This window comes from Nelumbo nucifera, chromosome 2, assembly GCF_055504915.1.
Source record: "Nelumbo nucifera cultivar China Antique chromosome 2, China Antique-T2T, whole genome shotgun sequence".
Classification (NCBI taxonomy): domain Eukaryota; kingdom Viridiplantae; phylum Streptophyta; class Magnoliopsida; order Proteales; family Nelumbonaceae; genus Nelumbo; species Nelumbo nucifera.
The window spans coordinates 23,271,902-23,416,080 of NC_142650.1; the positions used below are offsets into that span (position 1 = coordinate 23,271,902).

The window sequence follows — 144,179 nt, forward strand, 5'->3', positions numbered from 1 at the left end:
AAAACAAAATTCGTGTTAGCCCGGCACGGCCCACGTTACAGGATTACAACTATATAAAAAAGGAAAAATTCCCGATTAGTACCTTGTACTTTGGCTCGAGTGACAATTTGGTCCTTGAACTTTAAAATGCAATATTCCAATACCCGAACTTTCGAAACGTGATAATCCAATACTTGTCGTTAACTAGCCACTAAATTACATATAAAAAAATAAAAATACCCTTGAAGTATCATCTAATATTCTTTATCAACCATCTACTAAAATCAAAACCATCAAATATTTCATCCATTTTAATTTTTCCCTCTAAAAGATAATCAACCAAACATCAAATCGAACAAGAATAATCTATTGAGAGGGGGGAGAGAGAGTAAAGAGGAGGAGAGAGAAATCATTATAGAGGGGGAGGGGCCGGAGCGTGACTCTCAAATCTATTATATATAAATATTTTTTTATCCATCTCTCTCCTAAATCGCTACCCCTCCCCCCCTCTCTGTGTTAACCACTCTTTGGAATTCTTGATTGCTCTTTGCTACCTTCTTTACTCGGGAAAATGTTTCAGATTTTCAAGAAGGGGCTTTAATTGGATTGAATTTTGACTGAAAATGGATGGGGATGCATTTATAGGCATTGGCAACGATATGCAAGTAGATAACTAGGTGTTGCAAACGTTCCAAAGAGCTTTGTTCAAGTTCAGAACATCCTAGATCATAACAGGTTGCTCATCAACGAGATAAACCAGAACCATGAGTCGAAGGTCCTGGACAAGTGGTTGATCTCCATGTTGATCTTTCGAGCTCCTTTACTAAATCAGTTGAAGTTTCATCTGATGGGGATTCAAATGAGATATTAAAATCGGACGAAAAGCTAGGACACAAAAGAATTATGCCCGGCTAGGAACTAAAGCCTTGGGCACGCCGCCTGCCTACACTTCGCAAACTCTCTGTACTAATTCTTTTACACCTGGGAATGAAGAAATTTTCAATATCAATGCAAGTAGATAGGATTATGTAACTCCTGTATCTATACTGGGGAAATTTTCAATATCCAAAGATCGCATTTGTGGTGTTTATTTGTGACAGAATTTACGCTTTGTTTATAAAAATTCAGGTATTATTATCACATTTTAAAATTCGGATACTAAATTGTCACTAGAGCCAAATTACAGGTACTGATCAGAAATATTCCCTATCAGAAAAAGAACATGAGTGCGTCTAGTGAGGACGAGACTTCGCTTTTCTTTTCCGCAGATCGGTCGATCGTTCTCGCCTTCACTCTTTCGTGGTTAGTTCCCCCCCCCCTCTCTCTCTCTCTTTCTCCATCTCTTATGTGTGTTGTTCTGATTTCTTTTTCTGGAATCACAGTAATATTATTTCGATCAGATAAACCCTAATTGAATCTGAAGTTGCGAGGGCCCAAATTGAGCAGTTCGTCAGCGTCAGTGACAAAAATGGATGCAATGTAGAGAGCTTCATTGGGGAAACTAGAGTTATTGTTTGATCACAAAGCGCAAGCAACTATTCTCTTTTGGTTTTTATTGTTGATTTGAATATACTCTTCTAATATGGAGATTTCATTGCCACTTCTGCTGATGGGTTATCTAGATTTGGGTTCTTTTCTTTTTGGGAAGTTATGCTTATTTGTCCAATTCACTGTTACTGGGGCTTCGGGACATTCATTGATTCAGATATAAGTTTGTGAAGATTGGATCTTGTGAATTTAGAGTATTTGATTGCGAAAAGGTGAAGAGATTAAGAATTGTCTTCTGGAATTGGGAAAATTTATTGGCTTTAGTTTGAGTCAGGAAATTCAAAACTGAGGGTAACAGAAAAGTTCGGATTTGAAGTTAAAGTTTCAAGAATTGGCAAAGTTGTTTGAAATTCCAAAAGTTTCACTTTGAAAAGCATTTCGAATCGTGCAGGGGCATCGGATATTGGATATAACTTGAAGGATTTTCCATGAGCTTTAAGCAATAAAGAAATTGGAATTTTGACATCGGAGAAGTAGATTGAGAGTGCTTGAGAACTCCAAGGAGGTTGAGTTTTGTGAGGGATTGAAGAACTTTGGAATTTAAAAATTGATCCAAAAAAAAAAAACTTTGGAATTTAAAAAGATATAAACGTCATGTTCTATGGGGCGATTGTGTGGGATCCTTTGCTCATTGTCTCACAGATTTTGTGCCTTCAATGTTTATACTATCTTACTCTTGGACTATCCATGTTCATTCTTGTTGGGACCCGTGTATCTCGAATGAGCCTTGTCTATTTCTTCGATTATGCTACTCTGACTGCTTCTACAGTCACTGGCTGGTGTGTCATTACTTCATTTTTACTCAGCGCACTTGCAGGGTAAGGATTTCATTTTTTTGTCCTTTTTAGTTTTCAATTAAATTTTATTTCCTTATTTTAGTGGGCACATGTCTTCTTCATATTATCTTGATGCATTGTCTGTCAGAATATTTGAATAATACCTGCCATTTGATTTTACTGTTCTCTTTTGGCTTGTTTATCATAAGACTTCATATGTTGTAAATTCATGGGGTGTGGGTGGTAGGCTGGGAGAATGTTATATTCAAATATCAACATTTAAGGACATGCATCTGTTCATTTGGATACCAAAAATTTATGCGTTTTTCTTAATGGAAAATGCATGCATGGAATGAATTAGCTAGTTTTTTTTTTTTTGATAAATGGTTTTTGAATTAGCTAGGTTTATTCATTAAGACATTACCTTTATAGATTTGGAGTGCAAGAACTGCAGAACTCATTTATGTCTCATTCTTGTATTGAATTTTTTCTGATTTTGGTATAAAAATGGGAAACTAGATGTTGTTAGAAGAGTTCTTGACTATGACTCTACTTGTGACAATGTGGAGTTGTTTACTGGTGAAGCTTGCATAATAAAATGAAATAATTAATTAATTGTTTAAAACTAAGTTCATTTCTCCTATTGATAATAGTAGAAGTTCAAGACTGCTATCAGTCTTGAACCCTAATAGATTTCAGGTTCGAAAAAGGAGAAAAAAGGTATAGAGGAGAGAGGAGAAAGAGTAGAGAGAGAGCAGTAGAACACAAGAATTGAAAGGAAGGACAGAATCTGAATGTTCTGCCGCCGCCACTTCTATTTAGTATTTATAGGTTATGCTAGTTACATGAAAAGACAAATCTTCCCTTGGTATTTACATAACACATAAAACAATATAAAACTGAAATATAAATAACAACTGGAATAACAGATTGACCATCAGCTAACCCTAGGATGTCTAGGGCACATTCTACCCTATGGACAGAGTGGGACCACAGCTGTGGGGCCCACATCAGTATTCTCTACACTCCCCCTCAAGTTGGGAATAAATGTTTATCATTCCCAACTTGGATAGATCCGCCTCTAGCTTCTTTCTTGATACGGCTTTAGTGAGGATATCTGCTAGTTGCATACTGGATGTGATGTAAGGGAGGCATACTTCTTGAGATGAGACCCTCTCTCGTACAAAATGTCGGTCAACTTCAATGTGTTTGGTTCTGTCATGCTGCACTGGATTATGTACTATATTAATAGCTGCTTGATTATCACAATACAACATCAGAGACTTCTCATACTCAATACCCAACTCCTCAAGTAGAGATCTCAGCCATAGGATTTTAGCCACTCCGTTAGTCATTGACCTGTATTCTGCTTCAGCACTAGATCGGGAGACAACACTTTGTTTCTTACTTCTCCAAGAGACAAGATTACTTCCCACAAGAGCACAATATCCTGAGGTAGACCTTCTGTCATCAACACTCCTAGCCCAATCGGCATCCGTATAGACCTCCACCTTCATGTGGTTATTGTTCTTAAACAGTATACCCCTACCCGGGCATCTCTTCAAGTATGCTAATATCCTTTCTGCCGCAAGAATATGTGTAGTTCTAGGAGAATGCATGTACTGGCTGACAACACTAACAACATAAGTAATATCTGGCCGAGTGAGGCAGAGATATAGGAACTTTCCTACCAATCGCTGGAACATAACCTTGTCTTCAAGAGGCTCCCCACTCTCTGCACTAATCCTGTTGTTCTGTTCAATGGGTGTATCCGTAGGCTTGACACCTAACTTTCCGGTTTCTGCTAGCAGATCTAGGACATATTTCCTCTGAGAGATAAAGATCCCCTGTTTGAATCTAGCAACCTCAATACCCAAAAAATACCGAAGTACACAAAGGTCTTTCACCTCAAATTCTTGATGAAAGAGCTGTTTAAGGGACTCAACCTCATGGCTATCATTCCCTGTCACCACAATATCATCAACATATACTGCAAGTAGTGTCAAGGAGGACTCTACCCTCTTGATGAATAGAGTATGATCTGACTGGGCCTGTACATAACCGAACTTCACAAGGGCTAGTCTGAATCTATCGAACCAAGCCCTAGGTGACTGCTTCAAACCATACAAAGCCTTGTTGAGCCGGCAGACCTTCTTACCTGTTTCTACATCATAGAATCCAGGAGACAAACGCATGTAAACCTCTTCCTGCAGGTCTCCATTCAGAAAAGCATTTTTCACGTCCATTTGGTATAAAGGCCAAGTGTGACTTGTTGCAAGGGATAATAGAACTCGAATGGTGGTCATCTTGGCTACCGGGGCAAAGGTCTCCATGTAATCTATACCATAAGTTTGGGTGAACCCTTTTGCAACTAACCGAGCTTTATACCTCTCAATGGATCCATCTGCATTGTGCTTCACGGTAAATACCCATCTGCAGCCAATTGGTTTCTTTCCTTTGGGCAGATCAACTAGCTCCCAGGTGTTATTTTTCAACAGGGCATCCATTTCAACTTGCATTGCATCTTTCCATTCCGGGACGGATAGGGCTTCTTGCACTGTTCTTGGAATAGGGACATTGGCAACGGAACTAAGGTAGGACCTGTAGGTAGGAGATAGGCGATCATAGGATAAAAACTGGGAAATACAGTGGGCTGTAGATGTGGTACAATGTCGTTTCCCTTTACGGATGGCAATCGGAAGGTCAAGGTCATCTGCAGGAGGTGAAATAGCAACAATAGAGGAAGTCTCTGTAGAGGGAGTCTCTGTGGGCCCTGGGACTGTAATACCTGGACTTGGAGCTGCAGATGAGATTGGAGCTAGCCTGGACTGCTAATGACTGGGATCAACTTGCCTGCATCGCCTGTGATAGACCCTCAACTCTTGATCCCTTTGACCACCCTCACCATTGCAGCTCTCATCGCCCAATGGAATAGGTAAAGGAACTGCCCCACTCTAACTGCTCTCCCCCTGAAGAAAAGGACTCAAACCCCCACTCTCACTGCGCTCCCCCTGAAGAAAAGGACTCAAACCCCCACTCTCACTACTCTCCCCATGAGGAGAAACCCGAGGATAATAGGGTGTCTCCTCAAAGAAAGTGACATCCATGGAGACAAACTTCCTCCCTGAGATAGGATCATAGCAGCAATAACCCTTTTGAGTTTGTGCATAACCAAGGAAAATGCATTTGGAGGCCTTAGGTTCGATCTTGGAGTGATGGGGTCCGAGAAGCTAAACAAAGCAAGTACAACCGAATGTTTTAAGGGGAATAGAAAACAACTCCTCACTTGGGTATAGAAGGGAAAAAGGAGATCTCATATCAAGGACCCGGGAAGGAACCCGATTAATAAGATATACCGCCGTGAGGATAGCATCACCCTAGAAGCGAATAGGGACATTGGAGGTAAACATAAGACTTCTAGCCACCTCCAAGATGTGCCTATTCTTCCTTTCTGCAACTCCATTTTGCTGAGGTGTATGAGGGCAAGAGCTCTGGTGTATAACCCCATGATTAAGAAGGTAAGATGCCAATGGTTTAGCAAAGTATTCCTTTGCGTTATCGGATCTAAGAACTTTGATCTTGGCCTCAAATTGGGTTAGGATCATTTGGTGAAAGTTTTGGGTCAGGGCAGGAACCTCATCTCGTGAACGCATGAGATAAACCCAAGAAAAACGGGTATGGTCATCAACAAATAACAAGAAATATCTGTACCCACCCATGGAAGGGATGTGATAGGGCCCCCAAACATCAATATGCACAATATCAAAAGAATTATTACTCCTTTTATTACTCAATAAATAAGACTTTCTACAATGTTTAGCAAACTCACAACTTTCACACTGCAACTGAGACAACTCAATAGACTTAAATAAAGCAGGAAACAAACTCTTTAAAGACCGAAAGGACAAATGACCCAATCGGTTATGCCAAAGCATAACCGAACTCACACTCTGAGAAACAAAAGACATCTTCTCTACTGACTCTCCCTGACGAGACCTCTCCCCGAGCAGATAGATCCCATTCATCTCACGGCCAGTCCCAATCACCTTCTTCGTCTCCAAGTCCTGAAAAACACATCGGTCAGGGAAGAAGGTTACTGAGCAGTTCATATGCTTGGTAATACTACTGACTGAAAGAAGATTAGTATCAAGCTTAGGAACGTGCAAAACAGATGACAGGGAGATAGTATCTGATAACTTAATGTCAACCTTCCTAGAAATAGGGACCATGGAGCCATCAACAATAGATACTTTATCCCTACCCGAAGACAAATGGTAAGTGGTAAACAGTGAAGGCAAGCTAGTCATGTGGTCGGATGCACCTGAATCTATTACCCAACAAGGTTCAGTAGTACCTGGAGCTGAGGTATGGTAGGCTGAAGATCGAGTACCTGAATGTGCGAAGGCAGATGTGGCAGGAGCTGATGGTGACTGCGGTGGCTGAGCTAAACTTCCAACTTCCTTTTCTAACTGTATTAGGGTAGCCCGAACTGCAGCTAAGGTCTCTAAAGGTGTTCCTCTTGTGCCAGATGAGGATGCTGAATCAGTGTTCACAGCCACATGAGCATTGCCCTTCTTGCTTCTCAACTTTGCCGGAACCAAGTGAGGATGCAGTTTCCAACATGTTTCTTTTGTATGTTTGGGTTTCTTACAATGTTCACATACCACATCCCTTTTGTCTTCCTTCCTCCTGTCCTTCTCTGAATCACCCCCTGATTTGGGTTTGACAGCTACAAAGGTTGGTGTGAGAGGCTGAGGTTGCATCATAACTTTCCTTCTAGTCTCTTCACTATGTACTAAGGAGTATGCCTGAGAGAGAGTCACACTGTCTCTAGTCAAAATCTGTTGCCGCACAATATCATACTTTGAATTTAGGCCCGCTAGAAAGTTTGTCTCGACCTGCTTTCTATATATTTGTGCATCTTTGGGACTCTCCCACTCAAGAGTCTCTAAGTGATCAATCTCACGCCACAGAGACTGCAAGGTAGAGTAGTATACTGAAATAGGTTTCTCTCCTTGTTTAAGGTTTTTCACTTCACATTTCAATTCAGATGCTCTGGCAACATTAAGGGGTTGGGAATAAGTTTCTTTCATAACATCCCATATCTCCTTAGCTGTCTTTGCCCACAAGTAATTTCGGCTAATATGGGGCTGCATAGAATTACACAACCATGTCATAACCAAGTAGTTTTCTTGGATCCACTTGGTATACGTAGGATCTCCCTTGGGGGGTTCTTTCACATCTCCCAAGAGGTACCCTAATTTACCTCTTCCCCCAATAGCCATCACGGCTGATTGGGCCCATTTCAAATAGTCATCAAACTTTACGGTTGTAATCTGACCACCTGTCTCAGAAACACTACCATAACTGTTGTTCCCAAAACTGCCTTCTGCCTGATTTTTAAACTCCATCTCGGTCAAGTTTCAAAAACAACACTTGGACCACCAATCACAATCAAAACAGTGTAGGACCAATCTGTATTCACAGTGTATGTGCACAAAACAGATAGAAATCTGATCTGAAACCAACTAGCAAACACAACAGCAGCAGTCCGTACAGTTCTCACCCCTTAAGAGAGTTCAAAAACCCCAAAAGGATATGAAAAATCAGTTTAGAAGCAGGTCTGATATGCTTGGCAGAATTAGGGTTTTAATCAGTCCTTAAAGAAAACATTTCAGTTGCACATTCCAATTAGTACTGTACAGATAGACTTGCAGTAGGGTTAATATGAAACCCTAAAAGCTGATCAATGCTAACAAAACTTGAGGACAGCTCCAGGTAAATCGCAAGGTTCAGTCTAACATTAGGGCTTGCCGCAAGATCACTTTCAAACCCTAGATTAGGAGAAAAGAACTGTAAGGCAGTTCGGCCCAACAGTAGGGTTTGCTGTAAAACCCTAGAGAATAGAAGGGAGAAAACCCTAGAATGGTTCGGCCGCCCTTTCCAGATAGGTCCAACCTATCCTCTCTGATAGTACTTCTCTTAGAAAATAGATAACTTACAAGGAAAAACTGTTCGCTGCCTTCCAAGGTTACCCGAACCCTAGTCTTGTCTGATTCTTCCTGATCACCAACACTCTGCAACCGTGACACGTCTTCAACAGCTGCTAAACCCTCTGGCGATCTCCAAGAACCAGTCCACGAACTCCACTTTCTCAGCTTCCAGCCCTAGGGAATTCTCATGTGGTCGGCTGGACTAGACTCACATGAGAAACCCTAACCTTGCTCTGATACCAAGTAGAAGTTCAAGACTGCTATCAGTCTTGAACCCTAATAGATTTCAGGTTCGAAAAAGGAGAAAAAAGGTATAGAGGAGAGAGGAGAAAGAGTAGAGAGAGAGCAGTAGAACACAAGAATTGAAAGGAAGGACAGAATCTGAATGTTCTGCCGCCGCCACTTCTATTTAGTATTTATAGGTTATGCTAGTTACATGAAAGGACAAATCTGCCCTTGGTATTTACATAACACATAAAACAATATAAAACTGAAATATAAATAACAACTGGAATAACAGATTGACCATCAGCTAACCCTAGGATGTCTAGGGTACATTCTACCCTACGGACAGAGTGGGGCCACAGCTGTGGGGCCCACATCAGTGTTCTCTACAATAATATTAAGTATAAGTATGAAAAAGAAACAAGTAGAAAGCCCCAGGACTCGGTTAAAACAAAGGACATTGCAGTTACTCATAGTCCATAAAATGGTTAAAAGGGATTTTCTTTTTTATGGAGGTCATATAAAAAGGATTACAAAACTAGAGATCTTTAACTTCACTAGTCATGATTGAAGAGAAGTCCTTCCAGACTGACGTATCATGGAAATCTATGAGCACATTCAGTTTGTGTAGTGCATAGGAGAAAGGTACTACAATTTGTGGGTCTTCTCTCTTTTAGAAGGTACCAATTGGGGGAAATGCCTTGAGAGTAGAACAGAATATTGTGACACTGCTTGTACAGGATTTATAAATTATAACATAATATGCATACACACATGGATATTGTATTCTTAATTCATGCAGATCAGAGAAAAAGTTCAATTTTGGGTTCGTAACATTTTGCGCCAATGGCTTGTTACTGGACTTAAATCAAAATCAAGTCATTTGGTTAGGAACAAATCGTATGCACACACACACACACACTTTGTAGAAAACTTCCGAAAGATCAAATTTATCCCACCATTTTTATCCCAATTTCTCTTTCTATGCAAGGAGGTATCTAAGAGTTATCCAGAGATACTTCCATCTGAGAACCCCTAGGAGCTTATTTAATAAAAAAATTCCATTTGCTAACATATTCAAAATTATAGCTTCCCTTTCTAAATTGCTCATATCGTTCTAACAAATAATTCAGTTAGAAAGAATTGCATGATCTTTAGAAGAACCTAAATTAAGGATGAATATTGAAGAAATTTCAAAAGAAGTTAGCAAAGGGAAGTATGCACTGAAGTTTCTAATTCATTTTGGCATAGCATTAATGATGATCAAGGAGATTTTATTAATAAGGGATGGAAATACAAGACAAGATCCCAACTTTTGCATAGAGAGATAGACAGAAGGGGGGGGGTTGAAATGCTTAATGCTTTGAGTCAACCATGTATCTGGGCCCATATTTATGGGATTTCATTGCTAGATATCCCAGATAAGAAAAAAATGCTTGCCATTGCAGAAAATAAGCTGCTTATCTCTTCTTTGTTGTATCCTTCTTTGTTTTTTTTTTTTTTTTCTTTATAAAATGTTTTCTTTACTATCAATAAGAAAAGAAACTAAGCTATATTTGGTGCGCTTTAATTTTAGGGTTAAATTATAGTACTTCTAATATGCCTCTGTTCAGTTTACAAAAAAAAACCCTCCTCTAAGAAATGAAGAAAAAACTAAGTCTTGGAAATTAAACAGTTGTTATTTTCTTCTTATATTGTATGACCTTTATCAATCAGAGAAATCTGTTACTTTGTTATTGAAGAACTTCATGTCCAGGTTAATTGGTGATAACTATAAAGCAGCTAACCTTGGTCAATGCTTTCTTTTTACAAAGCTCTGTTATGCATTGTTTTCTATGTTTTACTTGCACAACTTGGCACTAAGGTTCACCTAGTTTTTGAACTCAAGTTCAAGTTATCATGCTTTTTAGTAAAAGGTTAATTAAAATCTACTTGTTGCTTGGCATGGTGACACAAAGTCCTGCTCAGATTTGTCACTAAAAATTGAAACATACAATATCTCTTCTTGTGAAGCTAGCTATCTTATTAGAAATAGAAAATTTTTTTCCATGACATTATGTTGTAGGGAACTCTGCCTCTGTCATTTGTTTCTTAGTTGTCATTGTTTGTTAATGTTCTTTTCCTGTATTAAGACTGCCTAATTGCTAAACTTGCATGTTTGGTTGTCTGAGCAGGGCTTGTTATATCCTTTATCTGATTGAGAGAGCTAAAAAGTGCTTAGATTTTTCAGCCACTATCTACATTATACATCTCTTTATGTGCATCGTTTATGGAGGGTGGCCATCCTCAATTACATGGTGGGTTGTTAATGGTACTGGTCTTGCAGTGATGGCTTTGCTTGGTGAGTGGTTGTGCATAAGACGTGAGCTGCGAGAAATCCCTATTACACGATATCGATCAAGTAAGTCATGGATTTTCTTTTCCTTATTGACCATGTACATGCACTGAATGTCTCCGGAAGATCCATACTGCACTTTTCTTATTGTTCAGGAACAGGAATATTTTCATGTATTTAATAACTAAACTAACCACATTTTCTGACTCATCTTAGATAATTTTTTGGTCTTTGAATGTTATCACATTCACATTGCTCAGGTGCTAATTTCTTCTTTGTGCCCCATTAACTGATAACTTTAATACTTGAACTTGTAGCATTTAGAATAGTCACAAACTTCATATGCCTTATGGCATGTTAGAATGAACATTAACTCTCCTTTGCAGTAGGATCACTATTTCTATTTGTATATCATGCATTTAGAAAAGTCACAAACTTCATATGCCTTTGAATGTTATCACATTCACGTTGCTCTGGTGCTAATTTCTTCTTTGTGCCCCATTAACAGATAACTTTGCTCTTTGCTGCTTATACTTGAACTCATAGCATTTAGAATAGTCACAAACCTCATATGCCTTTTGGCATGTTAGAATGAACATTTACTCTCCTTTGTGGTAGGATCACTATTTCTATTTGTGTATCATGCATTTCATTTTTCTTTCATTCCTGGACTTGGATTTCTCCTGAAGGAGTGTGTTGGTTTGAGGATGTTAATGTGTTCCCATAATGCATGAAATCCTGCTTAAGTTATTTATCAAAAAAAAAAAAAAAATCCTGCTTAAGTTCTATGACTATTCTTTTTGTGATATCCACCCATAAGTAAGTCATTTTCAGCACCTCTGTAATGCGATGACAAAAGTTTTTTATCATTTACTAGGTGTTTCAGTTATTAACCCTTGCAGATTCTTCACTCAAGCCACTTGGAACTCTCTTAGTTATAACTCCCCCTCTCACATTTCTTGTCTCTTTCTCAGTCTAGCATGTTAGGATAATTTCATCTGGTTTTTTAATCACCGAGTAACAGGAGCCTCGGTTTTCTGTACTGTTCTTCAAAACTTTTTCATATCATTGGTCTGTAAAAATTTGGTTTTAAATGGAAGTTGTGAAAGATATCAGTCTTTTTAGTGAACCCATGGGTCACTGTTTCTTTAGATGCAGTCGTAGCAGTTCATTTGACTGCTTTTATAGAAACTCTAGTTACATAGAACACTTTTCTGCTAGACCTCTCTGTTTGCTAAAGACAATAGAAAACAATCGTCTATGGTTTACCACCCTCTACTAACTTGCTCACAAAGGGGAAAGTTTCTTTCTTTTTCTTTGAAGATTCTGTATGATGCAGCACTAGTGGGCCTTACCTATTTGGACTTAGGCCCATTCCCACATGGTTTTATTAATGACATTGTGCCCAAGATTATAGTGAATCCTCTTTGTTTACCAGTCCAATAGTTTTGGCCTATGACCCACAGCCTAGTTCATTTTACTCACAGTCCCATTTGGATACCCATTGCATGGCTTGTATCAAGCACATGCCAGTGGGCGAATATTCTAGATGCTTGAATATAAATTGTTTTGGTCCTGTGCAAGACAACTCTAGCCTTCTATAAAAAGCATTGTACTCTAGTTTTTCCTATTTAGTAAATGAATATTTTGAGATTTTAGCTCTAGGACATTGTTATTGGTTGAAAAGTGAACTTTTCTCCCAGTGGCAAGACTTCACCTTCCTCTTCTTTTGTCTAGTGACATTCTAATCAGAGGATTGGAACCCAGAAGTAGAGCTGTCTGTTAGTTATCTCCTTATCCCTTCCCTCTCATTATCTTTCTTGCTTGTTACATTCCTTCCTTTTGTGTAAACCACCATTAAAGCACTATTTAGTTTTTGCAAGTTCTACAACTTGAGCTACAACATTGCATTGGAGTTGCCAAAAAACATTCCATTGAAGTTTGTGCCAGTGTCGTGACCTTGCCTCAGGTTCTGCACTAGCACCACTAGGGTTCTTTTTCAAATGCCCCTAGGGATAGCACAAGGAACCATGGCCCATTTGGTTAGCAACCCTAGCACATGTGGAGATAGAAGGACACAAGGGGATAACCTCACAAACCAAGGGAGGGACACATAAAACCAATCAAGAGCCAAAAAAAACAGACCAATAGGCTGATCTGACAGTGTTGCTTGATTTATCTAGTCAATTTGTTGTATTCCATATGAAACAGAGGTTCATCTAGTATTGGATGTAAAAAGCTTGCTAAAAATGACTAGTAAGAAACTTACTCTTTAGAGTGTTTCTCTTGGTCGTGAAAAAGAAAAGTTGTGCATATTGCACAAGTAACTCAACCAGAAAAATGTTACATGTATACGAGTGTCCATGGCTTGGTAAGTTTTGTTGCTTTGACAATTACTTGACCACTACCTCTGTGGTTGCAATATCTGCATTATTAATTTGAGAACTCTTCCATGCAGATGTTTGACTGACAAGAGAAACTCCACAGGCAAGGGGATATGTAGCAGACTCTGTTGCGGATGAATGATAAAAGCTTCTTCGTTGCTTTGGCGGAGTGTTTGGATAAGGCTCATGAAATGCCAAACTCGTAATGTATCTTAGGGGGCGTTCTTTTTTTGGATTTTGAGAGGGGGGAAAGTTGGTCAATGGCATACCAAGAATCCCATTCTCTTTTTTCAGATTAATGTGGGGACCAGGGAAAGTTTATTTTCCTGGGTATTACTTACCCGGGTAAGTGATACCCATCTCCTAGGTGGGTAAATAACTTTCCCACCTGGGGGGAAAGATTCCAACACTTGAATGGGACAAAAATGTCCCATTTAATAATGAGTTTTTATGGCAGCTAAAATGGTCATTTCCTTTTTTACTTGGGAAATAAAAGAACATGGGTAAATACAGGTAAGTGTTTCCCAAGAAAAACTTACCCAGGTACTGCATTTACCCTGGTAAGTAACTTACCGAAAAGCAAATGGGGCCTTAAAGAAAGAACTTTTTGAAGCCTTTTGGATCAACTGTAGGTTCCACTCCTCTTTGCTGGTAAAGTGGTAATGGTGAGAGGAAACATTAACTGTGCTTGCATTTGAGGAGTTCAAGATTGGAAACTAGACCTGCCTCAAAAGGTTGGTAACTTCTGATTTTTGGGGGAAATCCCTCATGTACAATGGTTACTGTTTTTAATAGGGCATATTGTTTTTTTCCCCTTCATCTTACTGTGTTTCAGATTTATTTTATTTTTCTCAAGGATGGAAGGAGGAAGAGCAGAATTGATGTTAAGAGCATTGGCTCATATTCATTTACATGCAGAATTGGACTTTCGCTCATATTCCTTTGTGAAAATGGGCTTTTTACGATAATGAGTGAACATTTTTTTCTCATGCTCTCTGGATTGATCTGTGAACCCCGAACTTCCACGGGTAAAGGTTTTGGTGTTTCTCCGCATGATGTGGTTTATGTTTATGGACGGCAATGTTGCCAGACTGGACAGAAAACTGGGGTGTTCACTGTATCACGGTTTTTCTTGTTAATCCAAAGTGAGAACAAAATGGAATCCCATTTTCACAAAGAAACTCAGGTCTGTTTAGTTCATGGTCAGAATTGCCTATTCCCCTGCCTGTTTGGTTAAGATAGGGGTTGTAATCGGATTCTATAAGTTGATGTTGGGTAAAGAGGGTTTTTTTTTTGGCCGATTGGAATGAGGTTCTCATTCCCAATGGGAGAGGCGGGAATGAGTTTGGCTTCCGTCAGTGCAACCCCTGTTTGAACAGCCTTACATTGGGAATATCTCTGTACTTGTGTGCTTTATTTCATAGGGAGATATTCTCGATGCAAGGTTGCAAGAGGCTGTTCAAATGGTGTGAGCACAGGCTTCTACTGACCGAAGCTGAACTTGGCTGGAATGGTCATTCTCTCAAATGGGAAGGTTGGAATTGGAATCCTATTCTGTCCAGTCAAATGGCTGGGGCCCTTCCAATTTTGATTCCAGACCCGTATTCCTTTGAACTAAATGAATCCTCAAATAGTTGTAGAATACTAGAATTGGCCCCCAACATATGTCTAAGGTTCTTCTATGCTTGTCCAATGGGTATGGATTGGAGAGTGTTGGATGGCTTTGTAGCTCTCGAACTCTAGCAACTGCAGATCGGGTCAGGATGTTGGAAAAGATTGTGCATCCAATCTGTTTGCTAATTTTCTTAAGATTTAGCTCTAGAAAATAACAATTAAAGATGGAACTCTATTTCCAATCAAAATTTGACGAGTCCATGAAATCAAATCAAATGATCCATGCCAATTAAACAGTGCATGTTTTGAGGGGTATTAAATCTGACTGATCCGCTCCAAAGAAACATGAATCTCAAAACATCAACATGCTTTGATCAGGGAATTAACGTACCAAAGCTAACCTCAAAACCTCTTGTTGAAAGAGATCGCCGTGCATACATACAAGTCATCTTGGTTTATTAACTAAAATACCTCTCTCTCTTCAAAAAAAAAAAAAAACTCTTCTTAGAAGAGCTCTCATTCTCAACCTACACCGGCGAGGAATCAAGTGTTCTCTTAGTACACTGGATTCTTTTATTTTACTCTGTTATAACATGGTGAGATCGTACTGATCAATCTAAAGAAAGAAGCTCATGGCTGAGCCTTAAACAGTGACGAGATGTCGGCAACGGCTTCTCCAACTGATAGGTAGAGCCCGTTCAATTCGAAGGACTGCAATGTTTTTGAGCGGTGCAGCTTTTCCATCACATCTCCAACAGGATTTGCCAATACAAGCTGCAATAGAAATCAAAGAAAAACAATATGTCAGTCAGTAAAACGCCTATCGGAAATTCGCCGGAGATTCAGTCTTTCCAGAGATGGGTAGGGCCCTGCTTACTTGAAGTGATCGTTTCTTCAGTGTCTTTCGAAGTTCATTTATTGCTTCAATGCCGCTGGTGTCTATGGCTGTTACCGCTGAAAAGTGAAAACATTCAAAATGGTTGAGTTTAGCTGGGTTTACCTGTAAGCTCTTACAGTTTTTTCATTTTACTAGATAGAGAATTGAATAAATTGAGGAATGTTAAATAAAGGAGTCTATGCAACTCCTGAACTCTTCGCCCTACAGACAAGGTAGGACAAGAGTTGCATATAGTCAACTAACTAACCGGTCATATCCAAAATTATGCATTTTAGTGTACTCTCTTTGTTTTCTTGTATCCTGTCTTCCTCCTCCCGGACCCATCTTAATATCCTGCAACAACAATGATATCATGAAGATGAAGAAACAAAATGGACCCACCAAGTAATGGATCCGAAAGACACGTGGATGAGAACTGTTCTGATTGAATGATCATCTGATGGACTAACTAAATGTGCCAAACCAAACTATAGGGGAGACGCTGGCAGACCGTTGTTGTGGTCTGTAATGTTGATATACTGAAAGGAGAATACAAGACAGAGAATGAGAGAATGAGACAAACCTTTCTTGGAGGTAGGTGGAATTTGCAAAAAAGATGGGGGACTCAATTCCAAGTATAAGAAACGAGGGAACCCTCAAAGCCTCCCTGTAACAGCGGAGATTTTGGTAAATCTCAGTGCCCGGAATATTCCCTAAAACCACCGTGTTCGGCCTCGTCACGTGTAATAGTATCTTGAATATCGACACTCCGACCTGAAATTCCGGCCAATTAATCAGGAATCCAACCCCGTACTATAACCATCTTATTTCTCTAAGTTATAAACACCAAAATATTCTTTAAAATCACTTTCTAAATTATAAGCTGGATCAATCCGGCATCATGTCCTTAACGGGCCATGGATCAAATATGTCCTTCACCCGGTAACCGATTCCTAACTCTACTTGTTAGGGGTGCTTCAAGCGGAGACCAAATCGATTCACCTTGCAATTTTACACGGGCTGATCTTGGATTTTTGGTCAATATAAGTCTGGCTCAATTTCAATCCAATCAGAATTCCACAACTATACATCTAATCGGATGGGATCATGATCTGATCCATTTGCACCCTTAATCCAGCCTGTCCAACTTGTACCCTACTAGGCTACTATAGTAGTACTTAAGTTCAGTTCATTTGCTGGTATCTCGTGAGGGCAAGTCGGTTAAATGAATAATTGACCATGATTCCTGTGTTCTTATGCCACTATATTGGGTCTCACGATAAGTAGATTTTCTGGAAAGTATTAGTTACCCAAGTAATTAATATCCTCTTGGAGGGTGGATAAATTGTTTATGTACACATCATAACACTAATCCCCTCCCTTCTCTTTCTTTATTTGGGTAAATTGCATAAGAACGTTGACACCGATCTTATTTGGGCAACTTTTGCCAAGGAAACACTTATTCAAGCTTGGGTAAGTGAATATGAACGAGGCCTTTAGTAGGGGTGGATTTGAGCCGAGCCGAGCCGAATAGCTAGCTATTCGAGCTCGGCTTGCCAAGGCAGTACGAGGCTCGAGCTTGAGCTCAGTTCGAGCTAGAACCTTGAGCTTGAGCTCGACTCGAGTCAAAAGCTCGTAAACTCAAACTTGGCTCGACTCAAGCTCAACTTGAGAAAAATGTTTTATAAAAATTAAAAATTATATATAAAAATATTTTTATTTGATATTCAAAAATTAAGAGTTATAATAATTAATTAGTATTATATATAAAAATAAAAATAATAAAAAAAATAAAATTATTATTATATGCATGTAGTTATTTGAACTTGGCTCGATTAATAAATAAGCCTATAAATTGGATTTGAACTTAATTGAAACCGAGCTGAACCGAACTTTTCACGAGCTAAACTCGAATAAGCTCGTAAAGAACTCGGCTCGTGGCCACCCCTAACCTTTAGTAATTAGTACCCTTCCTTTCCCACATATTACAGGTCGGATCATCTAAATAGACCCGACCCAATCTATTGACACCCTATATTGCCTGCTAGTTTCACGGGTGCATATTGAAGATAAGGGTGGCTGAAAGAAGAGAAAGAAGATTACAGCGATGGCAAGGCCTATCTGCACAGAGATGAAGAGAACACCAAAAAAGGCACACATACAAGCGAAGAAGTCGAGCCGATCCACCTTCCACAGCCGGTAGGCCGCCCGGTAGTCGATCAGCCCGATCACGGCCGTTATGATAATCGCCCCCAACACCAGGCTGGGAGTATATGTAAACAGTGGCATGAGAAACAGAAGCGTCACCAGCACAGTTGCCGCCATTATTATGTTCGAAACTGCCGTCTGTGCCCCGGCGTTGTAGTTAACGGCGGATCGAGAAAAGGATCCTAACAACCCGGCAACAAAAACGGGTCGGATCATGTAGATTAGAACTTAGAAATGGGGTCATTTAAGGCTGTGTTTGGTTTGATTTGATAGAAGAAGATAAGAGGGAAACAGAAAGTTGAGATGTGATCTCACCTGAAGTAACAAAGCAGGAAGAGCAAGAACCAACTATGTTCATCAACCCAATTGCCATCATTTCTTTGTTCCCATCAACTTGATAATTTCTTAGTGAAGCAAATGTCCTTCCTACTGCAATTCCCTCCTATAGAATAAGTGAAAGGTAAATGGTTTAGTTCTACTGTGACTTAAAAAATTGAAGGAACAAAGTTGAAATGATGCATTTTCTAATTGATCTAGGCCACCCAATCAGTGGGATTTCATGGAACAGAAAAATCAGGCCCCAAGATTACAATCTCAACATCTGAGAATTTATCAATGCTTGAATCAGTAGATGATGGTAGTATTTTAAGTGCTGGTTTAGAATCACTCACAGTGAGAGACAAAATCCCAGTTATGATGCCTGTTTTGATGGCAAGACCCAAGTAAGGACCCTGCACATATAACATATTTGCAGAAGGTGGGTTTAGACCCTTCTGCAAGTGTCCAATCTGTTTGACAAAAAAGGAGAAAGAATTGAGAGTCTGCCATATAATTTCTCTGCAATAATATGGTACCATAAAGAAAAGGAAAACTGCAAGGAGTATAAATTTTCTTACTGTTGAGATGCCATGAACGTGAGCTTTGAAAGCAAAGACTAGAATGGTTGATAGAATGACAGATGTTAATGGAGCTGCTGCCGAAACCCAGAAAAGCTTTGGTTTTCTTATGCTCTGTAATTAATCCAAAAAGTATAGGAAAAAGAACATCTATGTTAAAAACAGAGGAAAATCAAGCAAGTGAGAATAAATATCCGGAAAAAAATGAAATCCAATAAACTTTCTCAGTTCAGATGTCATATAGTAACCACTTACAATATGCCTTGTTGTTAGTAGAAAGATCAGGAAACTCAGGCCCATTACAATAGTTTGCCAGGACCACTGTACATAAAATTGGTGGATTCATCTCATCAGGAATTCCTGTCTTTTTTTCTGTAAAGTATATATATTATTCACAAATAAAGCTTTTTCTTAGTTCAGTTTCTTGCCTCTTCTCTGTGATAAAAAACAGAGGACATGACAGGAATGATTTGCATCTTGTTGGTGAAGTGCACAATCCCAAACAACCCTTTCAGCTGTTGCAGAGATACAATAACTGCTGCTCCAGCCATGAACCCAAGTAGAGTTGCCTTTGAGAGAAAATCAATTATGAATCCTAACCTGTAAACAATCCATCCAGTCAACTCTTTGGTATTTCATTTATTTTTTCTATATGTTATGTGAAAACAAGATGCAGAATAAATACAAACAGTGGAACTTAAGGTCATTTAATCTCATTCTGTGATCTTAGTATTTCAACAGTTGGAACAGGGTTACTGAACACCCCCCTCCCCCCAAGTTGGCACATTTGTCAATGTCACTATGCCAACAGGTGGGTTCTGTGTGGCTTAGCTACTTAACATGATCCCAACCCAAAACCCACTTAAGACTGATCCAAACCCGATCCAATCAGGTCGGCCCAGGTGGGTTTACCACTGAACCCGGTCCACTGAATACATATAAGCAGGCAAAGTCAACAAGGTTGGAAAGCTATGGAATAACTACTATCAGAAATGGATTTGTCCCTAAGAAAAGTACTGATAAAACAGAAGACACCATAATTGATGGTTAGGTGGTTCATGATTGTTGTGTGAAGGTGAAATTGAAAGGAAGACCAAGCATAGACAGACATTGTGGGCTTCTTGTTCCTAGAAATTTGCAGAGTTCATACCTTAGTAATCCCAGAGACGCCTGAAACAGGCCAGAAAAGAAGGTTGCAGTGAAAGCCAATTTAAGATAGAGAATTGGCTCCTCAGTGTGGGAGACTGACTCTCCTAGCATTGAGCCCATGACCAGGGATGCTATTGAGACTGGGCCAACCGCAAGGTGTCTAGAACTCCCAAGGACTGCATATATTAGTGGTGGCACAAAGCTTGAATCTGAAAAGAAACCAAGTTCAGAAAATTTGAAAATAAAAGTGATTACCCACAATAAAACCAGTTTGACTAAGGGAAAAGTAGAACAGAACTCACAGAGTCCAATTATGGGTGGCAAATTTGCAAGCTTTGCATAACTAATTCCCTGCATTACAAGAAAGAAAACTATATTAGATTAAATCTGTAAGGTTTCAGACAAACTCAATAATTTCATTAAATATTTTATGAGAGAACCCAGTGAGAAAATGATTTAACATTGGCTAGATGTCTACCTGTGGGATTGCCAAACTTGCAATGGTGAGCCCAGAGATAATGTCGGACTTGATAAGTCTGAGACTGTAGTTAGTCCCCCACTGAAATATGGGGAAGAAATACTGAAGACCTAAGACTAGCTTGACAGATGGTGACTGGTTTTTGAATCTGTGAAGTGGGTCGTCTGGGAAGAAAATCTCAGAGAGTCTGTGTTTGAGTGTCTGGAAAGTGGTTTTGTTGGGTGGTAAGCACACTTCATGTATCTCCAGAGGTGGTAAAGATTCTGCTGTGATTTTCACGGTGGTTTCATGGCATGCACCAGCTGGGAAGTCTTCCACTCTGTTGGAGTTTACTCCCATCTCTGCAGCTGCAAATCTACCACCAGAGCGTTGAAGAAACATTACAGCATGGTTCAATATTTATAGAGAAGGGGAGAAAGAGATTTTGAAGATTGGTTTGGCTTCTTATCGTGTAAGGAGAAATTGAGTTTGGGGTTAAGAATGTAGGAATAACAGGGTAGAAGTGTAGAACGACAACACAAAAATTGGGTGGGCCCGGTAAAACACTCTGTGATTCCCTATTACTGGACTATAATAGTATTCACTACCTCCCGTGAATACTTTTAGTCCTTTTGTAAACGACATAGATATACAGGATGGAAGCACGTGCCAGTAGAATGGGTCCTACATTTTGGCAAATCATTCTTTGAATTGAAAGTTCTTTTTGTTTGGAGCTGTCTGGATGGAAGGATAACAACCCTCTGATCATCCTACTTTTTTTTTTAATTCTATTTTATTTTTAAGCAGCTTGTTTCCCAATTCTTTATGGATCGGGTCAAGAGATAAATCCGCACTGACCCAACCCTGCATTTTCACGTTTATATGCTTATTTGAATACAGATTTACTATATGTGGGACGGTATGGAGATCGGGTTCGGTGGGGCCTCTTGGTTCAATTGGCCGGGTTCGGGTTGGTGCGATTCATGTAGGATCCAGTAGGTGTTATTCCGGTCTATATTTAGAACCAGATAGGAGCTGCATGGGTATGGATCCTTTAGATGGGTACCTGGGTAAAGGTTCAAGTTATATATCTCGATATGCCGGAAGGAGTGTGTTTGTTAAACAAAATATAGCATAATACTTTAAATCAAGATTTTTAAAATTGGATTGGATAGGAAATTATTTTGGAGACCGGTTCTTGGGTCAAACAGTCTGACCGTCCAATCCAAACAGATGGTCCATTCTAACAAAAAATAATAATAATAAAAAATAGGAGGATACAAATATGTGTAGAGATTGTATACAGCAATAGTTTATACACTAAATTTATAGTCTGCAAGGAAGTTTCATGCACAAGTTTGAAATGCTCTTTACATTTCATATAAAATAATATGTATCAGATATCAGAAAAGAACTAAAAAGTAAGTCTTTTTAGCCTTTTTAAAAAGAGGATGGAATTTCAGACTCAGAATTGGTGCAAGTGAATGAACCAGTTTGGACCGTCCAAGCAATGCTGGAGATGGTGACATTTGGGTGGGCCAAATGCTCCAAAAATGACACTAGAAGGTTGCCTTACGTTCCTCTGGAAATAATCAGTTGGCTACTTCATTGATGGTTAAATGCAAGTAGATTATTGATCAGAGAGAGGAGATCTCCTGAATTGGATTTAGTTTGGTATATGGGTTATGGTTCAATATATTCAACATGTCATGAGCTGTGGCAGCAATTTTGTGTGGGTTTTGGTTTTGAGAGGTGGGGTGCATCCGGAAAGCTTATAACAATGCTTGGCAAAATTTTTGGAGAGCCAAATTAATAAAAAAATAATTCAGGGAATTCACCTAATAGCTTAACTCTTTTAGGTTAAATGATTCGTTGAGTTGAGATGGTATCAGATCCTATTCAATCAAAGTGGTTCAGTGTTCAATATTTTCCCCATACTTCAAACCTTATAAGCTTTTACGTGAGGGGCATGTTAGAGAATAAAAATCTATTCAGTAACCTTATCTAACAGTTTAATCTTTTAGGTTAAACATGTTAATGGTCTCTAGTAATAGACTAATACTTAATAGAAAAGTAACAGAGATGGAACCCTGCATCTGCACAGTTTCTCACAAATGAATCATCCAATTACGATCAAATCTGAGATTGGATATTACCATTAAGGTTCCATTCACTTTTCGGTAAGTTACTTATCTAGGTAAATGCAATTATTTGGGTAAACTTTTCTTGGGAAACACTTACCTGAAAAAAGCATTTACCCATATTCTTTTATTTCCTGGGTAAATAAGGCAATGATCATTTTAGCCATAGAAATTCATTATTAAAAGGAGTATTTTTGTCCCATTCAAGTGTTGGCAACTTTCCCCCTACATGGGAAAGTTATTTACCCATCTAAGAGCTGGGCATCAATTTCCTGAATAAGTGTACTTGGGAAAATAAACTTTTCCTGGTCCCTATATGAAAATGAAAAAAAAACATGGAATTCTTAGTCAATGGAAACCAAAATCACATTGACCAACTTCACCCCCTGCCCCTCAAAATCCAAAAAAAGAACACCCCCTAAAGCTCTCTAATAAGTAAAGATTATATTTGGAAGAGAACTTGCACTTTATTTTCAAATGATTTGTGCATAAATGGCTGCCTGTAACAAATGGAAAGCTTTAAGTGCTCATTTGGGAGGCTCAAGCGCAGCTTCTAGCTTTCCAGGGCGGGACCCACACAGACAACTTATAAGCTATGTTTGCTGAAAAGTCTGAAAAACTCAGTCATTTAAAGGACTGCTGCTCCGGTCTCTTTGAATAGCTTATCTGCAGCGCTTCAAAGGCTGAATCAGCTTAGCTGCTGAATCATCAGTTCAGCCCTTTGAAACGGGCCCTAAACTAATAGTTGATTTAGAAGGTCCAAATTATTTCCTTAAACCAGAATTTTGAGGGGTTTGGATATTTGGGGAGTTGATTTCTTAAAAAGAATTAAAAAAACAAAAAAAAAAAAACAAAGAGAGAGAAAAGAAGAAAAAATGTTTGGTAGAAATGAGATCCAAAATCAATAATCAGGACTAATCAATTCAATTACTGACTTTTGAGGAACTGGTATTTCCAAATGAGATTTTTCACACGATTTGGGGAATCAGCAGATGACTGATGTGATAAATTTAAAAATCAGAACAAGCAAATAGATACTTCTGAGCTCCCACCAAACATCCCTTTATGTGGTGTTTGATAACATGTTCATCTCATGGATGGACCATTTTGGTTCACATCTCGGGGTGAATTCCCCATTTGGTTGGTTGTGGACGGGACCAAGCTATACTATATGGTGGATTGTCCCTGTCCACATCCTAAAATATCAAACACACATATATCTTGTGGATGTGGCTGGTTGATACAATACATCTCTTCTACATATTTTTTTCTTTTTAATTTTTATATTTTAAAATAATAAATTTTTAATTTTAATTTTTTAAAATTTTATCAATAAAATAACATTTTTAATATTTAAAGTAATTTCTTATTTTGTAATTATTTTACTATCATTTTTAGTAAAATTAATATTTATTGGTTAATATTAATTTATCGATGCCTTTTTCAATATATTTATCATATAAAATGCACAAATTAGACATTTATGATCAACTGTGTACATCATTCATAAAATGTATATGAGATACATTAAATCAAAAAGTGTGGTGTGGATTGATTCAGTCTACATAATTTATCTACAATTCAGAACAATTGTGGATTGTGGTGTAGTGTAGATTGGTCCCTACCATAGGGTGTGGTGTGGACCAGTTCACCGCCAACTACTCTATGAATTCTCATAAAACAACAGTGCTGATTTTCTTTAAGCTTATTTTGAAAGGAGTAGAAATATAGAGTGCAAACCCTTGTATTTTATATTATTTTTATGTATTTGTACTGTATATATTCATATTTGTGCTCTTTTCAAACTAAGCAGGGTTGAGTGGGTAAAGGAGAGATTCTTGTGTTTTGAGTTTGGGGCAAGGTGGGCCAAGTCTTCCCTTGTAATTATATTTCTTCCTTTTGATAATGATTAATAAATTTTCAAAGCGACCACCCCTCCAACTAAAGTAAAGTTTTGAGGCTAAAAGCTTGTCTAATTTTTGTGGTTTGGCTTGTGTTTTGGATTTAGCTCAACTAAACAAACTTATGGTGAAAGTGGAATCAATGTTAGAATACTTACTATCTTTTAGGACTTTTTCTAACACAAGTACATAAAAGCACAAGAGAATCCAGGTTTAAGAGTTGCTCCAATTGATAACAAATGAGAAAAAGTAGACTAAGGGGATGTTTGGTATCACTGCCGTTTCCCAGAAAAAAAAAAAAAAAGTTGCCACATGGGTGCCAACTTAGCATTTTCGGTTAAACGGTCCAATAAATCTTCAATTTGATAAATTGATTATCAAAAAAAACACTAAAAAATGCATCACCTTAGAACTCGAGAAAGTTTGAGTTTTTTGTGAAACATCTTTCATGATATTTCTTGCCATGGCTCACCATTGCTTGCAACACTTGAATTAGTGTCGAATATCGACATGACTCATTTTCTATGAAAATGGTAGTAGAAACATCTTGCCAAACAAAAAATTGTATATAGTGTTGAGGCATTTATTTATTTTTCATTAAAACAATCTGTAATAGATCGAGACCTTCCTGTCCCATTTTTCTCGAAACCGTACTTCTACACTCAATGTCATTTTCTTATATAACTTGGTCCCCCAAAAAGAAAATTCTTGTATCCGCCATCGATCATATGTATATGCCACTAACAAAAATAACAAGGGGAAGATCAAAGAAAACATTGGATGAAGTAAGAAAAATGTGACTCTTGCTAATGCAAATGTATAAGGAGTAGGATCACATTGCTTGTGTTTTGCTCTCCGACGGTCAAATTAGTATTGTGGTACGAGGTCACTGGAGAGCAATGAATCTCAAGTACTAATGAAAGAGCTCAAGTATTCGATCATTTACTTGGAGGGAAATCACCCCATATTTATACTTGAAACGGCATGAAAATAGGTGGGTTCGGACGGTGGGGATTGAGTCCATACGTGGGGTGCATGGCCATCCTAGGCCTCCACGTGACCCCATGCCTTTGGTTCCACGCTTTCCGCCGAACTGGATAATGCATGTTAGCTTATTGGCTGAACCTTGACGGGCGCCACTTGATACGTGTGAGTCCTGCCATTGGCCTGCCATCTGCGCCTACATCAGCTATTAACTTATGATGAAATATCTAGTATATTGAATTCTTGAAGTCATGTTAGCTTAACTTTCATTCTGTTCGATTTGTTTCTTTTTACACTTTAAATTAAAGATCAAACAAATTCTACAATATATAAAAGAAGTGAATATATATATATATATATATATATATATATATATATATATATATATATATATATGCAAAAAATTTGCATATCTTTTATGTGATTTCATTGACAGATTTTTCCCACAAGCCAAACTAAAAACATCAACCTCTTTACTGCAATTATCCAAAGAAATTAAGTTTTCTCATGGGGATAACAATCCAAATAAGACCCATTAAGGTGGTGTTAGATTGGTGGGTTTGAAAAATGGTTGATTGATTTCAGAATCATACCATTTATTCATTTATTTATTTTTGAAAATGACATTGTTCTTTTTCTTTTCTTTTCTTTTCTTTTATTTTCTTTAAACCAGACAATGCAAAAGAGGCTGTTTCTATAAAAAGTTGTGTTATATATATTTTGCTGATTTTGAAATCACACTAGTTTTGGTCGCAGCTTGTTTGTGGACCAAATAAAATTCGAAGTCAATATGAAATGAATTCACCCTGAATGGTGGGTCTTGATCATCTATTTAATTTATTAAATTATGATTTAGTATTTGGGCAAGAAGTTCTTCATTCCAGAACAAGCTTTTTGCAAGATTCCTCATAGTTGTTTATAATGCAGCACATTTTCTTTAGCCAAAGATACCTTTTACTTAAACTGGTTACATAAAATTCTTTTTTCTTTATTTTTTTATGATTAAAATTCAATAGTCCATTTATTACTATAAATACCAAAATACTCAGTTATTGTGAGACAATTTGGTAGATAATCATTTTGATGTGAACCGTAGAAGTAGTAGCTGCCATGTGTAAAAAATATCTATATTTTAGCTAGATGCTTCTAACCACCATAAATATAAATCTTTATATGAGGAGTGCTATCTTTTATTTCCAGCCATTCAAAATCAATCAAATCCTGCTAGTGAATAACTTATGTTATCTCACTATTTTATAATTTAAAATACTTCATGGTATGTCCTAAACACTTTCATCTTAGTGTCCATTTGAGAGGGCTTTCACACTGGCTTTTGGCTTTGGAGAGTACATCTGTTGTGACCATGGCTGCAGCATTTTCTTGCAGTTCCCAATGAATTCACATGTGAGTGTATAAAGTGAAAAACCCCCTATTGAAAAAAAGAAAAGAATGTAAGTAACTTATATACAAAAATTAGCATACAACTTTATGACTTAAAACTCTTGCATTAAAGATGTTGTTCAATTCTTGTGTTTTAAGTCTTACGGGTCAGTGATGGAGAGGTGTGATTCACCTAAAAAGCTTAAAAGAAATGTTAAATATGGAGAATCAAATTTAATTAATGTTTTCAATCTGCCATTGTATAAGATTTTAGGTCCAGTTCAGTCAAGATCCGTTAGACACGGTCAAAACTGTTACTTGGTCAAGAACCATTTGACTTGGTTGGTTCGACCTGGTGATTGGGTCGCAGGTTGCAGACTCAATACATGCAAACTTTTGGAGGTTATAACTTTGCACTCCAATGTTCGATTGGGGTGAATTTTTTTTTTGGAGGGGGAACTTTTCGAGATCTGTGAGTTCCAAGGCACCTATCGCCTTGATATTTTCGTGAAAAAACCCCTTTTGGTCTCAAATTGCAATTCTTAATATTTTTATAAATAAAAAATTAAAAACTAAAATTCAATATAAAATAATACATATAACATATCTAAAATATATTTACACACACACACACACACATATATATATATATATATACACATATACTTAATACATATATGCGCTTACGTAGCACAGTCTGAATCATTCGACCCAGCCGGTCAAACCAATGACCCACAACCCGAAGGCAAAAATGGTTTGGCTCAGTTTTTAAAACATGGTACTGACATTTAACTTGCTCCCAAGGCAAACAATCTTCATTGTGTAAAAAAAAAAAAAAAGGAAGCAATGACCAATCTTCATATGGTTTCCTCATAGCAGCAAGTAATTTCACCTATCCTACCACTTTTGTCATTCATGAGCCTGAAAATGAAAAAAAAAAAACAGAATACATGTTTTGCCGTGTGGATTTTTGGCTAATTAATGTGATTTGTATTCATAGTTTACTAATAAGAGCATACTAAATGGATTATCAACCATTTCATTATGCAAGGTTTCCCATTGCATTTGAGAGCACAAACACCCAGAACTGAAGGACCAGCTATCAAATTAGTTAAATTGAATTACTTATCATTTGTACTTTAGTAGATAAAATAGTCTTATGGTGAAATATTATATTCATGATAAAGTAGTAATTCAGTTCAGCCAATGAGAATGATGCAATGTTTTGAGACTCTACCATGAAGAGTGTAGCCTTTGGCAATTAGCATAGAAGATTCCGACATATAGGATTGTGCAAATGGGGTTATAATCCTTATTATGAAATGCAATTAAGGTTTTAAAAAAAAATTAAAGGCATTTGGGGTTTTGAGAGCCGGGCTAAGACTGGCCTGAGTCATTTTTGAAAAAAAAATCTATAAAAAGTTATAATCAATCAAAACACCCGATGTGTGTATCGATATTTTAAACCATGAATATGATGTATTTTGTGTATCAAATGTATTGATTCTTTAAATTGAGCAACCATCACCAAGTGGTGAAAAATAGATTAAGCTACCTTTCTTTTTTCCTTGCTGAGTGGAACCCATAATATGGGAGTGCTATTTCCTTTCCCACTTCCTCAATGAGAAAGGTGATCTAGAATGTTCTACAACACTTAAAAAATAAAGAAAAGATATATATTCATTACCTAGTCAGCCTTGAAAGCATGGCTTTGGTACCAATATATAGATGCCTCTGCCCCCACCATTCTCTTCAAGTGAGCAATTGATGACTAAATAGCAGCACACTTGTTCACATTCTAATGTCACAGATGAATCAAATATTAATCAACATCTAATCAAGAATAAATGTACCCCTATTTTGAGCCTTATATCGTGCTTTTCTTTCATGAATGTAGTAGGACAACAGCAGGGATTTCTGGCAAAAATGACAGTGATTCTTGTTTGGGACCCACCAAGGTATTACCCTTTAATTTATTCCCCCTTATTGGATATCCATCGCATTTCAAAAATTGGGCATGTATTGGATAGTTCTTGGACTATTGTAGAGTTTTCACATCAAAATAATAATAAACCCAATTGGATGAATTTAACAACCAGATGGAATTTTTTTTTTCTTTTTTTTTTGAATGGTCAGAAAAAGAGACTGTATTCTTTGGTAGACATGCATGCACGATCCCGTTTATTATGGTGAGAGACATCCAATCAAACTGTCTTCTGATATAGCACATCTCTACAATTTGAATTTAAGGAACACTTTTTGGATGTTAACTGTTAAGTAAGAATTTGATTTTCATGAGAAACAATAAAGCTTAAGATGGTATTTTAAGTGATAGTTACTTTAACAAATTGAGGTGAGAAGAAGCAATGTGGCGCTAAGTGCCTGTTTGGTAGGGCTTTCACGCAACAATTTTTAGTGTTATATGAGATGTGAAACTCAAAATGCCATGGGACCATGTTTGGTAAAAAAATTACATGGTTTTCAAAATTGGATCGGATCGGACGGTTGGATCAGAAAAATAAAGAACCAGTCACGGTTCTATTTTGTCTCAGAACTGTCATTTTGGTCAAAAAATGTTGATTTGATCAGCAAACTGCTGACGCAGATGATTGAACTGTTCGAACTGTTTAACTGTTTTTTATTTTTTATCAGAACAGGTTGTCCATTCGATTCGAATAGTTGGGCCATTTGACCTGAGAACCAAACCCCTGAACATTCAGTTTTAAAAATCTTGAAAATCAGAAAGCCAAAAATAAGCTTACATGAGCCGAACAATCATCTTTCTAGTAAAGCAATCTCAATTAGTTTTTTCGGAATGGCTCAAGCAACGTATAAACCCTCCCAAATGAGCCTAATTTTAAGGGTCTACAAGAGCTAAGGCTATGTTAAAAAGTGGCCAGAAGTGGTTGATGATGTGATGAGAAAGTCATGGTTTTCAAAATCAGACCGAACCGGATGATTAGACCGGAAAATTGGGAACCAGTCATTTGACCCATTCTATTTTCCTCCAAACCCGCTTTTTCTCTCAAAACCGTTGATTTTGATCAGCAAACTATTGAACCGGCTGATTAATAGTTTGAACCATTCGAATCATTCGAACGATTTTGACCATTTTTCAAAATTTTTAATTTTTTTTGTCATAACAGACTGACGGTCCGATTACCGGTTCAATTTTAAAAACCATGGAGAGAACTTTGGCTCCTAAACTAGAGACTGGAATGTCCCATGGGTTCACCCACTTAGCCCGTGAATAACAGTGAAAACCATAATCTAAATCGAGTCGAGTCTTAAAACACTGATAAAAGTCACCTCATTCAATATTCAATTTGTTTTCACAAAAATAAAGAAACATGATCTTTATGATCATCATGAAACAGAATTGGTCACATTTGCTTAGGACAAAGCTTAGTGAGAATCTTCAAATCGGGTTAATTGAATATACTTGCACCCCACCAAATAAAGACAGAAAAAACAACAAAAGCCCAATACTAATCTGAAAATGCGGCAAAAATAATCCCCTTCTATCGCATTTTATTTTTTGATAATATTATTATATTTTGAATGAGTGGATGGATTGATCTGATTCTGATAATCTACACCACCGTCGATCGGGAGTAGGTTGCTGGGGAGACACTAGAAGACACAAGTAGGAAGTAGCAGAGGTTGTTCCTCTAATTAAGAATCCTTATAATTAAAAAACAACCCAAACTAATCCATTGATTAAGCGGCTAATCAATCCAAAGGGTCAGCATCTAACAATTTGACAAACCAATTCGCCCAACTAGGGTGGCGTTTTGGTCCTCCTCCTAGTTACAAAAATATAATGACCATTTTGGCTCTTATTGCTTTAAATAATTCCAAAAGCCTGGGTTTAATCCCAGCAAGGTTTAAAAATATGAACAACGATAAGCCTTTACAGCTTAAAAGTAGATCTCTCTCTTTCTCAATTATCAATTAGAGGTGCCTTAAACAATCTGGTGTTTTCAATCTGAACATAAAATTAAAGGCTTTGAAATATTATAAGGGGTACTTGACCAGAAGATGCGTGCACAAATGACTCGAAATTGTCGAATTTCAAGAAGCTTTCAATATTGAGGATAAATACAGTCCGTCCAAGTTTAGGCCTGTATTTGACACCTCATCTGATCAGATTTAAAGAGTCTAGATAAGATAGAGTTCAATTCTCGTGAGAAGTCCAATATGTTGTAACAATAAGATAATGTAGTAAGTCATAGTTATACTCAAACTTGTAATAAATACAATATATATTCAATATACACAATTCATCGAGTGTGGGGTTTTTTGCAAATTTTTATTCCTTTCATGCAACGAAACTTTTTAGTCTTTCTGTGTGATAAATACCCCAAACAGCTTGTTTTTAAAAACAATACCCCAAAAGCTTAATACATTTTTTTAGTCATCTGAGCTACTTGGAAGATCTTTCTAAAAAGACTTACCGAACATATCTAAATTATCAATCAATGATTCTTTTTGAAGAGTTGGGATCTGCTCCAAATAAAAAATAGTTCCAATGCATTTTAACATGATCTATATCTGCACATTTTTGACATGATCTCTCTCTCTCTCTCCAAGGCGATGTAACCAACTAGCTATAGCTTGAGGCAACGTTTTCATCTTGGAATTAGGGAGAGTTGGTGATTCTTACTCAAACTCCCAAGCATAATTGTTTATTTTTATTTATTTTGTTTCAAGTCACAAATCTCATATAGGACTAGGGGTGTCCATGAAAAACTGAACCGAATCGATCGGTATATATATTTTTTTAATATATGTCACATATTTTCTATATATTATATGTAAATATATATTCATTATATATATATAAATATATACATATGTTATATTTATAAATATATTATATATTTTTATAATATTTATAATATATTATATATCATTTATTATTTATACTATAATATTATACATATATTTATGTAATATATATTATAAATATAAAAAACCAAAAAACCGAAGAACCGAACCGGTCAAAACTGAAACCGATAGACCGGTTAACCGGTGGTATCAATTCGGTTTCGGTTTGGAGAAATGGAAAAAACCGGTGGTGCCGGTTTGGTTTACAAAAATTGCCCATGGTTCGGTTAACTGAACCGTGGACACCCCTATATAGGACAAAATATCTTTGGGAACAATAAACATGAAAAAGTTGTTTCAACATAAAGTGAATTTTGCAAAAAATCGAAATGAAATAATTACAACCACTTCATACTTGAATCATTCATTATGTGTATCATTAGGCACCACATCAACATAACAGTGAAAAACGCTGGGGAAGCTTTAAAAAGTAATATCCCCAAATGGTAGGCATGCACATAAATCAAAGTCACCTTTTGCGATTTTCTATGCATATGGAAGAGCATGAGAGGGGAAATGTGGAAGTGGCGCCTATGTGGCAGCGCTTATTGAAAAAACGCCGGCACTTCCAAACACACATTCAATCAAATATGAAACTGTTTAAAACACTTACATGGCACTCACATGGCAGTGTTTCATGAGAAACCACAATCTAGGTGCAGTCCGGATGAACTGGAAATAAAAGCATACACACTAGGCTGAACTATCTATCACGGTTGAACATGTTAATGCTTAATGTGGGCCCCATTTGGGACACAACTGTACTGAACACTGGCTTGTTCAACCATGATAGGTAGTTCAATCGGGTGTGTATGTTTTTGTCTCCAGCTAATCCACACTGACTTGTTCAACTATGATATGTAGTTAAGTCGGGTGTGTATATTTTTGTCTCCAGCTAATTCACTCCCATCTAGGTAATGTTTGGAATCGATGCAATTTCTTGAAGGGTATTTTTTAAGAAAATAGTGTTGTGTATTAACATGTCTTACTGCCACATGTGTTTTTCAATGCTATTTCTAAGAAATGCATCAGTTCCAAACACCAGGCTAAATAATTACTTAAGGACTCCTCTTGAAATAAGTCAATATAAAAAAAAAAAATCATTCTCAATTTCATTTCACAAAGCCCCGTATAGTGCAAGAATCCTGACTAGTTGGTTACATTAACAAAACAACAAGGTTTAGTGTTTTAATTGTGAAATCAAGTAATTTCCGGTTTGATTTTTCATTTCATCTTTTCCCGATACGTCACGGGACATAGATGTTTCGTATTAGAAAATATTTTCCCAAATTCCAATTCCCATTGGCCCATTTTTCCATCTCCCACGTAATTCGATTCCATTTTTTTAGGTTTTCTTTCTTTTTTTTTTTTTTTGTTGAATTCAAGCTCATCTATTTAATCAACAGAAGAGAATCACTGGTAACATCTATACTTTCTACGTGTCAACTGTCAACAGTATAAAATCATTTTCTCGCGATACGATATATAAGGTGGCGACCCGAAACACGAAAGCCCGACATTCGATCGGCAAAAGAATTTCTTTGACTTATGTCTGTTGGACCTAATCTTCTACTGTGAAAGTGTGAATCCTGAGAGAGTGAGGCTGAGGCTGAGCCGTCCCTTTCTCTTTTCTACAAAATCTCTTTTTATATTACGCGGCGAGTGGTAGATGCCCTCCCACCGCCAGCTACTCTATGAACTCCGCAGGCAGAGTCCAACTTATGTATGTCATGTCACTTGGTACGCACAATTGATGGTCAGGATTCAATCAGAACTTCTTCTTTGGGTCCCATTTTCCACCTGCTAGATGCATGCTGAGTTTTGAGTAGCCTGATGGGATTTAACCACTTCCAAGTTAGACAGTCCAAGATTGAGCCGTTGGTACTGATTTGACCCGAACCGGCAACAATGCACCAAATTGACGAATCCGGATATGCTCCTCACAGAGCGCTCCTTAAAACGCCTTCACAGCGTGTTCTGGCCGTATATCGAGAACATCTCCTACACCGTATATTTCCAATATACGGTGTAATGTGACTGTAAATTCGGTGTAATGAGCACTATGTGAGAAGTAGATCTCATCACCTTAGTGACAAGTTGGACCACTCATTCAAAATGACAAAACCAATATCTTTTTATGATTTTGTACAATAAATTGATTAAATGGAACCGAGATTTACAATAAAATTTGAGTGGATCCCATCCCATTCACCAAATATCACTTCCACCTATATGAATCCTCATTCATTTACTGAATGAAGTGACTTAAATTGTGCAATATCTCACTTTAATGGATAGAAGCAGAGGCTGAAGCCTGAAATGGGTCGGTTCAAGATTCTCTCCGTTTTGTATAAAATGCCACAGACCCGACTTTTGATTTGGATTAGACCTTGACTTGCAAATTTAGGTTTTAGATGAATAAATCACCACCATCGATCTATCATCTAAGCTTAAGCTTTTTATCCCAACTATGGGGTTCGCTATATTCATTCTTTCACCGTTATCTTTTATGTGTCGGGCGCCACCTTAAAAGTTCTTGTCCATTTAACATTACATTTGAGTTAAGTTCAAGGAATCGTTTAATATATGCACAAAAAAGATAAATCAAGATCTATAATTATGAGAATTTAGCAAAAATACACAATCCTCTTCCTTCGTTCAGGCTCGGGACTAGTGGTGTAAGACAAATTTATACGATTTGGATTAGACAATGATATGTAAATTCAGGTTTTATGTGAATAAGTTGTCATTATTCATCATCTAAGCCTTATTCCAATTAAGAGTGTCAATGGATCAGTTTTAGATTGGACCTTGTCTAATCCAAAATCAATTTGGATGGATTGGACAGACCAACAAGACATATTGGATTGGATCAATACGGTCCAAAATATTTATTAGATTGAATTGGACCTGATCCATCCGTAATAAAATTATATTGGATTGGATTAAACCAATATCTAGTCCATTAATATAAGATAAGAATATAGGTGTCAATGGACCTAATTTGGATTAAAACCAATCAAAATCAAAACGAATTTGAATAGATTAGACGCTCCAGACATTGAATTAGACCTGATCCATTTATAATGGATTCACATTGGACTGAATCGAATTAAACCAAATCCAATCCAATTAACACCCCTAGTTCCAACTATCAAGAGTTTGCTACATTAATTCTTTCACCGTTACCTTGTGTGTATTGGAGCCACCTTAACAAATTCTTGCCCATTTAACACTATATTTGAGATAAGGCGTAGCGTGTCATTTTCGGGAGATACTCTAATATATGCACAAAAAGACAAATCAGGTCTATAACTATGAGAATTTAACAAGAAATACACAAGCCGCCTCCTTTCCGGCTTGGGACAAGTGGTGTAAGACAAATTTACACCGGCGAAGTTGGCTTTAGATGCGGGTAAATGTTTTGGACAATTGAATCGGGTCAGGGTCTCTCGGATCAATCTAGGAAGCTGGCTGGAACTTGGCCAGCCCAAAGTCTAAAAGACCCACCCAATTAGTCCAAGGAGGTAGGTTAGCCAGTAAGCAACGTGTTGATATTTTTACAGGCTGGCCGGTAAGACAAGGGCCTAACCCTACTGGGAGGCCTTTTGAACGGGTTGATGGTGGTTCTTGAGTGCACCGGTTTATTCCATAGGATATTCTCTCATCCATCATTGTGAAGAACTTGGTGCACTTCAGTAACAAGTAATAACCAATTAGTTTGCAGGGTTGAATCATGCTTAAATTGACCTAGCTTCAGGACCCTAGTCTTCCTATTCAAGTCAACTGGCAGCAGAGAGAGAGAGAGAGAGCTTCAAAGGACATCAGAGCCTTCTTGTATATTGGAAATGCAATCAAGTATTGCTCCACTTAAGCCTAGTGGTGAGAGCACTAAGACTTTCTTTCAAATAGTGAATGCAGGCTCAGATCTTTTCATGAACCCATCTTCTGATCAACACAAGGATCTTCTTATTGTTCCGGTGCAAAAAAAAGCACTAAAACTCTACATAACATTGGCTTAATTGGGCTGATTAATTCTAATTTCATCAAGCTTGATCATACAATCAAATTGACTGGGTTATTCCAAATGGGTGTGCATTCCCATGAACAATCTTTACTGTAGTATCAGTAAGCATCCTTCCATGTGCTGACGCCGGAGCTCCGATAGAAGATCGATTTACGCCGAGGTGGAACCTGAAACATTTGATCAAACCCCATTGAAAATAATAATGTAATTTGCTTAAGATGAGTGCTGAACATGTGAGGTTGATTATATATTCTATTTTCTTTAAGTTCATGAGATCCACTAATGGGATCTTTTATTATGATGACAATTTGATCTTCTTCCTCTACAAGTTTTGAGGGCTTCTGCGGGCTATGCTTTTGTCTCTATGGTTTAAAATGGTGATAGTGTACTTGGTGATTCCTTTGGATATTCTTTCAATATGCTTTGTGCTACTGTCTTTCCTCTCTCTCTCTCTCTAGAACACCCACAAATTTTGACAACAGAGCTGGTTTAGGTAATTATATAAAGCCAGATAAATTACAAAGTCTATAAGAACCACAAATGAGCTTTCTCGTTATGATTACAAATGGCCTTTATTGCTCTTCCTTTTTCTTTCCTCTGAAGCTATGGAGGGCTTTCCTTCCCTCTTTTAGTAAAAAAAGTATGCTTTTGTATGAGATAAGTAATGGTGATTCCTTGGATATTCTTCTCAACTTGGTTACTGAAAGAAAGACAGAGAAATCAAACAGACTGGTTCCATGTTTGAGATGGCATCAAATTCCTGTGTCAGTCGTTCAACACCAGTACGGTTGTACTGGCTAGTGCATAAAGCAACTGTGGTGCAAAAGCAAAGACTGAATTGATGGTAATTGCATGGTAATGTGGCGCAGAATATTCTTTGGTATTAGTAAGCTAGAGGGAGGGCTTCCCTTGAATTAAACAGCCAGAAGCTCTGAGCCTCTAACCAACTCAGCTACTCTAGCTATTCAGACATCCTAATCCAGCCTAGCTACATAATTGGATTCATATCAAACTATGGAATATATGCTGGGCAAGGTTCAAAGTATCGACATGTATCGGCCCGTATTAGCTGATACGTATTATTCCGGGACTCTTCCGATATGTCCTTATAGTGGGTGTGTGGGGGTCTGACCGGTTCAGGGGGTGGAGGAGACCTAAACCAGCCCCTTGAAGCGGTTTTAGAAAAAAAATAAATAAAAACTAAAAAAAACAGTATCGATTCACCCGATACATTCATACCGACATATCGGGCGTATCGATATTTTGAACCTTGATGCTGGGCGGGTTGTATTATCTTTCATATGCTTGCTCACTGTGTCTAAGGAAAAAAATAAATAAAAACTAAAAAAACAGTATCGATTCGCCCGATACACTCATACCGGCATATCGGGCGTATCAATATTTTGAACCTTGATGCTGGGCGGATTGTATTATCTTTCATATGGTTGCTCAATTGCTGTGTCTAAGGAAAAGTTTGACCTAAAAGTTTAAGATGTTAGGTGAGGTTTCTGAATGGGTTTTTATTCTTTTGCGCGTCCCTTCATATGAAAGCTTATCATGCTTGAAATATGAATAAGCGCAGGCCCATTCATATCTTGTGCTAAAATTTAATTAATTATAATAGAGTCACAAAGATTGAACACTTTATCAAACCACTTTATCAAAAAGACTATAATATGTTGTCAAGAAATCATTCAACCTAAAAACTTAGACTGTTGTCAAGTGAATTTCCTATATAGTCTAACCCATTAAGATGCTTATTACACACACAAAAAAAAAAAAGAAGAAGAAGAGCTGCAGAAAGCTCTTTTGATACTTATTACAATACTTGGAACTGGCTCCCATGGCAGACCTATCTCAAATGAATATATTATCCTAGTAAACCATTTCTCATCTAGGTTAAGTTTGCTGCAGAAAGCTGTTCTGGTGTTTGAAAGCCCGGAATAAGTATTGCTTCTTGGTTTTAAAAGCATACACCAAAAACCGGTTTTGGTGTTTGAAAGCGTACTTGGATTCATGCCCAAGGGACTACTTGGAAACATTGGAACCAAAAACACCAGAACGGAACAGCTTTCTGCAGAACAGCTATCTCACTAACCTAGATGAAAATCATTTCTGCAGAAATGATTTATCTTAGTAAACCATATTATCTTAGTAATCATTTCTGCAGAACAGCTATCTCACTAACCCCCTTGGTGTTTGAAAGCCCGGAATATATTATCTTAGTAAACCATTTCTGCAGCTATCTCACTAATTAGAAATCACTTTTGGAAACATTGGAACCATTTCTAATTAGTGATTTTCATGCCCAAGGGACTACTTGGGTTCAATGTCTTTGAACTGCTGTTGACCTGGATGGTCAGACCATTTGGCCTGGAAACCATCAAGTAATTGGTTCCGTTTTATTTTAAACCCGGTCTCTTTTGAAAAACCGTTAAATTGGTACCCGTTGACTTGGATGGTCAAATTATCAACCCGTTCAATAGTTTTGACCTTTTTTGTTTTAACTATTTTTTATTTTTTAACTTTTAGTCAGAACAGGCCATCAGTTTGAACTAGATGGTTGAACTGTCGACTCAGAAACCGGTGGCCAGATCGGTTCCGGTTCTGGGTCAATTTTTAAAACATTACTTGGGTTTCTTCAGAAACACTTATAATCCCTCCCTCTCCACATTAAGTTCTTAGAAATGCTACTGAAAGTAGACATCAAAATATCCAATGTTAAGGTCACTGAATCTGCAGATGCAGATATTCAAATTCTGCTCCTGTTGACATGTCTTCCTAAGATTAAATGGGTTCTTTCATGAGAGAATGATAGTGGGTTGGGTCTTGATATGGACGTCAATCAATTTCAAGTGATCATGGACTATTTCTCAGAATTGACTAAGCCCAGACTCACTGTCTGCCAATTCTCAAGGCATCGTGCCTAAGCTTGCAGCTAAGTAGTTTTGGGTCATCAACAAATCAAGCTCAGAGAATATATTCTGATGCTTTATTTATTTTGTACCATAAATTGGACCCATCTAGAAAGATGACTAGCTGTGCTTGGTGGGAAAACGCAGAAAGCCCACTCTGCTTCTGGTAAAGCTATTAAAGCCAAAATACGTGCTTAAAGGATAAACATCAGAATTGATGCTTTTGCCGAAAACTGGCATAAAAGTTAAGCTAGAGCCACTAGGTTGAACTTCTAAAGCCTACATTTTATGGTCCAAAATGCTTGTAAACCCATTAGCCTACATTTTAATGGTCCAAATGCTTGTAATCCCATTTCATGGATAATCGAAAACTTTATTCCATTTATTTTTCTCTTTCCACCTAGAAGACTTACGACACAGGTGCAACCAAACTGAGCTATTTGTGGGCTAGTGGAGCTCAGCTAGCTAAATACTCAAATTTGACTTGAAGACAAACGAGTTTGGGTTAAGTAGATTAATCAAGTCAAGTTCAAGCTTTGCAATACCCAGTTTAAGTAACTCGTTAGTCTAATCAAATAATGCACAAATATTTGTTCGAGTTGAGCTGAGTTAGAATAGCTCGCAAGTATCGATTAGGGTTGAGTTCAAGTAAAAAACTTGAAATTCGATTGAGCTTGAATCGAATTCCCACTAATTGACTCAATTTGGCTCAATTACACCCCTAAATTACAATGTCATCGGGCTTCTCTAAACTACCAGACCAGCAGATCGCTCTAATACACGAGAGACTTGGTGAAATTTGGCCCACCTTCAAACCCAAGCTCTTGAAAAACCCACGACCCCAAACCCAAACCGGCATGATAAAACAAAGATGGAATCATGGGATATCAAACCTGACCCAACCCATCCTATATGTTTAACCAAAGCCACATGGCCCACATACAAATGTGTCACTGGTACAATATTAATTGGCTGGGTCTGACATGGGTTTACCTCAACCCAAACCCCACTCTAACCCGATAGGATCTGGCAAATGCAAATTTACCACTTAACCCAACCCATAAGATCCTTAACTAATACGAATATTTTAATTGGTCAAGATAGTGGGCTGCCATGAGTTAACTAGGCCCAGTGGAGCCCAAGTTTTAACTAGAATTGCAATTCTCAGCCACGTGAAAGCTCAATGCAAGTCCACCCAAATCATTTTTATAATTGGGCCTGCAATGCCTCCCTACCTATCTTAACATCTTGGAAGGGAATTAATATATTTTATTAAAATATTTACTAACAGGGTAGTCCTCCCCTAATAAAATATATACTATAAATATTATACATATATATAGTATTTATAATATATTTTATAATATGTTTATAGTTGGGACAAGGCTTATAAGTTGAGTTCAGTTGAGTCGTTGAGTCTACAGAAAGTGGTAGAGATGCAAATTGTATGGATTCCAAGTGAATCTTATTCATTGGATTTAAATTGGGTTCAATTGAATTTGGATTGTAGTAAGATTTTGATAGCATTATTAAATTAAGGGAAATTTCTCGATCAGTATCCTGTGCTTTGGCTCGAGTGGCAATTTAGTTCTCAAATTTTAAAATGCAATAATCCAATATTTAAATTTTCGACATGCGACAATCTAGTATCTATCATTAACTAGTCATTAAATAGCATGTGAAAAGACACAAATGCCTTTCAAGTTTTATCTATTTTTTTTATTAATCATCCACTAAAATCAGAATCCACAGTCAAATACAAGTTTTTAAACTTTGATATGGATTTGGATAGAGGAAACACACTGCTCTACAGTACCCAAATGGAAAAGCACCTCTTTCTGGATCACAACTAAAGAACACGCTTCTTCGGTAGGACAAAAATGAGAAAGTAAGACTTTTCTTTTGTTATGGCTTGGATCACAACGATCACAACAGTAACTCTGAAAAAACAGCTTTTTTTGGAGGATAAGACCCTCAAGTGGTCTCTAAACATGAGTGGTGATGAAGTGGCAGAGAAGTGAGTAGAGAAAAGACGTACTATAATTGCTGCAAGACTTATTGCATGAGTGATACAGAACAAGAGATGTAACAGAATCTAACACAAACCACACACCCAAATGGAATCTCTCTTCCTCTCATTTTCTTGTACCTTAAATAAAAAAGGAAAAATGAAGTCCATTATATATTCTAATCTCAACGGGATACTTTAATTGTACTGGATCAAAGTATTGGTATTTGGTATTGTATCGGATAAGTCGGATACGGATATGGATATGGATATGGATACGGATACGCTTTGGAAACGCATGGATAGGAACGAAAGGTATAGAAACACTTGAATACGCCAATAAAATGTATACAAATCACATAAATACATTAATCATACTAAACTAAAAGCTGAATTATCTATGAATAAGATATAAACACATGAAAAATGCATACTTCAATAGGTTATATGAAGAGAAATATTACAATAAACAATACTGGGACTCTAGAACATTCAAACATTGTACAATAATTATCACTCTTTCAATTTTGTAATTATAATTTTCAATTTTTATTAGTTTTTGGGAATATTTATTAATTTAGTATTTTATTTAAATAACAACTATTTTTTAAATAATAAATATGTCTTCATTTTTAACATTTAATGTTTTTATTTTACACATAATTGTAAAATAAAACAAATAAATCATTTAAGGTAGATAAAATAAATTATATTTAATTTTCAGTTTTTATTAAAATTTTTGGGAAAATTAAATATTAAATTATTCGTTTCAGTTTTTATAATTATAATTTTCTGTTATCCATTAATTTTGTTGGGAAAATTTATTTATTTAATATTTTTATATAATAACTCTATTTTTTCAAATAATAACTATGTTCTCATTTTTTAACATATAATTATGTGTAAAATAAAATATATAAATCATCTAAGGTAGATGAAATATATTATTTTTATAATTTTTAGTTTTTATTATTTCTTTTAGAAAAATTAAATCTTAAATTATTTATTTTAGTTTTCATAATACTATTTTTTAACTTGTATTAAAGATGAAAAGCAATCCAAAAGTACTCAATGTACAATTTTGTCAAACTAGGCACGAATACACCTCCATATCGGTGTGTATTGAACCGTATCTACCGATACGATGCGATATGGCCCAATACGGAGGTGTATCGTACCGATATGCATGACTCATAGGATACATATCCAGTCGTAGTGTATCTTGTATCCATGATAATGTATACGAATGTGATACGCCCCGTATCGGGAGTATCGTATCAATACCTTAATCCTTGTGTGTAGTTTGTAGATTTATTCCGTAATGGTATTACCACCCAACCCACGACAAACCAGACGACAAAAGGTATGGAAATGATCAAGTAGATCACGACAAAAAACATCCACCTCAGCTTCGCGTCTTCATGTCCGGTATTGCTCTAGATCATTCTGGACAAGTGGTTTTGATTAGGAATCATACCGGGTGAATTGATCTTACCTAAATCTGGGATCTTAAAAACAAGAATGATCAGGAGCAATTCTAACCATCCAATGAGTGGGTTTGTTAGAAAAGATCATGTTTGTGGTGTTTGTGATAGAGAGCTTGGGCTTTGTTTCATATTCTTGAGGAAGAAGATAACGAACAGTATGTTTTATTTTCAAGGGTAATTTTGACATTTTTAAAGTCTTAAATCGCACATGAGGTCATGTGATATACATAACTAACAGTCCATTAACATCAGGTACTAGATTGTTGCGTTTTGAAAGTTTGAGCACTGGAATGTCGCATTTTAAAGTTTAGGGACCAAATTGTCACTAGAGCCAAAGTACAAAATACTACTGATCAGGAATTGTCCCTTAAATTAAACTAAAAAAGATCAAAATATTATATTGTTAATAAAATAAACTAAAAATGACTTCATGAACAAAAGAATTCAAAATAACTCATATGAAACTTTAACCTATAGCCCTTAAAAAATTCAACATTTATATTGATTTTAATAATATATACAATATAAATTTTAAGTATATACAAAGAGAAAAATCTATTTTACCATAAAAGCATGATACCAAAAGGGCTTTGACCAATCAAACCATGAATTTAATAAATAGCCTCCTGATAGTTACTGCTTTTATGATATCAATTGATTAATTACAAGTTTTTCCGGTGTCATGTCTTTTTGTTATCATAGTAAAATAATATACAAACATGTATATTTAAATTGAATCAAATTGGGTTAGTGTAGATCCATATTCGATTCAATTAAAAAACATATTGAATTCAGATAATTCTTAACTAGATCAAATTTGAAACCAAATTTATACATCCCTAAAATTGGGCTCTATTTTTTGTTTAAAGTTAGGGGTTATTTAAAATGTCCTGTAATTATTTCTATTGTGTAAGCAACTATACTAATTCAACCTAAGGTTTAACCATTATTAATTTTAAAACCCGCTAGTGAACCCATTGACATAAGTTGTGTTTGGTACTATTGATGATTTTACCTTAAACATGGAGTTAAGACAAAATGGTGATAGACTAAAGAGCATTTTTAAGGTATGGCCATATCACATATAGATTCACTTCAGCTAGTATGACAGACTTCATCCCCTTGAAACAAGAAACGCCAATGATAAGTCCCATACATACATTTTTAAGGTATATATTTTTCAACAAAGCAGACTTAAAAAACAATTGCATGCCAATTTGTATTGATGAACCCAAAACATTGTGGGTAAAAACAGCAATGGTGCCAAACACAACCCTAGTCCATAGGAGAGAAATATATATATCTCTACATGCATGTGAGGAGGGTTGGGGGTGCTTTTCACACACAGGCACGGGCACAGGTGTCCATTCGGGTGACTTAGAACACTCAATGAATTTTGTGTCTATGTGTCTCTGCGAACAAGTGCCTTGTTGCATTGTTCTAGAGAGACACTTCTCTCTGAAAGGGTGCACCTGTGCCCATTTGGGTAGAGGTGTAAATCGGGATGGGCCGCTCACGATTCGACACAGCCCAACACGGCACGACAGTCCATGGGCCGTGCCAAGCCCAGCACGATGGTCAGTATTGTGCTGGGCCGAGGATTCGAGGTCCACATGCCAACACGGCATGGCACGATTATTCATGTTGTGTTGCCCATGGGGCTCATAGGCTTTTTGGGGGTATTAGGGGGTATTTATGTATTTTGCTTATGGGGGAGAAAAATGACATACATTCTCAGTTCCTATAAATAGCCCTATCCTTCACCATTCTCATCACACCAATCCAACAATTGTTTCAATCTCTTCTCTCTCTCATGCTCATACATTCCCAGTTCTCTAAAATCTAAGTAATTCTGATTGGTTGATTGTCTGATTCTCCATTCTCCAATTCTCAAGTCTCAACTTTATTGAAGTTTCAACTTTCTACAAGAAGGCTTGCTCAACCAGCTTAAATATCTCAATTTGGGAGGCTTAGACGTTGAAAGGCTTCACTCGTTGAAATCATGTTGGGATTCTGAACTGGCAATCTGGGTAAGTCCAATTAAATTAATTTTTATCTTTTTAGAATTAAAAAAAATGGTCGATTCTTCCGAAACCGATTCCCCAACATGTTCACCATTGATGATATTCAATTGCCTCATGATAGTGTTAGCACATATGCGATTGATATTGATAGAAGTGGAACTTTCACCCCTGATACTGATACTAGGGGAAAAAGGAGGGCCTCTAAGTTGAGTAGCTTGGTTTAGAAAGTTTTCAAAGTAGAGGATATTTAGAGGAAGGGAAAAAGGCAGTTTGCCAGAAATGTAGAAAAGACTTTAGTTATTGTAAGCTTATAGCAAGGGTGTACAGGTCATTTGAGTATACATTTGTTCACACATGAGAAGGAAGAAGATGAAGGGAGAGGAACAACATAAACACAAATTGGGAGGGGGAGTAGTTTTGGTACATTTAAATATTCACAAGAAAAAATGAGACAAGAATTAGCTATGTATATTGTACATGCAGAACAACCATTTATATTAGCTAAAGATCCAAAACTTGAAAAATGGTTGCGTAATTCTATAAACCCACAATATAAAAAAGTTTCTAAGAATACTATTAAATCGAATGCTTTAAACATTTTTTATTCATATAAATAAAATTTAATTTCTTTGTTATCAAATCTTAATTCTAAAGTTGCAATTACTTTTGATGTTCGGACATCTAAATTTAATATAAGTTATATTTGTGTTACTGGCCATTTTATTGATGAAAATTGGCTTTTAAATAAAAGAATTTTAAGTTTTACTAGGCTTGAATGGCCACATACTTGCTCAGCTATTGTTGCAAGTATTTTAAATACTTTGCATGCTTATGGAATAAATAATAAATTATTTTCTATTAGTTTTGATAATTCGAACAATAATGATTCTGCAACAAATATTTTAAAATCTCAATTAAGACCATGTTTAAATGGTAAATTATTTCATATCAGATGTGCATGTCACATCTTAAATTTATGTATTCAAGATTCCTTGAATATTATTTCTACTCATATTTCTAAAATTATATATATATATTAAAAGTTTAGGGCAAGAAAACAAGAATCTAAATATTTATGTCAAATTATAGTTTAAAATATAAACATTTTATATTAGATGTAAAATATAGGTGGAATTCTACCTATGCTATGTTAGAAAGTTGTATTTCTCATAAACAAATTCTTATTGATTTTTGTAATTCAAAAATGCCTAATGATATGATATTTGAGGAAGACTGGGAAATGGCAGTCTGTATAAGAGATTTTTTAAAGCATTTTTATGATGCAATTAACGAATTATCAGGAATTTATTATCCAACTAGTTGTAATTTACCTTCTCAATTAATGGTAATTAGTGATTGTTTTGCAAAATATAGAAATAATCCACAATTTCAATGTATTGTTGAAATAATGAAAAATAAGTTTAAAAAATATTGGGAGAACATTTTTCCCCTTTATTGTTTAGCTACAACATTAGACCTTAGGATTAATAAAGACGATTTAGATATTTTACTTAAATCATATTGTGAAAACATGAATATTGAAATAGGAAATAGAAAAAGAAGAACTTAATAATTTGTTATTTGTAATGTACAGTTTATATGAATCTGAAGTTGTAGAAAATATTCCTACAACTTGTACATCATCTTCTACTTCTGATCTTATGCCCAGTAATAAAAGAGAAAAACTTTTTTATTTAATAAGTAGAAAGCAAAAATATAATACTTCTACAACAAGTTCATTTACTGAACTTAATTTTTATTTACAATCAAAATTTTCTAATTTAGGTGAGGGGACAAATAATTTTGATATTTTAGCCTGATGAAGTGAACATTCAAAAAATTATCTAGTTCTCGCCGCCATGGCACGTGATCTAGTAACCCCTCCAATGTCTACAGTTCCATCGGAGTTTTGTTTTAGTGTAGGTACTAGGGTGCTGGACAACAAGAAAAGTTGTATGAACAATAAAAGCATAGAGATGTGCATCTGTTTCAAGGATTGGTTAGATGCAGAAGATAGATTACAAGACAAAGGAGGGCATGATACTACATCGGATATTTCACCTGAAGCGGATGATGAAAGTCATGATTCATTAAGTTGACTAGTTGTATAGAATTTTTTATTTTTTCAAATTATTGTAATTTTTTTTTAATTTTATTTACTTTATTTGATATTTTTAAAATTTTTAACAATGTAATTTTGTATTTTCAATTTGTAACTATATTGTATTTTTTATATTTTATTAATTTATTCCATTTTCATATTTCATTCATCCAAGTATCCAATGATCCAATCATTGTATTTGTAATTTGTATCATTCAAATTTAAATGAATTAAAATTCTTATTTTTTTCCAATTTGTTATTCCATCATTCTTACTTCAATTTGGTTTTTCATTTATGTGTTAGATAACTTAGATTTCTAATTTCTTAATTTTTCAAATAGTTTCCAAAGTTCAAAGGAAAGTTAAATATTTTAGTTTTACACTTTTACTTAGAAAATAAATCAAAATTTTCAAAAAAAAAGTCAAAAAAATCAATCTAGCCCAGTTTGGCCTAGGCCCAAGGCCCGCCCTGTGGCCCATCTCAGCATGGCCCAAGCCCACAGCACGGCCTGCAGCTTGACCCAGCCCAGGCCCGTAGCACTGCACAGGCCTAGGTCGTGAACCATGCCGGGCCGACCCCCAAAATTTTCACCGGGGAGGGCGGCACAACCCGTGGCAACCCGCACTTTGCGCGGGCCGCCACCCACTTTACACCTCTACATTCGGGTGACTAAGAACACTCTATAAATAGAGTGGTGATCGACCTAGTGTTACAAAACAACAAGTTCATAGTTCTTTGTTTGTTTATTTCCTGAGCATCATCTCTGAGTGGTTTACAGAGGTCCGGTAAGTGAGTGCACATCTACCAGTGGCTTGTAGGATGTTTTATCTTGGTGACCGATTTGCAATCACCCGGTTGCACCGTAGCAAGGTTCAAAGTATCGACACGTATCGGCTAATACATCCCTCCAGGGGTTGTATCAGGTTAGACCATGGTTTAAAGGGTATTTGGGACTTAAACCGACCTCTTTGAACCGGTTTTGAAAAATAAATAAATAAAACTTAAAAAAAACACTAATACATGTTGATACACCCTATCGGCGTATCAGCTTGTGTCGATACTTTGAACCTTGACCTTGGGAAGCAAATGTAGTTTTAAGGAGAGTGACCAAGTGGCATGACTCAGCCCTCCATTCTCTGCAATTCTTTGTTTCATCTTCGTAGTTCTGCAACATTGCCGACATTTGGTTTGGAAAGTGTTTACCGATAAGTTCCATTCTATCTTAGTTACATTATTTTTTCAACAATCTTAAAATCGCATTTATGGAACCTAAAATATTTAAATGTTCTGAAGAGGTACTTCTCTCTGAAAGGACACATTTGTGTCCATTTGGGTGACTAAGAACACTCTATAAATAGAGTGGTGGTCAACCCAGTGTTAAAGCACAATAAGTTCATAGTTCTTTGTTTGTTTCTTTCCTGAGCATCATCTCTGAGTGGTTCAAGAGGTCTGGTAAGTGAATGCACATTTACAAGTGGTCTGTGGGGGGGGTGAATGCGGTTTTAAGGAGAATGACTTAGTGGCACGACTCAACCCTCCCTTCTTTGCAATTCTCTTATTCATTTTCATAGTTTTGCAATATTATTGACATTTGGTTTAGAAAGCGTTTACTGATAAATTCCATTCTACCTTATTTACATTATTTTTCCAACAAAGGTAAGTGTAAGATTGGCCCTTAACACCACCCAACTATTAAAGAGAGGACGGAGGGAGATCTAAGAATGAGAGAAGAGTAATGGTAAATTTTAAATATAGAAAATTAAGAAATATATAAAAGGATTTTTGAGGAGATATATTGTATATCGAGATTTATAAGATTTTTTATATGATGAGAGATTAAAATAGTTAATTTAAAAGTTTTATTATTATTTTGATAAATTCTCTATTTTAATACTTCACATGTATGAATGAAAGAGAGAATGGGAGATTCTATGTGAGATCTATGGTGAGAGACCCTTGGCCTATAATATTTATGTATGGTTCAATATTGGCGACTCTCAATCACACAATGGTACAATGCTGAATGTATCAACCTCTTTAAGTTACAACTATTTGATTTGATTCCCACAGTCGTTTAACGTCACTGGTCTCATGTGTGAACGAATTTCTACTATTTAGTTGGTAGGTGGTACAATCTTTTTATCTCATTAGTATGTATGTATATATATATATCCACGTCTGTGATAAGGAAATGGAGGCCATGTAGATCTCCATTCATACTAAATTAGTATCTTACTCTCTTTTTCTTTATTATATTCAAGTTCTGTTTGAAAAAAGTTTTAGAAGAAAATTAAAAATTAGATATGAAGAGCTCACGATGCAACTGATCAGATGCTATTATAATGTATAAGGTTGGCACGTGTGAAAATACCCGTTTAAGTCTGAGGGCGGCCGTTTTATATGAAAAAAAATGCCAAAGGTTAGGATGATATCCACTCTATTCCTCCCAAGACCCATATACCTGATTCAACTTTGAGTAATGGCCTTTTTTTCGTTATAACATGCAAAGCATGCATTAAAGGAGATGTTCGCCAATGTGTATTGTTTTGTTTTTAAACAGGAACTAAAAGTGTTCAAAAAGGAGAGTCACCAATTTTCTTGCTTGAGAGCTTTATTCTTAGTCCTTGTTGTTCAACCATCAGATAGGTTGCTGAATAAAGGGAAAGGGATCAGAGACAGGTAGGTGGTAGTAGGGATGTCATCAGGTCAGGTTCAATAACAGTACTGCCATTGTTAGCTAAGCTTATTACAATGTCATTATATCGATCAATGGATCCGGTTTGGTGTGGGTCACAATATATTGGGGCATATCGGCCAATGCATATCTTCTCGGTGACTTTCCAATAAGCCCCACAATGAATGTTTTGAGGTCCAATGAAGAAGTATGAACAGGTTCAATGCAGAATTCTGATTTTCACTGTAGAGTTATAAATATTTAAAATATCAAAAATTCTCATTCTATACATTAATACCTGCCCATGAATTAGTATCAATTCCAAACTGACACCCACCCCAACTATACTTTGGGTCTAAAAATGTTAACCCTTGCTGAACCGTCATTTTGATTGATTGGCGAGTACAAATAATTTGGCAAAGAGCAGACCACACGCTGGCTGCATTATGTTTCTCACCATTCTAAATGTTGCGGGGTTGCTATCACCATTCCAAGGAAACTGATTTTTTTTTTTTATTTCAATAGCTGACGTATCCTTGTTTCATTGGCGGGTCACAAGGAAGTCCTGCAACCACAGTGACAGCAAGAAACAGTTTTTGCCGCCAATCGTAATGGTCTCCTAGACTCCTACCAAACTGACGGGTTGGTCAAATTAAAATCTGCTGCTACATATATTGGTGGCATGCAACCTCCAATGAATGGATTCCAGATCTGCTACCCACATCTCTATCCATTGAACATTAGTGGCACATTTGGAACATCTCCCCATGAATAATAAGAGGGATATTTCCAATGTTGCAGCTATAATGTCCTGTGGATAGAAATGAAGGAACAGCTTGTGGGTAGTAGCCTCGAGCCCAAATACACAAGTTTTGAATTAAATTCAAGGTATTAGATCAGATGATTTTTTTTTTTATTTCAAACACTTGAATGTGCTATTTATTGGAGGTCGTATATGATTTATATGAAGTGTATCGGATCAGGCCATGATTCAGAGGATAGCCTTAGAACATGCGACTACAGTCGCAGTAAATTTCTCCTCCCCCTTCCTGTGGCAAAAAGATCACTCTATTAAAAAGAAAGAAAAATAGAAAACTTCACTTACCAAATGCCTGACACTTAAAAAGATTGCGAGGAGTTGTAAATCAAGTAAAATATGGCTTAGTTAGTCTTCTTTCCCTCCTGCTTTACTATATTTCAATTCCTCCACGATTGTTTTCATATTAGCTTGTTTAACCAGGCTTAAATAAAGAAGTTAAACTTTTCTTTGAAAGAGAAAAAGGTCGGAGACTAGGCAATCGAGGTGGGATTGTTACTGCATACATAGAAAATTTTCTTTTTTGGGTATAGTGGAGGAGGTCATATAAAGCTTGAGTAGGATAAATAAAATTCATATTAAAAGAAAGAGGAAAAAAAAGAAGAAAAGACAAGTGATATTTCATCATCTGTAGTTATTTCTTCTGTTAATTTTAGAGTACAAGTTGGCCTTCAAGATCAAGTCATTTCCAATTTTGTTAATAAGAGATTCAGATCATGATAAAGTGAATCTGTTTCAAAATTTTCTTTTAACGCTCATGAGTTTGGACAAATAGGTAGAGTGTAAATACAAATATGTGAAGTATAAATGCATACAAAATATAAGGTTTTACCCTCTATATATTTGTTATTTGTACTCCTTCCAAACTGAGGGAAGACTGAAAATACAATTATAGGTGTCAATTGGATTGGATTTGGTCCAACCCGATCCAGTCCAATGTGAGTCCATTATAAACGGATCAGGTCCAATCTAATCCAATGAATGTTTTGGATCAATTTGGATTGGTCCAATTCAATTTTTGGACTATTTAATCTGTTCAAATTCATTTTGATTTAGATTGATTTCAACCCAAACCTGGTCCATTGATACATATATTCTTACCTTATATCAATGGACCAGATATTGGTTTAATCCAACCCAATCCAATATAAATTTGTTACGGACGGATCAAGTCCAATCCAATCTAATAAATATTTTGGATCGGATTGGTCCAGTCCAATATATCTTATTGATCCGTCCAATCTATCCAAATTGATTTTGGACTAGATGGGATCCAATCCAAAACCGGTCCATTGACACCTTTAAATACAATTAAATATGCATAGTTCTACACGTAGGCTCCACTTGTATTTGCAAGAACACATTTGTTTTAGAACTCTTCCTAAATGGAGACTAAAGCTCTGTTTGCTGGCAGTGTATATCCGAACTAGATACAAATTTTGAATTGAATCTATGGTTTACACTCTTATTCAATGCAAAATTTGACTTGATTGATGGTGTCTGGTGCAAAATTTCCACCACTTTCCTCTTAACCTTTACTCTCTGTCATATAAATGGGGAAATACATCAGTTTTCTTCTTATTTCACTCCTCTCAAATAATGAAATAAACAACCCTTCCTTTTATGTCTTACCTTCATTCTCTTTCATATATAATGGAGACAACATTGTTTTACTTTCCTTTTTATTCCTCAAGCAAAAGTGACCAGTACAAATTTACACTTTGTGCATGCATGCAAGCAAGGTTTTGAAAATTGGACTGGATTGGACAGTCAGACCGGTTGATTTGGGAACCACCCAGGCAATCAGTTCCGTTCCCCGTAAAACCATTCTGGGGCCAAAAGTTGTTGATTTGGTCAATAACCCGACCCAGACAGTCAAATTATTGACTCGAATAATGGTTTTTAGTCGTTTTTTTATTTTAATTATTTTTTATTTTTTAATCAAAATGAGTCATTCATTCAAATCAAATAATCAAACCGGTGGCCAAAGTGGTTCCGGATAGGTTTTTAAAACATTCCATGCACTGCAAATATGAATAAATTAAAATTCCATAGGAAGATGAAATGAAATTATTTTGATTTCACAGCCTTCAAACAGGCTGAAATTAAGCAAAAGATGGATTGCATGCAGCAGGGAAATGCAACCCTACATTGGTATTCATTCATTCCCTACTCCACCCTATAGTCCTACCTCTTTGTTTTCTGTTTCCATCACTAACAATGCTCTAAATTCCTGAAAATTAATGAGTCTACTGAGAAGGCCTCGTGAGGGTAAGAAAGAATTTCATATAAATCGAAGGTATCTAAGCTCTTGGGGTTGTTCCTCAATTTGGACGTAGTTTTCACTACTTTTTTAAACTAAAGAATAGGATAAAAGAAAAAGAAAATTTCAAACTTCATCTAAATACTAGAAGGGTGCATGTTTAACAATATAAGCCATTTATTTATTTAAAATTGGTCCAAATCATAATGATATCTCAACATTTTCCAACTTTCTTTGAATTTAAAACATTGATCTCATTTTTTTACTCTTTCAAAGCTTTCATTAGTCTCTTGCTTTTAGAATTCTCTATTCTTATCTACGTGTGCCGAGTATATATATATATCTGATCATCATCATCTAATCAGACTATCAGTAATCTCATTTCATCTACCTACCACCTTATGTGCGCCACATGCTTATAATCAAAGAATATCACTAGTAATCCTGTACTATTTTACAATTTACTTTAGAATTATTAAGGTTTAAAGTATTGATATATCTAAGGTTCTAAATATCGATATGCCTGATACACTGGTAGGAGTGTATCAGACAGTATGGTACTTTTTTTTTTTTTTTAAATCCGGTTTAGAGGGCTGGTTTAAAGTTTTTCCACCCCTTGAATCGGTCAAAATCTCGTTACATCCTATGTAAAGATGTATTGGCGGGATACTCCTGATATGATATATATCAATCGACACGTGTCAATTTTTTAAAACTTACACCCGGCCGATATGTATAAGCATGCATATCAAGTGTTTCAAATCCATATTACTTTTTTTTTATTTTTTTAATTGTTAGAAATGATTTAAAACCCAAAAGCCCTACATAAGGTGCACCAAAGTATCTAAATTTTTAGCCTTGGAAGTAATAACTTGTGGTTCATGTGTAAAAATCTTCTACATTGTTCAAAATAACACAATGTATAGCACATATCGTTTTTTCTCTTTTTTTTTATCTTTGGGATACACTAAACACAGATTTTGGGACATCTGTCAAGTTTAAAATACAGCATTAAGTGTGCAATAATGGTAGCAACATGGTGGTTGACTGAAACTTAAATCATCAGAGAGTATTGTTGCTTTTATTGGCTCATCTCTTCTAACTTAAATTCAATATTGAGCATATCGATACTTTGAGAGCATGACTCATCCCTTCTGATCACTTAGAGTTGTTTTCATCCTTTCTCTGTTGAGTTGTTTTCATCTTTTCTCTGTTGAGTTGGAAAGCCATGATTAAAGGCATTGAAACAATAAAAAGGTTGTCTTCAACTTCCACCCTCCAGAGGACAATTAATTCTAACAATTGGATTACTTGTCAAACTTGAACTAACCCCACCAACACATTAAACACTACATTTGGAGTGGTCAGCTGAGGAAGGTTTATTTGAAGCTGCAAAAAGAAAGTTAAGGCATGACTTCGATGACCCAAACACAAATATTTGAGCAGGATTCAAGTCTTAATTACCTGAAAGTGGAAACCCATTTAACAGATGCTTTTTCTAACTCTATTTGATATCATCTTTTCTACCTTTTATTCTTTATAAACTATGTCATAAAGTCCTAGCGTTTGGACCCCCATATCTTGAAGAATTGAATTCAGAACCTTCCATCCTGATCTGAGGAAGGTTGAAGCCCAAAAGAGATCATCAATATTCAATAGTTTATATGTCATTCCATGAAAATAATTTGAAATTGAAAGCTAGTGTGAACATGAATAGAAATGCAATACTCGTTTTCTCTTAATTTTATAAAATTCTTGAAGAACTTTTCCTCAACTTTCTGTTTTTTGATAAACTGAATAGAGCCTAAGGCTGAGTTTGGATGGAGTATAAATGCAAATATGTAAAATGCAAAACTTTATATTTTGTATGTATTTACGCTGTACATATTTGCATTTATACTCTTTCCAAACTAAACCTAAATGTTTAATGTTGTGGATAACTATATTTAAATGTAGATGTACTGCAGTAAGGAGCCAAAAAATGGCCAATACTATGGTTTCAAACAAATGCGTTTTAACTTCTAGTTATTGAAGCTTGGTTTGGAAAGAATGCAAATACAATATTTATATATGTAAAATGCAAATATAAGGTTTAGAAATACCATTCATAAGGTTTTGTATTATACTAGTTTGAAAGCATTTGTACACCCCATCATGCTGAAGGGGTGAATTGATACTTTGTACCACACACATCTTCTTTTCTAATTTATTTTTTTTCAAAAATAGGGAAGAGGGGTTGGTCTTAGGCCTGCCTAGACTTGTTCATGGGCCGGGGGTCAGGTTTGGGCCGCACTTTGCCTCTTTATAAACAGAAAACTATTAGGCCCGAGCCCGAGCCCAAGCCCGAGCCCAGCCCTATATAAAGCCCAAAGCCCAGACCCGAGCCCGAAACCTGATTTTGATAGGTATTTTATAACATATTAATTATATATTGTTAATAATATATTATATAATATTTTATACATTTAATATATGTAATATTTTTTTGCTATTAGTTTTATTATTATATAATATATATTATGCATTATTAACATATATATTATATTTCTGTTATATATTTAATATTATCGGGTTGGGCTTATTTGAGAAAGCCTGAGTCTAATTCCAAAAATAATCGGGCCCAATTTTTAGAGTCCTAGCCCGACCCCAATCCACAGGCTTAAAATTTTGTCCAAGCCCGATTTAAGACGAGTCAGGCCGAGTCATCCCACCGGGCTACCCAGCCCTTGAAACAGGTCAAAATCCCAAAAGGTTCATATTTGGCCTATTAATAACCTACTTATAAGACATGTATTAACCAATATGGCCTGATACATGACAAAATTTGAACCTTGATACTCCACATATCTGCATTTGCACTCTTCCCAAACTGAGACTAATAAAAATTTCATATATAATTAGCATATACCTAGGTAGTTTTTTCGTCAAAAAATGTTGTGCCCTTGATTGTCACATACATCGAGTATGGTGCATCCAATAGTAACCAAGTCATATTGTTGGAGATATGACAATCCATATTATTGTATTGAACCCTACAAATTAAGATGAGACTGCATTTTGAACCAGGAAAATTAGGAACTGGTTCAATAGAAACCAGCTGACTTCTGTGATTTTGAGTTAAAACTGTGAAAAAAAATCAGGAATTGATCCTCTCTCCAGTTTGATGTCTGATCTGATTTTCAAAATGTTAGAGTTTAATTAATGGAAGTCACATCTGCCTTTTACAGAATGCGCCCCAAAAGCATCTCACAGCACATTGCAACTGTGTATTAAAAACACCTCCCAAGTACATAAGATATTCTCAATGCATGCTGAGATGTGCATGTGTGGACATTTTTAAGAAGCATTTTGTGAGGCGCAGATGTGATCTTTAATTAATAGGCCTTTTATTTGGAAATAAAGGATGCAAGTAATGTCCATTAACCATGTCACAGAAAGCCTATAGTTCCATAGGTTTGATTCTACACCTCCTATTTTGGGAGGGGTGTCAAATGACCATCTCCTATATTCATTATATTACCATCTTCCATCCTAGAGAGAGTTTTTAAAAAGAGCAGATTTGAAGTATTGCCTGTTAATTATATGCCCACTGGTTCTGATTGTCCAGTTTATAAGTAACGATTCATATTTCTAGTTGCTAGCAACTTCTTTAAACTTTCTGCAGTTCGAAATTAAACACTACTTTTACTAGTTTACGCCATTACTAAAGTGGTAATGTGGGTTCTCTTAATAAAACTTCCCTACACAGAAAAGCCAAAAACATCCCAAACACGCATCCAAAAAGAAAATTACTAACTGAATACGGATCTGCTGACCATAAGATGCTGGCCACAAAATCTTACAGTCATATTTGGGAACATCTCTCATAATAAGTTAGTATGAATTAATATCTGCTGACCACAAGCCACAACAGCCTACAACCACACATTAAGGACATCTCTTAAACGTTTTATACTTTTATTGTCATTAATTCATGGGTATATGATCCGACGTGTGGCTGTGGTGTCTTGTGCACAGGATGTGGTCAGAGTTTTGTGATCAGAAGATCCCAACTCGTCAAAGAGAGGGTGTTCGCCAATATATCTGATTTTGTTTTTCCAAAACAAAAACAATTAATTTCCACTACAATAACTTCATATTGTTTTACAGATGTGAAATGTGATAGTCGCCTTTTCTTTTGATAAGCAAAATCATATGTGTTGTCAAACAAACACTAATTTTATTCAAAGTGGCAGAAACCCTAACAATCAAATCAAAATCCAATCCACCTGATGAAATTATACCCAATATACGTAAATCAAATTCCAATATGGAATAATATTACTGGCCTGTTTTTTATGTCTTTCTATTGCACTGGAGCTAATGAAGTGAACCACCTGAAAATAACCCTAATTGTATTGCAAACTTTTTAGAGCTGTTTTTATACGATAAAATTTATAGCCAAATAAACAAATGTATCAAGCTTGCTCTAGTTTCCTTGTTTTCCACCAAGAAAATCTGATTTTCCACTTTTTTTTCTTCTTTTTTCAAGAACAACTATATCATCTAATTTTTTATTAAGGGGCAGTTTGATAACAACTGAAGTGGGTAACTCAATCGCTTATTTTTTTTAGTGAATAATTACATTTTATTTAAAAGATTGTGAGCTCCTTAATGGCATAAACTAAAGTTGAGTTAATTATTTTACACACGAACATTTTATAATTAATCAGTTTATCCAGTTAAAAACAAAGAAATAAGTGATTCAGTTCAGTCACTTCAATCAAATAAACCATAAGAATAACACAAATTCAGTCATTCAGTCTATTATACCTTTTCGGCATTCTTAGGTGGTGTTTGGCATCGGTGCCATATTTTGAGAAAATGGTGCCAAGAAAAAACAGTGATGGGAACAAAGGATGGTTGTTTGGTTCCATTTTTCCAGAAAATGGGAAAAAAACGATCGTGCCTTGGAAATTGGAAAAGCATGGTCAGAAGCAACGATAAAATTAATGTTTTCCCAGATTACTTATCATTGCTGCCAATAGTGACATGAGGTGGCAGTTGCATGGCATCCAATGTGGCACAACTTTGAACTAATATGGTGCATCGCAATGCACCACAAAATTTGTTTCTCCCCTGTTAAACAAATCCTAACACAGTTTGTTTTTTTCTGGAGGCCGGACGTCTTCTTGTTTTCAGCCACTGGAGACTGGATTTCTTCATTTTCAGCCACCACAGGTCAGGCTGCTGTGTTCAGACCATTTGTCTTCTCTTCGGAACCTCCACAGGTGTGCCTTCAAACTCTTTTTGATTTTGTTTTTTTTTATGTATGAATCATCAGATCTTATCGGATCTGTAATAGTTATTTCTGTTATGGTTATGGTTAGGGATGGCAATGAGCCGAGTTTTCATGAGTTGCTCGAACTCAGCTCGGCTCGGTTCTAACCGAGCTCGAGCCTAATAGAACTCGGATTGTGAGGCTTGCGAGTTAAGTTTGAATATATATATATATAATAAAAATATTATAATTCTTATTTTTAAATATCAAATAAAAAATATTTTTTATTTTTATAAAATATTTTCTCTCAAATTGAGCTCGAGCTCAAACTTATGAATTTTTGACTTGAGCCAAACTCAAATTCAATGTTTTAGCTTGAACCGAGTTCGAGCTAGAACCTTATACAATCTTAGCAAGTCGAGCTCTGTTGAACCATCAAACCATACCATCAATTTATGCACTTTTTTAGTTTAGGCATATTTTTGGAATTTTTTATGAATTATTTGTCATTTTCAATTTTTTTGTCATTGTCGTACTGGTGTAGAAAACGGACATGAAACATTGATATCAAACAGAAGGCGGTGCTGTTTTCTGCTGGGAAAAACGTTCTACCGTTGCCAAACAAAAAAAGCACCGTTTTCTAAGAAAATGATGCTTACAACACCGTTTACCTAGATTTTCCCTAAGTTTTAACATACAGATTTTGATAAAGCCATAAAGCCAGACTAAACGCGTTTACTATTACAAGCAGAGACTCCGCCCATTCAATCCCATCCTTCCACGTCTGAGTCCTCCGCTGTTATCCTCTATATATAGGAATCCTTTACTGGTAAGCTGTAACACCTCTCTCTCTCTCTCCAAACTGCAGAGCCATGAGAAGCCCTGGTGAGGTAGTTCACAAGGTGAACTTCACCACCCCAAGAAACTTCACGACCTCATTCAAATCTGATCTGAAGGAGACTTTCTTCCCAGACGACCCTTTCCGGCAATTCAAGAATGAGCCACCGCTTCGGAAAGCGAAGAAGGCAGCCCAGTACTTCTTTCCGGTCTTCGAATGGCTACCAAAATACAACTTCCGTCTATTTCGATACGACCTGCTCTCTGGAATCACCATTGCTAGCCTCGCAATCCCTCAAGGCATCAGCTACGCTAAGCTTGCAAACATACCATCAATAATCGGCCTCTGTAAGCAGTTTCTTCCATCTCTCTCCATTCATATTTCAATGTAATTTCTCTCCGAATAGCTTGATGATGAATCACTGGCAATTTGTTGCAGATTCAAGCTTTGTACCGCCTCTAGTATACACCATTTTCGGTAGCTCGAAGGATCTCGCCGTCGGGACTGTAGCGGCCGCGTCATTGCTTTTGTCTTCGATTGTAGGAGGGGTAGTATCACCCAAAGACGACCCAACATTGTATCTTCATCTAATATTCACTGCTACCTTCTTCACCGGTGTCTTTCAGGCAGCTCTTGGTCTCTTCAGGTGAGACTCTGATCAGAGAGAGAGAGAGAGAGAGTTCAACTGTTTTTTTCCTTATTCTGTAATCTATATTTGCAGACTCGGGATCTTGGTAGACTTTTTATCACATTCCACAATCACTGGCTTTATGGGAGGAACAGCGACGATAATCTGTCTGCAACAGTTGAAGGGCATGTTTGGTTTGACGCATTTTACGTCTAAAACCGATGTAGTTTCAGTCATGCGTGCAGTCTTCAGCCAAAGACACGAGGTCTGGTGACTCTGGTCCTATCCCCATCCAAAGTTTTAAAAATCGATCTGTAATCGGAATCGTTCTGGCCACTGGTTTTTGGGTCAACGATTTGTCTGTTTGGTTTGAATGGACGGCTCATTCCAAGTTAAAAAATTTAAAATTTAAAAAATAATTAAAATAAAAAACAGCTAAAAATGTTGAACGGGTCAACGGTTTGCCTGCCCAGGTCAGCAGGTCGATCAAATCAACGGCTTTTTGTCAAAGACCAGGCTAAGGGTGAAGCGGAATGGAATGCCTGAATGGTTTCCAGGTCAAATGGTCCAACCATCCGAGTCAATGGCCGTTCGAAAACACTATCCCCATCGACTAAAGCTTGAATTTTTTTTATAATTATTTATTTATTTTTACTTATTTATATTGTTGCAGTGGAGATGGGAAAGTGCAGTTGTAGGTTTATGCTTCCTCGTTTTCCTCCTCTTCACTAGGTTCCTGGTAAGACCACAAAACATTCTTTTTTTCTTTTTTTAATTTTTTATTTTCCTTCCTTTTTTAGTTATAGATATGGAAATTATATTAATTCATAAAAAAATTGCAGAAGAAGAAGAAGGAAAAATTGTTTTGGGTAGCAGCAATAGCTCCAATGGTGACCGTGGTAGTGGGCTGCGTTTTCGCTTATTTGGTTCATGCAGAGAAGCACGGGATCCAGATCGTTAAGTTCTTAATTTTTCCTTTTTTTCCAATTCCTTGTAGTAGAAAAAATGTGGGCCGGAGATTCAACAAACCCAACTATCAAGAGTCTTGGTAGCCAATAGTTGGATTGGCTCTAGTTAGCATTTTACACTGTTTCAGGCTTTGGGCCGGACCCATTCAATTTTGACAAAAGCCCAATCTTAGCCCGCCCAAGTTGCACAGATAGGTCAGTGGGCCTTACGTGCCCACTCCAGGCACCCTCTGTCATGGGCTAATCTTAAAATTGGGCTGGCCCATTTTGATCCAAACCCAGAAGGCTGCAACCCGAACCTCAGGTTTCCATGGTTCAAGAATCAAGGGTACCAATATCTGACCCTGATGAGACTACCAATATTTGTAGTATTAAAATATGGACTACATCTTCCATGGGAGACAGAAGTTCTGTTCCTCTTCTGTCCTTTTGATTGTACTTCACTGTTCTTGAATTTAGCTGACATTACTACGTTATGTGAGACAGGTGGGTGACTTGAGTAAAGGATTGAATCCTCTTTCAATTAAAGCTCTGAACTTTGACTCTAGGTACCTGCCATCAACCATAAAAGCTGGGATCATTACAGGCATCTTGGCTCTGGCTGTAAGACCACTAGCATCAAATCATCTCTTTCTTGAAATAAATCTCCCTCCAGATTGCCTAAGCTTATGATGGTTTTGTTTTTCTTTTGATTCTCTCTACAGGAAGGAATAGCAGTAGGGAGGAGCTTTGCAATAGTGAAAAATGACCAAGTTGATGGGAATAAGGAAATGATAGCTTTTGGAATGATGAACATTGTTGGTTCCTTTACTTCCTGCTACTTGACTACAGGTCTCTTGGACTGAACCAAGTTTTAATTTGTTTTTGATCTACCAATTCAATAAATCAGTCTGTGAATGCTTCTCTTTGACATGTATGGCTGCTCCAAATGCAGGGCCATTTTCGAAATCTGCAGTGAACTACAATGCGGGATGCAAGACGGCAATGTCGAACGTTGTGATGTCTGTGTGCTTGATGTTAACTCTTCTGTTCTTGGCTCCTCTCTTCAAATTCACCCCTCTTGTGGCTCTCTCAGCCATCATCATGTCTGCAATGCTGGGTCTCATCGAGTATGAAAAGGCTTATCACTTCTTCAAGGTTGACAAATTTGATTTCTGCATTTGTATGGCTGCCTTCTTGGGAGTCATTTTTATTAGCATGGACATTGGCCTCCTCTTGTCAGTAAGGATCTCTTTGCTCACATACAGCATCAGATTTTCAGTTCTTTGTTAATAACACTAGTTTTGTTTGATTCCCATTTAATTTGTTTTGTTTGTTTCAGGTGGGAATTTCAGTACTCAGAGCACTTCTATATGTGGCTAGGCCTTCTACATCCAAGCTTGGGAACTTACCTAGCTCAACAATGTATGTTGATGTAGAGCAGTATCCATCTGCAACTGAGATCCAAGGCATTCTAATCCTGCAATTGGGATCCCCAATTTACTTTGCCAATTGTACCTACATTAGAGAAAGGTATGAATCAATAGTGAGAATCACCCATAAAGCACTTATTTTATTTTGCTTTTTCAATTTGGTGGCAGTTATATAGGGTCTTGGGAGGGGTAGACCGGATACAGTCCTAACCTTTGGGCTTTGGCTTTTTGTTTAGAACCAAAGTAACCACTCTCAGACTCGAACCCGCGTTCTCACACTTGCCAGCCTAAGATTTTACCATTACACCAAGTAATCGACCCTAATTTGAACAAAAATATATGTATGGCATTTACTAAAGGGTCTTACTGAAATTTTTTGCACTAACTAGGATTTCGAGGTGGGTTGAAGATGAAAAGGAAACTTTGAACTCCAGCAGCAATGACCTTGACCATCTTATACTTGATTTAGGAGGTAAGCATAAACAAATTCATAAATCTAAAGTATGAATCTCATAAGCATACCCCCCCCCAAAAAAAAAAAAAAATGCACTGGAGTATAAATGGGGAAATACAAATTTGTTTCAGGTTTCACTTTGTTTTGTTTGTTTGGAATAGGTAAAATGACGCAGTTCCTATTTTGTATTGGGGCAAGCTAAGGTGGTGCAAATTTTGCATCTGTTTTTGGGATGCAAAATTTACACAAAATTGAGTGCATATAAAGCTAAAAGTGCAAATTTTGCCCCAGGTGGGGGTGCAAATCTTTGTTATGAACAAATTGCTACAAACCCAAACTAGGTGCAAAATCGCTGCACACAAATGAAGCCTAAGGAAAGGTTTGTGCAATAGATTAAGCTGTAGTAATTATACAATGGAATTTCCTATGGATTATGGAGGGCAATAAATAAAATTGATCACAACCACTTGGCTGCTAACTAGAGAGTTGCTTGGTAAGAACCAGTGCATCCATGGAAAGTTCTAATGCTGCAAAGCTCTCAATGTAACATAAAATTTATACTGCAAACAAACTGATCCTATTGGATTTTTTGGAAATTTTGATATATCTCAAATTTCAGGTTTTGGGTCGGCTCCATCTAAACTTAAAGGCCATTACCCAATGTTAGTCCCACCCCTGGTTGGCCATATAAACTTCAGCCCATTAAAACAAAAAGGATATACATTCATGTTGGGTTTAAAAAAAGATTTTACTCTGAACGTATGTACTCTTCTTGCAAGGAAAAATATTAGGGTCATTTGATTTGCAGTCGGAATTGGAATCAGAATCAGAATGGTTCATTCTTATAATCTATTTGGTTCAAACAGAAATGAGAATGTGAATTAAAATTAACAGGAATTGGGATTTCATTTTCAAGGGAGGGGCAGGGAATAGCCATTCCCTCAAATGGAAGAATTCTATTTCAGCAGGAATGAGAATGAGATTCCGATTTCGTCCAATCAAACAGTTGGCCATTCCTATTCCGATTCCAAACCCCTATTCTCACGAACCAAACGAGGCCTTAAATTGTTTGGTAACTAATATCAATGTAAATGTGGTTTTGTCACAATAGGAGTTACTTCTATTGACATGACTGGCATTGAAATGTTATCTGAAGTCTATAGGAACATGGAAAGAAGGGGAATTAAGGTACAACCACATCTCTTGATTATCTTTTTTTTTTCCTCCGAATAAGATGAACTAAATTATGTGATTGTATCATCTATTCAGATGGCAATAGTAAACCCCAGGAGAGAGGTGCTAGAGAAGCTGACATTATCGAGATTCATAGACTCCATTGGAAAAGATTCAGTCTTCTTATCAATCAAAGAGGCAACTGATGCATGCCATTTCCTTCTTAATGAATCAAAGCAGAAGAATTAGTCCATGGGAACCTCTGATGCCACAGATGGAAAGTCTATGAAGTTGATGATATAATCTTGGAAGTATGAACCAATAGGTAAATGGCTAAGCTGATTATCTCAAGAGATGAATCAAGAAACCTCATTTTTTATGATCAATCTGTAACTATGCTCCAGTCAAGATGATAGTGCCATAGTGGTTCAGCCAGGGTGGTTTTCTGGCTGAGTCCTCATTTCTTGTATCCTTCTTGTATGTTGAAATTAGCTCAAACCCCAATAGATGAAGCAACACACTAATCCAAAGTTTTTCCAGTGCATCAGTTTTAAGCCACTTCATGTACTTCCTAGTTTCATGCCAACCTGAAAACAACGGTTGTATAAATAACCACTTTGTTAGGGGGAGGTTTCAACAAATATGTACAAGTAGAACCAACATGATAATATCAATAATATTTCAACTAATTTGAGGTTTTAACATGATCATTGACATTTATGGTTGAAAGTCAAATTAGACATTTCTAGTAGGAACAATAATTTGTATTGATGAACCCAGAAACATTTTAGGTAGAAAACAACAATAATGGTATCAAACACTAGTTGAAAGAGAGAAGGATATCACTAGTTTCAATGCTCCTTGATGATTCTAGAGATTGGATTGTGCTAAATCTCCCAAGTTACTTGGATCTATCAAATATTCTTTAAATTTGTAATTCTCTTTTAATAAGTGAGTGCTCAACATATTGAAAAAAAATATACAGTTGAGAGAGAGAGAGACAGAGAGGTGAATAAGGATGTAGAAGAGATTGTATATTAGAGAAGGTAACAAGTAACAAAGGGCCAGAAAATAAAATGTTTCAACATACAATTCGAAGTTCATATAGAAATTACTTGGATAATTGATTCAGCATTGGCTGATAGCTTGACCTGTTCACGACCCGAGTTTCAGGCTCAATTCTATGCTGTTTTGGGCTTGGGATTTGACCCAGGCCCATTAGCATTTTGGCAAAAGCCAAGCCCGAGCCTCGCCCATGAGCAGATCTACTGCCAGCTTGACACAATCCTCTTTCATTTGGACAGGATTAGTTGAATACAATAGCTGTTATAAGTAGGCTTTGAACCAATAATAGTACTTCACACCAGTCATAAAGGGGGCGGATTAGCTGGAGACAAAAACATACACACCCGACTGAATTAACTATCATGGTTGGACATGCCAGTGTTCAATACAGCTGGGTCTCAGATGAGGCCCACAGTGAGCACTGTTGTGTTCAACTATAATGAATAATTCAGCCGGGTGTATATGTTTTTGTCTCCAGCTAATCCGGACTGGTCATGAAGTACATTGGCCTATAGCCATTCAACCTCTCTCACTGTGGCTCAAAATAGTTTTGGACGTTAACATTGATTCCACAGCCCGCTTTACAGCCATCGCATTCAGGTAATCCCGAAATAGCTTTGGACTGGTAGTGTAATACAAGATAAAGAAAATGATGAAATTATTATGGTCGTTGGAAATCTAAAGGACATGTTGAGTGTGTTCATATTTCCATTGGAAGATATCATTGGAAAAAAGAAAAACATGAATGTAATAACATTGTCTCACAGTCCACTATTATCTATCAATTTATAACTAGCTTATATTTGAGCTGAACTAGGCAAAACAAGGGCCAACAAGTGATATTATGGTCCTTCAGGTTTGGATTTGGTTCAGTTTGTCTAGCTCAATTAATACTGGACCCCCGTAGACAAAAGCTCTTTGTACTGTAATTTCATTGAGATCTCTATACCCGTTTGGGAGGGCCCAGCTTTAGATGAGCTGTTTATGTGAATTCCAGATAAGCAAATCGAAGTAGCTTCATGGGAGAGTCACTTAACTGGCTTAACGAAAGTGGTTTGTTGGCTTTCCAAATTTTCACCAAACATTACTTTTGGGGGGCATTCGTTTTTTTCAGATTTTGAAAGTGGGATAAGTTGGTCAATGGGATGTGACTAAGAAACCTATGTTAAGTGATACCCATCTGTTAATAACTTTCCCACTTGGGGAAAGTTAACAACACTTGGATGGGACAAAAATGTCCCTTTTAATGATGGATTTTTATGACTAAAATGGTCATTGACTTATTTACCTGAAAAACAAAAGAACATGGGTAAATAACTTATGAAAAGCAAACAAAGCCTTGGGGCTTTTCATGTGGTGCCCCCTTAGAACACCACAAGCCACTGCCCGAAAGCCCTCCCTAACGGGCACCACATATTAAATGGTACAAAAGGACTTAGGGGTGGCTATGGAACACTAAGCGACCATCTCGACTATTAGGTCAGCTATAAACTAAGGTAATGATAAAATCTAGTACAAGTATTTTTATTTTCACTTTGTGATCTTCTTCTAAAGCCTTCTCCCAAATATATGGATTTGGTTACATGAATCATGTTTGGCCATTTCATTGTGTTTAGTGTCACATCCATCATTAAATTATGGGAGTTTAAATCATTTTTTGGTATTTCCACTCAAGTCCTTGGGTATATCCTTGTTCTTTTAGCCATTTAACTTGTAATATATCACTTTTTCTAATAGGTGCCATGGTCTTTATAACACATTTTCATTTATTTTACATAACTAGTAAGTGAGCATGTGCTTTCCACATGGCAATTCTAGATGATGATAATGATATTTATAATATATCCAAAATTTTCTACAAACTTTATGTATTTTTTTATTTTTTATTTTCAATTATTAATTGGATGCAAATTGCCAAATCCAAACTTGATTATATAAACACCTCATTCAAATATGTGATAATCGAATTGAGTTGTTGAAGTTTCAAGTATCATTGACAGGCCTACTTGCTTGATTAAACTCTTCTTTTTGTAATGTTTTATCTTTTTGGTGTATGTATTTTTGTTCATTTAGAAAAAAAAAACATAACAATTAAATAGAGGGAATTGAATGAGGTGAAAAGTAGTAGTTCAATTTACAATTTAAACATCACAATTAAATATTGACTAGATTCAAAAATGAGTATTTTAGTTAAAAGAAAGTTTCACAATTTTATGCATGTTTTTAATAGTAGTGTAAATATAAAATTATAGATGTGTTCAATTTTTTTATATTTTTTTGTATTTATGTGTGTAAAAATAATTTTATATGCTACACTTACTTTTTGTTTAATATGATAAATATACGATATTATACATGTGCCTAAATGTTTTTTTTTTTTGCAAAGTTTATGTTTTTTTTATTTTTGTATTTTATTATTTTTTATTATTTATTTATGATATTAAAGGTTAACACATTTAACCCAAAGGTTGAACTATTGATCTTTGCCAAATAATAAAATAGTTTAATTTTTTGTTAGTTCTAAATTATGTATATCATTTTCATCATCAATAAAACTACCAACCATCTTCTGATTTTGTGCAGTTTTTTGCGTCAAGTATGGTCCCATGTGCTAAATTTGTTCGGTGTGAGCTGGGTTACCCTACAAATCTGGAATCTCTATTGATTCAATGGAGGTTTTTGCCAAGTGGGGTAAGATGCTCTGGAAAGATATTCCTTTGGTGATCTATTGGTGTCTCTGGAAAGAGAGAAACAATATTTTTGAAGACAAAGCCAAGCAGCCAATGAAAGTTTGTGTAGCTGTGGAGAAGACACTAGTAAATTGGAGTGTTATAAACAACAACTTCAGAGATGTCAATTTTAGGATGTTTGTTAATCACTAAAACTCTTTAATTTGGGATGAGGAGTTTGTCTTGTAAGGGGTAGTTCCGGTTTATCTTTATACTCTATGGTTGTTTTGAGGGAACCTCTCCCTTAGCAGCTTTGTATCTTTCTTATCCTTCAATATAATTCACCCTTTCTCAACAAATAATTCTTGTTTATTGCACTTATTTTTTAACTTGATTAATAAAATATCATAAATGTGTCAATTTTTTTATGTTTTTATAATTTACTATATTTATTTTTATTTTAAAAATTTTATTACCTAACTATGACTTCATAGATTCATTGATTTGATTTAGATGGTTGAATTGCTTAGCCACCACTTGGATAAAGAATGGCTTTGTTTTTTGAGTCAATTTTAAAATATAGTCTTATATTATTAAAAATATTGGCATAAATCTAATTAGTATCATTTATTAGTAAAATAATAACTTAAATATAACATTTAATAAGAGAAAATGGGAGTTAATGCCTTAAGTATAAGAGTTAATGAGAGGGGATTAAAAGAGGTGTAAAATAATAATTGAAGTTACATTTTCAAACTTTACAAATAGAGATAAATTAATACACAAATATGGGTATTTTAGTAGCCATTAAAGCTAACATTAAAACTATAATAAAATTACTTTTATATCCTTTCTTAGACAAAGAAATAGAGGGTAATTTTAGTTCAGAAAAACTTTCACTTCACATCCACACTTTAAAATATAGTATAAATATGTAAGGAAAAATCTACAATGTCAAAAAGACATGATACCAAAAAGGCTTTGACCAATCACAACCCTTGAGAGTTTTGATGAAAACCCCCGATTGGTTATTACTTTTATGATGCTAGTTAATTTCACCTATGTTACATAATTCTTTAGTACATATTTTAAGAACATATTAAATTCTAAAATATTCAATTATATGGATACAAGACTTTCTCATGAACGTATAATACATGAATAACATGGATTTTCAAATATGGAATAAAAATTTAGGAATATCCTATAAAGTCACTATCATCATCATCATCATCACCACCGCCACCATTGTTGTTGTTGTTAGAGATAATAATACTTAAAAGGACCTCGTGGGATTTGAGGAAACCACTTATGTGTATCCTTTAATTTCAAAAACTACTTACATGCAATGATCAAAGTATCGGTATCGGATATCGTATCAAATAAGTTGGATGCAGATACGGATGCGCTTTGGAAATGCATGGATATGAATGAAAGATATAGAAACGCTTGGATACGTTAGGAAAATGCATACATATCACATAAATACATTAATAATACTAAGGGAAAATTCTCGATTAGTACCCTATACTTTGGGCTTAGTGCCAATTCGGTACCCGAACTTTCAAAATGTGCCAATCCTATACCTATCGTTAACCAGTCCATTAACCAACCATTAAGTAGGTTAAAAAAAAACATGAATGCCCTTCGAGTGTCTTCTAATTTTCTTTATCAATCATCCAAACATTGATAAAAAATGAATAATCCCAAATCCTTGCCTCTTTTGTTCATGAAAGTTGAGGTCACTAGAATGCCCACAAAGATGTGACCCTAACTTTCTTGAATAAAAGAGGCAAGGATTTGGAACTGTTCATTTTTTGTCAACATTTGGATGGTTTATAAAGAAAGCTACAAGACACTCAAAGGGCATTTATGTTTTTTCAAATGCCACTTAACTGTTGGTTAATAGGTTGGTTAACAACAAGTACTGGATTGGCATGTTTTAAAAGTTCGAGTACTGAATTGTCGCGTTTTAAAGTTTGGGGACCAAAGTGGCACTAGACCCAAAGTACAAGGTACTAATTGGGATTTTTCCCTTATTATTATCTATGAATAAGACATAAACACATGAGAAATGCATATTTCAATAGGTTATATGAGGAGAAATATTATAATAAATAATATCGGGACTCTAGAACATTCAAACATCATAGAATAATTATTACACTTTCTTTTTTACAAATATAATTTTCAATTTTTATTAATTTTTGGGAGTATTTATTAATTTAGTATTTTATTTAAATGACAACTATTTTTTAAATAATAAATATATTTTCATTTTTAACACATAATGCTTTTATTTTACATGTAATTGTAAAATAAAACAAATAAATCATTTAAGGTAGATAAAATAAATTATTTATAATTTTTAGTTTTATTAAATTTTTTGGGGAAATTAAATCTTAAATTATTCATTTCAGTTTTTATAATTATAATTTTCTATTTTCCATTAATTTTATTGGGAAATTTTATTTATTTAGTATTTTTATATAATAACTCTTTTTTTTTTAAATAATAACTATGTTTTCATTCTTAAAATATAATTATGTGTAAAATAAAATATATAAATCATCTAAGGTAGATAAAATATGTTATTTTTATAATTTGTAGTTTTTATTAATTTTTTGTTGGAAAAGTTAAATCTTAAATTATTTATTTTAGTTTTCATAATACTATTTTTAAATTTTTATTAAAGATGAAAAACAACCCAAAAGTAGTCAATATACAGTTTTGTCAAACTAGGCACAAATACGCCTCCGTATCAGTGTGTATCAAATTGTATCCATCAATACGGCCAGATATGAAGACATATTGTGCCGATACACACAACTCGTGGATACGTATCTAGTCGTGGCATATCCCGTGTCCATGACTATGGATATGGATTGAGGCGTATCGTATCAATACCTTATATCCTTGCTTACATGTACCTTTTTGGAATTTAAGTCTACTAAATGAGACTTTAAAGGACCAAAGTGACATTGACTATTCATTAAATTTTCAAAGCATCCAGTGTTGTTTTAGAGTTGTACTAGACATCTTCTTCTTCTTCTTCTTCTTAGGGATGGCAATTTATACTCTACCCGGTGGGTACCCGCCCCAATGGGGCAAGGCTTTTTTTGGTTAAATGATGGATTTTGGGGTGATGATGGGTTTGGGGATTCTACAACCCATATGGGTACAAGTAGGGTATAGTATTTAGTTAAACCCAGCCCTCCCCAACCTACATATTGTTGGGAAGTAATGAGGGGTAATTCCAACCTAAATCTTGATATCAGATTGTCGTCAGGTCATCGATTCATAACCAGTCCAGTCCAGTTTGCTCGAGGCTAACTGGTGGGTCACATTTCGTGGATGCAAAGACATCATGTGGAGATTAAACTCTATAGATGTAAAAAAAAATCTGAACCATCGCGCCTCTCTAAACCGTCAGACCAAGTCAATATCAGTCGTTGGTAGCCCAACCCCTTCGCCTATAAATTAGGCGCCCCTAGGGGGACCATTTGCGCCTATTCTAAGTTCCCAAGTGAAGTTAGAGGTCTCACATCCTTGAGCAGCTTGGTGATTTGCCCAGCCAGGTCGGTCCTAATCACTTCCTTTCCCACTTTGGTGAGTTTTCCGCGCTCCTTTCTTTCCTTTTCTTCTTTTAACTTAATACCATGTCGGGTGGTTTCTCTAAGGGAGAGGACTAGAAGGGCACTCGTGCCGAGGAAGGCTCCTCGGCTCAAGAGTAGAAGGGTTCCCATAAAGGGGCCTAGACCTCTCATAGGTAGCCTCGGACGAGGTCGGAGGTCAAAGTTCGGTCCTATCAAGCTTACAAATGATGATGTCCTGAACTTAGCCCACATCTTTAGGATCCCGAATGAGTTCGATCTCATCCTTCCTAGGGACAATCAGCTCCCTTAGAACCAAAGAAGAAACAAGCTCTATTTCTTTTAAGAGGCCTTGGTGGCTAGCCTCAGGTTCCCCCTTCACCTATTCATTCCTGAGGTCCTAGATTATTACAGGGTCACTCTAGGTCAACTTACCTCGAACTCTATTAGGACCCTAGTTAAGACCATCTCCGTCCACCATCACTTTGAGTTTCCTTTGACCCTAGAGACCTTCTCCGGCCTATGTCAAATGAAAAAGTTGGGCGACGAGCAGTATTGTTTCTACCTATCCTTTTTATCTGGATGTAAGTTGTTGGGTGGCTTTCCTTCTAAGGTGATGGCCTAGAAGAAGAAAATTTTCTTCTTGGCTAAGGATGGCGGGTGGCCTCTTAACTAGGGGGTGAGCATTCAGTTTATTCAGTTAAGTTTTTGGTTATTTCGATTAAAACCAAATTTTAATAATATTTACTATATTATATATTATAACATATATTTTATATTATATATTATGAAATCAAATTTCATATATTAATATATATTATATGTTGCATATTATATATTATATCTTACATATTATATTTTATATATTACATATTATATACCAAAGCTTTGTTTATTCGATTAATCAAATTTGTAATTCTAAAAACCAATTTAATTGAACTAAACAAACTAAAACCGAAATTTTTGGTTTTAACCAAATAATGCTCACCCTTACTCTTAACATTGAATGGAGGCAGGGCATTAGGGACGTCAGGGAGTCCAACCTAGATGAGCACTTACGGATGGGGGTGTAAGTTTTGGTAGCTCATAAATCCCTAATCAACAAGTTTTTGGTGAAAGAGATGATGATCCACACTGGGCTTAGTCCTCTGGGTAGGTCGTCACCGCAGTACTTAGGTTGCCTTTCATTTTTTTGGCTATATTGACTAATCTTATATCATCTTTGTAGGAGAGGGTATGGTGGATGTCAACATTGTCGGACTCTTTTCTAGGATGAAGAACAGTAAGAAGAGAAAAACTGCCATGAAGGATGCCCCCCCCTACTGAGCCAAGGTCTCAGAGGCAACCAAATTGGCCAAGGGTGAGGGGAGCCCGATCGTCGTCATTGAGGATGAGCTGCAAGATCCCTCAGGGAGCCGGACACCCATGGGTCAATAGAGTGGGACGGCAAGCAGGGAGTCCACTCTCCCAATGGTCGGGACTTCGAATAAATGCTCTATCTTCAATCTGGTCACAGCACTAGAGCTGAGCAAGGTGGTCATGGTCCTTGAGGAGGTTGCCGAATACCAGAAGAAGCGCCTTGTTGTCATCGGCGACGTCCTTCTACATTATGTAGTGGCAGTAAGTTTTTGAGCTCTCCTTTTTACGACCCGATCTCTTCTTCAATTTTCCTTTCACTAACTTCCTCTTTTCTTTGCTTTGTTTGGTTTAGGCTAACGCTTTGGCGATCACGCTCATGGGCCGAGCTACTATCGATGCGAAGTCCTGGAGAAGGAGGTTGAGGCATCTGTTTCCGAGATTAGGGACTTAAGGGCTAAGGTCGCTTGAGGGATGGCCGATCAGGCTAAGCAAGCAAAGAGTGTAGAAGACCTTCTCGACAAGCTAGAGCAAACAAGGACCAAGCTCGAAGAGCGCAAGTCCAAGTTTGCAAATGAGATCCATCAAGCGCAGGAGAAGGCCGTCCGAGACTACCTTATCTCGCTAGCATGCTAGGTGGCCAAGGGTGAGTACACCCTCTCGACCTTCTGGAAGGGCTTCAATATTTGCCGTATGTTTGCCAAGTCGCTCTTCTTGGAGGTTGATTTCGGCGGGTTGACCAGCTTCAAGGTTTCTGACGAGGTGCTTGGTCGGGTTGGCGAGGAGTCGGACTCTGAGCTTGAAGGAGACGAGCTCGGCCCCAACAACGTGATGGATAATGACGACAACAACAACTGATCAACGGGGAGGATATTCAAAGGGATGGTGGTGATCCTCCTCCCATTGAAGAATGAACTCTCTGCCTCTTTCTTTGGACCCCCTATATATACTATGTATCCCGAGCCTTCGAGCTCTGTTCTCTATGCTTTCTATGTTTTTTAAGTATCAATGTACTAAACTTTTACTAAGTAATGGAAATCTATTTTGCCAACGTCTTATGTACTTTTTGCACCATTCTTATTTTCTAAGTCCTTAGACTACTTGAAAATCGACTAAGTCCAAAATGTTTGCCAAGGTGCTTTTGTGCCAACGTGCTCCCCAAAGGTTGGTTCTTAATATTGTGAATCAAGGTGCTAAAAGCAATTTGGCCTTCGCTTCCTGTTAGACAACCATAGTGCTCATAGCGGGTTGGTCTTAAGAACAAGCTTGGTTGTAGCTAACACTTAAAAAAAATTTTGAAAATTTTCGAGTCCTATGAACTTAGAACTACCTTAAGTTGTCCACGTTCCACGTTCTGGGGACTTGCCTGCCCTCCATAGTTTCAAGTTCATAGGTCCCCGACCTAAGTACTTTGGTCACCTTGTAAGGACCTTCCTAGTTCGGGCCAAGCTTCCTGACTCCTGGATTGGGCACCGTGGCTTTTCTCAACACAAGGTCCCCAACTCGGAGTGCTCTTGACTTTGGCATTATGGTACCGAGCTATCTTCTGCTAGTAGAAGGCGGTTCGTATTTGTGCCAAGTTAGGACTCCCTCCTCCAGGTCCAAGTTGGTGTGCAATTCGTCATCATTACCTTCATCGTCATAGGTTTCAGACCTAATGGTTGGTACCTCAATTTTAGTTGGGATAACGACTTCAATTCCATATGTTAGGTTGAATGGGGTCTCGCCGCTGGGTGTCTACTAGTAGTTCGATACGCCTAGAGGACATTGGGGAGTTCATCTACCCGTAAACCTTTAGCTTGGACAATTCGGGCATGCACACTTGAAATTGACTCCCTCTCTCCTTAGATAATATCGCTTGGCGATAACACAATACTTTTTGCCACACAAATAATTGAAATATACAATGGAATGTTCTTCTTCCTCAATCCATAATGTCACACTTTCTTCCTTAATCTTTGAAATTTCTTGCAATTCAAACATTACTAATTAACAAATAAATTCGATTTAAACAAATCAAGGGAAAATGATATATATGATAGAGCCTGAGACGATGTTGTTAGTTCCATCACCCATTTTTTCATCCATTCCCTCCAACATTTTGTTCAAACAAAATTGAACTAAACCCACCATCTTGTGCCGGATTGGCTATTCCCGGCTCCAAATTTTTACCTCCGTAGCAAGATTCTCCATCGGTGCAGGGGGTGGCCAGTGTCGTAGTTTCTTGACATCGGTCATTTTTCTTGGGTGTTTTTCACGACAACATCTCTGTTTCCATGGGGGTCTTTGGTGTGTTATATGGGCTAGAAAAAAAAAAGCATGTCTAAAGGTGGCACAAGAGATGAGATAATCTTTGAGAATTAATGAGGTTGGGGCTATAATGAATATGGTGATATAGAATTGGTGTGGCCCTAAGATGGAGCTCTAGTGGGCTCGACCATGATCTTCTTGTTTCTTGGCTTAGGATCGGAATTAGTGGAGGGTTCTTGTTGCAGAGCCAAAGATGATCGTTTCTTTGGAGAGGGATCACACAACTTATAGCGGCCGAAATCAAAGTTCCTGAGGTGGGGCATAGACATCCGATGCATGATCGCTATGTTGAAACCATTTCCATGATCGTTCTCCTTCTTTTGCTCCATATCATTGCCTTCATCTTGATTCATGATGAAGATAGGTGTGTCTTTCTTTGTTTTGCTCTGCTATGCTCTACTTTTGGGCAAGCGAATGCCTTGAGTGGTTTTTATAAAGACAAGGCACAAATTGCAATTAGAAGAACGTTAAGAAAATGTAAGCAACTTCAAAACTAGCGAACAATAGGAGCGTCCATACCAAGGGGGGCAGGACTAAGGCCGACCATCACCAAGGTCTCCTCCTCCTTCACCAAGGGTCTGGAGTGAATTGTCCTGCTCAACCAAAGTCGAGTCATCACGGCCTTCTCCTCATTGTTGCTGCATGGTTTAATCCTCTTGGTCAACATATTTGGTTTTCCCCGACTAGATCGAAAGGACTAGCCTTGGGGGCAACTCACATAGAAAAATTTCTTCTTCTAGTTGTGGACAGATGTCGGGTTGTCCACCACCTTCCCCTTTGGTCTTGGAAGTAAAACAAGTTCTCCCCATCAGGGTGCTTCCTTAGTGCAAACAGACACCGAAATATATTCAACATCACAGTAACCTCTCAGAGATGGGCCATCATCAATACGACCACTATCGTCCTAAAGGCATTGGGGGTGAGTTGGCTAAGGGTGAGGTTGTAATGGTTCAAAATTTTGGGAACAAGGGGGTGCAAGGGAAACCGTAGCCCGAAGTGAAGGTAATGCTCATGAACACGCTCCTACCCTTCAGGAGCAACCCACAACCTATCACCCACGTAGGGGACTCTAACCATATAGTTCCCTAGGATGTAGTATTTCTCGGCCCAAGCGTCACGCCTCAACTCGCTCCTCGGCTGTGGGTGCCTCAGCTTCTTCCACATCCACCACATCAGGGCCCTTTGCTAACATCTTCTTTCTTTCTCTCAATAGGTTGGACCCATCAGCCTCAAATACTAGAAATTACGTTATTGCCCTCAACTCCATATTTGACGACAACGGTAGCCAATCCGATGTTATTTATCAAAATTCATGGTTGGATTTAGATTCGTCAAAATTTTTCCTATACCATGTCTTTCCCTCCCGAATCATAGATTTTCCCATCAAAATACGTATACAAATCCTCTACGGTTCTATCCGCAGCATTCATGATAAACCACATCAATCTGTACATATTAACATAGGGTCCCACACTTCGGGCTGACATGGCTAATCATGATGGCCGTATACTTCAATCCCGTAGAGGATTCCAACATCACTTCGATCGTTGGACGGTGAAAGCTAGCATTGGCCCCAGACAGTTGACAGACGGTATGTGCTTTTCCCACCATTTGCCGTGAGTCTTTTGTTCGTTTCCCGGGAATTTTGGATCAGAATGTCAGATATTCAAATCCTTAGGCATTAAGCACTAAGCAAGTAAGCAGTGGCATTTTTGTAAATCACTCAAACCCTGAATACGTTTTTTTTGTCAAGCGGTGGCGCTTGCATCCGCATAATTAACCACACAGACAGCATATGTGATTTTCCCACACTTTGTCGTGCGTTTCTCGGAAATTATGGTTCACTAATTCGCTTGTTCAAATGCTTATCCATTAAGCAGTGGCATTTATGTAAATCTTCGAAACGTTGAATATTTTTTCGTAACTACGAAGTAAACAAATTTATTATTTTCTATATTTCATAATATTTTCTTCTCCTCCACATCGTAATTACGAACCGGTGACCTCTTTGATACAAAACCTTTCCTTCTCTCTCGCTGTCTCCATCCTCTGTTCTTCTCTGCTAGCACAGCCAGAGCTCGCTCGCTAGTTGAATCTCTGTTCTGATCTCTCCATTGTCGACCTCACGTGGATTTCCAGTGTTCTTGGTTCTCGATCTGTGGTTTCCTTGATACGCCTGCGATCAGGGATCTGTTCTCACCGATTCGTCAGCAAAGATGGTAGGGCTCATTACTTTTCTACTTTCATGCAATAATTTTACACCTAACTTAGATCTAGCGAAATTTGCGTTGATTTTATGCAAAACAGTCTCTTTGACGATTATTTGCCTGAATTGGTTATTGTTTTACCTCGAAATGAAGCTAGTTCGGAGTTACTAATTTGTATACTAGACCTAGAGTTAGTCAAGACTTCGAAGTTGTCAGAGATCTGGTTTTTGAGTGAGGACTGATTAGTGTTTATCTGTTTTTTCTTAATTGTTGCGCGTTTGGGTAATGGCACAGCCTCTCAGACTGGAAATCAAGGTAATGTTCTTCAGTCCGTTCAAATTCCTGATTTTTGACGTTTCATTCTGTTAGTTTCTATTTTATTTTGCATATTGCTTTAGTTCTCTAATGTCAACAATTTCTGGATCAGAGAAAACTTGCTCAAAGATCCGAAAGAGTAAAATCCGTGGATCTTCATCCCACAGAACCATGGTAAATACAATCCTGCATAGAAAACCTTGGTACTTTATATGCATAGCTGAATTTATGTCATTTCACTTTCTTGATTGATACTGCACTAAAGTAATATCATTACTACTTCCTAGAAGGAATCCATGCTGTTCTGCTAAGTCTTTACTCACTGAACTACAACCTTCGTCAAACTTTTTTCCTGCAGGATTCTTGCAAGTCTTTACTCAGGAACTGTGTGCATCTGGAACTACCAGTCACAGGTAGCGAGTTTTATATTGACACATTTTTAGCATATTATTTGTGTTCAGTATTTGGAGAATTTATGTGTCAATTTCCTTTGCAATTTATATCCATAGCATGATTTATGGATATAAGTCTACGTTAAAACCAAGTTTTGGTCTTCTGACATTAACTCTCATGCATTCCATGTACTAAATGACTCTCATATTGAAGGTTAGGTAAGATGATAGATGATTTATAACATTAATTAGAAAACGTCTCCCCTGTTTGTTATTCTTCCTACATAGAGCACTTGGGTTACAATCTTTGGGTCTAAAATGGATGTTGCTGTGTCAGATCCTAATTCATATAAGATAGAGGTTGATACCTATGTCAATGGTGGAAGCATGCTCAGTGTCACTAATCCAAAAAAAAAAAAAAAAAAAGACGGGAGAAAAAAAAGCTCAGATCATACCAACCAATTTTTATTGTTCATTCCAATTATTGGGGCAGCATTTTTAGAATATTATAAACTCATACAAGTAGTGAAAGATGCCTATTTACTAATTTAGCATGTGTTTATAGAAAACACTTTATGAGGTCTGGGGTGCCACTGTGTCAGGCAATGATGTGATGTAGGATTATGTTATGGTGATCGAAACGGCCTATAGACCAACTTGCACAGGACTAGGTTTTGCAGGTCTAAGCATCAATTAGTGACTAAATTTCATTAGTTGAAAAACAGTCAATGGATAGTCATTTTATTGGATTTTGTTGGCAACACTTCAAGCTTGAAGAAACTTGAAACTTCCTTCCCTGAGGTTTTCAGTAAATTTGGTGGGTATTGAAATATGTTGGGTAGTGTTAAGCTTAGAATGTTTACAACATTTCAAAAGAAAACAGTTAGTGTTTAGACTTGTTCAAATTGGCTAAGAGGAGATGGAACAGGGATTTCAAGAGTAGAAAAATAAGGATAGTTTAATAGAAGGAAGACTCTAGGTTTCAATTTAGAAGAGAGAAAAGTTAATATTCAAGCGAGCGGAGTATAATGGGTTTCAAAGATCAATAGAAAGGAAAAAGAAGTGTTGCCGTTAGGTTCTTGCTAATACTCCAACAGGGCCATAATAGAGTTTGGCCATCAAGGGAAGGTATGGAATCTGACCAAGCATAAAGGCATGGACCTTTAATAATTATTTCTTCAATTTAATGCTAGATATGCTATATGTATTACATATATTTCAACATAATCATTACTCTCATAAATCATGGGCTAAAATCAAGAGGTAGTGGGCATCTTTTCATATCGAAAATGGAGCCTGCAAATAAGATGAACTTATTAGTTGATTCAGGATCTGTAACTTCCCCTGTAGTTATGAAGGTGGTAAATACCTTCTAGCCTAAGCACTGAGGTGCCCATGAAGGCATTGCCTAGTTATGGTCTGGGCAGTGGTTATTAAAAAAATTAAAAGCTATATAATACATCAGATATCTTCCATATTGATATATAACATATTTTCATTTTCTTGTTAATTTCTATTGAAAATAATAAATACTATTTAATAACAATGAAATCAAGGCAAATTACATTATTCATTTCCTAAGGGAGTATCATTATTGTTTGAATAAGGAAAGGAAGTATTTCATTCATTGTGACAAAAAGATACAAAGCTTAGAGCTCATTTATACCTACCAAGGCACTGTACAGTTTACTATGCTGGTATAGCTTGCCAGATTACTCTTCATCTCTTGCTGAGACCTATCAGATTCCAACTGTAAAGGGGGGCTTTCAGTGTGTCTAGGACAGTGTTTTAAAACCCAGCTCATTTTTACCATGCTGCTATAGTTTTCCAGATTACTCTTCATCTCTTGCTGAGACCTATCAGATTCCAACTGTAAAGGAGGGCTTTAAGTGTGTCTAGGGCAGTGCTTTAAAACCCAGCTCCGAGGTTGAACTGTTTCCCCCTCTAGGTCAACCTATTTTGCATCAATATAGGAATTTCAAAAAAAAAAAAAACAAAATAATATAAAAACCCAGTAACCCACTTTTTTTTTTTGAAGCAAAGGTAACTTTTTATTAAAGAAGAATCAAACAGAAGTACATGAGAGGATGTACTGAAGCCAAGAGAGGCTTGGCCAGATTACAAAGGCAAACAACTGTCACTAAACAAGAAATTTCTAGAGACCCCTGATTTTGCTAGGAAATCAGCAACAGAATTTTGCTCCCTAGGAATCTAGACCAACCTCACATTCATAGTCTCTAGGATGTCCCTGGCTTCAGCTGAAAAGTGGGCTAATCTCCAGGGTCCTCCCTTATCCTGTAACCAAACTATAGCATTTGCAGAATCCACTTTAATTGTTAAGGAGGATAATCCTAGCTGCTTGGCGAGGTGAATTCCTGTAAATGCAGCCAAAACCTCAGCCTTTGTGGCATCAGCCCTCCCAATCGGACCACTGTAAGCCCAGAAAATATTCCCCCTTTCCCCTCGGATTATACCCCCAATTCCTGCTTGACCTGTGGAACCTTGGGCGCTACCTTTAGAATCATTCCTCCTTCTTCTCTAGGAGCCTATCTTATGGTCCACTCAGATGTTGGAGAGGAGTGTAGGATTTCTGGTAGGTTTCTCTGGAGATCATTTAGGGAGAGCCCTTTGAACACTTCAGAGTTAATTACCCAAAGATTGCAGAGATGTGTGATGTAGGAAGTTAGATCTTCAATATTTCTAGCTTTATTTTCAAAGGTTCTAATGTTCCTTGCTTCCCAAATACCCCACAAGACTGCATGAGTCACTGTATTCCAGTAAAATCTTCCTCTTTTTCCAAGCCCTCTGCCTTGCCATTGCCACAAGATGTCCACCACCCTCTCCGGGAACACCCAGCTGTAACCCACTAGGTTTAAGAAGAAGTACCAAACCTTTCTAGTGACCGGGCAGTGGAGAAGGATATGATCAGTTGTCTCCTCATCGCCAAGACAAAGAGGACAAACATGAGGAGAGATGCAGAATCTGCCTTTAAACTTTTTCTGCATCAACTCGCATGTGTTTATTCTCTTTAAACAGGCTTCCCACACAAAGAAAGAGACTCTACGGGGGATGTGTGGTCTCCAGGCTTTCTTAGCCGGAAAAGTAGGCCTTGGATCTTCTGACACTAGAGCCTTGAAGAAGGAGTTAGAAGAGAAATTACTAGCAGGGTTAGGTTTCCAGATTCTTTGGTCATGGGTAGTAGGAGAGATGTAGACCTCATTAAGAGAGTTTAGCAAACTAGCTATATTAGCAATTTCTATTTCCCTTAGAGGCTTTCTGAGGTTTAGGTTCTAGGTTGTTCCGGAGGGTGAGGGGTTGAGGCTAGGGGTTACCGTGGCTTCTTTGGATTGGGACAAGCTATAGATTCTAGGATAGGAGTTAGCGAGGGTGTCCTCCCCCCACCACAAATCAGACCAGAATTTGATTCTATTACCATCCCCCACCTGGTATCTAACAAAATCAAGAAAAATATCATAGATAGAAGTAATTCCTTTCCAAGGGTTTGATGCTTTGACTCGGTTCAAGTGGACCTTGCTATCCCAACCGTTGGCATGTTTCCCGTACTTGCTCTTGATGATTTTTGTCCACAATGCTTCCATCTCCAAGGGATATCTCCAAAGCCATTTTCCAAGAAGGGCCAAGTTCCTCTCTTTAATATGTCCTAGTCCCAAACCACCAACTTCCTTTGGCTTACAAACTTGCTTCCAGCCTACTAGATGACACTTGTTTTCACCACCCCCTTCCCAAAGGAAATCCCATTGTAGTTTTTCAATCTTGCTTTTTTACTTTGCATGGGATTCGGAAAACCGACAGAAAGTAGGTTGGCAGGTTGGCGAGGGAATCCTTAGGCTCCGTTTGGTGTGTCTTTCCGCGCGGCCTTTCGGCTGCTTACAATCCAGGAAGACCGAAAATCGGTCTATTCTCGTTTGGCACGTAGAAGATCTCGCCGCCAAAAGACGGGGCGCCGAAAAGACGCGGGAAGCCCATTTTGGGCTGATTTCGGGAAGCTCCAAATGAAGCTTCCCGCGTCTTCCACGTTTTAATCTTGTGCGGAAAGACCCAAAACAACGCACAAAAAGATGCGCGTTTGCCAAATGGTCTTCGGGTTGCCCAGATCTTATGTCAAAAGCTCAATGCATCTTTTGACCATCAGAGCTACAAGAAGATCTTCTCAAAAAGGTGTGCCAAACGGGCCCTTAATTAGTGTAAGTCTTCCACCTTTTGAAAGAAAGCTTTTCTTCCATGTGGCCAATCTTTTCTCACATTTTTCCACTACCGGGTCCCAAAAACTTTGACTTCTCGGGTTCCCCCCAAGAGGCATTCCCAAATAAGCAATAGGGAGACTCTCCAACTTACACCCCAACAGCTCCCTAAACCTCTTCTATAGAGGGTCACCAACATTCAGCCCCACAATTCTGCTTTTAGAGTAATTAATGCTGAGTCCAGTCACCATCTCAAAACTCTTTAGCACACTCTTTAAGATGGAAATGTTCTCCCAATCCTCCTCCAGAAAAAGAATAATGTCATCTGCAAACATCAAATGAGAAACCGGAACTGCCTCCGTACCTATCTCAAAGCCTTTCAGCAAATTTAACTCCCTCGCCTCTTGTATCAAGTAACTGAGTACATCCGCCACCAAAGTGAAGAGTAGAGGGGAGAGAGGGCACCCTTGTCTCAAGCCCTTGTTTGCATTAAAGTAACCAGTAGGTTCCCCATTAATTAGGACTGAAAACCAAGCAGAGCTAATACACCCTTTTATCCATCTCATCCACCTTCTACCGAAACCTCTCAGGCTTAGAATCTCTAACAAGCAATCCCAATCCACTTTGTCATAGGACTTTTCAAGGTCCAATTTGATTACTACCCCTGGCTTGCCGCTTTGTCTTCTCTCTTCTACACATTCATTCGCCACTAGAATGCTGTCAGTAATCTGTCTTCCTTGCACAAAAGCAAATTGGTTGTTTGGAATCAGATCATTCAGCACCTCCTTTAGTCTGGTCGCCAACACTTTCGCTACTATTTTGTATAAGCTTCCCACCAAACTGATAGGTCTGAAATCCTTAACTTCTAAGGATCCCTCTTTCTTTGGCACTAGGGTGATGAATGTTGAGTTATTTCCCATGTTTCCCATGGCTGATAGGTAGAAGTCTGCAAATACCTCCACTAGATCAGACTTGATTGTGTCCCAGCAAAGTTGGTAGAAAAGAGTAGGGAACCCATCCGGTCCAGGAGCTCTATCACCGTCCATCTTAAAAACTGTTTCTTTAATCTCTTGTTCTTCAAAAGGTCTTATTGTCTGAAGACAAAAACCCAGTAACCCACTGAATGGGTCAGACAGGTTAATGGTTGAACTGTCTGGGTTGACAGGTTGACTGAGTCAACAGTTTTTTCTAACAAAATAGGTTAGATTTACCTGGAATGGGATTGTGAATGGGTCACTGGTCTGACCAGCTGGGTCAACAATGGCTTGAAAACACCAGTATGGGAAAAAACTTTTCCTCTGTAGGCTGTCTCTAGTTAACACATTTTTCTTAGAACGGCTGTCCACACCAAAAAACAACCTTTGAGGGACTGCTGAGTACCCAGATTTTTGTACTAAGGGAGCTGTTATTGTAGGCTGAAGAACTTAGTCTCTTCAAGAAGGATTTAGACATGATAGAGCCTTATCCAACCCACATCCAAATCCTTCTGTCACTCAGATTTAAGCAAGGCTTCTCTTAATGGATTTTCCGATAAAAAGTGGATTTTCATTAGCATTGCTGCCATTTCTTCAATTTCTCAATCATTTAAATATCTTCTCATCCTAGGGTTCCATATCACCTGTTAATTCAAAATTTCAAAGCAGTCAATTACCAAAGCATTTCTATCAGTTGCTGCTGTAAATACTGTTGGGAAAAAATCCATCAGTGAGCAGTCATTGCACCATGGATCCCCTCCAAAATGTCACTCTCAAGGCATTATGAAACTTATATTTAACACCTATTATATACAATAAAACCACTTCCATTATTAGCATGGATGCAAGTAGACCTGCAATGCAATAGCATATTGAAACCAGTTTTGTGTGGACTCTCCTAAATGGACAATGTGTCCATGTCGAACATGCATCAAATTCCAACACTGTATGAATTCTTGAGGGACACTCTAGATAATATTTCCTCTTCTTCTCCTGCATAAATGAACAGAAAATGTATGAGATGAGTGTCATTTTCCCTGTAAAATGTTATTTAGTAACAAAGGCAACATTTTACCCCCATTTTTTGTTGGTATATAATGTTATGATTCAGAAATATGAACGGTTTTAATAGTATATACTTTTATATAGACGTGCCTGTGGGTCCACACTTTCTTGTCTTGTTGTGTCAGTCACTTAGACATGCTTCAGCTTCCAATTCCTGTGTTCATGTCATTGCAACATTGATCGAAACCAAATTTATTTATATTTAGAAAGATCTGAACCGAAAAAGCAAGGCAACATGGCTGCATGGTATGCGGAAGGAAAAAACAAACAAAAGACCTACCTATTTGAAGATGATATGATTATAATTTATAAGTTTGTTTTTTTCCCTTCTGACATCCAAGCTTATGTGAATGGGCATGGTCTGCTACTCTGATCCTCTTTTTTGGTTCTTATTGTATCTTCAACTCAAGAATCAGTTAGTATTCCACTTGCGTTAAAACCCCAAATAAAAAAAATAAAGAAATGCACATCATTAGTGTGTAATTTCATTCAATGCATCATAATATATGAAATAAAATAAACTCAAAATATCTCATATCATAAGATGGTTGCCTTGCCTTGACTAGGCAGACAATCTGAGGTCTTACAGCAAGGTGGGCTCCTAAGGTTGGGGAAGATTCACCTACTGCTGAAGATTTTGTTTTGTGTGATTCACAACATTAACATTTATACCTTGTTATTTTTTAGCATGAATTATGTAGTTAAGATTGACAGGTTTAGGTGTATTGAGGGGAGAGATAAGAGGGTTTATCTCTTACTGACTTTTTTCTTATTGAACTCTTTTTTCTCTATTTAACATTAGTGGAAAGCTGCAGTTATTGATCCGAAAAAAAAAGGATTGACTGTGGCTGCCTTACCTTGACCAGGCAAACAGTCTGGGGTCTTACAGCAAGGTGGGCTCCTAAGGTTGGGGAAAATCTACCTACTGCTGAAGATTTTGTTCCGTGTGATTCACAACATTTAGACCTTTTTATTTCCCAGCATGAATTATAGAGTTAAGATTGACAGGCCTAGGTGTATTGAGGGGAAAGATAAGAAGGTTTATCTCTCACTGACTTTTTTCTTATTGTACTCTTTTTTCTCTATTTAACATTAATGAAAGCTGCGGTTATTGATAAAAAAAGATTGACAGGCCTACACATTTTGGACTGGCAAGATAAGTCAAAACCTAGGTGACAACTGGGCATTGCCTTGGTTTCATAAATAAATACATATTTATTTAATTTTAGTCATTAGCGGGAATCTCATGCACTAGGCTGCCCTTTATATATTTAATAATTAGTATTACAGAATTACTTGTTAATTATAAACTATTAAAACTACAAAGTAAATCAATAAATCATTAAACACAACAACTTAATCCTGATTTGGAGAAAGAATGACAGGATATTTGAACAATCTCCTTAGTTCAAAGTAGAAGGTACATATAGACACAGAGGGATTAAGATCCTAATGTTTAGCTCTATATGCACTCATATCAACCCAAAAAAAAGGTTATGGCAAACATATCAATATATAAAAGGGCCAAAGTTACTTATTTGTCACAACTAAAATGTTTACATCCATATGACATGCCTAGTTGCTTGCCTAGGCAATAGAGTGTCGAAATGCCTAGGTGGTTGCCTTAGGCAACAGTTTAGCTCACTATTTCTCAAAGGAGAAATATGGCCAACAAATGCTCCTTTTATGGGAGACAAGGAGAACCAATCTCTCACCCTGTGCATCATATTGACTTCTTGGGGGGGAACTTACTTTGATAAGTTGTTCGATGGATTATATTTTAGAGAGAGAGATTTTAAAGCTTATTTTTAACAAATATGTGTTAACAAAAAATTTGTCTCTTTCTTTCTTTTCTTCCCTCTAGTATTATTTATTTTTGGTGCCAGAGAACATGTTTCTTTTCCACTCCATCATTTCATTTTTTTGGTAATAAATAAAAAAGAAAATTTATTAATAAAAGAAAGTAGTACATCTGATAGTGATGAGATATCACCAGAAAACAAAGCTACAAAAGAGAGCGTAACAAACAAAAAGGAGACACTCAATAGAAAAAAGAGTGGTACATAATCCAAACAAAAGGGAAACATTTAAGCCAACTCCAGAATGTTCCAAAAACCAAAACCGAGATCTTCTTTTGTGATTCATTCAAACTCTGTGAGAATGAGAACCTAGTTCATAATTCTTTTTCCACATAGTAATGTGATATGCTCCCTTGGTCGAGCCTTCTCTTCAAATGTTCTTCTATTTCTTTCTTTCTTTCCAAAGTTCTCAACAGACAACAAAAGGAATGGAGCTCCAGGCGATCTTTGCCTTGACATTTCCCCTTACATTTGGCCCCTTGGAGAAAATCTCCTCCACTGAATTAGGAGACCACTCGTTATTCTTGAAAAGCCCAAAGTAGAAGCCCCAAATGAACTTGGAGAAAAGACATTCAACAAGCAAATGGTCTCTCTGCATTCTCACAAAGATAGAATCTTCTAGCTAAGTGAAAACTTCTATTTTGAAGATGGTTCAAAGTCAAAATGCTATCTAACACCACTAGCTAAGCAAAAGCTTCCACCCTTGGGGGGACAGGGTTTCCCTAGATACCTTTCAATTCTGAACTTTCTCCATTTGACCTTGACAAAGTCTCGTAGAAAGATTTGACTGAACAAACCATTTCTAGAACCACCACCATTTCATGGGTTAGGTGGTTTCTTATGCTCAGTACCAAAGCATGATTTTCTTAGAATAATTTATTTGCACGTCTCTTTCATCTATCTATTCTTTTTTTTTTCATAAATTTGTTTACCTGTTTTTGTAGTTGTAAGTTATCATGCAAGTATGCAGGAAAGGTTCAAAGTATTGATTCGTATTGTAGCATATTGTACAATATGTGACGGTTTTTAGGGTCATCAAAATATTAAATACTAGGAATCAGGGGGGTCTCTATAGGTTTAAATAGTAGAACCCCTTGTATTTCTACTGTGAAAACATTAAACCGAAAAAACAAAAAAGGGAGTATCGAAGTTTGAAACCTTATGATACGCTTTTTTTTGTGTATCATGAGTATTGATACTTTGAACCATGTATGTCAGCTTTGTTTTGTTTGAATGTTCACTTAATGAAAATCCTGGATGGTATTAATTCAGTTTTCTGATTCTCCAGACAATGGCAAAGTCTTTTGAGGTCACTGAATTACCAGGTACCACATTCTTGTTTTTGACCTTTCTGTTCTTGCAGATTTGCAATGGTCTCTAATTTTCTTTTGTTTATATTGTATTTTTGTAGTTCGGTCAGCAAAATTTATAGCCAGGAAGCAGTGGGTTGTTGCTGGAGCTGATGACATGTTTATCCGTGTATACAATTACAATACAATGGATAAGGTGAAAGTATTTGAAGCACACACGGACTACATCAGGTGTGTGGCAGTCCATCCTACCCTTCCATATGTGTTGTCATCATCTGATGACATGCTTATAAAGTTATGGGATTGGGAGAAGGGTTGGATGTGTATCCAGATTTTTGAGGGGCATTCCCACTACGTGATGCAAGTGACATTTAACCCCAAGGATACCAATACTTTTGCAAGTGCCTCTCTTGATCGTACAATAAAGGTTTGACTGTAATCTTTTGTTGATGGTGTCATATAGATTTTGTTTCATTGAACATTAAAAATACTATTAATTGACTTGCTATTGTGGTTTGGATAAATTTTTCATTCTCTAGATTTGGAATCTTGGCTCCCCTGACCCAAATTTTACATTGGATGCGCATGCAAAAGGGGTCAATTGTGTTGATTACTTCACTGGTGGTGATAAGCCATACCTGATCACTGGTTCTGACGATCATACTGCTAAGGTCTGCCTTATGATTCTTTGTCTAGAGCTATGCATATCTTATATTCTTATTTATAGGTAAGATTAATTTGATGATATTTTGATGATGTCTTGTGTGTACAATCTACTGAAACAGGTGTGGGACTACCAAACAAAAAGTTGTGTCCAAACACTAGAAGGTCACACACATAATGTTTCAGCAGTTTGTTTCCATCCTGATCTTCCAATAATAATCACAGGTTCTGAGGATGGGACTGTTCGAATATGGCATTCAACGACTTATAGGTAAATCCAGTATTTAATTGCAGTGATTTGGTAGATTAGTATGAAATTTCATTTAAAAAGAGAAATCTTTCATAACAAATTTTTATGAACAAGGTGTATGCATTACTCTAGGTCTTTCATTACTTTCTATAGTGATAATTCTTGCTTTCCGTGAAACTATTTCTATCTGAAGAGGAGCCTTGAGATGTTCCATATGGTCCTTTTTTATTGTTTTTTTTTACCTGTAATCTGCCTTTGTTTTGTTGTTCTTGATAGCTTTTGGTCAATTGAAACTTAGTCTTAAATCTTTTATATTTTCTTAAATCTTCAATTTGTTATCATATTCATTTTATTTTCTTTTATATCTTTTTGCTTCTATAGTTTTTCTTCTTAGTACTCTTCAATTTATTTAATTTTAAATAATTTGGTTTTTTTTGGGAGTAATGGAGTAAATTGGCTTTTCTAATACAATGGCAATTTATCAAGTAGGATTACTTCATGGAAATTGATGAGTTTATTAATGGTTATATACACTCATTATGAGCACTTAGTAGTTTTTTAATGAGTTATTGGTGATAGGCTTTCAGCGGTAGGAAGTCTTTGTATTGCTTTAAAGTCATCTAGTTTTCCAAGATTAGAGTGTGAATCTATTGTTCAAATATCTATCTATTTTCCAAATTTATACTTCACTGTCAACTGTGCTATAAATATTTGGTTTTAAATACTATTCCTATCATGTTATTTTTGTCATTCTTGTACTCTCCATGATCCCCAACAAAAGTTTTATTAGCCTGCAAACAATAACTTAATCAAATGAGCTCTATTTATTTATAAAACAACATCTAATCTGATTATCTGATCTTTTTGTTCAACTTACAGGCTTGAAAACACATTGAATTATGGTCTTGAACGAGTATGGGCCATTGGCTACATAAAAGGATCCCGCCGGTGAGTGTTTTCCTTTATCTTCCTTTCTTTTTCAATTTGAAATCATAGGAAAAAATTCATAGATTGGATTAAGCATATTCTGTGGTAGTTGCATCCTTATTATAACTTCACATTTTATTTCAAAGTTCACTTGACATCTCTTTCATCATTTACAGTGTCGTGATTGGGTATGACGAAGGAACAATAATGATAAAGCTTGGTAAAGAAGTTCCAGTTGCTAGCATGGACAGTAGTGGGAAAATCATATGGGCTAAGCACAATGAAATTCAAACTGTGAACATTAAAAGTGTGGGAGCAGATTTTGAGGTTTGCATTCCTACCTTTATCTTTTGTTGCATGGAGTCTGGGACTCAAAAGGTAATGAGCTTCATTGGTAAATAGACCTGTTCATGGGCCGGGTGGCCTGACGGGCCGGCCCGGCCCGACCCCCGGACGGGCTTGAACAGGCTTTTTGGCCCACGGGCTTAACCTCGGGCCAAAAAGCCCGGCCCACATAAAATTCGAGCCGGGCTCGGGCTTTGCCAAAATAGCCCGGCCCGAGCTCGGCTCGGCCCGACCTATAGTTAAACCTAAGTAAAAACCCTATGTGATGTCTATTTGAATAAATTTTTTGATTTGAGAAGGTCATTGATTCACTTGTAGGCTCATTGTTCATTTAAATAGGGGAAAAACATCTAAATTAAAATAAAAAATGTCCATTTGAATAGGGAAAATTTTGAATTTCTTTTATTAGGTCGGGCTTCGGGCTTTTTATCAGGGCCGGGCTCGGGCTCGGGCCTAACAGTTTTCTGTTAATAAAGAGTCAAAGCCCGGCCCGGCCCATGAACAGGTCTATTGGTAAACTTGATTTGCTAGCTATGGCACCCTTTCTTTTTCTCAGGTTACAGATGGAGAGAGATTACCTTTGGCTGTGAAGGAGTTGGGAACCTGTGATCTTTATCCTCAAGTAAGGAGTTGGCCATGCATTATGCAAAATTTTCTGTGAAAATCTAAAACATGACTTTATTGTGGTTTCGTTTCCTCTGCATGACTTTCTGCCTTGCATGTTTTTTCTGTTCAAAGTAGTGTTTTCTGGAAGGAATCCAAAGCATGTAAATCCTCTCGTGTGAAAATAAGTTCAGTGGTACTTCCCTTAGTTTGAAAATCTGAAAACCCTCTTTTTTCAAACTACTATTTCCACTGTTCTAAAGGGTTTTTCATGTTTTGTACATTAGATAGCATTTGCTCTACTAATCTGGAAAAGAAAATAAGAATAAAGAGAATTTTCTCAAACCAATAAAAAAGGGAGTATGCTCAATGTATTGCTCAATGCATGTGGTATGGCCTATTCTGTTTCACATTTTTTTCTCTTCCTGGCATATATTAAAGATTGGAGTTGAGATTCATTTGGAAAATTGAGTTTTGAATGTATGAACTTGGGTTTCTTTGAGGGAAGCCTGCCTCCAAGACTCCTAGTGGAATCCAATTTTTCAAAATACTTTTTTTTTTTTGGCAAATTCTCAAAATACTTCAGATTGCTATTTCATTCATAAGAAAACATTTAAATAGATACAAAGACTCAAGAGACCCAACGCATTGGGATTCAAATTTCACTAGTCCACTACCACTCAATAACCTCCCACATTGCACACAACTACACATGCTTGCCCTTCACGTAAGATGTAATCACTTCCTATTATCTTTCTATCATCCATACTGAACTCCTAATCCTACTCACTGCCCATTTACCCATAATATTACTAAAATTACAATATATGCCATTCCATGACATCCCATGATCAGTCCCATGGATCACAATGTATGGTATGTAACAGTTCTTGTGAGTTGTGACATGATAAAGATCAAACTAATAAGAAATTAATGATGTTTTTGTGTCATACAAGGTTTTATTTCTGACCAAAAGTTTGTTTAAATGTCTGCTATTGTGGATGGTTAGTGGGGTTCCAAAAGCCTTGTAATCATTAACAAGGAAAAATAATGATGTTCAAAATGATTTTAAACATTGAGTCAGACATATTTCATATTTTGTACATTTTATTCTGAAATGAAGAGCATTTATGTCATACAAGGTATTATTTCTCAGCAAAAGTTTGTTTTGAATATCTGCTGCTGTGAATGGTCAGTGGGGTTTCAAAAGCTTTATAATCATTAACAAGGAAAAATGATGACATCCAAAATGATTTTAAATGTTTGAGTCAGACATATTTCATATTTTATATGTTTTTATTCTGAAATGAAGATAATTTATTTGGGGTTCCCAAAAGCTTTGTGATCGCTAACAAGGAAAGATGATATTGTCCATAGTGATTTATTAACATTTCTAGACATCTCATTATTTTGTCTGAAAGATGTGAGCTTCCCAACTATGTATACTGTCAACATTAGGTCTGTATGTGGTTGTTGGATGTGGGGTTGGGGGTGTTTCTAGCCATCATAATGTCCATGTAATTAGATGCCTAACTTATTATTCAACTTCTTATACACTTTTTCATTGTTTATCCATCTACAATTGATCTAAATGCATGACAAGAAACATACAAGGTGAACTGTACTCATAGCTTATCCACCATAATGTCCATATAATTAGATGCCTAACTTATTATTCAACTTCCTATACACTCTTTCCATTGTTTTCCATCTACAATTGATCTAAATGCATGACAAGAAACGTACAAGGTGAATTGTAGTCATAGCTTTCTGGTACAACTGCTAATTGGTTTTCTTTTTTTATTTAAAAATTTTTTATTTCAGAGTTTAAAACATAATCCCAACGGGAGATTCGTTGTTGTTTGTGGGGATGGTGAGTACATCATATACACAGCTCTAGCATGGAGGAACAGGTCCTTTGGATCAGCATTGGAATTTGTGTGGTCATCAGAAGGAGAATATGCTGTTAGAGAAAGTACATCAAGGATTAAGATTTTCAGTAAAAACTTCCAGGTTCAGTTACTATCTTGGTTTCTAATTTTTTATGAATGGAGCTTCCTTGAGCAGTTACTCAAATGGCAATGTTCATTTATTGCAAAAAGTCCAACTTAGTGCATGGTTATATGCAAATCTAATTATTCTGCTTTTTGCTAATTTGGGTAGTAGCTGACTGAGGTGATATTTCAGGAGAAAAAGAGTATACGACCTACATTCTCTGCTGAGCACATTTTTGGTGGAACTTTACTTGCAATGTGCTCAAATGATTTTATTTGCTTTTATGATTGGGCTGAGTGCAGATTGATTCGCCGAATTGATGTTAATGTGAAGGTAATTGTTAATTTCAATCTAATAGATTACTTGGTTTCTTTTTCTCCCTTTATACCTGCCTATGGTGGTAATTTTTTCTATTGTTGGTTTCATCATTTCAGAATCTCTATTGGGCTGACAGTGGTGATTTAGTGGCAATTGCCAGTGATACATCCTTTTACATCTTGAAGTATAATGTAAGAATGATTGCAGCACAGTTATTTTGTTTTGCTTTGGTGACTTGATATCCAAATATGTTAGCATAGGTGCTTTGCGTTACAGAAACTGAAGTTAATTATTTAATATTGGCAGCGGGATACTGTGTCATCTTATTTAGATAGTGGAAGACCAGTAGATGAAGAGGGGGTTGAGGATTCTTTTGAGCTCCTCCATGAGACAAATGAGCGAGTCCGGACTGGAATATGGGTTGGGGATTGTTTCATTTACAATAACTCTTCTTGGAGATTAAACTACTGTGTTGGTGGTGAGGTATACTGGATATCTAACTTCCTAGTTTCCAATAACTTTGCAATGCATTTCATGGATGATAATTATCTTTTGTTTTTCTTCCAATGATTTAGGTGACTACCATGTTCCACTTGGACAGGCCTATGTATTTGTTGGGATATCTTGCAAGTCAAAGTCGGGTGTATCTTATAGACAAAGAATTAAAGTATGCGGGGCTTGAAAAATTTCCCTTGCAAAGTTGGTTATACTGCCATTTTTTTTATTATTGATCTCTCATAGTTTGTAACTCTTTCCAATGCAGTGTTATGGGATACACCTTACTTCTCAGTTTGATTGAATATAAAACTCTTGTGATGCGTGGAGACCTAGAACGAGCAAATGAAATTTTACCCTCAATTCCAAAGGAGCAATACAATAGGTATCAAATGATTGTGTGCCAAATGTAGTTCTTGTTCGTGTGATTGAAAATGAAACATAAACAATTGTGGTTATCAAACTTGATAACTCAGAGATTCTTGGTAGCTATTTCAATGTTCATTCTTTCATTTGGTAATCTCTGTTGTATTTCCTTCTACTGATTTAGCATATATTTATCTGCATTATATTCACTATTTTCAACTTTGCTTCTTGGCAAGAGCTATCTTGCCAGCTGGATTCTCTCTTCCTTTCCCTTTCCATTTATATGATGTGCACGGAGAGAATGCTGTTAAGTCTATGTGAACCTATGGAGAAGATTACATTTCTGTCATTAATGCTTATGAAGTTATGATAGGGCTTCCCGAATCATAGAGTTGTTTGATGGCATTATTATTAAGGGGAAATAAAGAATTAATTCTGATAAATGCAGGTGTTATTCTGAGCTTATGGATTTTCTTCTAGTGCAAACTCTCCAATTTTAACCACTATGATGTTAAAGCCAGTTCAGTTTGTTTCTACAGTTCAACTACCATGCTGCCAGGTTCCCTCTTTTGTTGCTGTCTAGTTCGTTGAACGCAGGCTCAACTAAACTAAGCCTTGTCATATTCATGAATCCTATACCACTGTTCTGCTCTGTTCGGTGTCATATTCATTGTTAAATTATGGGCTATTAAGTCATTTCTCACTACGTGATCCATGTCCTTTTTGAATGGCTCTCAGCTCTTCTAGACCCTTTAACTTGTAATGGATAACTTCTTCCCTGGTGACTGGTGCTGTAAATGGTCTTCTCCACGCTTGACCAAACCATCTTAGATTACCCTCATTTTCTCACCTGTTGGAGCTACTCCTAGGTTCCTTCAAACAATTTCCTTGAACCCATGTTTTAAAAAGTGCAAGCTATTTGTGGTCATGATTTTGCTGATACATAATGGTTTCTTTTGTTTTTTGTTAGAGTCAACAACTTCATTTGCCACATTAAAATTGTGGCGTGAACCATGCTAATACTAAAATTATAATGCAAAATCTAGAATTCATTCTGAATTTATAATATTTTTTGTTGGAGTATTCATACATGGTTTAACATCCTCAGTTAAATTTCTCTAGATGTGTTCTATGTTTCATTTTTGTCTTTCCATTTTGTATTCTGATGTTGAGGTTTTATTTTATTTTCCATTTTGTCTTTCCATTTTATTTTATTTTCCTATCAAAAAAAAATGTTGAGGTTTTATTTTGCTGTAAGAACCTTATTTATGAAATTTCTCTTAGACTCTGATGTGCATATACTTTTATTTTCTAGTGTGTCTCGTTTCTTGGAATCTCGAGGTATGCTGGAGGATGCACTGGAAGTAGCTACAGATCCTAATTACAGATTTGATCTGGCCATTCAGCTTGGGAAACTAGAGGTTGCAAAGGTAGGTTCTATTTAATCTTATGCGGCTATGCCTCTGGAGCTATTGGGTACCACTGTATTCATTTGCTTCCTGCTTGATGTTTAACTTCTTTGGTTCTTTCTTTGCAGGCAATTGCCACAGAATTACAGAGTGAAGCCAAATGGAAGCAGCTAGGAGAATTAGCTATGTCCACTGGAAAGGTATTCTAATTCCCTTGAGTGATTATATATATATATATATATATTTTTTTTTTTTCTTAAAAATTTCAATTAGTAGATTTTAAGCGTTTCTTTCTCCCGCACCACATGTGTGCACTCACATATGTGCATTTTCACACAGACAATTGGATTTTTGTGCCTTCTTAAAAGTGATAAATGGCCAAATAATTTGTTCACAAAATCTGAAAATAGACAAATGCTGTTCTTGCTTCTAGTCTATGGTCACAATGTATTCTTTTCCTCGTTATCCAAAGGAAGTAGAAAATTTTCAACAATAATTGGATCTAAGCTTGATGAAGGGAAATTCCAAAGTACTTAATAATGTTAGTGTACTGATGATTTATGTTTAACCAGTATTACATTCTGTAAACAATGTATGTCTGTCAGTTGATGCTCATTCAATCTGATTTCACTTCCTGGTTCTCATATTGCTTTGTTTCTTGTGTGCAAACTACTTTTTTCCTCGTACACATTCTTTGAAATGATCTTGACTAGTAGAAGATCTTTCTTGATGATGCAATTGGTGTATTTCTTCAGTGAAATTTACCTTTGCCTGAAAAAAAGTGATGTGAATTGAACATGAGATTCGTCGATGCAATTTATTGTTTGCTACATTTACTTAGGTACTGGGTTTCTTGATGCAGTTAGAAATGGCTGAGGAATGCCTACAGCATGCAATGGACCTAAGTGGTTTATTGCTTCTCTACTCCTCTCTTGGAGATGCTCAAGGAATATCAAAACTTGCATCTCTTGCTAAAGATCAAGGAAAGAACAATGTTGCATTTGTTTGTTTATTCATTCTAGGGAAATTGGAAGAGTGCCTCCAGCTGCTAGTGGAGAGGTAATTCTTTAGGTCATTTTTATTGCCTTAAAAAGGAAATATTTTTGCAATTATATTTGTTTGACTTCTTGGATGATATCCTTACTTGAGATCCCTTGCAGTAACCGGATACCTGAGGCTGCTCTTATGGCCCGTTCCCATCTTCCAAGCAAGGTCTCAGAGATAATTGCACTCTGGAGAAATGACCTCAATAAGGTTATCCTGATATTAATATGTTTGTCTCTATGTTTTTAATTTTAAATATTTTCTGTTAAGTGAATCTGATCAGGAAGGATAAAGGGCACTTTGAATCTTGTTACTGGAAAGATGTCAATTATATCCCATTTGACTTGTTTTGATCATTTGACCTTGTTAACAGGTTAACCAAAAAGCTGCAGAGTCTTTGGCGGACCCTCAAGAGTACCCTAATTTGTTTGAGGATTGGCAGATTGCTCTTGCTGTTGAATCTATGATTGCAGAGAAAAGGTACATTTCTGTGGTTCCATTTACCTTTCTTTCTCACTTAATGTTTTGAATTGCAGTTTTTCTAGCTGCTTTGCATTTGCATGCCATGTATTTTCTTTCATGTAAATCATGTCTTAATAATGGTGCAACTCCCTTTTTTGCCAGAGTTGGAAGACTTTGCCATTGTTCTTGGTTTATTCTTACCAAGGGTCCCAAGAACAAATATTTAATTGATTTACTCCTATTCAATGTTTAGCAAAGAACTAAGCCTTTTATATTTAACACCGGAACTTATCAACATTAGGGGGTGAAACTTGGGTGCGTTGGTCTGGATTTAGGGCAAACCAGGGTCTAGCACCGAGCCCTGGAGCGTGGGCCTAAGTCTGGACAAACCCAAGGTGAAAACCTGAGTTGTTCAGTCCAAGCCCATCCTAAGCTAAACACCACAGAACTCAGGCTAGGTTTGAGCCTGGGCAGGTTGGTCAGGTTTGAATGTCTTCATGTTTTGTACTTATTTCATTTGGGTTTTATAACTAGAACTAGAGTAGAAATAAAATATATATGTATTTCATTAGACAATGCACACATACACGTGTGTTTATGTACATATATGGTTTTACAAAAAGGCCATTGCCCAATTTTGGTCTTAGCTATCTGGGGTCCTGGAAGGGGGACTGTAAGGACATAAATTTTGCCTTTTTTTTACAGACAGTGGCTGCTCTCAGTTTTTTTACACAAATGGCACATGGCATGCATAGTGACTGCAAAAGACATGGGATAAATATATTATTGGAAGTTGGGTGTACTTGGGTTGGGTTGCGCTGGGCATGGTTCGGACTCGGGCTGCCTGAGGGCCCTAAATAGAGGTCAAGTATGAGTTTTCAGGACTGGGCCTAACCAAGAGCCTAAAAATCCAAAGGCCAACCTGTGCAAAATCTTGGATGGGTTGGATTAGGCTTCAGTTGGGTTGGGCCCACCCAAGTTGCATCCCTAATTAACATGCAAGTATATTACAAATTTACATAAACTAGGATTTCTAGCTTGAGCACTGAATTCATTAACAATATGAACACCATGCATTATCATCATCATCATCATCATCTAAGCCTTGTCGCAACTATGCTCAGCTACATGAATCCTATTTTGCCATTCAGTTCTTTTCAGTGCCATATCCATTGTTAAATTATGGGTGCTTAAATAGTTTTTGTTTTCACTTAGATTCAATAGAGGAATAAAAGAGAAGGAGGGGATAAGAGAAGAGAGGAGGAAGATTGGAGAGCCAAAAATTAGGGCTGGTGGTGCCCCCAATAGCATTTATAGGTACGTGACAGCAAACATAATAAAAAGTTAGAATTGCAAATATACCCCTATAACACTATCTAATAATAAAAACAAGAAAAATAATGGATTGGCAACACTCCCCTCAAGTTGGGCTGTAAGTGTCAATCATGCCCAACTTGTCACACAACTCATGCGGCAAATGTCGAAGTCCCTTGTAAGCACATCAACAAGTTGTGGAATACCCACTAGTAGACTCTCTATCATCCACAGCACCTGCCCAATCTGCATCTGTGTAAGCTTCAACCTGTATGTGACCATGTTTTTTGAACAACCTAATGACCTAGCCCCTAGAAACTTTTTCAAATACCTAAGTACCCTTTCAATAACTTCCAAGTGTGGTACTTTTGGAGAGTGCGTAAATTGGCTCAACACCCACACAACATATGCAATATCAGGGCGTGTTATTGACAAGTACACCAACCTTCCCACCAACCCTTGGAACTGTTTCACATCAATAGGGGTATCGACCGGTTTTGCACCTAATTTTCCTGTCTTGCAAGAGGTCTAGGATGTACTTCCTTTGAGACACAAAGATACCCTTTTATCTTAGAGTTCCAATCACTTGTAATTGTGATATCGTCTACCGTAGAATATCAACATTGCAACCTTTCCTTGATTCCTCTTGACAAAAAGAGTTTGGTTAAACTGGCATTGTCTATAGCCAATTTGTTGAATAACAATATGAAACCTGCTAAACCAAGCTCTAGGGGAATGCTTCAACACATATAGAGATTTCTTTAGTCTACATACCTTGTCCTCACTGTTGCCTTTGGCTCGAAAGTCAAGTGGCTGAACCATATACACCTCCTCCAGATCACCATTCAAGAAAGCATTCTTCATGTCAACCTGATGCAACTCCCAATCAAAACTAACAACTAGAGATAGGAGAAACGCATAGAATTCATCTTTGCAACTGACACGAAGGTCTCTACGTAATCAATGCCATACACATGTGTGTAGCCGTTTGCCACCAACCTTGCCTTATACCTTTCTATAGTCCCATCTACCTTTTGCTTCACGGGAAGCACCCATTTGCATCCTATTGGCTCCTTCCCCTTTGGAAGATCCACCAATTCCCATGTATTATTCTTATGGAGGGCATTAATTTCCTCCTCCATAGCATCTGTCCATTCAGGGTAAGACAAGGCTTTTGCAACACTTTTAGGGATGGGGATACTATCAACGACAAACAAGAAGGCACAATAAGAGGGCGAAACATGATCATAAGACATAGTGGGTAATGGGGTGCTTAGTAGTGCATGACCTGACACCCTTTCTATGGGAAATGGGAATGTCAAGGTCATCCACATCATCATCAATAGCAATGGGAATAGAAGAGTCAACGGGGATGAGAGTACCTAGCTGAGGGCTTACCTCTTGAGAATCCGATGGCGTTGGATGCAAAATATTTGGGAGCTCCATATCCTTCTCTACAATGCTTCCAAAGAAAAACACGAAAAGGAGCATGGTCTGGGATGGAAGATGCATCTATTGAAGTTACTTCTCCTCTACACAACTCTCCCCTTAAGAAGTGGGATAGAAAGGCTCAAACTCAAAGGAGACATCCATGGAGATAAAATACCGACAAGTAACTAGGTCAAAGCACTTATAACCCTTCTGAGTAGAAGGATACCTAAGGAAAATACAAGGAATAGACTTGGGGTCCAACTTACCACGAGAAGAGGACATATCATGAACAAAGGATTGACACAAATAGGAATGGAGAACAAAGGAGACTGAGGATAGAGTAGTTGATGTAGGGGGCTTATAATTTAACACTTTGGAGAGCATATGGTTAATGACATAGGCAACCACAAGTACAACATCCATCCAAAAACGTTTTGGAACATTCATGTGCATCATCATACCACTAACCACTTCAAGAAGGTGGCGGTTCTTCCTTTCTACGAAACCGTTTTGTTGTGGTGTCTTGGCATAAGAGCTACAGTGCAAGGAACCATGTGATGCAAAAAAACTCAGATCATTGTGGAAGTATTCTTTTGCATTATCAGATTGAAACATTAGAACCTCCACATGAAACTATGTAAAACACCATCTATTGAAAATCATTTACAATTTTCGGAACTTCATCTCTAGTAAGCATAGGAAATATTCGTGCGTAACGAGAAAAGTCATCAATTAAACTTATAAAATATCTATAATCACCCTCAAAGGTTATAGTAGTGGGTACCCAAACATATGGATGCACAATATGAGAAGGAAATTCTGATTTTTTATTACTATAAGAAAAAGAGTTTCTACAATGTTTACTAAGTTGGCATGTTTGACACTAAAAGTTGGGCACTAGACAAGACTTGACCAAGTTAGGAAACAAGTACTTTAGCAATTCTAAAGAAACATAACCCAGGCGATTGTGCCACAAAAACACATGGCTCTTATTATCTTGACTCAATTGCCTACTTGAATCGAATGTAGAAGCCGAGAGACTAGCTTTATTCTTAAGAATGTAAAGGCCATCCACCATGCTTTCTCTACCAATTGTCTTTGTGGGGGTTAGATCCTAAAAAACACATGAACAAGGAAAGAAAGTTACATTGCAATTTAAAGAGTGAGTGATACTACTAATGGAAAGCAAGTTTAGAGGAAGCTTAAGAACATGTAACACTGTTGGTGTGAAAATTTTAATAAATTCTCATGCAACATAATTCACTCATCAAGTGATTGAGTTTTTATTATTTTAGGTAAGGCCCATTCAGGGAATCATACAGATTGTTCCCCTTTATTACATCTCCACAAGAAAGTAGAGAACACCTTTTGATTCTGACTTGGAGAAATGAATGCATAGAACAAAAGAAAAGAACAATAGGGTACTTACAAAGAACTTTTCATTTGCGTTTCTTTTACATCAAGTGTACAAGAATGAGAAGAAGGAAAAAGAAAATACAATTGAGAAACTATACAACAATATATTTCTCTTTTCTTTTTGATACAACGAAAATTTCCTTCTCACTCCTTTCTTCACAATAAGCTGCAGTCAGATGAAATTCTGACTGTAGACAGCCTTAATCCTTGGATTTTTGCATATAAAAAGGGAACTGTAGTCAATAAAACTGAATATTTGATTGTAGACGGTTTTTATCCCTATGCTCTTCATTTTCATTTGAAGGGAACCATAATCAGCCCTTGAGAATTAGACTGTAGATGGTTTAATCCCTAACTTTGTCTCGAAAAAGGGACCATAATCAACCAATTAGAAGCACCTGGTTGTAGATGGTTTATTTCCCTCTATTTTCTTTCTCCAAAGTTAAAATAAAAGAGAGAGAAAGAAGGATACATAGCAGGAGACATATATAGGAAGTATTCACAGAGAACTTTCCTTTTTCTACTTGTATTAGTGAGACTTTTCCTTCCCCGCCTTCCTTTGAGCACTTCTCTTTTCTTCTCTCTTTATCTTTGCTTTTCTTAAGGACCTCTTGAGATAATTTTCCCCGAAGAGTGTCTCCGTTCCTCTCTAACTTCCCCTTAAAAGGGAGCTTAAATAGGGAGTGGGGTAGTTATGTAACTACCTCCTCCTAGGTGAAGGACACCTGTCCCTCCCATTTAAAGAGAGGGAACTCCCATACGGGATACTTTTTTATAGTTTTGATGATTTGGCTAGCTGCTAGCAGACTAGCCAACCCACTTATTTGAGTTATAATTTATTTAAATATTATTTGGATTAAAAAAATGCTTTTAACAAACACATTAAAAAGGGTCAAGCTGTGGGGGAGAGATATCGATCCCTGACCTGCAATGAAAGAGAGTGAACCATCTGCAAGTCTCACTTTATAGCTCCTAGACAGAAGGCTATAGGACTGGAATAAATTGGATGTACCGGTCATGTGTGGCCCTTGAGTCAATACTCCAGGGAGAATCAAAGGCAGAAGTAGAAACATGGAAAGTAGAGGCTGCATGTTCAGCAGTTCCGGATTTAGGTTCTTTCACTTTACCATTGATGTAACCAGCCTTTGCCCTAGATGTAACATAAAGCTTCACACCCTTAGACCATTCCAAATAATTTAACCCATTCAGAGGAGCAATGGACAATTGGGCATAGGAAAACTCATGCTGTCAAGTCCCATACTGGATGTTCCTTTGAAAAGAAAGAACCCTGGAGGAAGTTGAATATTCAGTTTCCATTGCAGTGATCACCCACACTAACAATCGATCACAAAGAAACCCTAGCCAAACTGCTGTAACTGTTACTATGCAGGCCACACAGCTCAATCACACCATGAACAGACCACTACCAACCCACAGAATATATCTGGTAGTGACAGACAGCAACTACCTGCTAAACCAGGATTCTACGATCCACTGCAGAACCATAAACGAAGCTCACACCTCGAGGAAACCCTCCCGGCAGCATCGTATGTCACTGAAACCAACTAATCTTGGTACTATGACCAAGAAATAATAGGGAAACACAAAGAGACAAAAGTCTAAACCAGTCCAATGTAGGTTTTTTCTCCTTTACAGTCCATAAAAAAGGGAAAAAAAACGCAAGAAAAAAGTCGATCTGCAATCTTTTACCTCCCAAGATCACTAGATTGCCACTCTGATTCCATGTTTTCACTTGGATTCAGTAGAAGAATAGAAGAGGAAGAGGGGAGAAGAGGAGGAGAAAGATTGGAGAGCCAAAAATCAGGGCTGGTGGCACCCCCAATAGCATTTATAGGTATGTGATAGCAAACATAATAAAAAATAAGAAGAATTACAAATATACCCCTGTGGCACTATCTATCTAATAATAAAAACAAGAAAAATAAGACTAATAATGGACTGACAACACTTATTACTTCCACCCAAGTCCTTTTTGATCTGCCCCTGGTCATTCTAGCCCCTTCAATTTGTAACAGACCACTTTTTCTAATAGGTGCTGTAAATGGATGAACACCAAAATTATGTACAACTTTTTTTTATCAGTAACTGTTGAAATTCATTTATGAATAATTTCAGTGAAATATACTTATCCTAGGTAACACCCACTAAGAGAGGTAACCTTCTTAAAGATACAATTTATGAAGCCCATAATCCTGTTTTACAATTCCCAAAACAATTCATTTCTATTTGCCCCTAACTTGGCAAAGCCAGCAGCCATGTTGTTTGCTGTACAGGGGGTCCGTATATATGTGCAACTTTTCCAGTTATTGATTTTATTTTAGATACTTTTTTTAAGTTCTTCCCAAATTGTAAGTTGTGCCATAATTTCATCTCCAATCAAGTCTTCATGGTTTCTCATAAGAAGAACAAGAAGGTATTCAGCTTTTGTATGGGACTAATGAGTTTATGAAGGGTATCTATTAATCCATGTTCACATGAAGTAGCTTTCAAATTGAGGGGTTTGGTTATGGGTTTCAACTTTCAAGTTTTGTGCCAAAAGGATTTTTCACTATAAAAAAATGCAAGCAATAGCAAAATCTCAATGGTCATCTCAAGTGCCAGATACTGTACAGGAGGAAAGCTTTATTCTTCTTGCAGAAGTCTACATCTTTACCTGTTTAGGTTTGTCTCTTAAAAGTTTCCCGCTAGACATATACGACCACCTTTGCAGGTTGTTTTTCCTCGAGAACTTTTTCATCATTTTTGTCTGCAGAAATATGAATCTATGTCATTGTTTTTGTAATTTTCTTAAAGACAAATGATTGTTTGTGCACTTTCAAAAGCATGTAGAGTAATTTTCTTTATTTATTTTTTTGTTTTATATGGTAGTGGAATTATCTTGGATAAGTGTCTGAATGTGTTGAGTGCATGCTAAGTAGCACTTTTACCATTTTGATTGATTTGTTGTCATTGTTTTAGGGGCGTGTATCCTCCTGCTGAGAACTATCTAAGCTATACTGAGAAATCAAATATCAACCTTGTGGAAGCTTTCAAGAGCATGCAAATTGAAGAGGAAGAATCACAACTTGAAGAAAATGGAGATTCTGGTCATGCGGTATGATCTACATACCCTTTTCAAGCACAAATTCATGATTTGTAAATTGTAAATGTAAATCAGGTATCTCTAATTTTTATACTTCAGACAATGCATGATTTGTTTATTTGTTCTTTTCTATTCCAGGTTGTGAAAGAAAATGGAGAAGGCCAAGAAGAACCTGTCGAAATGGATGCTGATTCTACAGATGGTGCCATCCTTGTTAATGGTAACGAGGTTGACGACGAGTGGGGTACTCCATCAGCCTAAAAGCTATTTGGTTGGGCAAGTGTGAAAATCCAAAAATTGTCTCTGGTGATTAATTGATTTTCTTCAATGTGCCCTCATGTTAATCCTACTTTCTTCTTTTTCTGCTGAAGCACATAACTCCCATTTTCACCCACTAATTTTATTCTTATTATTTTTGTTATTATCATTATCTATTATCTGCTCATGTCCTCTTTTCTTTTTATCACGGACATACCTGTGATACAGTGCTGCAGTTCATTGGTTGGCAAGTTGTCCACCACAGAGAAACCTGATGGAAGTTCTGCTTACTTTTAGAGGATTGACCCCTTTTACAGTGGAAAACCTGTTGCCTAATGTAACACAGCACCCTATTATCATAATAATAATAATAATAATCAGAATAACTCCCATTTTGATCAGTAGTTCAGTACATCACCCTATTGTATTAATATATGCTACCAGATTGTAATGGTTATGGATAACGATTCTAGGAGTTGTGAGTTTTACCAAAGCTAAACTTTGGAATGTCAAAACCAGAGTGTGTAATTGTCTGCTCTTCTCTAAAGCGATCAAACAGAGTTGTAGTCATTACAGGGGGTACTTGATATTGATAGACAAAATCTAATAGTATTTAAACATGGTTTCCAGGTCACAAGCTTAATAATCAGCTTCAGATTAAAAGCTTTATCCAAAACCCCTTGATTGAGCAATTTACTCTAGCTGAGTTCCCTCTGAAAAGGAGATCAAGGAGAGCTCCCAACCTTTGAAGTTAATATTGTCTCTTGCTATAGCTTACATGTTCTATGGTTCTAATCCTAGAGCTTTCTTCAACATGTGAATGATGGGAGAGGCTGACTTTCCACATGTCATTTAACTTTGTACCACTGTTGATTTGCACTATTGTGTTCTCATCATGGAGTGTCCCTCCTGAGCCCTAAATAAATTTAAAACCCTGTGCCATAGATGAGTTCCAAGCAGGTCTGATGACACAAGTAATAGCTGTTTAGGATCAATGCTGTCATATAAATGCCCACGATGTTACGATCATTTCTGAAGGCCACTCTTCTTTTGGCCAACTTTTATTTCCAGGAAATTGTGTAAATAATTTACCTTGTGTGCTTTTTAATCATGGTCAGCTTTGGTCATTTTCTCATAGGAAGAATAATAAAGTAAAAATACTATATTATCTGTTTTGCCCATTCTTCTCATTTTGTTTGTTACAATTATTAACCTCAACAGTGAAATCTGGAATTATGTGTGGCATTTGTGTTAATTTTCTGATTTTGTTTTGGTGTAGAACTTGTGCTGATCTAAGCATCTTAACTTGAACTTAATATTTGCCTTTATTTTCTCACAATTGAAACAATTTTATATGGCAATTTGGATTTAATGATGTTTCATGTGTATGACTAAGTTTGTTCTTGTTGAGATGACAGTACTTGCGCCATGCCACTAGAGGTCTCATCTCATCAAGACAGCCGGTTCCAGCTGTTATCCACCCTCTTCTGAAGGTGAGAAAAGTCTCATATAAACTAAATTTGTCTTTAATCTTCTATTTTCTCGCTAGATCAGTTATGTTAATCTTCTTTAAGAATTATGGCATTGGGAGAAATCAGTGACCTCATCCTAGTTTTGTAAAATTATTTTTTACTTTTTTTTTGGAGTGGATTACATTCAACGTAATGCTCCTTGGCCCGAAACCACCCCCATATTTGATTGACCTCACTAAGGGAACTGAGAAGATTCTCCTAATCTAATATTCCCTGGTGGCATATTAATAAAGTTATCCATGAGAACAGATAACTTACAAAAAGAAACTTATTTCCTGGATTATTTGTGTCTAATTTGTTTGTTTGTTTTTTTTTTTCTTTTTTTTTTTATCAAAGTGATGCCATGGATGGAACTCGTTGGTGGGGATCCATATACATTTCTGTGGTATGTTTATCATTGAAACAAGGAAAACATTGTCATAACACAGGAAATCTTAAAAACGAAAACATGATAAATCTTGCAGCGGTCATGCTTGATGCTACTTTCTCGGTAACTTGGTAAAACATAATATTTCAGTGGTTGGTTTGAGAAAAAAGATGCATCTAGAATGAACTTAAATAAGTGAATGCTGTCATTGCTACAGGATTAATTGATTCACAGCCATTAATTTCTCTGGCCAATCGTTTAATATAATGATAATAGGTAGTTCTATAATTCTGTTGCTCGATGGTTATAGTGGCTGCTTGGACAGCTATGATACAGACAGATCTTTGACAACTAAAGTGTGGTAGCCAACGTTATTTGCAAATGCCTGGTGTGTGTCTTGTTGATGATGACCACCCAGGTGCTGCACCGTGCACCTACAAGATAAGGCCATTAATTTTTCTTGTGCTGTGTAGGATGGGGGGATTGAAATTTACTTACCTTTCTTGGGGGCGTTTGGATGGCTTTAGGGTTTTTATGCCATTGATAACTTTTGGATCACTTCAGATGTTCAAGGTTGTTGATTTATCTCCATTTATTCTGAGATATCAAATTTGCTTGAATTAGAAGGGATGAAGTTATTCAAAATGCCAGGGATTGTGTCTTAGTTGCCTCTCGAGTGGTTGAACTTCCTTCCATCCCATGGCCCCCCTGGTTGTTGACTTCAATTCCTTGCTCTCTAGTTGTCTCATTCGAATAGGATTACTTCCACTTGAGGATTACAGCTGGATTAATACATGGCGTAGGACAAGGATTCTCGGTGGGACCTGGGATAGGTGTCACGGTGGACCCATCTTAATTGTTTTTCTGCAGTGATTATAAGTTTGATTAGGGTTGTAGCGACTCCACGTTTGCCTCTAGTTGTTTCTCGTTTGTTTGTTTACTCTCTCTCTTTGTCAAGGCTCCAATGCATATATTTATTTAAAGATTCCAAGTATACAACTGGATCGTTCTCAAGGAAGAGTATTCCCTTACGACATTCTCCAAAATAAAGTCGAAGGAGGAAAAGGAAAAAGAGAACGATTCTCTAGTCATTTGTGGATAAAGCACCGTCTCTTTCTTTTTAACTTATTTTCGTTTTGTCCTCATTCAGCTTTGCCTTTGATCAAGTTGACCTTTATTTACGAGGACAGATAGAGGGGAGGAGCCGGTTGTTTCAGGTAGCTGGTGAACTCGCGGCGGATGGAATTTTTTTGCCTTTGGCCACACACACATATATATATATATATATTATAAACAGTTTCCCAACTTCAATTATTTTCTTTTTTACATTTTTTTTATATTTTGGCAGATTCTTAGAGGCGTTTTTTTTTTTTTTTTTTTTTTTTTTTTTTGTCTATTTGTACCATTGTGAGCAATAGCGAGTAAAAAAATCTGTCGGTTGAGCCCTTTTTTCTCTACATTTCTGATTTATCAGGAGAATTTAATGGAACTTTTGTCTGCATTTTATGTTTCGATGTACAAAATAAGGTTTTAAGTGATTCAATCTGGATGCTACCTACCGAATTCAATCATGCCAATCATATTATACGTTTATTCCTTTTTTTAACGGTGCATGATTTCCGGCAGCATCAAAAGTGGGTCCATGTCCATCTCATTTATTTCTTTATCTCATGATTTAAGAAAAATCTGTATTGCAGCCTGAATTTGGTGTAAAATAAATTATATTAGAAATGAAGTGAATATATTCGTCTGAGGAATTTGGGATGATTGAGCTGGCTTCAGCTTCTTAGATGGGTACGAATCCATCGAATCGTAGATAATTGGGTTGGTTGGTTGGTGCCTTTGGTGGTTTGAACAGATTCCGGACACCACGCGTTTTAATGAACTACACTCGCCGCCCCACCTCTGATCTCCCTCCTTCCAAGTGACCCAACACTGCTCTCACGTTCAGACAAATTCATCGTTTGATACTTGTAAAGGAACTCTATCTCTATGTGTTCGTAAATTTATATATGGAATGATTCATCTGTTCTGATGTCTTTATGTTTGAGTAAACGACATTTCATTGAGGACCCGTTTGGTAATACACTTATATATTATTAATACATTTTTTTTTCTCCGTTGAATTGGACGGCCTGGATTGACTTGGGGATCACCAATTTTTTAACCCATCCATTAATGAGCACCACGTATTTAATGGTGACAAGCTAGTAGCGTTGCTTTCTTGCCCGTGTTAGTGGGGCCTTAGACCCCCAATTTCTGGCTTAAATTTAGGTAGCAGGAGCTCCGTAGTCCAATGGCGCATCCTATCACAAGTCCCCTTGCTCTCTGGTCCTATTTTCTACAAACTAAATCAATTGGAGATTGGATTTTGGAAGGTGGTCCCGGAACCTGATGAGGTTGATATTAGAAGATTAATGTGTTGATGACAAGGTTTAAAACCACAGTCAGACAGATGAAGGTAGATAATAATATTGGGTAGTGGAGTTGTAGTAGTTCAAAGACAATTGGTGGAGTATTTAGTAGCCTAGAACTGAGGGATGGGGGGAGGGGGGATCCATGCACCATGACGGATGAATGAATGATGGATGTTCCGCATGATGACCAAATGGTATGATAAAATATGATGGATGTAAGCATACGAGCCCACACATGAGCGTGTATGCCACGGCATAGACCTTTGCTTCTTTCTTTGTTTTGTTTCGGAATTGGGGTCCACTTGCATATTGCACCCAGTTGCCTCATTTTACTTTTCCATCCTCCTCCTAACTGCTGATGCTGGTCACCGAATACTGGACCTCCCGGTAACTCAGAAGAATGATGGGCTTAAAGGAGAAAATCCAAATGAAGAAGGGTTTAAAAAAATTCATTTACTAAAACACTCCCTATAATTTCACAGATTTACTAAAACTTATTTTGTGGTTTGCAACCAATCTACTTAACTGACATTCTAGTGAGGGCTGTTTGTATTGTGAAAATGGTCATGTGATCACCTAAATGGAGTGGAAATTGTTTTAGGAAAAGAAAAAAGAATGTATCAGAACAGACCATCCATTTGAATCAAACAATTGAATCATTTCACTAAGAATTGATAACCAAAACAGTTTCATATCCAGTCCAGTTTTTAAAACCTTGGTCAAAATTGTCATTTTCACTTTCATGAGTTTCATCTAACATAATAGGTTAATCAAGTAGATGGGGTGTTTTAGTAAAACACAAGCTATAAAATAGGTTTTAGTAAAAAGGTAAGAAAGAGGTCTCAAGTGTAAGATTAAGTGGTCAAGAGAAGAAGAGGGTCAGAGTTCAGACTCAGAACTCAGAAGTAGGGACCATCGAATATATAAATATATAAAATAGAATTAACAAGAGAGGAAGATTTACCCGCAAATTGCGTGACCAGGATCTTCTTCCTTCTGGGCTTCCCCTCATAGTTAATAGTTAATACCCCTTCCACATTTAATATTAGAAAGACAATATTGAATAGTTATTGATGTAAACTGTAAAGTAAAAGAAAGAAGTGAATATTTAGAATGAAAACGTTCCCTTTTTTCTCCGCTCCTCCCACGCGTTTCATCTTTTGCTTTCTTTATTTTTCGCCTTTCTCTCTCAATCTCCGCATCCTCCACTTACAGTTAGAGAGAGAGAGATCCGTGACCACAAAACGCTCCTCCCTTTCCCAGTTCCTGCCACTTATTTACTAAATGAAGTTGCTGAGTTCTTTGCATTTTACAAATATATCCTTAATTCCCAAATCATTTTCTTGAGCTGGTCCAGCCAATTTGGACTCATCCAAGTGATTCATTCCCCTTCCCATTTGAGAGGGACCAAAACCCGATTCTGGGGCAAAGTGGGTTCTTACTTCTTGGTGGAACTCTGGAACCTGACCCATTCCCATGTGCCCTGTAAAAGCAAAACCCCTCCATCTCCCCAAATGGAGACCCCCTTCAATATGCCTACCATTAAGTTGGAATTCTGTGGTCCATCACCCTTTAATTAGTTGTGATGGTCATTCCGTGTCCCCAAAATGTTAATGTGCGTAGAACTGAACCTCCATAGAATCTAATTTCGAATTTGAATAGGATATAAATATAAATTCATTGTCGGATCCAGAATGGATGAGAGGATCAATCTCGTATTGATATCTATTTCTCCCAACCAGATATGCATTTGGGTTTGGTTGGTTTAGCACCTGTTTGGAAACCCCGATGCCATTTCTCCAAGAAAACACTGCCACCTAATAAGCATTTTTCATCAACAAATCATTGCTAGTAATGGTATAAAACAAACCATACCATTGGAATACGGATCTCTTGTAATGACCCAAACCCATCAAAGTTGATATGGAACATGAGGATCTCAGGTTTGGACTGCAACATTTTCATGTCTCATTTAAGATTCATGAGAATTGATCCACTTTTTTTATTCTCCTTGGAATTGACACCCGAATGGTGGAAATGGAATTTGACATGACTCCAAATCTGCTGCACTTTTTTATCTGCACTTTCCAGTAGCCCTGTTTATGCAATGGGATACCTGCTAAGGACTGACTGGAAGTTCACAGGTGCAGCAGATAAATGGGCCAACTTTTGACCGCTTAATGGGGGGGGGGGGGGGGGGGGGTGGTCATTCAAGGGCATTTGAGTCATTTTATATAAAAAGTTGGATGAGTGTTTGGTTCTGGTTGGTCATTGGAATTAAATGTCATTTCTTGATTTCGAGTCCCCATTGTAGCATAATTTATTTGTTCCAATTTGATCAGCAATCCGGTTGGTTCTAGGTTTCTTACCTAAAAGACCGAATTGGACCATAGCTGCCAACCGGTCGGGTCTGATTTAGGATGAGTGGACCCGGTTCAATTATTATTACTTGTTAGAGGTGAGCAAAAAAACCGAAAATCTGAACCAACTAAAAAAAGTGATCGAAACCAAACCGAAAAATTAGTTAAACGGTCAATCGAACCGACCATTATACATATGTTTCTATATATTTTATATATTTTTGTTTGATTTTTGTTACCAGTTTTCCAAAAACAGGTAGTATCGGTTCGGTTATAAAAAAAAGCCCACAGTTCAGTTAACTAAACCGTGAGCACCCCTATTATTTGCTTCCATAAAATGGGCTCCAAATTGAATCAATTATCAATTAGGATATTCAGGTCTGATCCAATTAGACTCAATTATACTCAACATCTACTATAGCCTTGATAAATAACAACTTGGAATTTCGTTTTTGACACTATAGCCTTGATAAGAATAACAGTAAATAGCAATGTTTTAAAAACCGTTCTAGAACTAGAATTGCTTTAGCAACCGATTTTTTAGTCAATGGTTCGACCATCCCACTTCAAATGAATGACCTATTCTAATTAAAAAATAAAAAATAAAATAATAATTAAAATAAAAAATGACTAAAATGCTGTCCAATTTAACAAGCCGACAGTATGATCACTTGATCAACAGGTTGCTGACAAAAGAATGGTTTTAGGGTGAATCCGTCTAACCGTCCGATCAGATCCGATTTTCAAAACCTTGGTAAAAAGTAAACTATTTATATGTTAAAACAAATGTTTTTAACAATATCATCTTATACCGTCATCAAATTTACACTTTCATATGTATAAAATATAATAAAATTACAATAAAAATGATAATGAGATCGTTATATATTATTAACTAAGGCAAAACCTATGATGCATTTCATGTAAATTGATGCAATGTTAAAGTGCATAAAAATTTTGAAATATATCCTAACCAGACTCAACTATATACTGGAACCTGACCCGATTATTGATTGGATACGCTGGTTTTTTATCGGTTTGGGACCCGAACTACCCTTACACAGACCAGACCGGACGGAGAAGAAGGCGAGAGCACAAGCAAAGTACATGCCATAGCGAGAACTCAGAATGAATTCCTCATGCCATATGACAGGAATTAACACGTGGCGGTCTGTTGAAACTTCCAACCAGTCATAGTCGAGACTTCGGACGGGTCGTTGGCTACTATTGGCTCGTTCCCATAGAGGAGAGCCACGTGGAATGCAATAAGGAATACAGCTATATTGCCGGACTGTGACTTCATAATAGCCACGTGGCAAGGGAAAAAGACATCCCCCTCAGCATTCCCATGGCTAAATTACGTAACTAACCCGACGATGGTTGTGACTTGTGAAGATCCAGTTGAAAGCGAAAGGGCAATTCAGTCCATCCGTGATAGCTATCGAAACACGAAACGCGTTTGGTAGCGCTGAACTGTGTGTGAGCTTTGAGGCATACAGAGCACTGAAAGCAGCATCGAAAGAAATAAACAAACCGTGTCGTCCGATCGTATGCAAATCCGTTATGGTGACGTGGCAGGAGGTCGTCGCGGTCACGGGACGCGATGTATCTGAGCAATAGGATAGACCCTCGGGCCACGGCGCCGACGATCCAGCCGGGCATGACGTGACACGTGGGCCCACTCACATGCATGCATGATGTCGCTTTCTCTGAGGAGAGGAGTGATTGGGCGGGACCCACCCCGGCCCGAACCGAGACATCAACGTCATCATAAATTTCAATGTCCTATCCCATGCATCGCATTGCATGTAGTGACCCATACATGCTCCCTCCGGTACTACTGTACCCGACCCAAAACCTAGACCCTTTACTTCGTTAATCACTGTCTACCCTTACCCACATCCTGTTCCGTCCTCCTAATTGACCGATTTACCCTTTATTTCTACCAAAAATAAGACTCGAGATCTACTGCCCACAAGAAAACTCTACGCACGTCAACATGTGTGACTGCCATGTTATGTGGGTGGGTAGACGTAGGTAGAATTCTTGTACGCTAATCACAATTCCTCACGTTGTCACGCTTACAACCGCGGGAATATCCCCGCTTATTCCGACTACGGTAAGAAAGAAACAAAATACGATCGGAGGACAATTTCGGTATTTTAAACCGCATTGCATTTACTGTTCGAAGTCATCCGGACCGACACCCGTTACAAAGAGACAAAACAACTCCAGTGGTCTTAAAAGACGTCCATCTCTCTCTCTCTTGCCGGAAAATTTCAAAATATCGAGTAAAAGAAAAAACAAAAAAGTGAAAAACGATTCCAAAATCTCACGATTTCGGTCCGACCAGCTCGGACTTTCATTAAAAAAAGATTAATTAGGATAATACTGGTTTAATGCTCGAAGCTTTAGATTGTTGGGCCGGGTGGGAAGGCGATTCAAAGAGAGGGAGAATAAAAAAAGTTGGATTCCGAGAGGAGAGAGGGAGAGAGAAACGAAAAGAAAAGAATAGAAAACAAATAGATAGGGATAATGAGGGAAAGAGAAAGAAAGAATCTCGTCGGCTTTGAGCTGTGATTTAGCTGTTTTGATGTTATTTCACTTTCCCCAAAATCCCTAGAAAAAACCCTCCCTCTCTCCTCTCTCTCTCCTCAAGCTCAACGCGCACACCTTCTCTCTTCCTCCTCTTCTCATCCTCCTGTTCTCTCTCTCTCTCTGCATTTGTGAAGCAGGAAAGACAAAAATCAGGAAAAGGAAAAAGGAGAAGAAGATCATCAAATGCTCAATGTGGTGAGATGAAGGAGAAGAGCTACCTCCATCTTCGTCATCTGCCTCTGGATTTTCTCCCCTTCTTCTCTACTTTTCTTGCTCTTTCTTCGCTTGTTCAGTCTAGCTCTTCCGAGAGAGTAGTCATTTCTAGCAATGGCGGCCTCACGGACGCCGAAGCTAGGTACATTCAACAGAGGCAGCTCTTGTACTACAGGGACGAGTTCTGTGACAGGGGAGAGCATGTGAGAGTTGATCCTTCCCTCGTCTTCGAAAACCCTAGACAAAAGAACGCCTATATTGCGTTGCAAGCTTGGAAACAAGCTATCATCTCCGATCCGTTGAATCTGACTAGTAACTGGGTCGGATCTAATGTCTGTAACTATACTGGCGTTTTCTGCACTAGTGCGCTCGATGATCCGTCCATCAAGACCGTCGCCGGCATTGATCTCAATCATGGCGATATCGCCGGTTACCTGCCGGAGGAGCTAGGGTTGCTTACCGACATTGCATTGTTCCACATCAACTCCAACCGATTCTGCGGCACCGTGCCTCACAAGTTCGTGAACCTCAAGTTGTTGTTCGAGTTGGATCTCAGTAATAATCGGTTCGCCGGGAAGTTCCCGGAGGTTGTTCTCCGGTTGCCTAAGCTGAAGTATCTGGACATTCGTTTTAATGAGTTCGAAGGTAAGGTTCCTAGAGAACTCTTTGATAAGGATCTTGATGCCATTTTCATAAACCACAATAGGTTTGCCTTCGATCTGCCGGATAATTTGGGGAACTCGCCTGTTTCGGTGATTGTTCTGGCGAACAATAAGTTCCACGGATGTGTTCCCGCCAGCTTGGGTAACATGTCCAAGACGCTCAACGAAATCATTTTGATGAAGAACGGGTTCCGGTCCTGCGTGCCGACGGAGATCGGGTTGTTGAAGGAACTAACCGTGTTGGATTTGAGTTTCAACCAGCTAATGGGGCCATTGCCTGATACTATTGGAGGGATGCTGAGCTTGGAACAGCTGAATGTGGCTCACAACATGCTCTCGGGAACGATACCAGCGAAGATCTGTTCGCTTCCCAACTTGAAGAACTTCACTTATTCGTATAATTACTTCACAGGCGAGCCGCCAGTGTGCTTGAGTCTTCCGGACTTCGATGATCAGAAGAATTGTTTACCGGAGAGGCCAGCACAGAGGTCAGCGTCGCAATGTAAGTCGTTCTTGTCTCGCCCTGTGCATTGTAGTGCTTTCAGATGTACACCTTTTGTTCCATCTCTGCCAGCTCCACCTCCACCTTCACCTCCCATCCCGGTGCCCTCTCCTCCTATTGTTATATCATCACCTCCACCACCGGTATACTCGCCTCCAGTTTACTCACCACCCCCTCCAGTTTACTCACCACCACCACCACCACCAGTTTACTCGCCTCCACCACCCCCTCCGGTTTACTCACCACCACCGGTTTATTCGCCTCCACCACCCCCTCCAGTTTACTCACCACCACCACCAGTTTATTCACCTCCGCCACCCCCTCCAGTTTACTCGCCACCACCACCAGTTTATTCGCCTCCCCCACCGCCACCAGTTTACTCACCCCCGCCTCCGCCACCCTCCCCACCACCACCTTCTCCCCCACCCCCGTCTCCATCCCCACCACCACCGTCATCACCCCCACCATCCCCGCCACCTCCAATTTATTGTGTTAGAACTCCACCTCCACCTAATTCACCGCCACCGCCCACGTATTCCCCACCACCACCGGTTTATAATTCACCTCCACCGCCGCATCACTCACCACCTCCACCGCATCATTCACCACCTCCGCCGCATCATTCACCACCTCCGCCGCATCATTCACCGCCTCCACCACACTATGCTTCACCACCACCACCCCCCGTCTATTCTCCACCACCACCACCCGGTTCACCACTACCACCACCACCTCCATGTATAGAACCACCTCCACCGCCATCACCACCCCCATGCATAGAACCGCCTCCGGAGTACTCCCCTCCATCAATTCCTTACCTTCCTCCCCCATCACCATCACCACCACCCCCGCCAGTTTATAATTCTCCGCCCCCGCCTTCACCACCACCACCTTCTCCAGTTTATTATGCATCCCCACCTCCACCTTCACCTTCACCTCCTGTTCACTACGAGTCTCCCCCTCCTCCCCCACCGGTTTATCATTCTCCACCACCTTCGTCACCACCTCCGGTTCCTTGTGAAAACCCTCCTTCACCACCACCACCACCACCGCCGCCACCTCCAGTTGCATGTGAAAATCCTCCGTCACTTCCTCCATCACCACCTGTTTATGAGAGCCCACCACCGGTATATGAGGGCCCAATGCCGCCAATTTTTGGGGTATCATACGCATCTCCGCCGCCGCCTCCTTTCTATTGATTCTTTTGAGCATTTTCCTCCTTCCCCTCATGTAGACAAAAAAGAAACATTTCGAACTTTTCATTTATCTTAGCTACCGTTGCGTCTTCTTCCTCTTCTTTTACTTCTTTTCTGTCAATTCTTGTAATTTCTCTCTGGACGATCCTCGTTATCGGAGGAAGAACAACGAACAAAGAACAGAAACAGAAAATTGGGTGCAGTGTTCCATGGGTTGCAGCAATGGGCGCGTTCTTGATTGGGGGAATTCGTTTGTAACAAAGAAGAGACAGAGAAGAGAGCAGAAGAGCAGAGGAGAAAGTCTCCATATTTATTTGAATTGTTATGGATAATTTGAGTTGTGAATAAATTGTTAGAGATAAGAGAAAAGAGTAGGTTGCAGGGAAAGGTAATGTATAGGGATGAGATTTCATGAAAAAGAAGTAATGGATGAATGGTGATTATAATTATAAGCAGCAGGTCTGAGAGCCGGTTGCATCTCTGCTACCTGCGCCTGCTTGCTGCTGCTTTGTGGGTTTATTGTTATTAGTGTCTCTCTTTCATCACACTTGGCTTCTTTTTCTTTTTCCATTGTTATAGTATGATCAGGAACATTTACTTGATATATTATTTGATTTTCAGATCATTCTTTCTTCTTAAGAACTGTTGTTTGTTCATCATCTTTGTGTTTGTGTTTCAATACACCAAATTAAGATTTAAGAATACTCTACAAACTACATACTCCTGTACAAACTACATACTACATAAGTAGGTGTCTGTATTTTGTGTGATTTGGTGTGGGTTGGTCATGCCTTTAACTTAAAATCTTGTACAAACTACATACTCCCGTCATCAAACCATGACACACCTCAGTCAGGATTTTCTGGTTTGGTGGGGAGAGATGGTATCATCTACATCTAGCGGATGCTTGCATTTGCATGCTTGGGACATGTTATTTCTGTTCCTTCAACCGATTCTCTGGAAAATGTATTTCAATTTCAGTCAAGCGACCTTAAAAGTTTCATATCTAATCCCAGTTATATATATTGAGCCTTGAGGCAAGTTTTTCTTTGCTTGTATGTAACCCATTTGTTAATTTATGCGTGCTTACATATAGTCTTGACTTCAATATATATTAAAGTTAAGATCAACGGTTTGTTTGGTCATGAATAATCTGACTGCTTCCTCTGGTAAAGTAGAAAATATACATGATAAAGACGGTCAACCCTTGAAATTAAACCTCTTTAGATTTCTTTAATTTCAAGTCATTAATCAGCAGAAGATCCAATCTCTTTGTGATGATGATGATGATGATGATGATGATGAACCATTTAGTTTTATACTTATATATAAAACTAAAAGCCTATTCATTGCTTTTGCTTTTTTGGGGTTTGTTTATTGTTGTTATTTTAAAGACGATTGGGGTAGCACACGAGGAGAATTTGTTCATTAAACAATCAGCCCATCACTTCAAGTTTAAAATAATAGAAGAACCCACGCTGGGGATGGGGATATCAGGGATGTAAACCACGCTCATCTCCAAGTCTCCAACCAAACGTTTGACAAATACAGTAATACACTGCTAGGGCCTAATTTCCTAAACTCAATATCACCTTCTTTGAAATGAGGCCACTCGGTAGTGGAATTAGATCGATCAATTGCTGATTGAGACGGACCCATTGAGGCATTGCTGAGTGAGTGGCGATAACGTTAATACCTGAAGCCCTTTATTTTAAATTTGCCACGTGGAATGTGTCCACATCCAACCAATAACTTGCCACGTTGTTTAATTAGAGCAATTGAATTGAAGATGTGGGGGTGTGCCGTGCAGTGTTAAACATCAATTCTAAACCTGCCCCTATGTCCCTCACCAACCCTGCCATAAATAGCCATTCATTCTTGAATCTTGATCATTAACACGGCCTTACAATATACAAAACAAGCCTTCGTAACCGTAAGGACTCGGTGAACACTTGGATTCCAACCGAGGGTTCACAACTCACAGAATTACATGCTTTGTGGCTGCTGTCTGTGCCAAGCATGACTGCATAGGGTAACGAGAGCCCCTATCACGTTCAAGGCTACGTACTAGTGATGGATTAAATTAAGTTGTGAAAATTATTTGACCGTGCCACGTGGCTAGTTTCCTGGGTCAACAGTCCCACGCTTCTTGGCCCTGATAGGTCATAGGTGATCCATCCATTCACAAGAATCACAAGTTGTTCACAACCCTAAACCTGCCTCTGACAAAAGTTGGCTTCTCCCACTTTATTGCTTTTCTTTTGTGAGACACACCATGCCCCACCCATATTCACGTTTTTACTATTTACTGGACTTTGATTCCATGATGGTGTGTGGTGCATGGTGCCTGCATGTTGCCTTGTTGCCGTTAGATTGGAATCCAGTTGACACATACATCCCCCTATCTTATATCAGCCATGCCCATCCTAACGGGACCGGTTGAAATCCTGAAGGGCTGCTCTGGATGGGTCGAATCCTCTCATCTTGAGTGACGTGGTAATTTAGGCGTACCCTCTAACTAAGAGCTCTGGTAGTTCCTTCTTATGCCACGTGTCTAATGCACACTGGAGTGGGATCCACTGTTTAAACGAGTCCAACTCCAGAGAGTCGTAGAATTTGCCTCGGTCTATAGATAATTTTATACCCCCACCCCCACCCCAGCCCAAATAGAGTATGGTAGTACACTGGAAATATGCAGCTGCTGACCTGCTCATGTTGGTTTTGACTGTAACGCAATCTAATATATGTGGGACCTACACAGTGGTTGATCACAACCCTTGGTTCTCAATTGCATGTAGTAGAGAGAGAGAGAGATTGTATGGTGTTTTCAGTGGGTGCCTTTCTTTACTTGTTTAGGGTTAGAGTTCTAACCACCCAGAAATCTTCCACGTGGCAATGTTTGTGATAACGGGATCTCACATGTTTGTCTCTCAGCCTTGTGTTAATGCAACAAACAAATTTTGGCCTCAAAGTCTTGTCAAATAATTGATTAGGGCATGGATGGGCCAGAAATAGACCCAATTAGGAAATCTTTTCTTTTTCTTGTTCCACTGAGTATTGATTTGAGAAAAAAAAAATCATGTTCAAGTATGCATCCTCTCCAACTAAGGCCATTTCTTTCTATCACTAGGAAGAGAGAAAAAAAAAATTCATCAGTCATTCTGACGTGGTAGTGGAAATGAATCATCTATCAGATGACTAGCCCCACTAGCTTACAAAATCTGAATCTGATAAAAGGGCATAATTGAAGCAGTGCTGTCAGACTTGGATCAGACCAGAAGGTTGAACCGGTGAACAAGTGAGCTTTCTGGGTCCTGATTATTTGATAGTTCCCTACAGGCTGAATGATTTAATGGACCAGCCAATTGATAAAACCATGAATTCTGCTCCACTATGGAATTGAACCCAAGAGCAGAATGAGGAAGCTTGCTGAATTGGCTTCACCCCAATTCTAATTCCACCCTGATCCAAACACACTTCTCAGCTTTCTGTTTCAGCCCTGATAGAGTGATAGTTGGCAATCTGCCGGCGTGAACTTGAGAAGATTTTGCCTCTTTCTTATACTTGTGAAAGTGAAACTATGTTGCGTGCAAATCCATATTAGCAAGAATCCTCCTAGAAGGTTCACACACTGTCCAAAAGCTAAGTCATTTAGCTTCTCTCAAAGCTTAATTAAACAATAGCAAATCTGGTCGGTTCTTGATTCTTTACTTCAAAAGATCAAAATATTTGATTTGAATAAACCAAACTTAACTTGACCTAAAGGCTGAAAGACATTAACTACTTGTCTTGAAAACATATAACAAGTTCTCATTAATCTTTTGCTTTTTGGCTCTTCCAATTTTTGTTTCCCAAATCACTGTCACTTTGATGGACTATGCTGTTTTCCCAAAATAATGAATATTGAAAGTCAGAATGATTTGAGGTTCTAAACCTCCAGACCAAACAACCAAGTTGTTTGTCAAGGGGTCCATTGTTTCAGTCTGTAGGAGTACATGTAAAAGAAAGAAAGAAAAAGACGATGATATTCAATTGCAAAATGAATATTTTTTTTTTCTGATTTTTCTGACATTTGATGTAACTTAGAAAACAAAGGACCAGGACCACCTCTCTGTTGGGAAAATGGTTCACCAAAAATCAAATTTTTGAATGTTATTTTCCCTACTCCTACTCCTACTCCTTTTTTTTTTAACAACATTCATTTTTTATGAATAATTTGTGAGCAATCAAGCATGAAAAAACAGCAATTTTGAGGAAAAAACATTGTTTTCCTTCATTTTATGTGAGACCAACACAGCCTCTAATTGTAAAAGGGTGAAGAAACTTTTAGGTTAAATTTCTAAATTCTACTCCTCTTCACATGCAACCAAAAGGAAGAATGAAATACCAGAATGATGATCAGATGAGAATGATTATCTCTGAGCAATTTGTATCTATGAAAATTTAACTATATAAAATATAATTAACTTCTTAAATTTTGAGCCAATGACTGATATATAAGGGAGCTATTGTGTCGGGGGCATTCTCATGTGTCAACACTAATCAGTTAATTAGAATTATATGATCATCAATCATCAATCATCAATCATCAAACATCAAACATCAAAGAGATATTTAAAATTTTATGTCCATCTTAAATCCTAGGCTCAAACGTGTTTTTCCCTTTCCAAAAATAAAGCCAAAAATTTAGCTCATATATAATGTCTGAAGTAGCTAAATTGAATGACTTATTGCTCTGTCTTTTCATGAATAAAATAATCAAATTATAAAACATTGTAGGGTATAGTAATCAATACAACTTCAGCTGTAGCCATTAAGGAACTTACAACCTTTATTTATTGGTTAAAAGACAAAGCAATAAGTCATTCAGTTCAGCCATTTCAGCTGTTATCAAATGGCCCCTCAATGTCACTACATGACACTTCGGATCTCCTACCCATTACCTGTTCCCACATCTATACCCACAAGACATTACCGCTGCACTACATACATGCATTGAAAATATCTCTCTTGTCATTCATGAAAAGATGTTTGTGGTAAGAGATCCAAGCTAAATATAAGGTAGAATAGAGTACATAAACCCTAGACTTTTAGTTTGCTTATGTATAAAGCAAAAGAGATAAAATATTAATAAGATTTAGAAAATAGGCACATAATAACACCCAAGTTTTCAAAACTAGTGGTCTTCTACTTAATGTGGAAAAAAAAACATCAGATGCTTGTAAGAAGGATAACTCCATATGATAGAAATTGAAACCTTGTACCACAATTTGAGTCGCCTTCATTCAAAAAGAAAATGTAAAGCTTATAAAGTTGTTCTCTTTGTGTTTCTTTTTTAAACTTACAGAAACTGGCTAGAGTTCTTAAAATTCTAGACTTAATAAACCTTTTTTGTAATTCTCGTTTTTCATTCACATACTCTCAACTTGTCTTTTTTTTTTTTTTTCCTTCTTGCTTCTCTTTGATGAATGCATTTGATACCAAGGCATATATCATTACCAAGCAAACAAGACAATGATGTAAGAGTGTGGACCCTTACTAACTGCACCCACATGGGCTGTTAGGGTTTATATCATTTTCATTATAGATTTTAATGCAGGAAGTTGACTTGCTTTTATTAGTGTGAATAGGAACCAAAGCATATCATTTGTTAGAGGCCCAAATCAAATCCTTTACTGAGGTCAATCATATTAAAAGCATATACAGTATTAAAGGTGGAAATGACATTGACCCCATTAAGGCATATTCAAACCTTACTTAGTGCCTGTTTGGGAGGGTTTTCCTGCAGCGACGACGTCTGGCATTGCAAGGTGGGCTCCACACGGAAAGCCATTTGGTGAAAACCCTGGAAAGCCAAAATATACAATTGATGAGTTGAGAAATTGACTTTTTAGTGAGGTAGCTTCTCAGAAACTATTCAGTCAACTCAGCTCAATCAACGCAAAAGCCCTCCCAAATGGGTTCTTAGAAATTTCTATCAAAGACTATTCAGATTTTGAAGGATTGATCCAACAAGAAGACAAACATACAGAAACAAGACACTAGGTACAACATGGAATTATGTATGTGAAGGAATATATAATGGCAACTAATTTCATGGGCTCCTGTAGAGGTGGCCCATTGTGAAGCAAGTCCACCGACAGTCTTAGTCATACTAATACAATGTTTATCATGTAATGCACCAACCAAGTGTTAATTAATTTATCAAGTTTAGCTTTCCCTTTTCTTTTAAACAAGAATACCATGCAAAATAGATGGCAAAATCCCAGCCATGGATTGTAAAGGCGATTGTTGATGGGACTCTATCTAATCTCAATTCTGGAGTTGGAGTGGTTATTGGAGATGAGCTCGGTTCTCTTCTTCTTTTATTTTTCTTTTTTCTGGTCCAAATCCAATTACTTTTGATTCTGGGCCATTGTTTCTGACACGAACTTTTTATGAAGGCCTTAGAATGTCTTTAGATATTGGTCTTCGTCAAATTATAATCGAGGGCAATGTCTTAAAAACTGACTTGGAATCGGAACTGTTTTAGCCATCAGATTTTGAGTCAGTATTCAACCATCCTGTTAGAATGAATGACCCGTTTTAATTTAGAAAAGAATAAAAATAATCAAAAATCATTATTTGAGGTAAATGGGTCGACGATTCAACCACCTGAATCAGACTGGTTGCTGACAAAATCAATAATTTTTTACCAAAATACAGGTTAAAGGGTGAAACAGAACTAATTGACCATATGGTTTGAAAACCATGATTGAGGGTGATGCAAAAATCATTATTGATTTCTATTGGTGGAGCAGTTAGAACCACCATGGTGGTACATCAGAATGATGTTTGCACTCTGCAGAGATCTCATTCGTCGTTCAATTATCATGCACTACTGTCAGTTTTGCTCCAAGAAATTTCAATAGTGCTGCACATGCTGTTGCTAAGCTTGCTACTTCTTGTAATCACACAATTCCTTGGTCTTCCCTTTTATCATTTTCTTGAGAATACTATTAGAAGGGTGATGTAACTGATTTGTTGGAATCAGCTTAGAACTTTCAGGGAGAAAAAAAAAATCAACAAATCCAATTTGTATGAAATATGCCCTACAGACCACCTGCCTTTTGGGCGAGAACAAGACAGGTAAAGTTGATCTGTAGCTTAGCCCCGGAGTAAAAAAAAAAAAAAAATCACTATGAAGCAAATGTGATCAGAAAATATCATACAAAGACAAAGTTCTAGTAATCGAGCCGTGGGCCTATTTTTGAAATCGAATCGGTCTTATCGGTTTATGGAAAACCGGTAATTAAAACCGAATTGAAGTCGATCGGTTAACCGGTTGAATGGCTTGGTTAACCATTGGTTTGTTCATCGGTTTTTTATATTTATAATGTAAATAATAAATAATATATTATATATTATAAATATATACATTTATATATAATGCATATTTATTAATTTATAATATATAATATACATAAATATATATAAAATATAAAGAAATATATGTATACTAGCCGATTCGGTTAACCGCTGGTTTTTTACATTGGTTAACCAAAACTGAATTGATACCTTCAGTTTTTTAGAAATACCAAACCGACCGGTTCAGTTAACCGGATTTTCGATTCAATTTCAGCCAATTTTTTTGTTCATTGTCAATACATTTTGTTTATGAAACTCTACATTGAAAAAAAAAAAAACAAAATTACATATATGATTGTTAGAAAAAAAAAATTATTCAGGAGACTTCACCTAACAACTTAATTAACAAGTCTATTTAATGGAGTGGCCTAGTGCTTAACCCTCATCTCCCTCATTATAATTAATTAAATTTCAGAACAAGGTGTTGATGGGCCTATGCTTGTCCGCTCTTCAGGTCTAATAGGCTTTTCTATGAAGGGGCGTGTTAGAGAATAAAAACTTATTCAGGAACTTCACCTAATAACTTGAGCTTTTAGGTTAACAATAAATAATATATATAGACTAGATATGTAGAATATAATAAATATTTGTGAATTCTGCAGTACAACCATAAGCTTGGTATATGCATCTCGAGCTACAACTGTTGCAACATGAGCATTGTGATGTCACACCTCATGTAGTTTGCAATATTATGCTCTAACATTGCACTTCTGATGAGATGCAACATTACATTGCTAATTATACAACATTTCTAGCAAAAGTTCTTTTTTTTTCCATATTGATAACAACTACAAGCATTCAAGCACGGCTCAAAAGCTCCATTTGGGAAAATTGCAAAAAATATATTCAATACAAATACACATATTGTCGAACACAAACGGTGCATATTTGTATTTGCACTCTTCTCAGTATCGGAAGGACAATTTTAAACATATTAGGATATGTTTAGGAAATGCATGAATATGGCGGAGTGATGAGAATATATGTGATATAAAATTTTACACAATCATCAATAACAATAAGTAAGTCTTAAATGATCATAAATAAAGTATAAAAGCACAAGAAAAGTATATTTTAATAGTTTATATGAATTTAGAACCAAGATGATACACTAAAGAAACATTAGGAGATTATGGACAAGTAATGTATGCATAATTAATATACTTGGAAAACCAATATAAATCTTATTAGTTCTTAAAAGAATACAAATTTTAATATGATCGATTCCTTCAATATAAATGCTATTGAATATAGACTTACCCTATTCAAATTAAATGATACCAACTAACATTGTCCAACACAAGTGGAATTGCATAAATACTCCGGTATTCCACATGCGCCATGTATTAAACCCTTGAATTTTTTAAGTTGCTTCATCTTTGATTACTTAACTCTTTTGTATGTATTGGATAGGACATGAAACCATTTTGGCCACCAGTTTCTGGGTCAAACGGTCCCACTGTCTGGCTCTAATAGATAATTTGTTTTGATTTAAAATATATATATATATATATATATATATAATATATATATATATATATATATAATATATATATATATATATATATATATAAAAGACCAAAAATCTGGGTCAGCAGATTGCTAACCATATCAACGGTTTTTGGCCCGGAAACTGTTTTAGGGTGAAACAGAACTGACTGCCTGACTGGTTCCTAGATCAACCAGTCCAGTCTGATTTTAAAACCATGATATCAGGTGTATCAATGCTTCAAACCTTGGTTGCATCGACTGAGCCGCTTCTAAAAAGCTACCAATGATAGCTTCATGGAAAAGTGAAATTTTTGGCTCATATAAGCCTTGTTCTAGACTCTTTGAATATTTACCAAACATAGCTTAGGGCTTTCCAGATATTTCTGGCTCATGCAACGACAAAAGCTGCTACACGAAAGTTCTTCCAAACGGGCACTAAGACGCTACTTCTTTTAAAACTGGTTTCATTGACAATGGATCATTACTCCGACAGAAGTTTGGCAATAAAGCATCTAATCCAGTCAATTTCTTTCTTGACTCGAGGGTAAGCATGTTAAATGAGTACTTCTTTTTTGACTTGAGGGTAAGCACGACATAAGTAAGCACGTTAAATGAGCACTTGATAAATATTTTGACAACTGTCAAAAATGGGTTTCAATCTTTTTCAAGGGTGGGCTGAGGGTATTTTAAAGGACAGGTGTCAAAAAAATTTTCAAGTACTAATTAAATGTGCTCACAACGTTGTGTCTACCTGATCCGAACTGCAAATTTAGGTGTGAATTCAATTGAGAATTGAGATGGTTAATAAACAATTGGGTCATTTACTAGAACACCCCCTATAGTTTGACAGATTTACTCAAACCTATCCTATAGTTTGCATTTTACTAAAACACCTCTTATAGTTTGCAACCTACCTATTTAATTGACCTTTCATTAAGAACTATTTGTTTTGACACTTGAAAATAGTAACATGATCACCTAAACTAAGTGAAAAATGTCCAAGGGTATGGATCCATGGTTGTTTATTCCAAAAGTACCCCTAACACTTTTTTGTGTGAAAAACAGAATTGACCAAATAGAGAAAAATAGTGGTTGTCCGTGTTTTACCAGAGGCAAAAATGTCATTTTAGTTTTTAGTTTCTTTTGATTAAATTTGTTTAATGTATGTTAGTGTTAAAATTGTCATTTTCCACTTTCATCCAATAGAAGGTTGATTAAGTAAATTGGTTGCAATTTGCAAATTGTAGGGGTGTTTTAGTAAATGAATAGGAAGTAATAGGCGGGTCCGGATGTAGTAGGCACGTTAGGTAAGCATAATGAGTGAGTATGTAATAACTGTGTAATACATGTCCCAGTTAATGTGTCTTTCATCCAAACATTTTTGTTCCGTTAGACAGAAATTATTCCTAAATTTGTACCCACTATTAATTGACTACATGATCATAAACATTGGTTTGTGAACCTATGAGCCAATGAACTTTCCAATTTTACCTCTAATCACACAGTCCAACAACGTTAGTCTGTGAAGGCTAATTACATCTCTGATAACCTCTTATCAAGTAATCATTTTAGTTTGCTTGCTGTTAATTTGGATGGCAATATGAGATTCAATAGTCATTCTATGATGATTTTGTTTTATTTGTTTTATTTGTTTTATTTATTTTTCTTTATGATGAACTTGTTTCATTTGCCTCTCTTGAGAAGACTGAAGTTGTTGAACTAAAAAGCTTGTTTGATTTGCTTTTAGTGAACAAGTTTTTAAGAAGGCTGCCAATCCCTTAATGGCTAAAGATGAAGTAGGTAGGTTACTTTGTCCTTTGAATGTTTTTAATGGAGAATAAGCTAAGATGGTTTGATCGCACATAGAAAATGACCATTATATCTACAAGATGAAAAGGGTTAGAAGAGCTAGGCGTAGACTAGACCCAACAGTAAATTAATGGGTTGAAATGATTTAAAGGCTCAAGACTCATAATTTAACAATAGATATAGCACCCAACATCCCACCAGGTTCATCAAATCCATGCTTACAGAAACTGAAGTCATCGAGAAGTGCTTCCCCGGGAAGAGATCCGACGAAAGCTTACAGACTGCAATTACTGAATTCAGCACTGAGAGTGGTATTTGAGGGATTGCACCCTTAATCAGTCCTTGCTTCCATGAATGCCCAGATATCCTGACAACTCCTACTCTAGATGGCCCAAATTTGAACCCATCCACCAATCTAGGCCTCCTTATTATGGCGAAGACCACACCCACCCAACAGAAAAACAATCAAAGCTGAAGGTAGAGATACTAAAGTTCTCCATAGTCGTCCTCTCCTTCTTGGGGCTGGAGCTGCAGGGGAAGCCTTGATTCACTGGCCAAAGCATCATCAACTTCAGCTTCTGTTTTCTGTTCCTCGCCTGCACCACTTACAATCACAATAAAGCAGGCACAGACAGGAGCCAAAACCAAACCATCCAATCCTAACCAGGGCCTAACCCCGGCAGACTTCCCCTTCACAAAGTTCTGTTCATCCCGGACATACTTCACTGCAGTGAAGGCAAATGACAGATCTTGTGAGAGCTGAACTCCTCTAACAACAGGCAGAGGAATGAGTTTATACACAAGTTCCATCAAACCCGTGACACCCAATAGGAGAAGCATTGCCACGTGCTGCGCAAATCCCGGCAGCCATGATCTCTGGGATACCAAAGTCTGAACCATTCGAAATAGCAACAGCTGCGATTGATTTCATGGGTTGCACGGGCATAGGAACACCATAGATCACACCGGTGACAATGTTGTAGATACCAGTGAAAACTAGTGTTACACCAAGGTCAAGGTTCTTGGCTAGTGCCAAGGCCATGACTATAGGAATTTGTATGTTCCCAGGTCTCGATCCCATGGCTCCATTCAACTCCAACCATTTCGAGTTCTGGAAAACAAGGTTGTTTTTCACCTTGGAAAGAAAATTAGATGCTGGAGAATCATGGGTGGTTTCCGATGCTGAGTTTCTGTTGGTTCCTTGACATGGCGAGTGGTTATTTGATCATCCATTTTGCATAAACAGTACTGTTGCAGTCTTGCAGAATATGAATGAAAGTAGATAGATCATATTAATTTCTTAATTACTTATAGCGAAGGGAACCTGTTGAAGAAAAAGAAAATTATATGCCATTGTTTGTGCTTTGGGAAATCTTATATTCTCCATATCTCCTATATCAGTGTTTTTTCACATAGATTATATAAACACCAAAGAGTGATCAAATATGGAGATTTTTATATAAGTTCTCTCCAATGGAGGTGCAGTAATCATCAGGGATATTGGGAGCATCATTCACACTTGCATAGAAAATTAACAAGATGAAATGTTTGCAGAAGTGTGCTTAGAATTTAAAATGATCCACTGGACAGTGAAAAAGACTCTACTAAAGTGAAGAATAATTTAGTTATGCTGATGCTGATTTTGGTAGATTAGGAGGGACCCTTGCTACTGTACATTGTCCAGGTTCTGGGGCAGGTACAACATTTCCCTCTTTATATGAACATTAGTTCTAATTTTTTTATGTTAGGTAGATGTCACTTGACATACTCTGATCAACCAAACGACTTTCTAGGACCAAATAAACAAGATGCTTACATTCAGGATTATCAGATTCACAAATCCAGTAAATTAAGCTTACATGGTGGTCTTTCTTCTCATTCTAGGTGTGCAGTCCCGGTGCTCAGCTTACTTCGTTTTCCCAACAGTTTGGTCTGTTACCGATGTTATTTAGGCTTAGTTTCCAAGGAGTTCAAATACAAACATGTAGAGTGCAAAACCTAGTATTTTGTATTATTCAGGCTCAGTTTGGAAGAAATACAAATATAAATATGTATTTGCACTGTACATATTTGTATTTGTACTACCAAACTGATCCTAAATGTCTCTTCATCATGTTCATACCCGGTTTTTCATCGTCTTATTACTGATTGTTGGATCTTAGTTTGTAATCTAAAAAGATGGAAGATGATGTTTATTTTAACTTACCCACCTCTTACTTTCATTCATAATTGTGAGTTTTCTAACGCTGTTTTTAGTTTGATAGAAGATAAGAGAGAAATAGAAAGATGTGGGAAAGTTCTTAAAGGTTGAATTTCATTTGTACTGGTGTAAATTCTGATTTACTTTTGCTTCAGATTTGACTGTCTTGTTTGTTTGTTAGAAGTAAAATAGGAAATAGAATGATGTAGTTCCCACCTTATATGAAATAGAATATAATTGTTTGAGGTGAGATAAGAAGCAAGATGATGTGGTCCCCATTTTATATGGGAGAGAATGAAGAAGGCGGTAATGCAAAATTTGCATTGCCATGAGTACAAATGAGATAAAAAGTACAAATTTTGCATCAATTAGGAGTATAAATGATAATTTCAAAAAAAAATGAATACAAAACTGAAGCATGTGCAAAATTTCTTTCATTATTCAGATTCACACCAAGGAATTTTATGAAAGTTCTTTCCCTAACTTTCTGTTTCTCCTATCAAATAAAAAACATAGCCTAAGTGTCTTTATTAAGAGCATTTAGCTCTCTAGTTTTGGGCCCATCAAATATCAGTTTTCACACAAAAATGGGTTAAGGGCAATAGGTTCCAACATGCCAGCTCAGTTATCTTAATCATGAATGTTTGTTGGTGTCAAGGAAGGAAAATGATTTCTATCTTATTCTTAGTTTACCCACTTATCTCTCTAGTTATTGGCCCTCACTAATTTTTGCATTAAGTATGGTAGTACATATAATGTGTTGAATTTTCTATCAAACGATCTTATTCAAAGCTGTTGTAACGCGTTTCGTGCAAAGTGATGTAGAACAATAGTTGGGGTTACATTATAATAATTATGTATTTTAAAGTTTTCTCTAGCCAATGGTGAATTCACTAATGATGATTTTGAAATGATGCTCCTGTTGGCATTCAGTTCATTTAGGCTTTGTTTGTTTGTAGTATAAATATAAATTTTTTATATTCAGTTCAGATTTGCATCCATTTGCTTGTAATCATGATTTAAACAAAAACAGATTAGCTTAGCTGAACTCTATTTTATGGGCTGTGGAACTAATAATTTTGCCCCACGTCATCTATAAAGTGTATATGGCACACAACCATTCAATCTCTAACTTGCATTTATGCAAGTCATGGGAAAAAATGATTGGTCGCATAGCTCATAAAACAGCTATCATATTCAGCTAATCCGATCTCAATTTGCACTCCTAACTGGTGCAAAATTTGCCATTTTATTTCGTTTGCACTCTTTAATGATACAAATTTTGCATTTGATCACAAATCTACTACAAAGCTTTAGAAACAAAACACATCTGACAATTTTCCTCATCTCTGCTCAGTACCCAACCTCCCCAACCTGGATGGTGGAGATTACTCTGATGGAGACAGGGTGAGGATGGGGAGTGAAGCCCCTGCCCCACCCCAGTCCGGAATGTATTATTTAATATTTTTTAGATATTATTCATATTTTAAATTTCAAAATAGTTTTGTATAATTACAATAATACCACTATGTATAGTGGACAAATTTCAATTTCTGTATTATCTTGGTAATTAATGATGTAAGTTAAGTTGTAAACCAATTTAGATTAATGATTTTTTTTCTTTCTTTTAAGTAAATATTTTTCACAATCATATATGGGCTCCTATGCCCTTCAAGCCCAAAGCAAGCTTTTAATTAAAAACAAAAATAATTCGGTGATTCAAGTCCCTAATGAGAAAACCCTTCTCCATCATGGATTGGGGATGGAAGTTCATTTTTCTCCCTGGGATCGGGGATGGGAAATATGATTCTCACCCCAAATATTTTCCATTGCCATTCATGGATTGACCTTAGAAATAATACCAATCGCGCAGTGCTTTAGCTAAGGGTGTCAATGGACCAGTTTTTGGACTGGACCTCGTCTAGTCTAAAGTCAATTTGGATGGATTGGATGGACTAAAAACACATAGTGGATTGGACCAGTCTGGTCCAAAATATTTATTAGATTGAATTGGACCTGGTCTATCCGTAATAAATTTATATTGGATTTGGTTGGATTAAGTCAATATCCGGTCCATTGATATAAAATAAGAATATAGGTGTCAGTGGACCAGGTTTGGATTAAAACCAATCTAAATTAAAATGAATTTGACCAAATTAGATAGTCCGAACATTGAATTGGACCAGTCCAAAATGGTCCAAATTATTCATTGGATTGGACCTAGTCCATTTATAATGGACTCACATTGGACTGGATCAGATTGGACTAAATCCAGTCCAATCAGCACCCCTAGCTTTAACAACATGCGTTTTTTTTTTTCCAAAGCTTCAGTTGCTAGTCCAAATTCCAAAATTTGCATTATCTTCTTCCTACCTTACTTCTTTCTCATATAAAATGGAGGCCACATTGTTTTAACTTTTACTCTGCTCCAAAACAAACAACCTTCTTCCTGCCTTTGTTGTAAGGATAACATCATTTCACTTCTCATTTTCGTCATCATCTACAAGAATCCTATTTTGCCATTCCATTTTGTTTAATGTTATATCCATTTCTATATAGCATTTTACTTTCATAAATAAACAAAATAAAGTCAACCCTAAAGTAAAAACAAATAAAATCTTACACTCAACCCATTTATACTCGTGCATTTACACCAATGCAAATTTTGTAGTGCAAACAAAAGGAATTTTATATATAGAAGCTGGGCTGAGCTTTACTAGTAATCAGTGTTCTAAAAGGTGTGTGTGACTAGGCCTTGAGGCTTACGCCTAGACCTGTTCATGGGCAGGACCAGGCCGGGTTAGGGCTAGGCTTTGTATATGTATCAATAGAATACACTCAGGCCCGAGCCCGGCCCTCATATAAAGCCCAAAGTTCAGGCCCGAGCTTGAGCCCGGCCAAAAATTTAAAAAAATATATATTTTTTTTTATTTTTTTATTCAATAAAAAAGTGTTTTATTTATATTAAAAACCTTCAAAACTCAAAGTTAATAAACATCTCACTATTATTTAGAAAAAAAGAGAAGAACAAAGAAATAATATTGTATATATATTTTGTATTAAATAAAATATTTTTTTTATTACTTAATATATAGTATCAAGTCAGGCCCGATGCTTTAGGAGCAAGTTTGAGCTCGTAAGCCTAAAATTATGACCAAGCCTGACTTATTACGGGTCAAGCTGGGCCAACCCGTCGGACTACTTGGCCCATGAACAAGTCTACTCACGCCTAAATGAGGCTAAAAGAAAGCATGTTAAAAGCTCAACCTTGAGATTCATGTATGATGAATGAAGATTTGGCCCGGCTTCGCAATCACGCCATGTGGCAAAAAACAAGTACCTCGGCACTTGAAACAGTGTACCCAGTGTGCAAACACCAAAGGGAAGAAACCAGCAGTCCGAACTCCCCTTGAGGACACCAAACTCCCTAAGAGGAGCCCGACCTCCCTACTAAGAGCTCGAACTCCCTACGAGGAGCCCAAACTCCCTAAGAGGAGTCCGACCTCCCTACTAAGAGCTCGAACTCCCTACGAGGAGCCCAAACTCTTCCTTTGGCCCCAAGCCACACAAAGCAGTGACCCGAACTGGCCCGCCTCATGGCAGTTCGGGACACTGCCCTATCCGAACTCAAGACTTCGCCTCGCACACCGCTCCAACACTTCGCCTCCAGAGCATCGAACTGGACAAACCACACCGTACCTAACACCGAAGGAGTCCGTATCCAGGGGCGGCGCACCTAACTGACTTGGGATCTGACGCTTGACGGCCGCACTTCAACGGCCACCTGCCACCGCCATCTCTAGTTACAGAGATGGCTCCAACAAAAGGAGCAGTGACGGTTCTGCCACAGTAGAGGTAATGACACCCGAACTGGCAGAAGCACGGAAGTAATCATACCTGACCTGACAGAAGTCTAGGAGTGAGTGCGCGAGGTGGTTATAAAAGGCTCTCCATCCCCTAAAGAAGAGGTATGCAAACTTTGCGCTATCTAGTTTTATCTTGCCTTTGAAGGATTCTAACTTGAGCTTCGGAGCCTTTACACTGGGTCCCCCCCGGAGCTTCCTCATCTTCTCCGTTTCAGGTTCCCTACCACTCAGTTCAGGGGCAAGGTCGTTGACAGCTAAGACCGGCCGGATTGCGCACCATCAATTGGTGTCGTCTGTGGGATAGCTTCAAAAAGCCTCCCTCCAAACTCTCATAACATCTTTCCTTCAAAAGAAAAAAAAAACCCAACACTCATGGCTTCTTCCAGCAACGCCGGACGTGGCGCGGAGACAAACACCACCGGGGAACAACTTCAAGTCCCCGTGGTGTGCGTTGGACAGTTCAACATCCCCCTCTCGGTGGATGGGATCCCCAGCTTGAATGTGCCACAAGCAATGGCACCCGTAAACCTTCCTGCCATGAGCATCCCCTTTCCTCCCCCTATTGAGACAAACTTCACTGAACCAGCTGCCGTCCCCCTGGCAGCCAGCCATAACCGGTTGGACGACTTGATGCAGTGCATGCGGGCAATGCAAGCCCAAATGCAACAGTTCCAGCAACACCAGCTTCATCAACACCAAGTACTGCACAACATCTCCCAGTATCACTATCAACAGCAATTCCCCCAACTGCCGCTGAACCAACAACCACTTCCACCTCGGCACCCTGCTCTGAGGCCAGTTAAGGCCTCCCCACAGGATGGACGCCCCCACCAGGGAAAGGCCTCCCGGCCCCAGAACCCCCCTAACAGCCAAGCCTCGTCCCCAGGCCGAAGAGAGAGAAAAATCATCCCCGCCTCGCAGCTCGTAGGCGGGTCAGGAACCTTGCCCGCAAGATCGGCACCTCGGCGCTCCAAGCCTGAGTTCCCGCTCACGGAAAACCGATTCAGCACCTTGGCAGCAGACTACTAGCATTCCGGGCCCATCGAGATTGGCAACACAAAGGCCAGCAGTGCCAGTACCAGGTCCACTCAACAACGAAGGTGCCGGCAAAGTCGCCGAACTGTCACCCGTGTCCTGTCAGAGCTCAGAGGCAAGGAAGAGACGAGCTCGGACTAGGTAGGAGTTGCCTCGATTCTCCTAGTTTCTTCCCCCCTCGCATCAAAACTCCTAGCAGTCCCCCTGCCCAGGGATTTCAAGCTCCCGCCTTTGGACAAGTATGATGGGTCCTACGACCCCAACGACCACGTTGACGCTTTCTAGTCCCAAATGCACCTTGCCACGGCTAGTGAATCGTGCATGTGTGTGGCCTTCACCACCACCTTCAGGGGGGTAGCCCGCACTTGGTACAGGAACCTGGCCCCTGGGTCGATAAAATGTTGGGCCCAGTTCGTGCAGGTCTTCACCGCACACTTTGTCACCAGCAAACGGTGCCCCAGAACAGAGGAAAGCATCTTCGGAGTAGTCCAGAGGGAAGGAGAATCCATCCGGGGCTACATCAAGCGATTCAATGAAGCATGCTTACAGATACCGCGGTTAGACCCCGTGGTGCAGCTCGCGGCGGCCAAGAGAGGAGTAACGCACAAAGAGTTCAAGTGGCACATGGTAGCTAACCAGCCCGCAACCGTGGTCGAATTCCTCAAGCTCGCGGACAAGTTCATGAGGACAGAGGAAGAAATCAACCAACGAACCGAAAGCGGGAATGAGAAAAGAAAGAGGGAAGGCGAGCCCTCCAACCTAGTCGACAGAAACAACCCGGCCCGAGAGCCGAAGCCGAACCAATCGTTCCGGGTTCCCCTAGCAGTTCGGACGGATTACACACCGTTAAACGCGAGGCAGACCGAGATCTTAATGACAATCAAGGACACCCCATACGTTAAGTGGCCACCTCGCCTAAAGGGAAATCCGAACGAGAGAAATAGAATTTGTATTGTAGTTTCCATAGAGACCACGGTCATAGTACCGAACAGTGTAATAATCTCCGGGACGAGATAGAGGGGCTCATCCGTCGCGGATATTTAAGAAATTTTGTACAGCATAACAATAATAACAATAAGGCAGGTCGGCAAAGGGAGCACGAAAAGGATGCCCCCGAATCTAGCAGCAGGCCTGCCGAACCATTGCAGCGACAGCCTCCGGAAGAGAGGCCAGTTCGGGGAACCATCCATGTAATTGTGGGAGGTTCGATGGTAGCAGGGTGCACCTCGGCAGCAGCCCGGACTTTAGTTCGCGAAGCGGCCCTCGAGGAACGGAACCCCCCAAAAAGACCGAAGACCGAAGAACCAATCTTCTTCACGGAAGATGACGCGCGAGGGGTCCACTACCCCCACGATGACGCGCTCGTCATTAAACTAAGGATCAGCGACTTCGAGGTCAGACTCGTACTCGTAGATTCGGGCAGCTCAGCGGACATCCTCTTCAAATCAGCATTTGACTAGCTACAGTTACAGAGGAGCGAGCTAAAGCCCGCGAACACTCCTCTGGTGGGTTTCAGCAGAGAGGAAGTCAGGCCCCTCGGCAAAATAGCAGTACTTGTGGAAGTCGGCACATGGCCTTGTGCAGTTAGACTCAACCATGATTTCCTGGTGGTCGTGACCCCCTCCCCATACAACGCCATAATAGGGCGGCCAATCACACATATCCTGCGGGCGGTGGTCTCCACCTACTATTTGGCCATGAAGTTCCCTACAGGCTTCGGTGTGGGGGTAGCGTGAGGCGACCAGCTCGAGTCCCGCAAGTGGTATGTTGCCGCCCTAAAGGGAAAAACCAAGGTGACCGACGACATCGAACTGGAGCGGCCTGCGGAGCAAGTCGAGGAACGAGCTTCGCCCACAGAGGAAACGGTCGTAGTCCCAACTTTGGCTACAGACCCAGCTCGCACACTACAGATCGGTGCCTCCGTCGAGGAACCCCTACGAACTGAACTAGTGAGTTTTTTACTTCAAAATTTAGAAATTTTTGCCTGGTCCGCGGCTGACATACCCGGTATTAGCCCCAGCCTAATAACTCACAAACTTAATACTGACCCTGTAGTCAGACCCGTTAGACAGAAGAAACGCAACTTAGCCCCAGAGCACTGGAGGGCGGTCGATGAGGAGGTCGAGAAGCTCCTCGCAGCAAACTTCATAAGGGAAGTCCATTACCCGAGCTAGGTAGCCAACCCAGTGCTGGTGAAAAAGGCAAACGGCAAGTGGCGCATGTGCGTCGACTACACCGACCTGAACCGAGCTTGCCCGAAAGATTGCTTCCCCCTCCCTAGGATTGACCGCCTAGTGGACACGACCTCGGGACATGAGTTGCTAAGTTTCCTAGACGCCTACTCAGGCTACAACCAAATCAGGATGGACTAGTCCGATGAGGAAAAAACCAGCTTCATAACCTAGTTCGGCCTGTACTACTACAAGGTCATGCCCTTCGGATTAAAAAATGCCGGGGCAACCTTCCAAAGACTTGTAAATAGGCTGTTTCGGCCCTTAATTGGTACGAAAATAGAATGTTATGTAGACGACATGGTCGTCAAGACAGTTTTCACAAGAATTAATACAAGACTTAGATCCTGTCTTCCAAATCCTGCGTCAATTTAGCATGAAGCTGAACCCTAACAAATGTGTCTTCGGTGTCACCTTGGGCAAATTCCTAGGGTACATTGTCAATTGGCACGATATTGAGGCCAACCCGAACAAGATAAAAGTCATCCTAGATATGAGACCACCCCGGAAAGTAAAAGAAGTTCAGAGGCTAAACGGCCGCATAACCGCTCTAAGCCGCTTCATGTCCAAATCAGCAGACCGCTGCCTACCCTTCTTCAAAGCAATCAAAGGCAAAGGGTTCGAATGGACCCAAGATTGTCAGCTCGCATTTGACGAGCTAAAAAGTTACCTCGCTAGTGTGCCAACCTTAGCCCGGCCAGAGGAGGGTGAAGTCTTAGAACTGTACCTCTCGGCAAGCGACGAGGTAGCCAGTTCGGTACTAATAAAAGAAGCAGACCAGGTCCAGCGACCCATCTATTATGTTAGTAAAATTTTGCAGGGAGTAGAGACAAGGTACCCGCAGATAGAAAAGCTAGCATACGCACTGGTGATAGCAGCTCGGAAACTCCGCCCGTACTTCTAGGCTCACACCGTCATCATCCTGACTGACAAACCTCTGAGGCAAGTTTTACTCAAACCTGAGGTTTCCGGTCGACTAACGAAATGGGCCATCGAACTCAGTGATGACCTCCAGTACAAGCCAAGAACTGCTATTAAGGCCCAAGCCTTGGCAGATTTTATCACCGAGTGCACGTTTAGCCTCAAAGCCCCTAAGCTAGTCGAGCCCGAGATCCCCAGTTCGGGCGAGCGCGGAGCTCCCAAGCCAATAGAGTCCGAACCCCGTGAAGTAGCAGCCAATGTAGCATCTCTCCTAGTTAGGTCAAATGCGAATTGGGATGAGGAGCCCTGGATCCTTCACGTAGATGGCTCCTCGAACCAGCAGGGCAGCGGGGCTGGAATAGTGCTACGCGGCCCGAGCGGAACAAAATTGGAATACGCACTACGCTTTGAGTTCGCGGCAACCAACAACGAGGCGGAGTACGAGGCATTGATAGCCGGGCTGAACCTAGCACACAAGGTCGGAGCAAAGCACGTAGTTATCTGCAGTGATTCCCAGCTCGTGGTTAACCAAGTTACAGGCAAGTACAAAGCACACGAGCTCACTATGATTGCATACTTGGCAAAAGTAAAGGAATCCCTGCTCAACTTCCAGTCACACTTCATCAGGCAAATCCCGAGGTCAGACAACACTGAGGCCGACGCCCTATCCCGGCTAGCCAGCACGAGTCACAACGCCATGAGAACTGTGTACATAGAGGACTTACCTCGGCCCAGCATTCTCGATGGGGCAGAAGAGGTCACTCCCGTCCTTGAAGCAGAGCCAAGCTGGATCGACCCACTCGCGAGCTTCCTACTAGATGGAACCCTCCTTGCGGACCGCAATGTAGCCAAGAGGGTGCAGCGCCAGGCAGCCAAATACGTCATAATAGACGAACGGTTGTACCGACGATCCTACACGCTCCCCTACCTGCGTTGCCTGCGACCTGCCGAAGCCGAGCTCGTACTCCGCGACACTCATGAAGGTTTGTGCGGCAGACACCTGGGGAGCAGAGCCCTCGCTCAAAAGGCACTTCGACACGAATACTACTGGCCAACGATGAAGGCAGAAGCCGTCGAGCTCATCAGAAAATGCGACAAGTGTTAGAAGCATGCCAATATCCACCATCAGCCTGCTGCCGACCTCAAGTACCTCACTAGTCCATGTCCTTTTGCACAATGGAGCATCGACCTTCTGGGGCCATTCCCACCAGCAACAGGTGGGAGAAAGTTCCTAGTGGTGGCAATAGATTACTTCACAAAGTGGATAGAAGCTGAACCTCTGGCAACAGTTACAACCCGAAACATACAGAACTTCTTTTGGAAGAACAAAGTATGTCGCTTCGGGCTACCTCGGGTACTGATCTCCGACAACGGCAAACAGTTCGAGGATATCAAGTTCCAAGAATGGTGCCAAAGTATGGGAATTCGTCAGAACTTCACGTCGGTCGCACACCCGCAGGCAAACGGTCAAATAGAAGTAATGAACAGAGCCATCCTCCGCGGACTGAAAGCACGATTAGACCGAGCTAAAGGGTTGTGGGCGGACGAGCTACCAAGTGTCTTGTGGGCTCACTGAACCACGGAAAAAACCGCTATGGGAGAGACCCCCTTTAACCTCACCTACAGCACTGAAGTGGTAATTCCGGTGGAAATCGAAGTACCTACACTGCGACTAGAAGCATACGACGAGCAGACAAACGGAGATGAGTTGCGCACCAACCTTGACCTACTGGATGAGGTAAGAGACCTCGCGCACATCCGAACTACGGCCTACCAGCAAAAGGTAGCTCGGTACTATAACGCCAGAGTAAAGAAGAGGAGCTTCCGTGTTGGCGACCTGGTTCTCCGTAAGATCATGGTACCCGAACCCGGCGTGGGAAAACTCGGACCAAATTGGGAAGGACCCTACAGAGTAAAGAAAGCACTCGAGGTGGCATACGAGCTCGAAACCTTAGAAGGTAAGCAGGTACCCGAGCACGGAACATCGTCAACCTAAGGCGATACTACCAATAGACCGCCAAGCAAAGTGGATAAAATCACCACCAAAACAGGCCGCGCGAGTGCGGTAGCCCGGACAGAAAACAGATCGGACGTATGGTTAGTTCGGCAAAATATGCTCAGTTCGAGAGAAAGAACAACCAACACTTAACCAAAAGTCATTCCATTTCAAAAGTAAGGTAGTACATTTAAAAAAAAAATTTACAAGCCCGGAGCTATTTCTTCAATATCAGAAGGCACTTCAACAATACCCGAAGGCCCCGCCTCACCCTCGGAGTCTGGCTCAATGTCAGCAGCATTGGCCATCTCCTGAGTTATGCGCGAAGTGGATATGGCGCTAATATCGAGCTCGGGGTACGTCTTCCGGATCATCCATCGGCTTAGTTTAAAACCCCTCCTGTATGAATCCACCATCAGATCATCAAAGCCCAGCGAAGCAATGTACTCATCGACAGCCTTCTTCTTGGCATCTTCGATACCTTGAGAAAAGATCTGCGTCCTCTCCCTGATGTCCTCCTGAAGGTACTCGACTTGATGCTGCAGATCCAGCCTCAAGTTCGCCATGTGTTTCACCACTACTCCCATGGCCTCGGCATCTCTCTGAGACCTCGCCTGCCTGATCCGGGAAACACGAGCAGCCTCTTCAGTAGCGCGATGAGCCTCTTCGGCCGCTCACGCCTGCCTCGAGCTCCTCTCCACCTGAGCCGCCAAGGCGTGAATAGAATAATTCACCTACCAAAAGGAGCTGAGTGATCAAAAGAACCAACAAAACGAAAGTCAAAGAGCTCTAAAAAAGGGAGAACACTTAACACCATGGCATGGGTAACGACACGACAGGCCACTTGATGCAGAGGGAGATCAGTCCACGCCGCGACCTCCTCGGGGAAAATAGCCTCCTTACTCTTTTGAAGGGCATGGGTCGGCAACAACACACTCCTGAAATCCCCCGGGGCCCACGAGCCCGAAGGCCCAGCTCGCGTATGAGCAGACCCGGAGTATGTAGGAGCCCCTGTGTAAATAGTCTCAGCATAAGGGCCCCCTGCCGGCTCCTGCATTGGAGGAACCATCTCGGGCTCCTTGGGCAGATCTTCTGGCGGATAGTCCGGCACCTCGGGCTTCGCATCCCGGGGCATCTCGACGCGAGTTCGCTTGGCAACCCGCTTTCTCCTCTTCATACCTTGAAACAAGTGCCCTCCCCGGGTCCCTCGAGAATCCATCACACTTGCGAAAAGAAGTTCACCATCAGTAAAAAGCAAGAAAAACGGTAAGATAGAATCTCTAAGTAAAGAACCTACCCGAGCTCAGGCCAGCCGCAATGAGCCTGGCCTCCGTCAGATACTATTGACACTTCAGCCCAAGTCGCGCCCATTGCCGAAGGCCCATCGCCGTCTCTTTGTCAAGCGTGACCTCGGAGTCAGGAGCGGCCATCCCCCACCCGGTCTGGAACGGCCACCCCAGCACACTTCGCACCCCGAAATAGTCACGCTTCCATGCTAGGACCTTGTTGGGGAGTTCATGTAAAAGCTTAAAGCCTGGGCAAGGAGATAGGTAGTATGCCTGCCTACGCCCAGGGAGGGGACCCGCTTGCTTCTTAAGCATCAAGATTGAAGAAAAAATCTCCAAGTCCAAAGGAAAGCTCTCTTCGCAAAATAATGAGATTGTCCGCACCAAATTTCGAATGGAGTTCGGGTGTAGCTGGCCGACCGTCACGCCGAAGTGGTTCAAGACTTCGACAAAGAGGGGATGAAAAGGCAATCGCAGCCCCGCGGTGAGCTGCTTCCGGAATATCACGATCTCATCAGGACCGTGTTCCCAAGGAAAGCTACCCGAAGGTATGAAATAAGCGTACTCCCCGGGCAAGTTATAGTAGGTAATGAGGGATTGGAGCCCCTCAGGCGTCATGGTCAAAGGACCAAACTTGTCTAACACCCGACCCCGACGAGAGGTGGATGCCAAACTGCCCAAAGCGCCTCGGCCTACGAGTTCGAACTCTTCCTCGAGCTCTACCTCCGGCTCGCTAGGGCTATTAGGGGATGCAACTCGGTTCGTAGAACCTGCATCAGACCCGCTGGAAGGACTATCTGAGCTAGACATCGGGGAGTAAGATGGGATCCAGGAAGGTACTCACCCGGAAAAAGGCTGTAGACCACAGGAGCTCGGACGAGTAGAAGACTTTGAACGCGAACTGAAGAAACCTGGACGCGAACTGGATGCGAGCTGAAACTCGGACGCGAGCTCGAAAGAAATACAGAAGTGGCAGCGACTGGGGTCCCCCCCCCCTGCTATTTATACTCACAGTGACCGAAAAGCGACGGCTTAGATCAAAGCCAATCCGATGCCCACAGCCGCATTGACCGCACGTCCCCTGAGACCGAGACGTGATTGGCGCACGTCTTTCTGAAACTGATAGAGTGCCGGCGCACGTCTTTTCGAAACTGACGGAACGCCAGCGCACGCCTCCTCAATAAAAGCGGCAGCGACACGTCTTTTCAAATTTGAAAAGACGCCCGCTATTGCGCCTCCCAAGTGGTGCGCTTTTTTGAAATTTCAAAATAAAGCGCGCGCCGCCACATCTATCAGCGTTTAGGCAGGCCGACATGCTTCCCACCTTTTGGACGCTCGAAGAAACCCAAGGAACTTTGACAACGCACCTCGCGCTATTAGAACCAAGATTCAAAGTGCAGGGCAAATCTACCTAACACCTTGCGAACTCCCCGCACCAGGGCAAGACCCTTAGTACGAGGAGTGGGGGGCAATTGATGATGGAAGATTTGGCCCGGCCTCGCAATCACGCCACGTGGCAAAAAACAAGTAGCTCGGCACTTGAAGCAGCGTACCCAGGGTGCAAACACCAAAGGGAAGAAACCAGCAGTCCGAACTCCCCTCGAGGAGACCGAACTCCCTAAGAGGAGCCCGAACTCCCTAAGAGGAGCCCGACCTCCCTACTAAGAGCTCGAACTCCCTACGAGGAGCCCGAACTCTCCCTTTGGCCCCGAGCCACACAAAGCAGTGACCCGAACTGGCCCGCCTCATGGCAGTTCGGGACACTCCCCTATCCGAACTCAAGACTTCGCCTCGCACACCGCTCCAGCATTTCGCCTCCGGAGCATCGAACTGGACAAACCACACTGTACCTGACACTGAAGGAGTCCGTATCCAGGGGTGGCGCACCTGACTGACTTGGGATCTGACGCTTGACGGCCACACTTCAACGGCCACCTGCCACCGTCACCTGCCACCGCCATCTCCAGTTACAGAGACAGCTCCGACAAAAAGAGCAGTGACGGTTCTGCCCCAGCAGAGGTAATGACACCCGAACTAGCAGAAGCACAGAAGTAATCATACCCGACCTGACAGAAGTCTAGGAGTGAGTGCGCGAGGTGGTTATAAAAGGCTCTCCACCCCCCAAAGAAGAGATATGCAAACTTTGCGCTATCTGGTTTTATCTTGCCTTTGAAGGATTCTAACTTGAGCTTCGGAGCCTTTACACCGGGTTCCCCCCGGAGCTTCCTCATCTTCTCCGTTTCGGGTTCCCTGCCACTCAGTTCAGAGGCAAGGTCATTGACAGCTAAGACCGGTCAGATTGCGCACCATCAATGTCCAAGTAAGTAAATTAAGGACAAGGCCGGCTTAGTAGTTGAAAAGCCTTATATGTTAAGGACAAGTCTCGTATATATATAGGATTTTCATTGGAATATCAAGTCGAAGATTGGGGGCAGTTTTATAGCAGCTGAATTCGCTGAACTGAATGACTTATTATTTTATCTTTTAGTGGATAAACTATTAAATAATAAATAATTAAAGATATAGTAATCAACCCAACTGCATCTTCCATCACTAAGGAGGTAATCTCCTTAAGAACTTATATACCAAATGACAAAGCATTAAGGTGTTGTTTGGTAAGTTTTTTTTGAAAGATTTTCTGGAAAGTCTAGCAGTCAAAAGATGTAGTGATCTTTTAAACAAAGATCTTGGCAGCCTACAGCCTGTTTGGTTGGAGGTACATCATTCCACGTGAAAACGAGATAAAATAAATCGAAAAACTCCATTTGAAGCTTCCTAAATATATTCCAAAACGAGCTTCTCATATTTTTTTTAGACTACATCTTCTAAAAAACTGACAATTCACGCAAAAAGATGCGCCAAATGGGATTAAGTCTTTCAGTTCAACTACTGCAGCTGAGGGGACATTTGATAATGCTGCACTGAATTGCCTATGAGTTTGTCCTTTTGCTGAATGATAAGCTGTGAACCAATAACTATGGAATTCAACACTGAGAGGGGAGTATTTAAGGCTTTGCACCCTTGATCAATAATCCTTCCCTCCGAACATGCCTATAGATCTTCACAACTTCTATACTAAGATGGTCCAAATTCAATCTCATTCACCAATCTAGGCCTCCTTATGATGGCTGAAGGTAGATATGCTAAAACTTTGGCCTTCTTGGAGGTTGGAGGTAGGGGTGACATTGGTCGGGTCGGGTTTTAAATTTGTCATTTTTAATCGACCCGATCTGATGCAACTGAAATTCTTCAATTGAACAACCACTTACAATATTTACAGTAAAAGCAAGCACCAAAAAGACAAGGCCAAACCAGGGTTGATGCCCAACCAACTTCTATTTCGACAATTTTTGGAAACCTGATATACTCCTGACAAATGCTTCTAACAAGACGCTACAGACGCACATTGGAAACATCTTAAGGATAGTTGGAACTTGGAAAATCTTGTTGGGAGCGAATTCGATCATTTGAACATGTCAAACTTATTTAATTAAGGTGAACGCAAAACAAAGATCAACTTCGGTCAGGGCAAACTAATGCTCACACCGTCTCAACAACCTCTTGCAATTTTGCATCAGAAATATATCTCCATGAACTAAAATATATAAATATAGAGATATTCTCAATGTAAGACTGTAAAAATTGTTCAAGTGGGCATTGCCCTGATTGATCAAAGCCAAACTCGATCAGCAAAACAGGCTTGTGAGAGCTGAATGCCCCTAACAAAAGGTAGGAGCTTTACTTGGCTCCTTTCATTCCGTTTTTTCACGGTGAATGTTAAAAGCCACCTTATCCAACATCAACGTTTTTTTGACATGGCCTTGTCATCTACCATGAAAAGCGGAAATACATACTTCATGGAAGGAATGAAATTATTTGAACAGGCCGAGGAATGAGAGCTCATCTAGGATTTGCTTACAACAGAATACTTTTCCAATAAGTTCCAACATGATGTGTGTTCACAAATCTTACCATGATGTGTGGATACCGATCATGTTGGTAGTTGTTGGAAAAGTATTTTGAGCAGATTTGCCCCCCTTATATATGCACCTCCCATCTGTTGGGGTGCAAGTCCAGTGGCCCAAATTGAGGAACTTCAAATACATTGGGCTTGAGACCTATAAAAAGCTATATTGGGCTCGTCTCAAGCCTCAAGGTTCTGGTTCATTCAAAATTTAACAAATACTTAACCCAATCCGCTCAGGTTGCACCCCTACCCATCAGCCCTGAGATTTCATGGATAGAAAATAGAACAGCAACACCATAGATCAATACTCAAGTGTTCCACCAAGGCTAAGGTCCTTAGTCAGCGATGTTTTAAAAATTGACTCAGAATCAAAACCATTCTGGTCATTGGTTTCTGAGTTGACGATTCAATTGTTCGATTCGAATAGACGGCCCATTTTAGCTAAAGAAAATAAGTAAAATAAACAGTACGACCGCCCAAATCAACAGGTTTAGGATAAAATGAAACTGATTACTTGAATGGTTTTCAGTCCAAACATCCAAATCAATGGCAGTTTGAAAACATTGTTGGCTAGTGTCAAAGCCATGACTACAGAAATATAAATTCCTCAAGTCTCTCATGGCTCCGTTCAGTTCTGACCATTTAGAAAACTTTAAAAAGCAAGGTTCTCTCTCGCCTTGATGAGAACAGCCCAATACATAAGGCACCTGTCAATACGAGGTCTAACAAGGGACAGCCTTATCCTTGCACATACAGAGAAGCTATTTCTAAGATTTAAACGCTAATCACTCAGATCGGGATCGGATGGATGAAACCCAACCATTGAATCAAGAGAACTGATTGGAAAACTATATGAGGGCGTTGGAATCATGGTATCAAATGAATTTTCCAGTTGTCTGACGACGTGGTGAGTGGTGATTTAATTTGGTTATCCATCTTGCATAAACACTGTTATATAATGTGTATGTGTAAGTGAAGATATATTTGGGAGAGAGAATCTCAGTCAAAAAGACTTTTGAAGCTTTATGCCTCCTTTTGAATAAAAGAGAGAAATGTGATCCAAGTGGTGTTTGGGAATCGTATTCCATAGTGATTTTTATTAATTATGTAGATTAACTAAACAGTAATCAATCATTTCGGGTGCCATTATCAAAAGTAATGTATATTTTTTATAGTTATCGTAGATTTCATTTGACATAATTGGTACCTGTTTGGTTGGCTTTCACGCAGCCATTTACTGCAGAAGTGGCTCTATCATCATAGCTCATTTACCGCAGAACCCCTCCCAAACATGATCTTGAGCTCTCTAATAATCTGATGGCGTGACCATAATATAGTAATTCAACATTTTGGGTGAATTTCAGATATTATCTGAAATTTTATATTTTAATAATTCATTAACCTTGAAAGAGTGTGTGGTTGGATTAGCAAGTCATATAGAACAGTAGAAGGGATGACATGCATTTGGTGATATTGATATATTTTTAGCTATTATTTCTTCCTTTTTTTAAGGTGAAAACTTAATTTTCTGCCCCATTTGATTTGTTTTCATGTAAATTGATCACAGGAAACAAAAATTTCCATAAATGAGGCAAGGTAGAGTTAAAATATTTTATTCTA

General features: G+C 38.3%; 4 protein-coding genes and 2 pseudogenes across 23 annotated transcripts; 4 read left to right on the plus strand and 2 right to left on the minus strand.

The window, feature by feature from the left end:
- The first annotated feature begins 471 nt into the window (after positions 1 to 471).
- On the plus strand, positions 472 to 14,229 carry LOC104595235 (uncharacterized). The gene is made up of 5 exons (XM_010255864.3): positions 472 to 1,107; positions 1,193 to 1,281; positions 1,362 to 2,345; positions 10,696 to 10,922; positions 13,315 to 14,229. The coding sequence occupies exons 3-5, from the start codon at positions 2,122 to 2,124 to the stop codon at positions 13,320 to 13,322; spliced, it is 459 nt and encodes a 152-aa protein (XP_010254166.1). The 5' UTR covers positions 472 to 1,107; positions 1,193 to 1,281; positions 1,362 to 2,121; the 3' UTR covers positions 13,323 to 14,229.
- A 973-nt stretch (positions 14,230 to 15,202) lies between these two features.
- Positions 15,203 to 20,844, minus strand: LOC104595236 (putative sulfate transporter 3.4). Of its 2 annotated transcripts, XM_010255866.3 has the most exons (13): positions 20,463 to 20,843; positions 20,287 to 20,335; positions 19,986 to 20,193; positions 19,264 to 19,435; positions 19,091 to 19,156; positions 18,836 to 18,949; positions 18,611 to 18,727; positions 18,255 to 18,381; positions 17,835 to 18,121; positions 16,315 to 16,505; positions 16,000 to 16,085; positions 15,732 to 15,808; positions 15,203 to 15,628 (listed from the first exon to the last, which is right to left on the minus strand). In XM_010255866.3, the coding sequence occupies exons 1-13, from the start codon at positions 20,841 to 20,843 to the stop codon at positions 15,485 to 15,487; spliced, it is 2,019 nt and encodes a 672-aa protein (XP_010254168.2). In that variant the 3' UTR covers positions 15,203 to 15,484. The 2 variants fall into 2 exon arrangements, with proteins under 2 accessions (XP_010254168.2, XP_010254169.2); XM_010255867.3 differs by lacking the exon at positions 16,315 to 16,505 and having other exon boundaries at positions 20,463 to 20,844.
- Positions 20,845 to 58,138: 37,294 nt separating this feature from the next.
- On the plus strand, positions 58,139 to 63,327 carry LOC104595237 (putative sulfate transporter 3.5). 5 transcript variants are annotated; one of them, XM_010255868.2, is made up of 12 exons: positions 58,140 to 58,499; positions 58,591 to 58,798; positions 58,874 to 59,045; positions 59,454 to 59,519; positions 59,623 to 59,736; positions 60,235 to 60,351; positions 60,453 to 60,579; positions 60,683 to 60,969; positions 61,070 to 61,260; positions 61,550 to 61,632; positions 62,726 to 62,802; positions 62,884 to 63,327. In XM_010255868.2, exons 1-12 carry the CDS (start codon positions 58,187 to 58,189, stop codon positions 63,034 to 63,036), a joined length of 1,908 nt encoding a protein of 635 aa, XP_010254170.1. In that variant the 5' UTR covers positions 58,140 to 58,186; the 3' UTR covers positions 63,037 to 63,327. The 5 variants fall into 5 exon arrangements, 4 of the variants coding, with proteins under 4 accessions (XP_088753035.1, XP_088753036.1, XP_010254170.1 ...); XM_088896909.1 differs by lacking the exons at positions 62,726 to 62,802; positions 62,884 to 63,327 and adding an exon at positions 61,776 to 61,956 and having other exon boundaries at positions 58,139 to 58,499; XR_734849.2 differs by lacking the exon at positions 61,550 to 61,632 and having other exon boundaries at positions 62,884 to 63,022.
- A 12,438-nt stretch (positions 63,328 to 75,765) lies between these two features.
- On the plus strand, positions 75,766 to 105,965 carry LOC104595238 (coatomer subunit beta'-1-like). Of its 14 annotated transcripts, none has more exons than XR_016081838.1 (26): positions 75,766 to 75,999; positions 76,282 to 76,302; positions 76,415 to 76,476; positions 76,661 to 76,715; positions 86,083 to 86,119; positions 86,206 to 86,531; positions 86,644 to 86,775; positions 86,890 to 87,038; positions 87,897 to 87,965; positions 88,121 to 88,271; positions 88,846 to 88,911; positions 90,717 to 90,905; positions 91,080 to 91,220; positions 91,322 to 91,396; positions 91,512 to 91,688; positions 91,781 to 91,872; positions 91,969 to 92,085; positions 93,382 to 93,496; positions 93,604 to 93,675; positions 94,338 to 94,534; positions 94,636 to 94,729; positions 94,893 to 94,999; positions 102,122 to 102,257; positions 102,384 to 102,489; positions 103,922 to 103,996; positions 105,553 to 105,965. XR_016081838.1 is itself a non-coding variant. In XM_088896905.1 (25 exons), exons 1-24 carry the CDS (start codon positions 75,997 to 75,999, stop codon positions 102,504 to 102,506), a joined length of 2,727 nt encoding a protein of 908 aa, XP_088753031.1. In that variant the 5' UTR covers positions 75,766 to 75,996; the 3' UTR covers positions 102,507 to 102,551; positions 103,922 to 104,318. The 14 variants fall into 14 exon arrangements, 5 of the variants coding, with proteins under 5 accessions (XP_088753031.1, XP_088753033.1, XP_088753034.1 ...); XR_016081839.1 differs by having other exon boundaries at positions 102,384 to 102,551; positions 105,553 to 105,905; XR_016081840.1 differs by having other exon boundaries at positions 102,384 to 102,521; positions 105,553 to 105,905.
- Positions 105,966 to 111,666: 5,701 nt separating this feature from the next.
- LOC104595239 (leucine-rich repeat extensin-like protein 5 pseudogene) lies at positions 111,667 to 114,975 on the plus strand (annotated as a pseudogene). Its single transcript, XR_016082340.1, has one exon. The product of XR_016082340.1 is annotated as a leucine-rich repeat extensin-like protein 5 pseudogene (transcript).
- Positions 114,976 to 125,095: 10,120 nt separating this feature from the next.
- LOC104595446 (molybdate transporter 1 pseudogene) lies at positions 125,096 to 126,275 on the minus strand (annotated as a pseudogene).
- Positions 126,276 to 144,179: the final 17,904 nt, after the last annotated feature.

What these genes read in the sequence shown, in the direction of transcription:
- LOC104595235 (XM_010255864.3), top strand. Translation starts at nt 2,122, where the DNA reads ATGTTCTATGGGGCGATTGTGTGGGATCCTTTGCTCATTGTCTCACAG. An exon ending in TTACTCAGCGCACTTGCAGG is followed by an intron (nt 2,346 to 10,695) that starts GTAAGGATTTCA and finishes TTGTCTGAGCAG; the next exon opens with GGCTTGTTATATCCTTTATC.
- LOC104595236 (XM_010255866.3), bottom strand. Translation starts at nt 20,843, where the DNA reads ATGTTTCTTCAACGCTCTGGTGGTAGATTTGCAGCTGCAGAGATGGGA. An exon ending in CATAATTTTGGATATGACCG is followed by an intron (nt 15,809 to 15,999) that starts GTTAGTTAGTTG and finishes TTCACTTTTCAG; the next exon opens with CGGTAACAGCCATAGACACC. An exon ending in TGAAGAAACGATCACTTCAA is followed by an intron (nt 15,629 to 15,731) that starts GTAAGCAGGGCC and finishes TTTCTATTGCAG; the next exon opens with CTTGTATTGGCAAATCCTGT.
- LOC104595237 (XM_010255868.2), top strand. Translation starts at nt 58,187, where the DNA reads ATGAGAAGCCCTGGTGAGGTAGTTCACAAGGTGAACTTCACCACCCCA. An exon ending in AGAAGCACGGGATCCAGATC is followed by an intron (nt 59,737 to 60,234) that starts GTTAAGTTCTTA and finishes TATGTGAGACAG; the next exon opens with GTGGGTGACTTGAGTAAAGG. An exon ending in ACATTGGCCTCCTCTTGTCA is followed by an intron (nt 60,970 to 61,069) that starts GTAAGGATCTCT and finishes TGTTTGTTTCAG; the next exon opens with GTGGGAATTTCAGTACTCAG.
- LOC104595238 (XM_088896904.1), top strand. An exon ending in TTTACATCTTGAAGTATAAT is followed by an intron (nt 91,397 to 91,511) that starts GTAAGAATGATT and finishes TAATATTGGCAG; the next exon opens with CGGGATACTGTGTCATCTTA. An exon ending in CGAGGTTGACGACGAGTGGG is followed by an intron (nt 102,490 to 103,921) that starts GTACTCCATCAG and finishes TTGAGATGACAG; the next exon opens with TACTTGCGCCATGCCACTAG.